We start from the raw sequence: 124,126 nt of genomic DNA, 5'->3' as shown, positions 1-124,126 counted from the left end.
TCTTATACCGCACATTTTTTTAACCACAACAGTAAACACTTACTTTGTTAAACTGTTCAACAGCTTGTTTACGAGACTCAAGATCAGACTTCTGTTTTAGCATGTCGACCAACCCCTGTATGGGATATTCCTTATTAAAATTTATCATTCTCACAGACAAAGGGTCTTTATCCACTTCATGCGCTATGTGATCCATGATGATCTCAGGAATTGCAACTCCCTCTAAATTTCCTGGAAATTAAAAAACGACATGTTTTTTTATGTTTTGTTCAGATCACTTATCTTACAAATAATAAATTATTGTATTAAGCGTTACTTTCACTTTTTAAAACTTTTATTTTTAAACCTTACCGAGTTTTACAGACAAGTGCTCGAGTCGTACATAGCCGTGTATCCAGTTAATACAGCATGGAATATACACCTAACTTGGCCCTCTTGCTCAGACGATGCTCAGTTTGTCAGTTCTAACATTATACATTAGTTAATGTATGATATTACGGTTAGTTGACCAAGTGCTCGAGTTAAACACGTTCGTGTATCCAGCAATTCAACTAACCAGGTCATCTTGCCCAGACGTTGCTAGGTTTGTCAGTCCTGACATCATACATTTTAGTTGACCAAGTGCTCGAGTCCTACATGATCGCGTATACAACAAATACAATACGGAATATACACTAACCTGGTCCTCTGGCCCAGACGTTGCTCGGTTTGTCAGTCCTGACATCATACATTTTAGTTGACCAAGTGCTCGAGTCCTACATGATCGCGTATACAACAAATACAATACGGAATATACACTAACCCGGTCCTCTGGCCCAGACGTTGCTCGGTTTGTCAGTCCTGACATCATACATTTTAGTTGACCAAGTGCTCGAATCGTAGACGTTTGTATAACCAGAAAATACGTATTGTATAATGGGATCATTGAACGTAGACCCTGCATCTATATACACTCTGGTATTGAGGTATTGAATCTCCCCTTCATCATTAACTCCTGCCTGTAAAATGCACATGATGCCATTAGATATGTTCCTGAGTAAAAAAGTATTTTATACTATTTATTTTAACTTAAAGAAACAGTAATAATTTATTTATGCATGGGTAGACAATATGCCACATGTCAACATAGACAAAACCGAAAAATGTACCTGTATTAACAAATCTCTCTGCGTTTTACACTCATTTTGCACTATATTAAGTAATTGAATATAAGACTTGAGTTTCATAAAATAAACGTATAATGGTAACACAGCACTTCTTTTGTGAACAATCAGACTGCGAATGAAATTTTCGTGGGCTCCAAAACTTGTGTGATCACTAAATATTTACTAATAAAATTAAATCGCGAGAGGAAGCCGTAAAGGTCACTGATTTTCGCAGTCTGTTTTCATACTACGCCGGGACAGTTTTAACACAGCGAGACTAACTTTTTCATGCAGGTTAGTAGTCCGCGGCCAAGTCTACGGTTAAAATTTTAAAAGCAAATTAGAAAAAACCAGTACAGTTATAAAAAACTTACTAGACACCAATTAAATGAAAAATTACATTACAATTCCAACGGTACTTGTTTCATTGAATTCCGTCAATCCAAGTAAACACAACCACGCTAAAGGTAGGCTTGCACAAGCCTGGAACAACAACCAGTTTGTCTTTTGATAGGGATCAGCTGTTTTACATAGAGTATTATCATTAGCATGTCGGTGACGCGAACCGAGGATTTTACCCTCTACCAAAACGCTCAACGCGCCTAAAGAAGATTTCACTTCAAAAATCCAGGACTGTAAAGCCAATATTTAAAATTGTTAATGTGTTTATTTAATTGCTTTGAGCAAAGATTGTATTACCTAATGAGTGAATAGTATAATTGTTTTCGCCAAACTGTTATTTTCAAATCATTTAAAACCCTGAATCAAAGTACAGTAAAACTATAAATACTGTGTAGACAGTTTTATAGCAATTTCCAAACAAAGCATATTAGATATAAAGTAGAATTGGAAATATTTAAATGCAGAAGGGACAGCTAACTTTGTGAATCAAAAGCAGACGAGTTTATATATGTTTATAAGCAATCAAAGACGCAACGGGCTGAATGCGCTGCAGTAAATGCTATGAAGTCTGTAATAAGCTACCGTCAAACAGGCTAACTTTGGGACAGTTTTCAACTTTCCCGCCGTTTTATGTCTACTCTTAATTTAGTGGAAAATTTGCTTTCTCATGTAAAAACTTAGGTCTTACATAGAACATTTAAAAAAATTTCAAATTTTCGCTAAATTACCCAGGTTAATAAAAAAAAAATTAAAAACATTGTGTCCCAAGTTACCCTTGAAGGTTGGCTAACTTGGGACAGTCATATAAATTCTGTGTTAAAGAGTTGTTAAGGTCTCTGCAGGCTAACTTGGGACTGAGAACTTTGTGGTAAACATTGTTCATGCTAAAATAACATTGATTCACCAATGTTACAATATGTTAATGGTGTAAATAATGAAGTCCTATATTTTCCCCATTGGGAAAAAAATGAAACGAACAAAGAACGTGTGGAAAAAATAAATTAAGACTCAAGTGTGAAATACATAATTATTTTAATTTGAAAAACAAAGTGTTCCATAGTACACATGGAATTAAAACTATATACTTAGTCCATTTCATATGGAAAAATATATCTTCCCCTTGACACATTGATGGGCTTAACTTCCTCCAAGATCTGTGAGAAATCCACGGTCATAATGTCATCGATTTCTGGAAAAATATACACATTCATGGCTTTGGTTGATCTTCTAAAAAACTTTACTTCAACATCAGAGTTTTTAACAGATAAAACCTTGCCGATAAACTTTTTTTACACTTTCCTTTTTTTAGTTCCCTTGTCATACAACACTTCAACCACTACGAAAGAATCAAGAGTGAGATCTTGCAGTTGAACATTTTTTTTTAGGCAGCGCACCACTACAACCTGGTCTTTCAAGCTGCTTTTCTTCGCTGACATCTTCATCCTCAGAGGAAAAGTGCATCTCATCAGACATATCATGAAGAGAATAGTGTCCATCCGAATCCTCGTCACTGGATTCTTCAGCTGTAGGCTTTTTTTTCTCTTGATTGGTCTAGTAGTTTTTGCTTCTGTTGTTTCAGGTTCACTAGAGTTTCTTATTTAAGTCATCCTGGATCACACTTTTTCCTGGAGCAACATCAATTTTTTTCTTCTTTTGTTTTCTTAGTGGAGTTGTTTCACTTTTTCGTGCCTCTTCAAGGTAAGCTTCAAAGCTGTTTACAATGACAGAGTGATTAGAACCACTGATTGCACTGTCTTTAGATTGCGGCTCTTTTTTCTTAGCCAACCTCTTTAAAACCTGATCTCTGTTCAAAGGAACAACACCTGATGCTTTGAAACCTGACTTAACATTGTTGACAGTTGCTTCCTGGCCCATAGAAACTAAACATTTATTCAGTAGACGAGGGAAAACATCTTTTTGAAACTCCTCCACGATTTTTGCTCTTCCATTCATCCAAAACTTCTCTCCACTTCACCTTTAAGGGGTTTGAAAAATGCTACGTCAAGCGGCTGGCAAATACCTGTGCTGTTAGGTGGTATAAAAACAAATTTTATTTTTGTTCTTTACACACTCATCAATAACCCGAGGCGAAACATGACTCGCCAAATTGTCTCCAATCAGAACTTTAGGACTGTCTTTTGAAGTTTTTGAAGTAGGGTAAAACTATTGTTTTAAAACCAATCTTCAAAAATTTCCATAGTAAACCAACCACTTTTTGATCTGTTTGTACACAGTACCTTTTGGCCCATTTTTCACACCAAGAGCTATACAAGTTCTCTGCTTTATACACTATGTATGGTGGTAATAAGCTTCCATCTGAAGCCGCACTGAACATAACTGAGGTACTGGACTTTGACGAATCAATTATCCTCTCGGGGTGGCGTATTCCACGCCGTACTATAACATTTTTTCTTCCCGGGTCATCTGTCAAGTTTGTTTTTCATCATAATTAACAATTAGATGAGGGTCCACGTCTTTTAGTGTTGCTGTAAGTTTCATCAAAGTACTGATTCACTGTTTTTTCAGCAATCACACCTGCTCTGGATCTTTTAACATTTTGACATAAGCGCTTTGTCAGGGTATTTGAATATCTTTTAACAAAAGAAATAGCCCAATCTCTGCCTGGCATGTTGTTCTGAAAGCGTCTTTCACTTACACCTTGCCTGTCCAAAAATGATTTCACAACTAGTCGAATATCAAAAATGGTAAAGGGAAATCCCCAATCTCCAGCCCAAAGCTATACACTCTGCTATTACTTTCCTCACTTTCTTGATCAAACACATATGGACGGCCAACCTTCCCAGTGTTTTTTTCATTTTTGTATCGGTTTAAAGTTGACTTCGACACACCAAACTTTTCAGCAGCTTTACGAAAGGACATGCCTTTTTCCAACTTCCGTAAGTGCTTTTCCATTTGTTCATGAATCAAAGTCTTTATATTTTCTCTTTTTTAAGTTCTTTTCTTTTTCTTTTTTTCCATCCATTTTAGTCAATCTGGAACAATAAAACACATTATTAGTTATTATACACTTTTATACACATAAAAAGGCAGAGCAGGGTAAACTTGGGACACTGTCCCAAGTTAGACCACTCAGTGCCTGTGGGAATTTTTTTTTACTAGTCAATTAAGTTGGCAGCACTGGAAGATCAAGGACATTGAAAGTGTACTACATATTTGAGGTTATGTTTTGAACCAATTCAAAAACCCTAATACATTTAAGAGTAATGTGTGTACAAGCAAAGTTTTGCAAGGTTCAATTTTAATGATAAGATTATAAGTACATGTTTTTAGTTACTGAATGACACTTACCTGATGATTAAAAGTCCAGAATGTGATGAAAAACCAGTAACAATACACTGACAGCACACTCAAACTCTTTCAAAGCTCATTAACTCAACTCCACGTGGGGAGCAGTAAAAAAAAATAAACAAAACAACAAAACCGTCCCAAGTTAACCTACTGTCCCAAGTTAGCCTGTTTGACGGTACTATCTATATTTTTAACTAATATCGAATGTGATATTAATCTGGTTTCTTTATTATATTTTGATTGTAGCTCTATGTGCATTGATAACAAACGTGTAAAATGCCTGAAATGAGAATACTATTACATTGTATTTTGGCATCTGCTGGGATTGAGCTAGTTTCTACCGCTATTTTAAGCCTAGGGAAGCCATTGTTGGATAAACCATGCTCCCTTTATAAACGGTGTCTATCAACTTCCTCGGCAAAGATACACCTTACAAGATTATGAGTTATTTAAAACATGAGTTATATAAAAGTCTCATGATCTTTACTTTTTTAAACAAGTACTAAAATGATTTGAAGTTGATAACATGTTATCCTCAATTAAATAGAATCATCTGATATTTTTAATACGTCCGCACACTTTGAACTGTGTAAATAGGTCCGTAGTCAAATATAATGAAAACATGAGTCTTTTTAGAGGCAGACAAAATGTAACACAATTCAAGCAATATAACTAGAAACTTTTGTGTGTATTACTTCATAGTAAAACAAACAAGGATCTCTCTTTCCGATCGTCTCGAACATTGTCTCAAGCTTGACCACCATACGGACAGGCCTCTGCAGAAGATAGGCGGCCAGGCTACAGGCCCCTCCGACAAAGTTTCCGCGTGTCAACTTGCCACCATAGGCTCCACCAAGCCGACGTAATCTCATGTTAATTCTAAAACAGAGTGATACATATTAATGTGCTCCTTCTGTAAAAGTCATGTAAGATTAAAATTAATAAATTATTATTTCTAATGTGATTAAATCTCATTTCTTTAAATTTATGTAACGTAGTTTCTGATTCACTTATATCTGTATTGAATTTTGTAAATAATAGTGGTCAAATATTTGAGAGAGGGGGATCCCAATTTTTCAAAAGGAGGGCAGAGGGATTGGTTGAACTCATAATTTCTTGTGAATTTGGCATTAAAACAGGGATGAAACTTGTCTTCCATCTTAATTTTTGAACAACTTTTGAACAAGTATTTTCAAGTACATTGGAGAATTGCCATAACGTAAAAGGAATTTTTGCATATTTTAAATGTATGAGAGACAAGCATCGAAACCAAGAAAAGGTAAATCCGACTTCCCTAAACAAAATACCTTGTAAATACCTAGCTATCAGCCTGTCCACACACACACACACACACACACACACACACACACACACACACCCGCACACGCACACACACACACACACACACACGGGCGCGCGCGTGTTGGATTTAGTTAATGTTTATTTTAATGTTAATATGTTATTATTATTTATGTTTACGCATGTTCCTGATTATTTATCTTTTCTTGCATGTTGCTAGTGCATTGTTAATTTTGCATTTTACAAATTGTTTTATCACTTAGTTGTTATTTAGTTCTTATCATATACCACACATTTATTAATGTTGCTCGTTTTTATATTTAACTATTTATTATTGTCTTTGTTGTTTTAACTTTTTGTTAATTATTTATTAACTTACTTATATTTGTTACTTATTCGCTGTTTTGTTGATTATTTATTTTTAACATTGTTTGTTATTTAATTATATATGTAAATACTATTATGTGTTTTAACTTATTTATGTGTACTACTGGTGTAATTTCGTTGGAAGAATAAATAAATAAATAAAATGGCGGCAATACATACAAATTTAACCTTCAAAGGTATTATATTATATATCTTATGATTTACTCAGACTTTATATCATACATGTTCATTGCTCTACGGAAAAAGATTTTTGTTTCAGGGCTTTTATTTGATACAAATCCTACAATTCGTTGAAACAATTCTTAATTTATTTAATCTAGTAAGGTCATATTGTGTTATATCAGGAGATACAGGATATTCAAAATGGGTATATGTGAGAAATTTGTGCTGTAACAAGGTGGTATTCCATGGCTCAGCCATTGTAACGTGATAATGGCCACTATCTCAGCCATAGCGCCTTGGAAGAAAGTGAGGCTAAACTAAAGCTTGCAGTCAAAGCAAACAAATCCGGATTCAACCCTCATGTTTAAGCTTGCTAAAACCTTTAACACTTAGGGAGCCTGTCGACTTAGTAAATAATAACTCTCCCATAGTTCTTAATATAGTTCACTACCCCGATCCTATAGCTTAGTAATATATATATATATCGATCAAGCTATCCTTTAACCCCAATACTCGAGATTTGTTGTTAGCGATATGCCGCTTTTGAATATCAATTAGGCTGATCAGAATAGGTGAATGACAACATCTGCATATCCTGTACTCAGATATAAACCAACCAGAAGCAAACCCTTTTAGGGGACAACAGTGAAATAAGAAAAAAGTTTAATACTTTGGACGGATCATATTAAAATTTGGCTTTTTGTAACTTATATGTTAATGTAGAATTGATACTGAACATTTAAAGACTGAGAGTTCAGTCCCATGCGATGTACCCAGCATATCCCTACTTTATTTATACTAACATTTTTAACATTCTACTTAACGCGGTCACAATAAACTTAAAAGAATCTTGATTGGGTAATAAAATGTACAACCACTCTGATATTGCATACAGGTTGAGCATCAGGAGCGCAAGCGTGACTTCGCCCCTTTCTTAGGAGTCAATTAGAAATCTTAAAGTTACTACTGAGTAGTAACTTTAAGTAATTTAGTTACTTCTCTTCTACCTGTTCTGAGGGATGTTGAGCAATAAAGAGATCGCCTCATGGACCGCCGCTTGCCACTGTGTGGTACAGAAGACATCCAGCTCCTGGCCATCTTCTGTCGGCACCGAGAGGCAGGTCAGCATCTCAAGAGCAAAATGGTATTGTTCGTTCATTTTAAAGTCTCCTCGAACAATCTTCTTTACATCAGCTGAAATGTCAACGTTAGTTAATTATTTTTAAGGTTAAAACTATTTCCAGTTTCGCATTTCTTTATACAGTATTTGTACTAAACACATTGATATATTAATTATATCTGGCAAATAAGTTTTTTTTTATTTGTTTTAGAACCAAGCCTGAATAGCACACATAATTAAAACACAAAATTTCTATTGATGTATTATTTTCAGCATTTATTTGTGCTTGAAAATAAAGAAACAGTTCCATGTTTATATTATAGGCATCGTAATTGAGATTTTATTATCTCATTATTATGTACATACCCAAAATTTTGAAATTAAAATTTTATTTAAATAATATAAGCAGTAACAAATATAAAAAATATGCAATTTACGTTTTGAATCATAATTCACGTCAGTAGGTGCGTTGCCCAAATTAATGCCTGATTCTATTTTTAAACAATATGTAAGTTGCCTAATATACAGGCAACTTGTACTTGTAACTGGTGACGCAATGCTAAGACAAGCGGTGGCTGTGACTGTGGCTGCAACTGTGATGACCAATTGGCAGACTTAAATCAGTTGGCCAACCAATCATGTCTGCACTGTGGAACGTCTAAAGAAAAGAGGAGACACGAGGTTGAGTATAGAGCTGTAGAGCGAGGTGGATGTGTCGGTCGTTGACGCTATTATAAAATTACCTACTTTTTAAATATATATATATATATATATACATATATATATATACATATATATATATATACATATATATATATACTTTTATATTATTTTTGTTATTCTGCTGGCCTTCGATGGATTATTTAGTGATATACGAATATTAGACCCGCAAGGAAGAGAGTTGATCTGAGGGTGGAAAGCTGGAAGGAGAAGTATTGGTTATGGTATTGTGATCTTGAAAAGATTGGAGTATATCATACGTAGTTTATGTTCTGCAAACAGTGCACAGATAGCAGTACAGGAAGCGGTAGGTATAGACAACAATAGTACGAGACATATCATTTCAAGCCTCGGTTGTAGCAAATAAACTTTTTAATTGCACTTATGCCTGAGTTATATTGTTTGACCTCCGCATGAATAAAAAATATTCATTTCTTGCAATAACACTAAGTACACTATTATTAAAATTATTAACTGAAATCTCTGTACATTATTAATAAATAAATAGTAAAGGAAAATTGCCAGGCTTTCAAAGATAAATCGTGTATCATAGTGTATGTGAATGAATGAATCTTTTTATTCACCACAGTACTTACAAGTTTTGTAACAGAAAAATATGAGAATTCTCAAATAAAACAATGGTACACATTCACTAATAACATTGCAAAAAATTTTAGATTTAACTTTTACAAAAAATAATAAATGTACTTACGAGTTGCTGTGGGAATAATATTACATGCTAGGAAAGCCTATGCTTCCTGTGAGATATGTATGTGTTTTATAACTAAAGATGTGTAGTGTTGTACTGAAAATTACGCAGAACTCATTTGAATGGAGTATAAGAAGCTAAGAAGAGGCTCTTGTGGTCTAGCAGCAAGCATCCTTGTCTTTGAATCCTTATATAGGAATGTTGGTTCCGTAGGAAGTGATCATTTATGTTCTATCAAAGAGACTTTGGTTTTGTACCAGAAGAAATAATGAGGTATATGTTCTATAGATAAGGTTTATCGTCTGGTTTAAGGTCTTAAGATCTGAAGATAAACTATCAAATAATTAAAAATTTCAAACCGGTAAAAGAGCTGATCCTGAACCACTAGGTACTCTCTGGTGCCTTAGATGTCTATTAAATTTCCAACAGCGATATTAATGTTATTGCAGTAGATGTCACTTACGTTTGACAGCTGCCGCATCCTGCTCAGCTTTGAGGAATATCCTCTCTGTCATGTTGTTTTTCACGATCTCCCGCAAGTCCAGGACTGGCTTCACCTTGGATTTGTAATGTATCTGCACCAGATCTGCAGCAGCGTCCGCCAGCTCCTGCGTGACGGCCACCACCAAGCCAACAGATTGTCCAGCAAACTGAATATTCTTGTCAGCGAACAGCTTCAAAGCAAACATATTTTCATAATTAGTTTCAACATATGAGATGTTTTGGTACCAAAACAATATTTACTTCTATAAAATTATTGTTTAATATATTTGAAATACAAACTCGAACTAACAATGATAATAAAATTGTAGATGTTTGCCATCGCTAAAGTTTTTAAAATTCCTCAAACATAACGCATCAATAACTAGTGTCTACTTACTTCTTCCGGTGTTGTAGGGAAAACCATTAGATGTTTCATCCAAAAAAAACCATAAATGATCGTATACCGAAAAGACAGCAGACATACGACATACATACCAGTTCTCTAAACATGATGTTTCAGTTGTTTACAAATTATAATGACAACAGACGTTCATAACTGTATTGTTCTTTCAAATATTCCATGTTTCATAAGTAACAATTGCATGGAATGTATAACTAACTATATCTCTATAACCTAACAGAAACCTGATAAAACGAAATCTTAGACAATACATTTAATTTTCATTATGCGCTACACAATAACATTATAGCAATAAAGACATGTAGACTGTTTGGTTACTGAATACTGAAACTAAAAAAAACAATATATGATATAAAGTATGTAGGATGCGTAATGTATGTACAGTATATCATTATAATTAAAAGATGAGTTATTATCTAACAGAGTAATTATTACAATTAAGTTAAAATGTTTATTCATGTAAATTGAACCATATTCTCCTTGAATATTAGTATGTCTTTTAAATAATATTGCTAAACACTTTATTACATTTTTTTATGCACAATATATATTCAAAAACGTATCTTCTCTACATATAATGGTACTTTCAACCTGATAAGAATTTTGTGCAAAGGTTATATAGTTTCTTTTTTCATTTATTCTATTTTTTATCAGTCAGTACATATGAAAATATTACTAAGAGTTCTAGAGAGTGTAACTATTATTTTGTTGAGAATAAAAAGATCATTCAAATCAGTATTTAAATATAACAGCTTGCCTGCTCGTTCTCCGGTATAACAGCATGTTTTGGGGTAAATATATTCGCCCCAGGAATGTCTTTGGCTGAGAAGAAAGCAACTACTCCGGGAACTTTCTGCAATGTGCAAATTATCTATTATTAAAGAGACCATACAATGTTTTAGCAAAGCTACTACACTGTTTATACATTTTGTCGCACATTTCTCTTATGGATATGCTTTATTAAAATGATTCAACGTGGAAATCTTGCCTTGGTTTCACACCTTTTTTGGTTAAAACACAACTACTCTAATGAAATGAAATTATATACATTCAATACTATAACAAATGTTCATGGTTGTTAAAACAACGTTTCCTATCTATGTTCAGAGAATATTAGTTAAAAGTCCTTAAGAACGTCAAGGGCATTCAAGATACGCACCCTTTTTATCCTACAGTAATTAATAAAATACAAAGAGGATAGTTTATGGGTATAAGAACTAATATTTTTATTATATCTATTTAGAGGAGAATATTTATTTATGGGTGATTGGACCCCTAATAATATTTAGCCAAGTACGAGTAAATCCTGAAAAGCTTTTTCAGACCCTGAAATCGATTGAGAGTTAGTTCTTAATGATATTGCTACAAAACTGAAAGTCACGAATTTAGGTAGATGTTATATCATTCATAACCAATTAACTTTTCTTACATTTTCAAGATTAATGAAGATTAATTTTTCTCTATAGCGTACGTAACTCGGATAAAAACGATAATCAGAAAATATATCACAATCAGAAAAATATATCTTCATAAATCTTAGTCTTACGCTGCCGAGTGCATAAATAACATCTATGTTTACGGGTGCACATCGTGACGAAACATTGCGAACACATTCAAATTCTTGGAATATTTCGATCTCGCTGTGCAAAGCAATTTTTGTTCATCAGATGTTAAACTGAAACAGTGTATAAATGAATAAGATCTATTTTATCAGACGAAATTAGAATCATGAGGTCTTTTCTTACAACCTTAACAATGAGAAAAACAATAATTCGTGTTTTTTTTAATGGCAAAGGTATGAGACCTTAATTAATAATTATAAAAAAAATGAAAAAAATAAACATTATGTTCATATTATTTATAAACAATAAAAGAAAACATGTCCTACATTTGAGGCATACCTAAATTATAGGCAAGACTTTTACAATAGTCTTTACAAACCACAGTTCTGTTGGTAATCCAAGACATAAGGACAGGATAATATCAAGAGGCTCGAACATTTCGAAAAACTAAGCGATAAAGAATTGCCCCTCTTAAGTGTTTCTGAACAACTTCACAAATAGTTGGGCAGTTGTTTTATGTTTCAAATGTAGAGCGCACCAAGATCTCACTACTCACAAGTGCTCGAGACGGGTCTAAGCCAGCCAACACTGCAGGTCCATGTTTTGTGATGACGAAGGCTGCATGCAAGTCACAGGCAACTATTGGTTTGTCAAAAATATACTCTGCTTCACCTAAAACATGATCGTTTTATAAATTCAAGACGTTGAATTGCAACTTTAGTTTCTCCATATTTGAAATAATCTAGTAATAGCTATCAAAATTTCCTAAATCACTATATACATAGAAGAACGTTTGATATAAATCAATAATATTACAGTATTCCTTGTTGGAGCATTGATAAAGAATATATACATAAAAAAAAATATTATATATCGGTTTTGAAAACATTAATCTTACTTATTATACAAATTTTCAGCTTATATTATGTGAACAATGTTATTTTATAGGTAGGAAAGAATGTGAGTCTTTTTATAAATTATATATATATATATATATATATATATATATATATATATATATATATATATATATATAAAATACTATACTATATATAGTACTTATCTACTACCAAGATTGTAGTAATAATGTGTAGCTTTACAAGCTTGTAATATTTCATAGTATTGTTTCATATTATAAAATAACATAATATTGTCTCTTTGCAGGCTTGTAACCCTCTGAAAAGAAATCGACAATGTAGGCTACTACTAGCCTATTACATCAGTTAATGTTTATTAATTATCTCCCTGAATTATACATATGTGGACTAACGTAATATGTGTAGGTATGTAACGTCCAACTCAGTGGAAAATCTAATCGACATATGGTTACGGAATCAATTGTTTTCCATCTTCAGATCCACAACATAATAATCACTATATTAAGAAGCAGTGGTTTGCTGATTTGAACATTAAACATATCAATTAAGTCACATAACATTATCATATGTTCTCGTGTCAGGATTAATTGCATAAAGTACAAATACTCGTAGTAAGTAGATGGTTAGATATTATTAAGGACACGTCAACAAGGTTTTTTAAAAAACGTGTCCTTGTCCGTCCGTCTGTGCAATTACTCTTAACAGAAAGATTCTATGAAAGTCCTCTTGTTGAGAATACTATTGATTTTTGGATCGAAAGGTTAAATGTCAGTCCGTCCATCTGTTCGTCTGTCTGTACATCTGCTCGGTAAATCAATAGAAAAATCCCAAAGATTTACAACTTAGTACAATGGATACCTCGTGGTCATGGGGTGATCTGCTAAAATAATCTGTGCGAAACTCTTTCGTCAAGTTCTGTCCTCCGATACTCCGTTGTAAAGGAGTATTGTATACCCGTCTGAAACGTTACAACGGTAATGGTCTATCTGAGCAAATTATACCGTTGGTGGGCTTATGATAGGAAATTTGAAACTATCTTAAGTATGACACACGGAAGCTAGAAAAAAGATAAATTTGGTTTTGTAGAGAAAACACCTCTCCCAGAATGGTTTACAGATTCTGGATCATAGTGAAGATCTTCATTCGAACTGCATTTGTTTCCTTTTAAATCTTACTTTTAAATGTCTTAACTTTGTAGACTGCGAAACAAGTGGTGAGGTACAATTTTAAAAGTATCATATTATCTGTTAATACAGCTTTATTTTCAAACTGAGTATCTTAGAATTGTAACATATTACGAACATGTCAGAACTAAAATATTACCGGAACATTGAATAAGTGATTCCAGTTTGGGGAACGCCTGGTAGAGAGGAGGTCTAGAACTGTCAGTGTCAAACTCCTGTTTGCCTGAAGACAATGGTCTCGTGATATCTTCTCCTCCACTGCGGAACTGGGACTCTCACACTGTTGGGGTTTAGGCTCAGGACTACCTGGATATACAACATAGAATGAGTGATTCCAGTTTGGGGAACGGCTGGTAGAGAGGAGGTCTAGAACTGTCAGTGTCAAACTCCTGTTTGCCTGAAGACAATGGTCTCGTGATATCTTCTCCTCCACTGCGGAACTGGGCTCTCACACTGTTGGGGTTTAGGCTCAGGACTACCTGGATATACAACATAGAATAAGTTATTCCAGTTTGGGTAACGGTTGGTAGAGAGGAGGTCTAGAACTGTCAGTGTCAAACTCCTGTTTGCCTGGAGATAACCGTCTTCAAGCTCACAACCTTCCCTGCAGTTAATTGGTTCAACGCCATCAATAAGTACTGTTGGATCGGAGTTATTCACTTTTTGCCCACTCACAAAACAAACCGAACTAGGTATGGTGAAAACTTAATATATTGATAACATTAAGTATTTTTGCTTTTTGCCCTTACCGATTTGTAACAATATAGTCTATGGAAATTATGTAGATCTTTTTGCTTCTTTGCTCGTAAGTTTATCTGTTTATCTAAAGGGCCATACACAATATTGGAAGTGAATAATACTAGAGCACTATATACTATATTCTCATGCCCAGGGAAAAGAGGATGCATTATTAATCGCAAAAATAAGAGAAAATTATAACTTTATGACAAAGAAGAACATTTTATCAGATCCCGGAAGATTTTATGGATTACCTTCATATAAAACAAATTACATGCATATACAAATTTAATATATTTGACATAAAATATTAAAATATACATACATTATACATTGTAATACACATCAATAATGATATTCTCAGTCACATAAAATAATATTTCAAACAAATCGAAAGAAATGTATATGTGTACATTGAAACTCGTTTTAGTCTCTCACGCACAATTTCAACTCTCCGTCAACACCACAACCATAGTACTTTAAGGACCAGGCTCGGCTTACTCCCTAAGATATATATCGTTTAAGGTTACCATAAACTAAGGATTGCTGTGAGGGAGGGAAACCCATAAGCATTCCTAAAGAACTATTATTATATTTGAATAACGACTTGTAAAGCTATGTCAAACCTTGCAGTCCTTTGCTGATACAGACTAACCAGAGCGAGTACTTCTTGCACTTCCACGTCATACAAACTGAAAATAAAAATTAGAAAATAAAGAGGTGTTCAATATTTTATGAATATTTATTAGTTTGATTATAGTATATTGATTGCAGTATGGTGTAATGTGTTCTCACGCTTTATATTATAAACAACTGGTGCTTAAGTATTTAATATTTCCCTAAAATTATTAGTGTTCATAGGTTTTGTATTCCCAAGCATTAGTTGTCCTGCAGTCATTGTGTTATTTCCCAGAAACTGCCTCAGTAGGGAATTATTACACCCACACCTCCCTTGGATCTAGGATTCCGGTATTTTTGCTTAACATTGTCTTGTTGATCTTATTCTGAATAGTTACGTAATCATACCCTATAAAATAGAGATTGAGCAAGCCCTCTCCTGTACTCTGGTCTAGAGTCTGGCAGTCGGTAGTCTGGCTGTACTTCCTTTCCCAGTATACTGAGGGCAGTCTGCAAGGTAGACACATCTAGTAGTCTTCTGCCTACTAGATATTTTTCTGTGGTTTCAGCGTGGATCTGGAAATTTATCATTATTACATGAATAATTTATAATTAGATAATGCACAAAATTAGATTGTTTCAGTGTTTTAAAACCATTGTTCCTATACGCAATGAATCTTTCTCTGTATTAAAATAAGGATGAGGTCTAGATGCGTATTCAGTGTAATTTTCAAATAACTCCCAAATTTACTATCACAGACTGTCATTACTGCGCCAACCGCACATATCTCATAGTCTGATCTACAGGCTTCCATAAACTAAAACTTTTAACTATCAAAACTCTTTTTAAACACCTTTTATTCATTTAGTGTCAAAAGTGTTTTATTCTGTTAGGATGTCTAAACCAAGAGCTCCCCAGTGTTGAGGTGTTAGCCCAAACATACTAAGAGCTCTACAGTGTTGACATCAGAGTACCAAACCTACTAGGAGTCTGAGCCATCTATCCGAGATTCTAAGCCAAGTTACAATAACTATAAAACCTTGAGACGAGAGTACCTAACCTACTAGGAGCTCCACAATGTTGAGCCGAGAGTATCATACTTACTAGGAGCTCCACAATCTTGACACGAGGGTACTTAACCTACTAGGAGCTCCACAATCTTGAGCCGAGAGTGTCATACTTACTAGGAGCTCCACAGTCTTGACACGAGAGTACCTAACCTACTAGGAGCTCCACAATTTTTAGCCGAGAGTATCATACTTACTAGGAGCTCCTCAGTCTTGACACGATAGTACCAAACCTACTAGGAGCTCCACAATCTTGAGCCGAGAGTGTCATACTTACTAGGAGCTCCACAGTCTTGACACGAGAGTACCTAACCTACTAGAAGCTCCACAATTTTGAGCCGAGAGTATCATACTTACTAGGAGCTCCACAGTCTTGACACGAGAGTATCATATTTACTAGGAGCTCCACAGTCTGTGCCATCAATCTGAGATTCCAAGCCAAGTGAAATTGCAATGACTATAAAACCATTTGAATGGCCTTGATACGAGTACGTATACCTTTCAGATTGTTAGACAGCGCTCAAACATTATTTTATTTTACTATGTAACTATACTTCAGTAGTAGTCTCTTAACTTTTTTTTTAGATGTTTTAAAACTATGGATATAAAATTATTTTATTATTATGTAAATTACTTACAAATAATGGATTTATGCCTCCAAAGACGATGGTAGGTTGGTCCAACAATCTAAATCCATCTTTCCTGTTCACATTGAATCTGAACCCGGCGTTTACATAGGCTATTGCGTTCTGGGCTCTAGGTGTTACCTGAAATAGGTATAATTTATATGATTAGAAAATATATACAAAGTTAATAAAGTACAAAATCTAGTATAACACTCATGGTACGATCAATACTAATTTTTTGTCATAAAACATTGTTTCATTGTTCTGAGAAAATCATGGTGGTTAAACATTTCATCAGAATCTAGCTTTTTATAAAAATAGGCACTACAGAACTGAACAACTCTGAGAGGCTAATGTGAATACCCCTCCGAAGTTACCCATGACTATATAATGAAATACTATACAAATTAAATTCAATCACCAAAGTGAAAAGTAAATTAACGAGTAAAGGTTATTCAAGTTTAAATTTGATTTGTTGTTGTCAGCAATCACAGTTCAGCTCTCATGTTGACTTATTATTTGAACTTATTAATTATAGGTTCAAACAAAATAAACCCAGATAATAATTCAGAATTGTATCGTAATAACGTAATAATAAATATCATATTTTATTCATTAGCTGAACATCACACACTTTTATTGCTATACAAACAATTTAGGTTTTATATATTAAAATTTAATACGGTACTAATGTTTAAATATTAAAAAAACTTTACTAGCAACGCTATTGCTCTATTCTAGTAGCCTACTGTATTCTAATCATGAATGGATCAGACCCTGTATGTTTTCACAACGTTTGTGCTTGAGTCCATTGGAGGAAGGACAATTTGCAGGATCACCTTCTTGTACATGTTGGTCTCCAAGTATTCTGGCAGGGAGAGTAATTGGACAGATTCACTTTGACCTCCTGGAAAGGTTAGTTTTCATTAGCTTCTTCTGATTGTTACCCTAAGTAATAAATAAATAAATCATCCCATCAGTTACCCAGAGCATGCAGATCGTCTACTGAGTTGTTTAGTTCTTTCTATTAGTGTTTTACTCTAATCTTAATCTTTGGTTTTAATTCACTGTGTTGCTTCACTGCAACTGTTGTATTTGTGTTATGTTCGACGTTTAATTTTCCATCTGAGGAAGAAATTAGTGAGAAAGATGGATTATAACATTGTTCTTGGAACATTTCTTTCAAATCATCAGTATAGTCCATGAGCCAAGTGACAATTTCAATTTTATAAGCATACAACTTGGGCTTTGTTGAAATCGATAGAGAATTTTCCCCCAAGAAAGACTTGACTCTCAGCCGCGCTAGTATGATAGGGGTTGAAATACGAGGTCGTCAAAAGGGTTCAAATATAAACACCCTCAATATACTACAAGGTAGAAGTAACGCTACACCACGTTTCACGTGACAGGTTCGCTAAGTTTACATGCAAAATTTCAATATATAACTCATTTCATTCTCGATATGACTTACGGACAGACAGACAGTCATCGTACAAAAAAATAAATGTTTACATCCCTCGGCAGACAAAAACAAAATTGTGTCATCCTACTGAGTGATTGTCTTCTATTACGCTCAGCCAAATTATATCATATAACTCATTCTTGTCCAAGCAAATATTAAATTTCATGCAACATTCAAAGTATGTAGGTGTTCTTTCTCGAGATAACGTACCATATGACATAATATTGACACTTTTCATTGTAATAGGTTTCATAACATTATTTTAGAACTTTATTAAAGAGCAGTTTCAAAGTTTTACTAGGTAGGGAGTATAGTACAAGCAAGAATGTGATGAAACCAGATCTTGTCACCAACTTTTAACGTAGAATTTTCACTCCACTATTTGTTTCTCTTTTCTGTGTGAATAACCTACATGTGTTAGTCTGTCACATGCTAGGATCTAACATAATTGTACGATTGTACTCAGTTTGTTTACAAACTTATTTATTCTGCTATTTCTCATTGCCATCAGGGTTAACTGTAAGACCACTGTCAAAATATTTGCTAACTCTCAGACAATTCCTACGGAACGACATGTACTATCATTGATTGATTGATTGATTGCATTTATTTTCAAAAAGTTTAATACAGAACTCATTGAACTCAGAGTTGACTATATAGACTTGAAATGAAGCTTCGTGTAAAATCTCAAGCCCGTAGGTCAGTGTGGGTAGACAGACAGGCAGAAATAAACATTTTCTAACGAGTGATCCCCCTACAATATACAGACAGGCAACTTTCAGACTCTTATTTAGTTTTCTGACGATTATATAAATATTATTTCAGTTTTTGACAGTCGGATTAGGTGTGGCAATCTATAACAAATGTAATCTAAAAAATTATCGATTTATATTTTTAACCTTTTTGATACTCTCTCATTTCAATCGCCACAAAATTAGCGAGGCTGAGAATGAATTACTTTCTTCATTTATTTCAATAAAAACCAGGCTTTTCGAATTGGCATACAGTGCGAATTGGCATTCGGCTTCCAGAGTACAAATTTTAATTACAAAAGTAGAATATCAATACTCACTAATATATAGTTTGGCCCCAACAGCCTCTAGTATCAGGAAGATATCAGATCGGAATTCTCTTGATGCGTGTTTAATAGACAAGTTACCTGCAAGTGTTCCTACCTGTAAAATACGATACATGTCATTTTTTATAGGTTATCATCTACGTGATGGGGAAGTCAGAAAACAAAGTTTACAAACCAAGCAAAGTAGCTTACGTATTTCGTAATATTCACTTAGCGGGCACTGCGCAGCTTGTTCTGAGTTATGACATTGTCTTTAGGCGAGAAAGGTTCCGGATACAGTTATTTTTCTTACTAAATTTCATGCTTCTCCTTTTCTATTAAGATAGAAATTAATTCCTTAACATTTTGCTACCTGCTTTGGAAACCATCATAGGAACTGTTGTGGTAATGCAAACCGCTTCAACGGACAGTCCTTTGTCAAAAAACTAAGTGTTTGTTTTTCATTTGAAAGAAAGTTACATAAATGTTGACTGAACCCCATTCTTCAGACCTCCCTCCGTAAATGTAAAGAAATGTTATAATAACTTGTGTATTTGATGTGTTTGCCGATGATGAATCAGTAAAAATATGGTCTGAAGTAATATGAAACTTAGTCTAGGGAAATTATTAGAAGGCTTGTGGATGACAAAGGTAAGGAAAATGTATCTTTTGCCTCGACATCAAAGCAGCTGCTTAACATCTCATTACATTATGTTTTAACAAACAGTGCACATGACCTTGTCCATGACCAGTCACGTGACCTTGCTACAGACAATGAATTCTTCTACAGAAATGAAGAGGAGCATAAAAAGAATATGAATAAGTAAACCCTCGTTATTACTCTGTTATAAAAATAAACAAGACTGCTTGAACCAAAGTTCTTGTTGTGATTCCAAATTGAGAGCTTCAGAATAGGTGTTTGACATAACATTTTCTGTTATATATTTTAAATTGATGAGACGATACATCATAATTTCAAACGATTGATGTACAATGATAACCTATTCAGTATACTTTATTATTATTTCAACGAGATATCCTTGAATTTTAGTGATTTTATCACTAATTATAATCTAAATATAAATGTAGATCTAATTAGCAATTTGACATTAAAATTACACATCAAACTGATGTAACTTTAAAAGTGTCATACTCTGTAGTATATCCTGATATAAGCAAAGGCATAATCTTTTCTGGGGAAATGCCTCTCACATTAACATTTATTTGTTTAATTGCTAGTGCTAAAATAGTATTATATTTTAGTTAATAGTCTATTCAATTGAATGCTACTTAATTTTTTACACTGTAAAAATTTTCTGTTCAATTAAAATAATTTACCCATTATGAATCAAAATTGGTTTTGTAAAAAAAACGTAGCCATACAATAACAACATAAATCCATTTAATATAATACACTTATGCGCTATACATGTATGTATTATTATGATTGTTTGAAATAAATTTAAATGTATGGTAAATATTTTTGTAAATCTAATAAATTTAACGTGCAAAATGTATTATTACATTGTAAAGTACAAATGTACATCTATAAAAAACTGTAGGTATATATATATATATATATATATATATATATATATATATATATTTACACACTTACGTTTCTAACAGGCGTGTTCGCCACTCTCTCAATATGCTTAGCCAACTGAGCTGTATACGAGAATTTGGCAGGTTTTTCCACAGCGACAGCTCGAAACAACGTGATAGCGTCCGTTAATGTTGTGTTCGCTCCAACTTGCAGACTGTTGAAGGAAAATGAATGAGCTTTCAGGAAGCTCACTCTGTTTACATCAATGAACACATCAGGTGCTGGGAGACCCTTCAGTATGCCTGAACATGACAAACATACAGATATGTCAGTAGTGTAGGCTCATAGAGGTACAGAGGAAACTGGGTCTGGTTCGATTACTCCACCGATCGTTGGCCCAACGACCCAAACATTAGTTTAATTTAAATAAGAGGGTCGTTGGCCCAACGAACAGTATTTACAATTTAAACAATAACTTTACAATCAAGGTTCGTTGGCCCAAAGATCCAAAATTTACTTACAAATACTAATAGCGTATATGGTTCGTTGGACCAACGGCCCTATTGCAGTAACAAGTTAAATTGTAGAATGCAGGTTCGATTAGTCCACTGGGTCGTTGGCCCAACGACCCGATCAAATGAAACATTGCATTTCAAATGAAAAGGGTCGATTACTCCACTGACCGATTAGTCCACTATGGACAAGGGCAGGCGGTACGGCAGCCACTCCTCGTGCACTGTAGTAATTTTATCTTCATTATGAGCGTGAATACATTTGATGAAAATATAAATATATATAACTATAAATATTATTATAAATTATATATTAATTAAATGCAGGTATAAGATAACATGTACAGTATTTTTTTTTGTCGGTAAAGAAAAAATTAAATTGGTTAACATAAACGTAATATATTTTTAGTTCTAATACCTTCTACATCATTAACGTGACTAAACATATATATATGTTTATATAAAATTTGTATAAACGGCAAAAGCGTGATTTAATCATTATTGAAACTACATTAGTATCGATATTATTTATCATATACATATACTCGTACATGTACATGTACAACTAAAAGAACTGGCCAATTCTCTTCAAAAAAACCAATGTATAATGTTCTGAAGCATTTACACATTTTCGTGTATCTGATACATTTCTTCAGATGGATATAAACTACATTTACATTAGGCAAACTAGGCGGCCACCGAGGACGGCAGCTTTAAGGGGCGGCTAAAAGAATAAACATTACAAGAATGTGTATAAATTACTTTACAGAAACCGAGCCAAAAAATACATAAAACAGGCTTGTGTCACTTTAAAATTCAACCTTTATCATATCAAACGTTACTTAGAGTGTCAGCGTAAACCTTAGGTAAATTGGATATAGTACAAGAAACCTTTGTAGTTACCCTCTATGTGAAATTGAAGACGGCAACAGTTTTAGTGTTGTGTTCGGAGTTGGGCGTGATGTGGCCTCGAAAAGCATATTGTCGCATCGCTTCTATAACCCCATTACTACTACTTGTCTAAAACTTTACTCAAGTCGGAGGATCGATCAATCATTAGGCTAGTTTTGAGGGTTTTTTATCGACTCTGTGTAATTTTTATTAGCGGTATCTAATGTTGCTTGATTATGCGAGCATCCCGTACATAAGAGGACACGCTAGTGGATGCTGCCTGCTCATCCGAGGCTCTATTTTTAACATGGAGCAAAAATTGAATGGAAATAGGCACAAGGCACTTGACTTGTCTCAAACTTGATTTGTCAATATTTCATTCCACAAGCAGACTTTATAGTGGAACGCCTGGGAGTTATGACCTCGGATTACAACTACAGTGAATGCATTTATATGGTCGATGTGGTATTTTGTTTTTCAGACGATAAATTGCAATGTTTATCAAATTCAATCAATCTAGGTTTTTTCATTGTTTAAACAAATTACTATAAAAATTAATTTTTGAGCATCTAGTTTTGTTTTAAATGGTATTTTTCATATTATATGTGAAATTTCACCTAAATAGATATAGAGAAACATCTATTAAGAACACCACTCTTCTTGTTGTGTTTTTGTTTTTATTTAGGGTTGTCGGGTTCTTGAAATGTAGTAAAACGTGGAGGGGAGAGCGGAGCTGCAGGTGCAACGTACAGTGGAAATATGTAATGTAAAAAATAATATACATGTGGCCTTATTTTCACATAGTTCAGTGCCTAGCAACGAGGATTGCTATTATTAAGACAGTTTTTTGTCTAAATTGTAATATTTTGAACAGTCTATCAATTGTATTCACATCTCATTACCATTTATATACAAGTTTTGTTATTTAATAGAAATCAACCATTTCCTACATTGGTGACCTCGACTTGATCTGAATACTTAACCTTCTGAACTGGAAAAGGTTAGGTTGATGCCTATTAAATAATAAAACTTGTATATAGGTTAACGAGATGTGTATTTATTGAGTATAACTTATAGACTGTTCAAAATATTACAAAGTAAACTGTCTATATAATAACAACAACCCTTGTTACGAGGCACCGAACTATGTGGAACTATTGTCACATATATCATCACAAACCTATTTCTTATTTCAAGTATAGTAAATCCCTCTAATTAAATCCATATTCAAACAATACTGCTGGACGGTGTTCTGATTCTTAGATTTTAATCAACACTGACATGGTCCAAATGTTGAACTACAGATACGAAGTTCTAGGGCCAACTGCACATTTCTTTACGACAATCCTAGACGATTTAGGGACCCATGGATTTTAACAAAAATTGACATGGAGATTCCTTGGGATAAATGACGATAATTATTTCATCCCCTTTCCCTTGGAGATAAGGGGCGTAGTTCAAGATCATAAATGTTTTTTGGACAACTTCCTCTGCATGGCAATTGGAGTGGGTGCATAAATGTTTGTTAATTTAGAAGACAAGACAACAGCACAGAGACCAGAAAGTAAGTGTAAGGCCACACGGATAAGCTGGCTTCCGGGAACGAGGATATAATAATAATTTTAGATCAATAACCTAAACTATGGCTGCTTTGAAACTTCTTTCCCTTTATTCGTCCAATCTCAAGCACAAAGCCTGGAACTTCACAACCACTTCAATTGTTTGAAAAGATTCCATTGCTATATTTTGAATCATGTAATTGTCTTGAATAACAATTAACATCAGTGATTGCCGTTGATAGATGTAATTACAAAAAAAATACGTTTGGCTTCATCAGCCCCTAAAATCCTTAGTTTCCAAAAAAATCAAAACAAAACCGACACCTATTTTCAAATGGCAAGATACACTGAAGTAAGATTTTATACCATTCTATGGGTCTTGTACTGTATCAACTCTTCCCCTTATAATCTTTGTTAAGATCCTCGTAAAGGACAATGGCACATGAGGAAGAGCAGAATAAGGATTCGAAAGAGACCAGCCTCTCCATAAAAATTAACGTCTATCATTTCATTTCTAAGATTAGTATTTAAATTTTATATATGCATTGCAATCTTTTCGCCAGTTGACGTCAGTTTATGAATTAACGCTTTTAAAAGAACTATATTAATTAATTTTTGTATATAAAAACAAAATCAGCGATTTCATTACTTTAAACTACAACACTGGTCTAATTGTTGATTTGAGCAGATTTAATATTAAATCGAGTTTAAAATGTAGCAGTCAGAAATGTACAATGTGTATTATATTAAAACCAATAATCTGATATAATTCTTAAATTTAAAATTAAATTTTCTTTTAAAATCTGTAATATTTTTTAAATTGCTTATACCTTGTTATTATGTTGTTATTCTCTTTGCTTGATATTTCAAAAACCATCAACAGTTTACACACATCACAGTTGATGTTTATATTTTGCTTGTATCCAATTCTCTTTTACCACAGACCTATGTTTAAAATAAAATTATATATTTCGTTGCTTCCAAATAACGGTCAGGCTTAACAAATAAAACTGTATTACCTGATTGTTTTGTATGCATGAAAGAAAATTTATCAAAGTATGAAAACTGAATAAAATCAGGTAAATGACTGCGACATCATATTACGGTCGACAGTTATCACTATTCTCATCAGCCATCACAGCGTACAAAGGTACAATGAAGACGCCAAAGAAAACGTTTACTTCACATTAAAACTATTAATAATTATAACAAGGTTTTGTCACGGAGACATCAATTCAAGTTTCCATGTTTCAACTTGGAAAGAAACTGAGGAAGACCCCATCAAAAGAATAATGTTGAACTTATGGGAAATTGAAGCTCTAGTAGTACTATACTTTCACAGTTGCATGTGAAATTCGAATTCTTTTTGCGACATCACTAATAACGCATTTCTACTATATTACCACAAATTACACTATTCTACTTATAACTAAGAGTCTAACAGCTGCATTACGTTTATAGATTACCTCATATAGAATACCCGGTATAAGATAATGTAATGCCTTCTCTCACATCCCATTAACAATCAACATTACTTCTTCAGAGGCTTCTATTTTAAAGTTAAAGTTAAAGAGGCAACATATTCTCAATTAAGCTTTAATGGTTTATAGTTATCTTTAATATGTACTGTAAATGTAGTTTATATCCATCTGAAGAAATGTACCAGATACACGAAAATGTGTAAATGCTTCAGAACATTATACATTGGCTTTTTGAAGAGAATTGGCCAGTTCTTTTACTTGTACATGTATATGTATATGATAAAAAATCGATACTAATGTAGTTTCAATAAAGATTAAATCACGTTTTTGCCGTTTATACAAATTTTATATAAACATATACCGTTATGTTTAGTCACGTCAATGATATAGAAGAAATTAGAACTAAAAATATATTACGTTTATATTAACCAATGTAATTTTTTCTTTAACGACAAAATAATTAATAATGTACAAGTTACCTCATACCTGCATTTAATTAATATATAATTTATAATAATATTTATAGTTATACTAGCGGGCCCGGCGCGCTTTGCTGCGCATTTCAATAATCTTTTGCAAAAGTTGCCCGCGGCTTCGCACGCAATTTCCCGTTGAAAACAGTACACTATATTCACTTATTCTTTTTCTATCACATTCTAAACATTGCTGAGATAATTGATAGTCGTTCCATCGTGAGCCTCTTGGGCGTATTATGAAGGTATGTACCATATTCCTGCCTCTATCTAGCTGTTACCCACGGCTTCGCACGCAAATCTTAAGAACCGAAGTCCTTATATTACTTAGTAATTTTTTTTTTTACTATAATAAATTTTAGATTAAATTAGTTATATCTCCGATGCCACGATTGAGCTTGCTTTGTTGTCTCGATCGAGAGAATATGTACACACGGAGTTTTGAGAACCATACTTCTGTCAAAAAAAACAACTAAGGTTGATTTTATAACATTCTTTATATTTGTAGCCAACGTAAGATAGTAATTATGATATCTGCATTACTCTTCTGATCAAGCATGAGCATGGTTTATATTAAATAAATATTGCAGTTAAAGGTGAATTTTTACGTCAAATTTGAATTGTATTATCTGGATAGTAAAGTCTATGTTTAACAGTGATTGCAAAAACAGTTTAAACAAAATTTGTCGTTTCTCTTAAGCTTACTCTATGCTTTAAAACTATAAGTGTAATATATGTTTACAAAGAACAGCTGATTAAAAATTTGAAAAGACGTTAACATATGTTTGCTGCAATGCATTTCTTATGGGTATTTCTGTAACCAGTGGGGCGGAATCCTGAATCGGGAAAGGGATGGGCATAGCTTATAAACCTTCTCCGTGGAAAAATACATATACGTACAAATTTTCATCATGATCGGTCCAATAGTTCACGATTCCATAAAGGACAAACATACAAACATTCATTTTTATATATATAGATATATATTTATATTTTCATCAAATGTATTAACGCTCATAATGAAGATAAAATTACTACAGTGCAGGAGGAGCGGCTGCCATACCGCCTGCCCTTGTCCATAGTGGACTAATCGGTCAGTGGAGTAATCGACCCTTTTCATTTGAAATGCAATGTTTTATTTGATCGGGTCGTTGGGCCAACGACCCAGTGGACTAATCGAACCTCTATAAATTATAAAACGGGTCGTTGGCCCAACGAACAGTGGTGTAATCGAACCTGCATTCTACAATTTAACTTGTTACTGCAATAGGGTCGTTGGCCCAACGAACCTTGATTGTAAATTTACTGTTTAAATTGTAAATACGGTTCGTTGGGCCAACGAACCATTTTAGTTATGTTTTACTTTATGAAACAAATCAGTCCGATTACACCACTGATCGTTGGGCCAACGACCCTCTTATTTAAAACTAAACTAATGTTTGGGTCGTTGGGCCAACGATCGGTGGAGTAATCGAGCCGTCCCCTTTACATCAATGAACACGTCAGGTGCTGGGAGACCCTTCAGTATGCCTGAACATGACAAACATACAGATATGTCAGTAGTGTAGGCTCATAGAGGTACAGAGGAATCTCACTTTTGTTTAATTTTATTTATGTATTTTTGTTAGAGCATTCAAGTTTTTATATTTTTCATAATTTTAATTCATGCTATTTTATTGTTAAACACTTTATTTAATAAGGTAAACTTAAAATCTTAATAGAATATTCGTATTATTTTGATTTTTGTCTACATCAACGACGATGGTCAAAAAAATAAAAACTCTAAATACGTTACTTCATGTAATTACATATTTGTCAAAGATTTAAAAGTTGATTTTTTGTAATTGAATGTTTATCACAAAGATGTGAGAACAAAAGCCTATTTGTAAATATCACCTTGCTGAATTGTATCTTCTCCAAGCCTGATATCATTACGGCAAGGCTTATGTGGCAACAGAATAAATTAATCGTAGTTATTCAAATTATTTAATAAAGTACTGTCTTCAAAACTTGTGGCAATATTGAGAATAAACAGGCACTTGTAACTTTAAAATATTGTCTCCTATTATGTTAGAGATTAAAATAAGTAAAAATCGAGAACATTATAGTTAAATCTATTTTTAAGAACATTACGTTTTAGCGAACACTAGATTACACTTCACTGGATCACGAATACGTTATAGTACAATTAATATAAGTATTGTATTCAATATGTAATAATGCATAACAAAATTACAACCAAAATAAAATTAATTTTAGTTTTTGTAATGTTGTGTTTTTTAAGGAAAGCTTTTTGGATTTGGTAGACTATTTAACTCGAACACTTATGGAGTAATATTTATAAAATGGAAAAGTGACGAATGGCTAGAAATAAAGAAGATGTGAATAAAAAAATGAGTTATTTATGAAATAGCATGTTAATTCTAATACATTATATTGATCTCAATGACCACCCTTACAGTTTGTAGTAATTTACCCAGAAATGACTCACCAAAACAGGAGAAAATTTTGTTACATTATCATATTTTCATCAACATTAAGTATTTGATAAAATGTAAGTAATACATGCGTATTGTTTCACACAAACTTACCAATAGAAGTATTTCCGCCGACAAGCCTGTAGGTTCCATTTATCATATCAAAGATCTCAAATATCTCATCCACGTGAGACACTTTGAACCACTGAGTGCCACCCCGGAGTTCGAGTCTCAGTGACGGCGAGGCGAGCGCCACTTCCAGGAACTCAATGTCATAGTTCTCTTCGCAGTTCTTCTCCCCACAGCCGTACGGGTCTCTTTTTGATTTGTCCAGTTTACATTGTCCATGACAAGTAGTTCCACTTTTCCGACATACTTTTAGAATATCCTGCATTTGGAAACAATGAATTGTGTTGTATTATAATTAATTGCATATTGTTAATCTTAATCGTGCCACGCTTTCATATCGTAATAAAATGTTTATTACAGCGAACCTTTACCGCCGTTTTGAATGAAAGAATTATAAACCACATTTGTCATATTTGATTTGTTTACTGTGATAAGAAAAAATTAACAGAAGTGTATTGACAATTAAACTATCCATTTAAAATACCTCAATATCGGTCAGTTTGTTTTGCAGGTCGACGCTTCGGTCAGAGGCAAATGATTTGAAGGCGTCGAGAATCGGTCTATATCCGGTGCAGCGACAGACATTTCCTGAGAACGAATCTTCTATTTCTTTCATTGTCGCATTGGGATTGCCCTTGAGAAAACTGAAAATACATCATACTGTTTTAAACTGTTAAACTGTCAAGACCGTTAACTACTATGTAGTAGCGAACAGTGAATTTAAAATGTCTATTGATGATCTCATAATTGATTACAATTAGAACTAACTGATTTGGCATTAAGCCGAATGCTAGAGGGTTCTAGGATGTAAAATTAGAGTAATTTAATTTAATAATATCTTATAATCAATGCTTCAATACTTCAAATTTTACGTGTATCCCCTTTTTAATAAGGGTTCCACGCCGACTACGCACCCCACCGATATTCCCAACGGAACTCACTCGTCCCTCTGAGCCAAACATCCGAGACTTAAAAACTTAGTTAATTTTCATATTCTTTCTAAATTTTTCAAGGCAACTACAAAACAAATCTAACCTGTTATTAGTGATTTCAATGAAATTACACGTGATTAATAGGTCAACTATATCGAAATAGGAAAAAGAAACGTGTCTCTCATAGATAGTTTATAATCAATAAGTCTACAAAAAAATTAATCGGGCACAATATAATGAGCATTACAAAGAACAATAATATCGTTTATTTGGTATACAATTATACATACACGTAATGGTATAATTTTCTACTTGATTGTTTTAATCTCACAATTAATGTATGCTCATATTTTATGATATTCATAACACTGGAATTTTGATTAACCCTTATCGTTTTCTTGTCACAACCATAAGTAAAAGAAAACTAAGTCCTTCTCGAATGTCTTCAGTAAGCAGCTCATGAAACATTCTGAACATCCAAAACGGAATTTCTTTAGTATATTCTCCATCTGTAAAAGCCAAGCCTTGTTCAAGACAATGCTAATGCTCTCAGTTCCATGGTATAGAATCTTGACCTCTTCTTAACCCTTTACTGCATCGTTGACCTTATATGAACCATCCACTAATTATTATTTTTTTTTGTGTGTGTTCAAAAATGTCTTTTAAAATCTTGAATGCATGACATTCCACATCTGGCACTACCAGCTGAGTTAAGAGCTTTCAGATTTTGCCACTAGGTTGCAGCACCGTTGCTTCCTTCCACTCAGTACATGGTGACACTCCTAATGTGAACTTAACCCATAAATGCCTGATTCTTAAGTGCGAAAAACAAGTTCATTGTGTTTTGATGAAAAAGACCAACATATTCACCTTCTATGAGGTATGTAGATCATATTGAACCTATTTAAAGTTATATTGCTGTTTTCTTACGTTTATAAATGTTTATTTTTCAAATGGTCCATATATGGACCATCATGCAATAGGCTTAAAACTGACCAATTTTTGATTGGATCATATTTGTGCCATTATGCACTTAAGTCATTAATATGAAAAAAAGTATCTTATTTGTCTTAATATAAACAAATGTTAGTAACATTAGTTTTTCAAGTTAAACTAAGTGTTTTCTTCTTTTTTTAGATATGGACGAGTTTTTGAATACTGATGATATTCTTGATGCGTTGCTACCCTTATCTGACTGTAGTGAAGACTTGGACGATGTGGACGCTGATCCAGACTTTGAGGTAAGCAGTGATGAAGACGACAGGAGAACGCCAAGAAAAATACAACCTGTTTATGCTAAACTGGATCCTTCGCAAGTTACTGATTCATCGAGCGATGAAGATGAAAATATCCCTCCTCCAAGTCCACAGCCAGGTACGCTTTTGTGGTACATCTAGTAATCCTTGTATGAAGACCAAACCTAAAAAGCCTAATCTTTGTATGAAAAAATGTGCTAGTCAAACTAAAAAAAATACAGTGGGAACAAAACCTAAACAAAAACCTGTGAAAGAAAAGAATAAGCCGGGAATTCATTGGGTTGATGCAAGTATTTTACCTAAAAAAATGCCGTTTGACAAAGCAAATGAGAAGCTGTCTCAAGAAATTATGGACCTAGAAACTCCATATGCTTTTTTTAAATATTTCTTTGATGATAAGTTATTGAAAAATATTGTTCAAGAGTCAAACTTTTTTTTAATTCAAAAAGACCCTAACACCACAAAGAGCATCACTGTTCTTGAACTGCAAAAGTTTTTAGGAATAGTAATAATGATGTCAATAGTGAGACTTCCAAACGTTCGAAGCTACTGGAAAGAGTCGATTGGGAATTCTGCTGTTATTGAAACCATGAGGGGTAAATAAATTTGAATTTATAAGGAGCGCTATCCATTTTAGTGACAACCTAAAAGCAATTCCTAGGGGTGAGCCAGGGCATGATCGCCTTTACAAATACCTCTTGTTGAGGAGCTACAATCAAAATTTAAGTCAGTCGCTCTCGAGCAAATGCTTTGCGTTGATGAGCAAATGTGTGCTACAAAGGCCAAAAACTACCTTAGACAATATCTACCTAAAAATACCACACAAGTGGGGGTACAAAGTTTATGTTTTAAGTGGGGTCAGCGGTTTTGCCTACAATTTTGAAATTTACACGGGCCAAGAAAATGACGAAAGTCGAAGACTTCCAGGTGAACCAGATCTCGGGTCATGCGCCAATGTAGTAGTTAGCCTGTCACAATGCATTTCACCGCAAAATCACCAGCTTTACATGGACAACTTTTATACTAATGTACCACTTGTTGTTTATCTGGCTAAAAGGAATGTTCATGCACTTGGAACCGTCAGGAGTTCCAGGAAACAACCTGCCTTCACCTTTAGAATTTCAAGCAAAAGAACGCGGATTTTCAACTGAAAAATGTGCAAAAGTTGAAGAGGTTAAACTGTCACTTGTTGCCTGGCAAGACAACAAGTTTGTCACTCTACTGTCCTCCTTTGTGGGGATTGGTAAACAGGACAAGGTTGGAAGGTACTGCAAAAAAAAACAAGAACCATCAAAGAAATAAACTGTCCACAAGTAGTTAACACCTATAAACAAAACATGGGAGGAGTTGACAAAATCAACTCCATCCTTGGGCGGTACAAAATACGAATGAAAACAAGAAAGTGGTACATGAGACTTTTTTATCACCTACTGGACGTACCGATGTGTAACAGCTGGTTGCTGTACCAAAGAGTCTGCAAAGAAAAAGGCAAAGTCACTCTGCCATTGGCAGAGTTTAGGGAATCAGTGGCATTGACAATCAATGTGTAAACTAGGTGCAAACCATCCTCTAAAACGAGGAAGACCAAGCACTGAGTTGGATGTGGCTCTCCAATCTAAAGCTAAAAAGCCACATGTTTCTGCCATTCCTCCAAAAGATGTAAGAAAAGACGAGACAGGGCACTGGCCTATCTGGAGTGACTCTAGGTTGAGGTGCAAATTGCCTAACTGCCAGAGTAGAAGCTTTGTGAAGTGTTCTAAGTGCAATCTAACTTTGTGCCTCAATAAGGACAACAACTGTTTTTACAAATTTCACACCATGTAAATACACATGATAGAGTTCATCAGAGTTGATTTCTCATTGCATTTAATTCAATAACAATAAGTAAACTTTTAATTAGGTCTTTAATTTTATATAATTTAGTCATCTTTCGTCAACACAACTTATATTTGTCAATTAAAACTTTTTTAATAACAAACTGGACTATTATTACTGCCATTTGTACAATTTTATTACTATTAGTCAAATGCATAATGGTACATATATGGCTCTACTGAAATTTGGACTTCTTTCCTTTCATTGCATGAGGCGCCATATCTGAGCCAACAGCAAAAAACATTAAAAAAGCATGTTAAAATTGAAAAAAAAAATTTTACTATTTTTTTTTGCTAAACAGATTATATAAGGACCACATGGTATTTATTTTATCAATTACGTAAAAATCATGCAGTAAAGGGTTAAGGACTACTACCTCAACAGCTTTGCAGCCTGCATCTAGTATTGTATTCAGAGCAACAGTTCGCTTCCCAGAAATATTCTCCCGTACAGGCTTGGAAGGAGACTAAAGAGAAAAACAGCTGGTAGGAGTAGGACATATAGTCAGCTTCAGCTCGTGAACCAAGTTGTAAGGTTAAAATTTCTTTCAGTCAGTCCTATTACATAAGTTTTTTTTAACTTCCTAGGACCTTCAAAATTCAAGGACCTTAGCAACTTTCTATCTAAACTTCTTTTCACAGTCTGTATAATATTCCAACCTCCACGACCGTACAGGTGGTGATTCAGTTGTATGAGGGAAAAAGCTTTACCTCGTAAAATATAAAGTACCATTAAAGCATTAAGGAATAATTAAGTAGTAAAAAAGCTTGAGAAAACCTACTTACCTGTACATGCTCATAACCCATCCTGGAGAACAGTAACCACACTGGGTACCGTAGAAGTGAGCTAGTCTGCTCTGTATCTCATTATACCCTGTCTTCCTGCTTCCGATTCCTTCCACAGTGGTCACTCTGAGACCATGGCAGGCGAGGACAGGAAACATGCACTGGAACACACACTCAATGATCCTGCACACACTCAACACCAGTCTGGGGAGCAGAAGTCAGTTCGCATCAACTATTCTTATAAAAGCTCTTAAATGCAGCACTAAGTAATAATATACAACACGTACTTACTATAGCAATTATTTTTGAAGCAACTAAAATAGTTTAATGCAGACTGTCTCCTAACTCAATAAGATCGACTGTAACTGATAGCCCAATTTACAAGATTAAAACAACAACAAAACACATTGTGGAAGTTGGAATCACACAACATAAAATAAAGAAATAGAAACAAAACATAATTGCATGATATCCATCGCTTTAAAGCGGAAATCTGTATATAACTCTTAAAACATAATTTTGTGTTACAGGTACGTTTCTATGCGCTAACCATTAGAACTTTAATATGTCTTCATTATCGGTTGTCAGTTTCTCGTGTTCATGTTATTACTGATCCTCGCTTTCTGGGGTACATGATCAGCGCATACTTGAAACCCTTCTCTGCAAAGCTCTTACTACAGTTTAAGAGGTACCAATCAATTTTAATTAAGAGTTTGTTTTAGTCTGTTTGCTATCGTGTGATCAACTCACCGAATTCACAGAGACCACTCTTTCTTGCCCAGTGACAGGGTGTGTAAACTGTAGACTGACAATGCAGATGCCACATCCTCCTTCTTGGCACATGAACTTGGTACCCTTCAATTTGGCGCACTCCCTAATATATGTGTTGAGGGACATATCTCCAGGCACTGACGATACTGAAACAGAAATGAGATTCCAAGCCTACAAAATACAAAATATCTACCTTAGCTCAGCAAAAAACTAAAGTAACATGATTGGAAATTTCCCACGGAGCCTATATCTACCAATAGGAGGGGGCTTTCATAGGTTGAAACTTGCTAGGGAATAGGAGCACCACGAAACTTGGGCCTGGCAAAGACACAAGACCTGCTAAAGACCTGGAGCTGACGGAGATCAGGCGCTACCTGAAACAGGGAACTGTCAGAGCTAGTAAACTGAAGAAGGATCTCCCAGAGGCCTGGCGCTACGTACATAAGAGGGATCTGACAGAGGCCATGAACTACCACAGGTAGGGAATCAGTGATACTGGCAATGATACTCAATTGGTAAATCTGTCTTTTCAAACAGGAGTTTTTCCCCTCCCTCCTGAAAAATGCTAAAGTACACCCCATTTTCAAAAAAGATGACCCATGCTCCCTTAACAATTATCGGCCTGTCTCTATTTTGCCAACTGTGAGCAAGATTTTCGAAAAACTATTTTTGACAAGAATGCTTTGTTTTCTTAGCAAACACAACCAGCTCTCTGAAGACCAATTTGGCTTCAGAACGGGAAAATCGACGGTAGACGCTGTGGTGAGTCTGGTCGAAATGGTTGTAGAGGGGTTAGAGTGTCGGAATCCCACCATAAGTGTGTTTCTCGACTTATCCAAAGCATTCGACTGTGTTGACCATAATACACTTCTTGACAAACTTGAATCTCATGGCATTCGAGGTGTGCCCCTGCTGTGGATTAAATCATTTCTAAGCCATAGAACACAGACTGTCCAAATTACAAATCACCTTTCAAGTCCATTGAATTTGATATATGGAGTTCCCCAAGGCTCCATCCTCAGTCCAATCCTTTTTCTGGTCTATGTCAATGACATCGAGTCATCACTTCTGTACGGGAATCTCGTGCAGTATGCTGATGACACGACTCTCTGTTTTAACGAAAAATCAAAAGAAGTTTTGGAACAAAAAGCTTTTGTTGACCTTAACAATTGCGTCCAACACTTTCATAGCCTCAATCTCACAACAAATTCCACAAAATCTAATTTTCTGAATTTCGCCCTGCGACCAATGGACGTTGGGTGTGGGCCTTCCGTCATGCTGGGAGACTCCACATTAGAAGAAGTTTACTCCTCCAAATTCCTTGGTATATACCTTGATCGAGGTTTGATATGGAATGTTCACATTGATTCAGTTTGTTCAAAATTAGCATCTGGCGTTTATGTTTTAAGATCTTTAGCCAAATACTGCCCAAGTCAGGTTCTGATGGCGGCGTATTACGGCCTGATTTACCCACATCTTTCCTACGGAGTGATTTTGTGGGGAGCTTGTTCAAACAATCAAATTTTGAGAGTTTTCAGGCTTCAAAAGAAAGCGATTAGAACAATCGCCAACATGAACTTCAGAGAGTCGTGTAGACCAGCTTTCAAAAAATTGCAGCTGTTGACCCTGCCATGTCTCTATATCTTGGAGGCAGTTTTATTCTGTAAGTCAAAATGTGCCCTGACTAGGGGCCGTGACGTGCATGAATATGAAACGAGAGGCAGAGACAACTACCGTACTGGGCGACACAGAACGGTAGTTTATGAACACCTGCCCTCGCAGGCAGGTGTCCGTTTCATCAACAGTTTGCCGGATTCCATGAAAAACGTACAAACGCCCAAGGCGTTAAAAACTCGTCTGAAGCGCTTTTTAGCGTCTAAAGCATTCTATAGCGTCGACGAGTTTTTGAATTATAGTTGGGAGACCTCCAATCTAGAAGACTAACACTGGCGTTGGCAGTGGAGAGAATTGGCGAGTAAGTGGTATGGATGAATGTAACGATTGTATGTCTGAATGTGGTATTGTGAACGAATGTAAAAATTATAGATTTATTCGGTATGACTTTTGCCACATAATTGTAATATTATCAACGGCAATAAAAGACTTGACTTTGACTTTGACTTTAACTCGTTGAGGCATGAAGTTTCCACTGGCCGGGAGCTCTCAGAGATCGGAAACATCCCGAGGATGGAAGCAACCAGAGGTCTAGTTCTACCTAAGGGAGTGACCTGCCATATGCCGGATATTTCCAAATTTGATGTTGTCATGGCTGAACATGTAAGAAGAGTAACTTTCGACGAAATACATGTTCTATATTTGAGTAAACTAATACAAAATGATGTTATTTATCTCTTGTCCACAAATACCCAAGACCGAATCATAAGCAACATATTATGCTACAAGCTGGATGCTTTTAGAAGGAACACTTCAGTAGGCATTCTTTCAAATATTTGTGTTACCTGTTATGTTGCATAATATCCTTTTTCAAATAAATATAGTGAGTAAAACCTTGCAAAAGCCTCATTTACTTTGCAAACTTCAATGTACCTCGTGAAAAGTGTTCAGACATTTTTGGAAAATATGAGTTCTGATGAAGGTATCAGTAGCATTATCATAGACGCTTCAGAACTGGCACAAAAAATTGGTGTTTCTGATGAATTTGGAAAAGAAACCGAAGTTCGTCTAAGGAAACAAAGAGGCCATTCTCCTATGACAGTCAGAATGTACCGATTCAGGCTGGATTGGCATCATTCAAAGTAAAATTTTTTTTGTGGTGCTTGATACAGCAATCAACTCACTTAAAGAGAGGTTTGAATTCATGGAGAACCACATCAAGAGTTTTAGTTTTCTGTATGACATTAAGAATCTTCAGACATGTTTAACACATGCTGATAATTAGAGTAAGTTTCGCACGTTTCGGACGTTCTTAAGCATTTATATTTACTCTTATTTTTTATCTATCGAAACCCAGAAATAATCCTTATTACCATATAAGTTTTTAGGGGGGAGTGACGCCGGAATGTTGTTTGCTTACACAAAATGTCTAGAACAGGCCCTGTTTCTCAACAACAAATATTGTGCACTGACACTCGCCACCAAGTCGCAGAAAAAGATAGGAAATACAATGAAGACTGAACTACTGCAACAATCAGCATGACAAGACTGAACCAGACTGAAATTTACCAGAAATAACGACTTCGACAGTGGCTATGTCCCAAATACGTCTTCTCCCATGGAGAGAGTTGGCTTGGTACACAAAATGCTGGACCTCTGAGAGAGCTATTGAAGTTCAACCTCAATCCTTGATACTCAGGGGACTTGACAACAGGAAGTATTATACTGTATCTTCAATCTTTCCAAGTACACTCGCACGTCTGTAAACGAATGTCTGGGTTCAAAGAACATCATCTACATATGTTATATGTTATAGACCCATCCCTATATTCCAGATCACTTTGCTGTAAACATCATTATCCGTAATGAGGGTTCCCTCGACTAACAGTTTTTTTTACTCAGTTAGAGAAAATTGGCTGAACTTACATAACAAAATAATCTGGCTGTTCCTTCAATGTCCGGCTATGTAACAAACTACATTCCAACAAACTTTACCACGGAATACATTTCAATTAACACTAATTTTAACTTCAGGACCATGGTGTATTACACTGCCTTTACTTATATATCTCAAACTTGACTAATTAATATTTCAAAGGACAATGTTCAGACCTACCTGCTGACTCTAGGAATGAGCTATATTTTCCACTCAGACTTGTAAATCAGTCACTTAGTGCCCATCATTCATATCCCAAGTACATTATCAGGTATGAAAATAGTAGATTTTTTTAATCGAGGTTTGTTAAATTTTTGTTGTTTTAATTACTGTAAAAACGTTAAAAATAACACGTGTCAAAGACAGTGTTATTAATATGTTTTTACAAGTACAACTTACTCTACTTTATCAAAATAACAAGTAGATTAACACATGTACAACTATGAGTTTTTCAGGTTGTATTTAATTTCTGATCTCAAAACCTCTTCTTTCATTTTAGATCTAGATGCCGCCACCAGTGTTGTTAATTATCAGATTAGTAATGATCAGATAACTAATAGTTTCAACTGCTTCAACCTTCTGACCTTATATTTGTTACACATTTAATTTAATTATTCAAATTTACCAAATGTATTTTAAACTGTTTATTTTCATGGCCTAATTAAACTTATTTTAATCTTAATCTTAATTTAATTTAAATCTTATGAATAATCGCTGAGAATGTGGGTGGTATTACTAGATAAAATACTCAGTCAATTTAAATTAGAATAAAATATTTAAAATAGCTAACATAAAGTAGAGGTTACGCTTAAAAGCTTAAGGTTAGTTAGAAGTTGAGGGAGGAAGAGGAATTTTAATTCCTAACTTGTCTCTATAACAAAGACATTTTTCATTACATTCCATTTATATCTAAAAATATATATACAAGGATTTAGGATTTTAAAAAACAATTATCTATGAAAAATTATTACAATCATCAAACGCTATATACAGAAACAATTAATTTATTTTGAATTTTAATATTATTACAGACATAATTTTATTAGGTATACATAGGACATATAAAATCAATACCTATTATTCCAATCCAATTACAAATTCGTAATTTAATAAATTTTCAAAATTTCCTCTGTAATGTTCCATATTTGTAAAAGTTTGTAACATAGTGGATAAGACAAATTGAAATTACTTAAATTAATACTGAACTCTTGTTTTATGGCTAATTTACTAATATATGGTACTATGACCGTAATATATAAAACTTAATTTACCTTTTTGGAGCTGACCATTGAGCGTAAATGTGACAGAAACGTCTCCATACCTAAAATAAATTATTATTTTAATAAAATTAATTGAAATTATGATCATATTAATCAAAAACTAAACTTTTGTATCATAATTTTTATTCATTTCTTCAATTCAATTTTTAAATACCTACTCATTGAATAGATTGCCTCTTTTAGCAATAAATATCGTGTTTCTTAAAAGTTGATCCAGTTTTGCATATTTCCACCACAAAATTACTTTGATTGCTGCTACTATGATTCTGTTTGTTCATTTATGTTTGTTATGTTTTGTTTTTAAAATACTATTATGATTAACTTATTTTTTATAGATTTAAATCCTTTATAATTGAATATTTTTCATTTATTGAGTGATGCCAATTGAACATTATTTCGATGTACCAGATCTGTCACCTATCTGATTGCATGAACTCATAAAATACAGCTCACATACTTTTAATAATAACCTGAAATATATATATATATATATATATATATATATATATATATATATATATTATAATTTCACATTGACAGTTTAGATTATAAAATTTATATCAAAATCAAACATCAAACATCAGTGAAATAAAGAATTCATCGTCACTTACCCAGCAGGTTGTTCACCCATGGCTGCTTGGAACTAACAAACAACTTCCACCAAGACACTACTCTTACTACTACTAGACTACGAAACCGTGTTTGTTTACTAAGATACATTTCTAAGAACGTACTATACAATACGTCTATATACAGAGATAACAGCTGAGTAAATTTTCCTTGTCATTCACCTCACATATACTTATTGATATAAAGTTCACTATCTTCCCAGCTATTTCTCCTGCAATATCGAATGAGCTTGTAAATCATCTGACATTTCCTCCCCAGGCTCACACCTAGACACAGTTATTCTTCGATGTATGAATGTGTATTTAGTTTTTCTACTACTAATATAAATGTAGATTTTTTAATAAATATTGCTTTCATTCTTCCATCACCCACTACTTAACGGATGAGTTGAAATTTGGTACTAAATTAATTAAAATAATACAATAGTAATGATGTTTTTGGTCGCTTAGTGAAGAATTACAAGCATTTATAGTAGTAATTGTAGCCAATTTTCAAGGCTTAAATAAAAAAGCACAATTTTTTATAAAATATCTTACAGAATGTAGATGAGTTAAGAGAGTTCAGGAAATTGCATATTTTAATTAAATATACAGGACAGTTTATGTTTATAAAATGCTATAGGGCACCATTAACTTGATATCATACTACCTAGAGATATTTAAATGTCTCATTTACATGTATATATCAAATGAAAAGAGAGGATAAAACATTTGTTTCAGAATTTTCCCAGAATAAGAATACTAGAAGTTTTAGTTGAAAAATACTATTAAATGCAAGTTTTAGAGAAATAATAAGTAGGCTATACAGTTCTTGATTAGTAATCCAATGCTAATAGAATTAACCAAATATTATCAAACTTTTACTACAGATGGTGCCAGTGATTAATCGAAACAATTTAATGCATTGGGATGTTATTTAAATATTACTAATTCAACTAATGGACAAAGTTGTAAATATGTGTTGTGCATGTGAAGTTGGCTTCCCTGACATTGTGGTACATCTCTATCAGATGATGTTTGAAAGAAAAAACAAAGGAACAGGAACTAACTTAGCACAACAACCACATTCTCTGGAACTACAGTTCAAGTGCAGTAGCCTACGCACAGGTATAAAAAGTAATACACCTGACACAAGTGCATATGTTTTAGGGGTAAGGAAATTCTTGAGTGCAGTGAGTGTTCTTTTGCAATAATGAGTTATATGATACTCATCAGTTATAAATTCATTCTATTCTTGGGCTAAACCATGGAAATATGAGAACAGAGAGAAAAGAAATTGGAAAACAAAGACAAATAGATAGGTACAATTAGGATTGATTCTTACCTCCTAAAACTAACCAGATAAACTGAGACAAAGCAAACTGAGACTCCTTTAGGGACTTCTTGAAATGAAATAGAAAATCCTTTACTTCAGTAGGCGGTGTTTATAACATTTAATCTGAATCACACTACATAATTTTAAATGTTATATAAATGAAATTTTGTATGTTTGTGCATCATTACACAAAACCTCTATGTACGATTAAGTTGAAATTTTACGTGAAAGTGGTTTAAAAGCTGTACTAATATACATGTAAAATATACCTATTTAGTCTGATAATTATTAGCTCCATCATATTGCATCAAAAGTGCTTTCTCATTAATTAAGATTTATAGATGAGGGCTCCTCCACGCTGTAGTTACTAGAAACTATTTAACCAAATACAATATAATGTTGCATTGATATTCAATGTTTTCACCGGCGCTAATGAAAACTATTTCACTCCCTAAATTCAGAGTCTCTATACACTGTCCATTAAACTTAAATTCCAAGTATTAAATTTAAAAAGAACATACTTACTACACCCTTTTTATATAGATAGAAATTTATTTCTTCGCATATTTTGGAATAAAGTAATACATTTGTATTCTTGTAATATACCTCAGTCTGAGATGTAACTAACAAACTGATAAGAATAAATTACCATGTCTTTAAAACTTAAACTAAATTAATTGGTTACAATGTATTGAGAAACAAACACTTATTTCCTAACCTAATATTAATTTATTGGAATATTTTATTGCTTTATTGTATATTATTTACATAAATTGTCAGAAACAATATATTGGTTTAAAAAATGATCACGCAGAAGTATATCTAAAAGAATTCGGGTGTGCAAGAAGGTTCTGCTCTCAGTCCCTTGTTATTCTTAATATACAGGGTGGTTATAAATTATTGTACACATTTTAAGATTGAATAAATAAATAACCAATCAACTTAAAAACATGGGAATTGTTTTATTAAATTGTAAATTTAAAACAGTTTTATATACTGACTGAAAATTAATAATTGTACACATTACAATAATTATAAAATGTAGTTATAAAAAGAAAGTAAAAATGTCACTTAAACTGTGGGTGTAAGGTATGATTCTTCTTAATGACTTGTGTTGTGACATAGTCAGCTGGTCTACAATGGATCTTTCCACACCAGCTGTTAATTACAGTTGACTAAACAAACACTAAACTAACCTCAGTATCAAAATGGCTAGTGTGCGAGAAAAAGCAAGGTGTGTTCTTTGGTTTCATGAAAGCAGATCTGTAATAACTGTTCAAAGAAGGTTTCGTTTAGAGTATGGCCGCAATCCTCCGAGTAACAATTCTATAAAACGCTGGTATAGGCAGTTTGAACAGACGGGAAGTGTCCAACATAGAAAAGGTGCTGGTAGACCTCCAGTTTCTGAAGCTATTGTTGATCAAGTAAGAGAATTGTTTACGAGGAGCCCTGGTAAGTCTACTCGGCGTGCAAGTTTGGAATTAGGATTACCTCGATCAACAGTCTTATAAATATTGCACAAACACCTTAAGCTCCATCCATACAAAATTCAGTTATTACATGAACTAAAACCTAACGATAAACCTCGACGCTACGATTTTGCTGTTAGATTACTTGACCTCGAAGAACAAACAATAAACATTGGAGAAAGCAAAATTTCTTGAAAAAATTAATTTTTTCTGATGAAGCAACCTTTCATGTTTCTGGTAAGGTGAATAGACACAATTGTAGGATTTGGGGTACTGAAAATCCTCATAATGTTCGAGAACAAGAAAGAGACAGCCCTAAAATAAACGTTTGGTGTGCATTGGCTATAGATGAAGTGATAGGACCCTTTTTCTTCGCAGAACCGACAGTCACTAAAGAGGTATACCTCGACATGCTTGAACTTTTTGCAATACCGCAAATTGAGCATAGACAACCAAATGTTTACTGGCAGCAAGATGGTGCCCCTCCACACTGGGGTAAGATAGTACTTGACTACCTAAATGACACGTTTCCTGGTCGTTGGATTGGACGGGATGGTCCAATTCCTTGGCCTCCACGTTCCCCAGACATTACACCCTTAGACTTTTTTTTTGTGGGGCTATGTCAAGGACAGAGTCTTCGCGAAAAAAGTTCAAGATATTGAGGAACTCAAGAATAGAGTTCGAGAGGTTATTGGAAGCATAACTCCAGCAATGCTCAGAAACACATGGTGTGAGGTTGAATTTAGACTACAAACTTTGCGTGCAAACCTCGGAGAGCACGTGGAATTAGTTTAGTTTCCTTCTAAAAGTATGAGTAACAGTAATCTTTTTGTCCTTCATGGTTAATAAAACTGTTTTAAATTTGCTATTTAATAAAACAATTTCCATGTTTTTAAGTTGATTGGTTATTTATTTATTCAATCTTAAAATGTGTACAATAATTTATAACCACCCTGTATATTAATACGAGTAACATCATAAATGTAATTCTAACCAGACAATTTTATATGTGGATAAAACTTCTCTACTTTACAAACACAAAACTTTAAAAGATTTATAAATCATAGAAAATTTTAAAATTAGTAACACAGTACAATATTTTATTGAAAATTTGTAGACAATCAATACAAATATTAATAGTAATAAATCTCACTTCATAATATACGAAAACTCTTCCTTAGAAATTGGAACAGGAATTGACAATTTAGTAATTCCAACTCAAGATCCTTCCACATGTCTCAGATTGATCAACATAAATTTTAACTGAAATGAACATATAACTACTCTTTGTTTGAAATTGTCTATAATCAAACAATATCGTGATTCTGCAATGAAAAATCTGAAAAGTGGTATACTAAGTATTGTTTTACTCCCAATTAACATATGGCATTGAAATATGTCAAAATACATTTAAAAAGAATAAAATACACTTTTGATGGTAAGAAAAGCTATTGATACATTATATATCTGGTATTAGTTAAAAGATCTGTGTGAACAAACATTTAAAGAACTTAACTAAAAAAACTTATTTTGACAGACCTTTCTTTAGTTGTTAATTGCTTTGTATGGCTTCAACAAACAATTAATATATACAAATATTCACCAATATTACACTAGGGGTACCAAAAATATTATAATTACAAAGTTAACTTCCAAACAATACACATTGACAACATTACGTCTTGGACAAAATTATGAATACTCTGCCAAATAGTTGATTACTGTTATATAATAAATTAAAGAGATGTTACCTCCTGAACAATCCATTTCATACAATGGAAACACGTGATTTTTTTATAATAATACATCAAACAGATTATTGTTAACTTTGGAAAAATTCATTTTATCGTAATCATTAAAACACTTGATTTTATATATTTATTTTATTGCTATTTCAGTGAAGCTTAGGAAAAGTGGGGAATTACACTGTACTTTACTTTAAGTTTTAAAACAAATATTTTTTACAAACTTTTAATCTTTACCAGCAATAAATTAGAATCACATATTATAATTATAATGATCTATGAAGTTAGACCATTGTTGTAATGCGTTTAAACACTTGATAAAATTAATGGTTACTTAAAATTGAGCTATATTAGTTATTAAATTACCACATTTTGAGCTTACAAAATTTAAATTAAAGATATATTATGGGTAGAACAAACTACCTTGAGAAATTATGTGAACTTTATCCTTTATAACTGTTTATATTTTATTTGTGTATTTCCTGTTTTTCTAACAAAAGAGTTCATTCTTTTAAAGTAAATTGTTTAGTTGATTAATATTTAGTTGAAACAATAACTTACATGCTGTAAATATTACACTGAGGAATGATTACTTAGTTATAACACATAAATTATAAGGCTTGTTATATTTTATATAAAACTTAAAACAAATTACATTTAAATTACTATAAAACTGATAATAAACTGTAAATATTGAAGGAAAACGCAGTAAAATACACATTGGTTAAATTACAGACAAACCAAGATAAAATATTAATTTTAAAATAACATGTCTATCTATGTAAAAGCTCTTAAGTTTGGTACATTTTACTTATTAAATACTTATTGTATTCTTTCTTTATATGTATCAATCACATTTACTTATTTGTTTATTTTAATACAAATTCTTTTTTAACATTCAAGGTTTGTATTTAGTTAAAACTTTTAAATGCCTTATATTTCATTAAGAGGATAGATTGCATTGAAACAATGTATATAGTTTTTCTTAATCTACATACATGACTTGTAACTGCTTGAATTTAATTTGTTATTAACACATCTGCACTTTTTGATTTTGGAATGTTTAAAACTGTAATTTCTATGACTGGCGTAATTGCATTCTATTTGCATACTTTTATTTGATATTAATTTATTTGCTTTATAATGAGTATTAAATACTTTGCCTTATGTTAGTTTTTATTTGTTATTACTTATTTATTTAGTTTATTACACATCATTGTACAGTTGATTTATGAAAGCCTGGTTATTTATTATTTACTGTAATTATGCTAATTTGGTTGTTTTTTTTTTTTTTATGTAGGTATTTTATTTGAGAAACCTAGTTTATAACTATACAATAAAAATTAGTTATTGTATTTGATTTCGTTCATGGATTTCATAAGTTGTATGCTATTAAAGAAAATTATTGGTTACATAAACAAAAATTAATTCCCTGCAGAATGTTTAGCTGATATTTAAATAAATTATATTTGCTGCAGAAATTGAAAACAAGAACAAAGATAGATTGTTCAAAATACTGTAGAAAGTATTACATTACGATTAAAACATAAGTTAGTACATCCACACACACCATATGAAGCACATTGGTAGCTATCGCAAATACAACATTATGCAATTTATTTTTGTAATAAAGATTTTAAACTTGAGAGTCGATAGATTTTATTTATTAAGTAGGTAAATATATATTTCCTTCGTCAGGACGAGGCACTCTCATCTATGGAGCTAGAAATATATTAGAGCCGAAGTAGATCACAATACCTGGAAATAAACGATTTTTTTAGCCAAAATAGTTATTTGAGACCTATATACTGTATATTTTATTGATGGGGACATCAAGGCAAACACATTTGTGGTATCGTAAAATATAATTAATTTGAACCATAAATGCTCCTACACATGCCAAACTTCATATAAGAATTAGTTCCTCAACCTCTGATCATCTATCCATGAACACTGACATAATATGAACCTGATTGTATGTCTACTTACGTTTGAAAAATATCATAGAGATAAATCATATCACATCATAAGTGCTTTAACAAAGTAAGCTACGGACTGTGATTAAAAAAAAACCACAACAGCTAATCATTTAACATAATGATTTTTTTTGTTAGTCAAGAAGTCCAGGGTAATAGTGGTTCGGGATTTCTCCATCAGAGGCAGCACTCACCAGCTACTTTGTCAGTACATTTATACCACTGATTAGTATTTTGTCTGAACCTGAAAAAATCTTTATAATATTACCTAGGTAAGCCATGCAAATAGGACATAATGTTTTGATAACTAGTTTAGTACAACTTGTTTACCAAATTATACCATTTATGTATAACTTCATTTTAACTAATGTATGTGGATAAAATTTATACATGCCGATCAGGTATTTATTGAGCATAAGTTTAATACACATGGGTTGTGGTAAAAATACACCAAATTTAATTTTTTGGTCTAGCCCACATATGTCAAATAAATACACATGCAACAAAACAAACCCCTATGTAACTTTACATATTTTGAGGATTAAAGCATTTATTGTTAAGAGCTTTCTTGAGGTACTGACACACTCCAACAAGCTTGGGCCAGTGGTAAAGTCACTGATAATGTTGGAGAGAAAATATAATTGTGTATAAAATTTATACTTATGACAGCGAGAACTTTTACATGGTAACTGAACCAATTACCTATGTTGGATTGTATTGACTGACTCACAAATCCCACCCTCAGATCACAAGTTGATTTTGGTCCAACTGTATTGGCTGTGTACCGTTTTACTGGCACATGAGGGGTTAGCTTTGAAATTTAAGTTTTGTGAAGGTTCAAAAAGGAAACGAAATCTTCTGAAATTAATAAAGTTCAAACTAAAATAAAACTTGTTCTTGAAAATAATCACTGGATTTAAAATTAAAACAAAAACTTCTTGATGACTTTTAAGTTCAAACTTGCAATATATTCGTCACTCAAAAAAAAAGGTACAAAGTTCTCACAGCTTGTCTTTTATTCAATTTTCAAAATTCAAAACTTTCACACTCTAATCTGATCTGGCAATTCTTCACTTTAATTTATCTTCAAAATTCAATTTTATTCTGTTACTAATTTCTTTACTTTACTTTAAATATCAACAATATTTGTATTATAAAAATTCTTCAGTGTTAGAGAATATTAAAGATATTCTTCAGTGTTAAGAGAATTAAATTACTGAAAGCATCTGTAACATCCACAAAACTCTTTTAATATTTTATATACATGTGCTCACTGCACCAACAAGTTTTATATTGCACAGATCAAAAGGACAAGTTCCTAGATTCCCATTAAATTTAATTTTCACAATATTTCTTACCCCAAGATTATTCAAAATAACTAAGAATGAATATTGACTGGACTCCAGTTAAAAGTTCACTTACCCACAGGTTCGATGACGATTAGCAAGAAACAACTCTAAACACTTTCAAAGGCTTTAAATCGTTACCACTACTACAGATCAACTGAGACGGTCTACCTCACCCCACCTCTCAATTTCGTTATCAAACTCTCCCATCTGCGATGCTCGCCTCGCTGAAAGAAGGCTTTTTTGTACTGTCCAGTCCTTATCTGTACTGTCCAGTCCTTATCATTCTTCTGGGCCTACTCCTTCCACCGGTAATCCAGTTACCCCAAAATTACTATTTAATACAATCAGTACATGTGGATAAATAAACCAACCGCAAATCACAAGTTGATTGCGGTCTCATTGTACTGATTGAAAGACAAGACCGACCCTCAAATCACGAATCAGTTATGGTCTGATTGTATTGACTGAGAGACAAAATCTACCTTCAAATCACAGTTAGTTGTGGTCTGATTGACAGTCGCTAATATACAACACAAGTATTGTAGTCAAACCTCTCTATTTCTAATCTCTCAAAACCTGGCCTAAACTTTGATTACAACACTGACTAGTATATCAAAGTAAGCAGAGATATGAAAGCAGAATCTTTCAATCAATCAAGAAATGAAAGTAAACCTCGAAATCAAAGTGCAAAATCTAGGAAAAACTTGAGAATAAGAAAACTTTACCTATCAGTAACAAAGCAATGTGATAATAGGTTAAGTGTTCCGGTTCACACAGCAACAAGAAAATTTTAACACAATCAAAATCTTGAGATATTTCAACCTTGGTGTGACAAGTTATCTTCAGACATGGGCAGGACTAGTAATACACATCTGCAGGTGAGTGAAGAGAATGGAGATTTTTCACAAGGCAGAAATATCTCAACATTTTACTTGTGTTAGCAATTTTTCAACATGGTTTGAATTAGAAAACCTTGAAGATAATAATCATTTAATACCTATGCTCCAAATTTTATACATTCCAATCCATTCTCAACTAAATTCCAGAAAATATAATTTAATTTAATTTTAGAGTAACTAAGAAGTACTTCCACAAATTGGAACTAATAAATAGCATCATTTTTTCTGTTTAAAATTCTTTCATAAAAACCAGTTTGTTTCTTTAATTAAAAACTAAAATAAATGAGAGTTGAAGGTATGGCAATTAAAGATTACTACAATTACACAGTATATTTTATTTTAGTATAAAATATCAATATAAAAGTATAGTATACATATAACACTAACAATAGAAATGGTTAAAAAATAAATTATTTCTTACAAAACTATGTTACACACTAGATATTTATTGATTTATAACCACAGTGAATGGTGATTGTTGCTTTTAATTGTTCTTCCTTAGTCATATGGATTGTACACACAATAGATAAATTAACAATTTTATTTTTATTTTTTTACATTACAAAATGAATCTCATAAATACAAATTAACATGGTGCCAGCAAAAAACTAGTAAGTTTTAGGTAGTCATTTTATTAGTAACTTTTAAATGGTAAAAAGATTTTTACCTATCGTTTATTATTTTACAGAATATATATCTTCAATATACTTTTATTTGTTAAGTTTTATGTTTTCTTTCTTGAGTAAATATGTGAAACTAGTGACACAGTCTAATTGCTAAGAATACCAACAAAAATAATTAATGCTAAACTTTTAATTAATGAACTGTTTTAAAGTAAAAGAAACAATAGTTTGATTCATACTGTATTTTTACAAAATATTTGATGGTCACAATAAATTTATTGTAATGAATTACTTAAAAGGCGTCTTACATCCATCCAAATGTCAATGCTGTTGAATGCATTAAAATATCACAACTCATATTTTGGATTTATAAAATATGTATTGAATTTATTTCCAGCAACAATCATAAGATTTCAAACTTTCTCAGTTTTTAAATAGTTAAAATTGTGTAGCTGCCTGCTATTATCTACCTATAAAAGCTAAATACATCTGCCCTGATTTTATCAATTGAACCATTCTAAATTTTTACATTTTCTATTAGTCAATCGTCAAGGATGCAAAAACATCCATAGCATATACACCCTGTATTGAACAGCCATCTACTAAAATTAATTTGTGAGGCAGGGGAAATTTTTAAATAGTTTGTTATCTTATAAGAAATTGATTGATAAATGTTTATAAATTTTTGTACAACTAGAAACCCAAAAATTTACAATAATAGTACTTAATTTAATTTCTTTATTCATCACACAGAATTTTGACTGAATTTCATTATTTAAAAAAAATTGAAAATATTAACAAAGATTTGTGAAAGGGAAGTTAAGAACTTACATTCTCTCCTAAGTGTTACATAATGTTCATAAAAATCTCTTATTTTGACCTTTTAATGCTCAAAATAGATATTTTAAACATTTAGGACAAGTTTACATGGAATTTATACACATACTTCGTTTTGGACCTACAAGCCAATTTTCTCTGCTTGTCATGAACCAATTAAATTTATGTAGGTAAACAAGAAACTTCTGACTTTCTGGTCATTGTTCCAGGGTTTTGTTTAAAAACAGACTATTTTCTAATTATTACGCTTAATTATTTATGTAGGAGACCGTTTACTGTACTTGAGTCCTATGCTATTCGTTTAATTTAGACAAAAAATCATGGAATTTAAAACGAATTATCACGTTCAGAGTTTTTATATTTATACTGCTAGACAATATTTCAAACATTTTAAATCAGGCTAGCATAAGTAACAAAACAATACTTATGGAAGTATACCTTATGGACACAGTGGTATCCATAGTACACATCTCAAATACTAACATAAATTACATGAAGCTCAGCAACAAATAGTAAAGTGCAACAATACTGAATTACACCGGTTACTTTAGAATTCTCATCACTATAAAGGGATCTAAATCAAATGGAATATAAGGTAAAAGTAACAAAATGTTGTTATTACATCAGTACAGCATACTCTGAACTGTAAAATTATTGTAATACAGATTTGCTAAACCGGCCTTTATATGTAGTTCAAAACAGAAATAAAATAAAAAATCGTTTATTCATTGAAATTACAAATATAACACATGTAACATTGATAGCAGCTATTTTACAAACATTTAAGTAGTACATTAGCTTCTGTTATTAAAGATTTACTGAAATGTACTTCCCACATTAGTGTAGTTGTGCGTGGGAAGAGTTGCTTTTAATTGAACGTAAGACGAATAAATGAAGAACATAATACTCAGGACGATAAACTGTACCAACAGCTATAAGCTAAGATACTTAGAAGGTCCAGAAATCGGTTGATAATATATGAGGTAATTTGTTATCCGACAATTTTTGTTTGACACTGACAACAATGATGTTAATGCTTCTGCTGCAGTATTAGCGTTGCTTCACTGGTGGGTGAATTTACCTTTGAGATGTTAACAGTGTTATAACATTGAGCAAATAATGTCTTATTAATGTAGAATATACTACACAAAAACAATTTACTGAAGATAGTAACTACGATTAGTCAACAGAATTCATTAATGTTACCTTATGTCTTCTCAGTAACAGTACTATGTCTAGCCTTTAGATCTTGCTGTAATATTTGTTTTCACTTTTCCATGGTGTGGTAGTGAACAATAATGTATTTTTCAGCCATAAATTTGTTTAACAAGCCCAGACTATCCAAGATTATGGATTAAGTGAGAGAATTCACAACAATAAAATAAAAATAAATACAAATCAAAGCTAAGCCTGTACACTAGAGGAAAAAATCAAAGTTTATTCTGGCAAGACACTAGCACCTACTCGTAGCAAACTATGTGTGTAAGTATGGGTTTACAAGATGTGTAGGCTACACTGAAGATAAATACTACCTACATTTATCAGGACTTTTAGACAAAATGGCTCTTATATTTTAACCTTTGGTGAAATAAAGATTTACATACTGGCATTTATTTTTGATAATTTACTAACTACTTCAGCAGTACAATATACTACTGATAATGATGTGCATTATACAGATTTTATATAAACATTGTGGGTTGAACAAACAAGTATCTACTATGCAACTTCCCAGACTTTTTGAAAATACTTTTGTCAATATTCACTAAAAACAGAACATAAAACTAGATCAATTCACTATTAAAACACAAGTGACATGTGGAAACATTTTAACCCACTTTAAATATGATTATAGAAAATACTTACTCTATTACTATGAACTTCAGGAAGAATGTTCAATCTGTCTTGAAATAATGAAAAGTTGGTTAATGTTTGATTTACCCTTGTAATTGCCTTTTAGTCTGTTTTAATGGATTTTAAAGTGAATTACACAATTAACTGTTCTAGAACATGTCGTCAACTTGACAAGTTAGAAATGTAAGATGAGCTATAAGAGCTAATTTAACTTTAATCCTAATATCAAAATTGACTTAAATTATGTGAGATCAAATTCCAGATCTCCACTTTGTTCACTATGACTAAGTATAATCCTTTTCAATGCTCATTGTAAACATGTTTTCCAGAATTCTGTTATTGTGCTATTATTACAACAATTCTGTAAAACAAATTTAAATTCAAGTTAATTATTATACAATTATAATGAAACAAGAACCTGGATTAATAAGAAAAGATTCAATTCCGAAACTTTAAGTACAACACAAATACATAATTTCTCACATACTTATTTTATTTCAAAATACCTGAACCCCATACTTGCAATGAGTTCAGATAAATAATTTATCCCAATGCTATAGCAATTAGGAAATACATTAAAAATAAATTTAAAATCCTACTGAATTAAAAAAGTGTGTACACAAGTTTTCTTTTTCGAAACTCATTACGGAAGTAAAGAACAACATATATTAGTTCAAGCAAGTAATTACATGGTCTATTAAAAAAAAGTATCTGACCGATATTCTACCAGCTGATAACATCTCAGGAAAATAGAAAACAATAGTTTTTAATTTTACTTTATCTGACTTTCAATGCTGGGTGAACCCATGCTAATTCCTTGACAGTAATGTTTTCTATCCACATACCTAGACGTATTCTGATGGAGGGAAAAGCCATTCAGCATTAACTTATAATTTTACCATAGCACAAGGTAACCCTTATGGAAAGTTGATGATTATTGCATGGGTGCTGATGAATAACTGTATGTATGTGTATTGGATAGTTTTGGGGATATATTTACAACAAGTTACAGCTTTCACTGTAGGTTTCACACAAGGTTTGTATGAACATCAACAGAATCATAAAAAACTATAATACTAGTGTATTTTTATATTAAACTATTTTTAAACACATATATCATTTGATTGTATGTCCTTCCTAATCCAATATTTATCTAAAAAATTTACTTTTGGAACAAACTTAAATTTGTGCAAAAATATTTGTGTTTTAATATGTGGATTGTACTAAATGTGACAGAACGATTCTTCATAATTCAAAAAAGGATTTCAAAACTTGCTTTGAGCTATGGAAATGACACTAGTCGTAATGTGTAGCATCTGAATGAGCAGTTATGAATTTTACAACCATCAAACTGCTAATTTGTAATAAATTAAAGGTCTGGAAATTGTTTAATAGACCATGTAACAATGTGCAGGATGAACTGTGATATTCACACATAAAACAAAGGTTATTTACGTTTTCTAGATTATAATGAAAAAATTACTACAAAAATTATAAATTTTTTTTATGGAAGGAATTATTTTTTGGGTTACATATAAATTGATCATCGCTTAACTATCTTCTTGACTCGATCTTACAATAAAATGAACATAAATTATATCAAACTTACTTATGTTACACTGTAAGCACAATAAGTGATAGGCCATAACTGATTGAATACGTATATACAATATTTACAAAAGTCCATTAATGGAATGACTGCAATATAGGCAGCTGGGAAATTCCTCTGATACACCACAAATACAATACTTCAGTTAAACCACCTTTCAGTCTTATTTTGCCTCACAATTAGCTCCTAGTACGCTTAGTAGTACTGTATTTCCTTACTGACTGTGTAAATAATCCTTTACAAAACCACCATATTTTATACCAATCTTATTTCTACTGCAATGTAATTGACTCAATATTGTTTAGGAATGTACCGATATTATAATGTGACTGAAAGTTGAGTAAATACATAACTTAAATCTAATGAACAGTTTTAGTATTTTTTCACAACAATACAAAAATAGAGTTGTTTACAGTAAAAATGCTGCAAGTGAACAACCCTCTCATCGTTTATGATACCCTCTTCCACCCCACTGCTTTATTGGCCTTGTTTATTGATTGCCACTATTTTACCTCTTTTAGAAAAAATATTTGTAATTTATTTGGACGAACCATACAACACTAAACAGGCCTGTAGAACTATTTATAGAAACAGTACTAATTAATTAAACACACATTGATGTATATTAGAGGTTTGCCTTGCAAGGAGAATAATCAAACAGAGTTCTGTAGAATATTCGTTTCTAGCGCAAGGTTAGTTTGGTAAAATTTCCATTTATAATTTGTTCTGTTGAACTTTACAACTTCCAAGTTTGGATAGAAATGTTGTAACATTTGAAGAGAGTAAATAGAACATAATTATTCTGGATTTTAGGCTCATGTCAGGCATTTTAGTGGCAATGTAGATGGAGGACCGATATCAAGCTTTTTAATATGTCTTACATTTTTTTATTTCATTTTAAAAATATGGTCAAACGTTATCAATTTTAATAACAACCAAAAGAGCAAAACTCAATAATAAACTATCAAATTATTATAATGTTCTATTAAAAGTTTATATGTTTTGTTATAGTCAGGTTTTAGGTACATTCTCCATTTAATACTCCAATAACGCAAACGTGCATTATTTTGTATAAATATATACATCCGGAAACTAATATAAGTGAAGTGGCATAACACTCAGCTTGGACAATAGAATATTGGAGTTTTTAATTTCATGTGAAGTTTTGAATTCTAAAATATGTGTACAGTAGGTATATTATATTGTTTTCATTTATAAATGTTAAAAAAAGGTATTCTTTATAATTATTTTCTCAATATTAAGGTCTCACATTTTTTTTAATTTATTTTATTTACGTTATTGTTTGCAACTTGAGTAAAAATCAAATACTTTAACTTACATTTTTTAAATAATCTTTATGTTTGTAAGTATGTTTAAACCAAAAATATTTTATAATTTTGTAAGAAAAATGTTCTTACAAAGCAGAATACAAGTATTTTTTTGTACTATACATGTGTCTGAATATAATACTATTAAATTAACATTTTTTATGGCTGATGTGATAGAAACTTTTGATTTTAAATAAACTGACAATTCAATAATAATTCATTGCCAATTTTTATAGGATTTAATACAAAAATTTGAGTTCATGGATTTAATCAAAAAATTAGACAGACACCAGCCTAAAATTCTAATTAATAATAAATGATTGGATCTATTTAATTCATTAACAAGCAGAACTCTAAATGTTGAATAATTAAATTCTATTTACTGTATCAATTTTACACCAAATATCAATGGGGAAAGCTTTGCACCAAACCAAAATATATAAAACTTAAATACTTGCTAAGCATACCTCTAGTACACACTTTTTCAAACATTAGAAAACCAATCTAAAACATACTGTTAAAAATTCAATTCTTTATAAATCTCATAAACTTGGCGCACTTAATATATATATAGTGTTTAGAATTTTAAGCAGTCTTTCTTCATCACCTTAGTTCTATATTATAAAGCATTAATTTACTTTATAATTATAATTTTTTCACATTTTGTAGTGTATTTGACAAATTTCAATTGTTCTGTAAATTTAAATGAGCAATATGTTTTTGCTATTGACAAAATCACTAATTATAAAAGCACTTTAAAATGTTAACTATCTATAATTTTAGCAACTTATTTATTCACAAATTACTTTTAATACAGCTACGGAATGGTTCGGAATGTAGCCAAATCTATAGTTTTAGATTACTGTAAAATTATACCAGAAATACTTTTGCAATTCTGGAAGTTTCTATTTGGAGGTTGGATTAGAGTCTACAAGAGCAGTAATATTAGTTTAAAAAATAATATTTAGAAAGAACACCAAAATTGTTAATAAAAAGAAACAAAGTATTTTGTCATGATTTATGCAACTATTTTTGTTAATTATAGAAATTGTGTTAAATTCATTAATTTTGAATAGATACAAGTTAAAAAATCACAATTAATTAAAATACAAAAAAATATTTTACTAGTAAAAACCATTATTAATTATTATAATTTGTATAAATACATTAGTTTGTATTTTGTTATTACATTACAAATGTATACAAAAATATTCTATTTTTAGTCTTTTTCCACTGAACATTAATGTTCCATTATTATCAATTTCTTGTATTAGCTATATAAGGCTAAAAATATGAGCTATAGACACAATCTGTTCATTATAACATCACTAAGCCTAGCAGTCTAATTATGTACAAGTTATTGCAAATCTACATAAAAGCAAAAACGCACAAGTGTGTACTATAAAAATATAATGTAGAATGAGTATAAAAGTACAAAAATCAAGTCAGTGTGTCACATTGTGTATAAATGTGCAAGGAAGACAAGTAAGGCCGAATGTTACAAAGGCCAGCATCACGTCCAACACTAACACAAAGTCAATTAGTAATTTTACACAATATAGCAGCCTATTTTTCAACAAAAATGAACATTGGGGTCTGTGTGATTTAGTGTTCAACATTGGAAATCAGACAATAAAATAACTAAAAAATATTTATTGGTGGGTTGGTTATAATTTTGTAATTGGTAAAATATTGATCTTTAGATTTTGACTAATCATAAACAATAATAATTATGAGATGATCAGTACTCAGGTGTAACATTAGTTGTGAATTATTGTCCCAGCACAACTGATTATACTATTGAGTCATTTGACAATCGAGTATTATTAATATCCCCGACAAATTAAATAAAAAATATCAGTACATAAGACTACCTCAGTGCTAGGTGGGTAAAAGAAAAACAATACAGTGACTAGTACATTAATAATAAACAAGTGTTTTCAAAACAATCAAAATAAACTATTTTATTCCAAAATTTGACCAACAGAAAAAAAACTATTCCGAAATGAGTAGATTTCAAATGATGTCTTTGTGTAAAAAAATAAAATTATTAATCTGAAAACCATTAAAAGTTTTACAAAACAAAAAGAAACTGTCAGAATTGGTGAATGGCACGGAAGAGATCTTGTTGCGTTTAAGTAGTTATGTTGTTGTAGAGTAAATTGTCAGCTGAGAGGACCATGACAGTGGTAGGTCCACTCCCTCCTCCTACCGCCTGCAGGATTGTCACCTGTTGTACCTCTCCCTGTTCCTGTTCTTGTTCCTCAGGTTCCAACAAGTTAGTGCTCCAGTTTCCACTGAGATTGTACTTCTGGACAACATCATCGACCTCTTCTTCTCCGGACCTCTTCTTGCCACGCCGCAAGAGGTTAACCATCTTAGCACGGGGTCGTCTATTGTTCTCCTTGTCGCTGGACACACGTGTTTGCAGGGACCTGGGGGCAGTCCGGACTCTCCGAAATTCCTCCTCGGATAGGATGATTATCCCTCCGGACTGGGTAAGAACTTTTCCGTGCCGCGTTTTCAAATGCCTCTTGTACGTATTTCGAGTTTTGAACCTGCAATAATTAAGTTGCAACATTTTTAATCAGTCGAAATAAGTTTATGGTGATTTGATGTTATCAACCAACTACCTGAAAAATTCAAATATAATGGACAAGTAACTATCATGAATCATCTAACAGTTTTTTTGAGTCATTTATGTGTGTAACAGGGATTTATACAGATAATAAGTATAAATTGTATGCTATTATGTAACGATTTAAAATAACTTGTATGCATACATAATTTACACTCAAACATAATTCAAGTGCCATTGTTTGTTTACACTGTCGGCGCTTGACTGTGACTTAATCATAGCACAGCTTTTACTGCCTGTTTATTATAGGGTCGCTCGTCTAGTCTATTTGCAGGCAATTTGGCGACAGAAAGTATGACTCATTGAGTATTTATTAATTCATTATGGAACAAGAAAAGTGCTAGGAACATATAATGAAGTTTATTTTGGTCTCCGATAAGGAAAACTAGGAAAAATAGTAGGCGGCGATAAAACTGAAGTAACTATGCGACGATTTTGTCTTCTAGTCATGACGTAGTGGACAAGTATCGTGTTGCCTAACAGCCATTTTTTTTTATGTGCCAATAACCAAGCATGAGTAAATAAAACTAAAATTTAACTTATACAGTATTTTACCATGTTTATTTATAAAAGTAATGTAGTGGTTTGAGTTATGCCCAAGCAAAAAACATGAGTTTTCAGTGTAAATATAATAGATTATTTTGGTTTTTACAAAGTTATTAACAACCATACAAAAGAAATGTAAGCAAGTTATTTGTCTCTACATTTACAAATCATATGTATTTGTGTTATCTTGATATTTTATTTGATGTATTGTGGAAAACTACACTATTTCTATGTAATTTTTAAACTCTGACAAATAAAGATACAATTTATAAAATGTCAGTACCGGGCAGCATTTTGTTTATACATAAAATGCCATGTTTGTTTTTATTGTAGAATTATATATCATACATGACTTTTATTTAGAATTTAATAGGCTTTATTACGGTATAACTGTAAAAAAATCTTTAAAATCTGTATACAACAAAGATTGTTTCAAAATTTTTATTATATAAAAAGTGGAGGATTTTTTTATATAAACAAATGTTGCAATTTTTTATTCTAAAAATTCATTAAATAATTGCATGCTATTCTCCATTTTATTTGTAATGATTTATTTGATAAATCATAAAAATCAAATGAATAGCTTTTTCGCAATCATGTTTTTGCTAAAAGCTATTCATTTGAAGTTAAATCTTACCTTCTGTTGAGTCACCTATTATAAAAATGTTATAATATAATAAATTTGTTAAGATTTTCATGGTGTTTCACATGGAATAAACAACAAATCTTAAAAATACTGTATACACTCAATAGGTTCAAATTTAACTTTTTATAAAAAAGTAAAAAACCTTTTTTTGTAGAAACTGCTATTTTTATATTGTTATAAAGCAATTTTTATATATAACAATATGTCTCACATTCTTCATTTAATTAGAATAAAACAACAACAAAATTATAAAAATCTGTTGGATATTTATTTTACAACAGCTTTTATCCTAAAAGTTTACAAATATGCAAAATAACAGCCCGGCACTTTATGCATATGAAAATGCCAGCTTCACTCAAAGGGTTAAATGCCTATAATATATTATCACAATTTTTTTTACTTTTTCTATCTTCAGGGATGTTACCTTAAAGGACTCTTAAAACAAAACAAAAATATCCCAATGACAAACTTATTACACCGCCTTAATGGTTTTTCAAAGCAAAAATATGTTCAAATGAGACAATACCTGATAATACAATCAGAGCACTCAAAAGGAGCTTCGCCTGTATGTCTCCGCTGGTGTTCCTTGAAATGGGAGGGATGCCGAAACTTGCGCCCACAGTCGGAACATGTGAACCGAGTCTTATTGGAGTGGATAAGCAGATGGTAGTTGAGACTGTGCTGTCTTGTGAAAACGCCTCCACACAAGTGACACTCGTAAGGCTTGATGCCTAAAATATCATCCACGACATAAAATGTAATAATTCCTGTAATTTTTATGGCTATCAGGATATCAATTTTTTTGAGTATATATCTTCAACCATTCATACAAAAAATACATAAAGAAACTTCTGAAAATGTATATTAAGTGAAACCAATACATAGCATTAATGATAATTCTAATACAACATAATGAAAAAACCTTGTACAATTACGCCAAACTGCCAAAACATCTAAATCTCTGTATGTATTAAATAGTGATGCGCGATTACGAGATGTTACAATCGAAACGTTTCGATTGTTTGGACCTCTCGAGACATTTCGATTGTGATTCCCTTAACGAGAGGTTCTTACCGAGAGGTTTTTGCCGAGATGTTCCTAGCGATTGTTTCATTGCGACACGACATCTCTTCTCGTACCGGGCATTCGAAGTGTTTGACGAAATGTTGAAAACGAAATGTTTGATTCCATGATCCATAACTTTGTTTTTGCGATACACTATACACGCTTGACGAGAGGTTCCAACCGAGAGGTTTCTAGCGATTGTTTCGTTTACGTGTACGATCTATTCCATTCTTTAACTAGGCAATAGAAATTCTAAGGGAGATATGTTTGCCGATCGACAGAAGGATTTAACTGAAATATAAATTAATTCAGTTACTTTTTTTTACTGACTTGACTTCCGAGTTTATTTAATGAATTATTATATTAGCAGCTACATTTAACATTATACTACATTAAACGCTTATTCACGTTACAATAATGACGTATGAACGGTAAAACATCCAAAAAATAACATGGTACAAAATAAAAACATTTAATATAATAAAATAATAACCAAGAAAAGCTATTTATTATAATTCAAGATAATATACTCAATCTTAATGCTTGAAGAATTATAATTTACATTTTGACTAGACACTATAAAGTAGAGAGTGATGCAAACCAATATATAGAACGTAAATATAAAAAATAGTTTGAGACAGGCTCGTGAAAAGTAATCAATAACAAATTGGCTTAACGAATGCAACAATCGAGAGAAACCTTTCGATTGTAAAGACCTCTCGCTAAGCAATCGAAACAATCGTTAAGCAGAACCTCTCGAGAAGGAACATTTCGATTGTATTAACCTCTCGCAATCGCGCATCACTAGTATTAAATCTTTGATAACTAATTTAGATCATCTGAACATACCTCAACAACATTTATGTTAAAATAATAATGAAACAAATGGTACACGTTTTCAAATTATTCTTCATTTATTTCTATTTTATCAAAATTTGTAACATGAGCGTACACTGGTTAAAGTTGCTTCACTAGATTTTTTTTACCCAAAACAACACATTCTTTTCAGGACAAAATTTTAAAGTATTTAAAAACATCCAACACCATTTATGGTCACCACTTTTTATAGGTTTTCCTGCAGTTCTTGACACTATAACACATAAACTACAATTAAGTAAGAAACATATCAAATCGACACTGAGAAGAAAAAGGATAAAAATATTTTACACTATGTAATTATATCCTAAACACAATAAACTTTAAAATATTACACTGAGCACTGTATGCAAACTTAGGCCTCAACAAAGTACTACACAAAGGTCAAAGGTCCTTCACTCCCACCAAACTGATGAATACTTAGTCTTTTGACTTTTGTTTATACCCTACCCTATCCTCAGCCACCTGTTATTATTCAAATCAAATCAAAATGTCTTTATTACGTGAACATTAAGTACAGTAATTTGTCAAAATATAATACATAATGCAAAGTTAGATAATTACAGTTTAATAGTGTCATCATTGTGAGTTTAGGAGGTTTATGCTTCAATTTTTAAAATCACGTGGTTCCAGTGTTAGCAGATTCCAGGAACTCTTCAATGGTGTATACAGGTCTCTTCAGCAAAAACTCTCGAAGTAGGTTCTTTAGTCTGTTTCCTGTCAGGCTGCGGAGGTAGTCTGGTAGAAGGTTTTTAAATTTCCGGCCAATGTATGAAGGTTTCGTCTCGTATAAAGCTGTTCTGTGTTGAGGTAGGGTGAGCCTTGAGGCATGGCGTGTGGGGTAATTATGGAGGTCCATGTGAGTCTGCAGATGTAGTTTATCTACGTGCAAGATGGCTTCATAAATGTAAAGTGCAGGTACTGTAAGTATGCCTAGGGTCTGGTAGGCCTGTCGGCAAGTTTGTAGTGGCTCAAGGTTTGCAAGGGTCCTGACTGCCTTCTTTTGGAGTACCAGAACTCTCTTGAGGTTTCCTTGGGAGGTTCCCCAGACTATAAGGCCATACCTAATGTGAGACTCTATTAGCGCATAGTAGGCTATTTTTGCCGCTTCCAGAGAGCCTACCCATTTAATACGTTTAACAACGTAGATGCCTGTACTAATTTTATTGCATATGTTGTTTACATGATCTGCCCATGTGAGTCTGCTATCGAGAGTTACTCCCAAAAACTTGATCTGGTTAGCCACTGATATATTGGGAATGCTTGCTGGTACCTCTTTCTTCCTGCTAAAGTGTACCTGTGTAGTTTTGTCAGGGTTTATTGCTAAGTCATTCAATTTACTGTAGATTATGGCGCTTTCTAATGATGTGATAGAGTTACTGTACAATTGTTCAGCTGTGTCATTTCTTAGAAGAAGAGTGGTATCATCTGCGTACATTATGCAGCTCGTACTTTCATTTTGAATTAGAGCTGGGAAGTCGTTAGTCAGCAGAATAAACAAAATGGGTCCCAACACAGATCCCTGTGGGACTCCTCTAGTAATTGGTTGAGGACAAGATCTGAACATGCTAGTGACGCCAGATGTAGTATGCTGAATCTCCACAATTTGGGATCTCCCTTTGAGATAACTATCAAACCACTTGTTTTCCAGACCTGTTACTCCCAAAGCTGCAAGTTTTTTAGAGATGAGGCTGTGTCCTAAGCAATCAAAGGCCTTACTGTAGTCTAGGAATAAGGCAGTGACAAATTGTCCCTCCTCTATGCTGTCAATTATAGATTCGACCAGACTTATGATGGCAGATAAAGTAGATTTTCCCTTCTGGAAGCCATGCTGGCAGTCAGTAATTAAGTCCTGTTGTGTAAGATGTGTCATTAGTCTCTTCAATACTATTTTTTCAATAATTTTTGAAAACGTTTATATTAAGGAAATGGGTCTATAGTTTTTTGGGTCAGTTTTTGGTCCTTTTTTGTGCTGGGGATAGACCTTGGAGACTTTAAGCTTTGTTGGGAATTGGCCCAGGGAAAATGATTTATTTATAATTGATGCAAGAGGATGAATCAATTCCACTGCGCAATGCTTTACAACTTTTGATGAGTATTCGTCTGTACCACTCGATGATTTGTTTTTTAGGTTGTGTATTACTTGACTTACTTCTTCCCATGTTGTGGCGGTCAGATCAAATGGTTGTATTAAAGGGTGGTTTAAGAGGTTTAGGTCCTCTTCTAATCTGCTGTCTCCTGGCTGTTGGTTGTTTTGCTGTAATGTCACTTCTGCTATCTGAGTAAAGAAAGTGTTTAGTTGTTCAGCTACCTGAAGAGGATTGTCTACCACTGCATCGTCAATGTTTAGCTTAGGACACGTTTTGCTAAGTTGTTTGGAATTGGTCTCTGTATGTATTATGTCCCATACAGCTTTGGATTTGTTGTCAGATGTCATTATTTTCTGTGTATTTGCATTTTGTTGCAACATCCTTAGTTTTCTGTCGTACTTCTTTTTTATGTTTACCATAGTTTCTTTATCTTGTGCCCTTCCGGTAATTTCATAGGTGTTTGAGGCTCTTAAGTAGGCAGCTTTTATCTCAGCTGATTCTTGGTCATAGTAGTGAATTGGTTTACTCTTAGTTTTATTTTTGCTCTTCTTGTGAGGGCAGGAGATGTCAAGGGCAGTTTGCAGCACTCCTTCGAATATGTTATATGCTGTTTCCGCATCTTCAGCATTATAGACAGTATCCCAGTTTTTTATGGAAAGCAGTGACTTGAGCTGGTCAAGGTTTCTCCTTCCCATTTGTCGCCGAAGAGTTTGCGTGTTGTCGTCATTTTTACAAAAGTCCAGGCTACATATTTGGGCGGTATGATCCGATAGTCCAGTTTGTAAAATTGTTGCACTAAGGTCATGTTCTAGAATATTAGTGCATATACAGTCAATTGAAGTGCTTGTGTCAACTGTAATGCGAGTTGGTGGCAAAGGGAGCCTTCTTATGTTGTGTGTTGCCAATTCGTTGTCAAACATCAGGCTGTCCGGGTTGTTGGGTTTTAATCTGTCAATGTTTATGTCTCCTGTCAGAATAAACGACCTATTATGTGCTTGACTATTGTCCAGAATGTTTGATAGGATGTCCAAGCTATTTTGAATGTTTACCCCAGGAGGGCGGTATACGCCAAGGAGAAAGAGATGCTTCCCTTTGATTATAATATGTGCCATTGCAGCCTCAAATAGTTTTTCTTCGCAGTGGTTACTCATGTCTATGGCCTCTATATTGTTTATTAAGTTGTCTCTACAATAAATAGCAAACCCCCCCAGTCTATGTTCTTTTCTGCAGTATTCAGATACGAGAGAGTATCCTAGAAGTTTTGTGGTTTCAATATTGCTTTGCTTGAGACCATGTTCTGTTAGAACCAAGAGGCTGGGGCATACTTCACTTAGTAGATGGTTTAGCCGGTTTATTTTTGTATTGAGACCTCTTATGTTTTGATGACATATTGTCAGGTAGTCATTTTTATCTGCTGAGTGCTGCCTAAAAAACAGTTTGTTTCTGTTGAAGATGACTCTGAGCATTGCGGAATTTTTATATTACTATTGCAGCTTGACATGTTGGTACGGTCTAGAAAAGAATTGGAGTGGTGTACGTCTGCTTGCACCAGGATCTGATGTCCAGGTTCCTGTGGAGATGGTGGCGGTAGAGGAAGGTGATGATTAGGTGTTGCCAGGGCTATTTCATCTGTCTCCTCTGTTATTGTGTTTAGGATGAGGAGTTCTAATAACAGATAGATAAGCCATGCCATCTCAGATAAGATAACAGATTCTTTCTTGACCTACCTTTACCATGTTGATAACCTTGCAATATAAGTTTAAAAATAATAGGAATGAATCACAGATAAACTGTATAATATAAATATAAGTACAGCATATTTATAACTATATTTTCATGTGCAAAAGCTACCTTTTTACTGTCACTGCAATAGAAATTGTCTTAAACACTTTCATAACAAAATCATACTATTTTAATGTTTTAGTATTTAACACTTTGAGTGCTGGCCCTAAATGACATGTAACTCTATAGAATGCTGGGCGTTATTGGTGGTTTTCAAAAATTTATTTAAAAAAAAGTATTTAAGGTATGAGAAAAATACTTACATGCATTAATTCAGCTTACTTTCGTCTTTCTTTTAACGTGAGATTGTTAGTGGTTTTTTAAAAAACTACATATAAAAAATGTTTTTTAAAAACATTTATTTTTGGAAAAAAAATTATTTTTTGAGACAGTTTTTTTTATCTAACTTACTAAACTAAGCATATATACAATTATTTACAATGACCCATTTACAAATATAAACTGTCCTTTGCATAATACAAATCATGTTTTTATGTTTTGTAGTTTTTTGAGAAAAAACTATGCCGTCATATTGATGCGTTGGCATCACTTTCCCAGTCAGCACTGTTTTCAGCATCTGTAACATAATAATATACTATGTAAAATATGAATATATTTTCATTTTATTCATAAGAATAGAATATTAGTTGAATAAAGTTAATTTATTATAATATAAATTATAGTTTGATTCACGAAAACAATAACATAACCAAACTTTTAGACTGATAAATAGACTTACTTATTCTTACCTGAAGTATGTGTCTAATCTTCTTCCATTAAATCAGGACCAATGTCAGAATCGTCAAAAATACTATCTACACCAATAAAACTATCTTCATCTAATACATCACTGATCGCAACGTCGTTCAAGCTGCGAGAAGCCATGATTGCGACATCGACTGCCGGCTGCAACGAACGTCACGTCAGCGGCACGTAAACAACGCGACCGAAGTTGCTTTGTCATTAACCTCATACAATACATCTGACGCTTTCTAGCGGTGAATTGTGTTACTAAAAACCTAAATAACATTGTAGAGTAGGCAAAACCCGTTTAAATACGGACAATGTAATATAATACCAATTGAAATGACAACCACGTAAAACTACGGGATTAGCATTCTTCGGAAGTTTCGCCGTTCCGTAAAATTACGGGATTAGCACTCTAAGTGTTAAACATCAATTCAGTGTGAATTCATTTTCATATTGTTTCATAATAAGTTATAAGTTCCTTTCACACCTATATTTGTATAAACTTTTTATAGTGGCACAAACATAAATAATACCAAGGTGTGATCTCTTTTCAGCAATTTTTCTCTTTAATGGATCTATAAGGATAGTCACTGTGCGTTGTGTACTGAAAACATGATCATAAATGACCCCAATTTAGTAAAAAAAAAAAGACAAGGTGCATTATTTTTCCAACGCATGGTTGAAATGTTTTTCCCCCATGAACTTGATAGGTATTTTCACTGTGGACTATGACTTTTCACTTCAGGATCATAATGATGAAACCAGAACTTGTCATATGTGATGACCATATCACGCTCAAGTCCACCATTGCTGGCTTATCATGACCTGGTGAGACATCTGTTCTTCGTTAAACAGACATGGAACTTATTTTGCTGTGACCTTTCTGTACGTAACTCATCGCAGTTTATGCCTTCAACTGATCCATATTTAGTATGCATCATGTCAGCAATCTTCCTATTGTCAATCGGCGATCTGTCTGCAGCATGACATAAATGGTTTTGCCTCTTTTTTCGATGTTGATGGTCTGCATGGACATGGCATATCTTTAAGGCTTTCTTCTCCCTCCATAAACATACATTTTGTACAAAAACACCTGTCTGCGATAAATAATTGTCCTCATATCATTCCTAAATCACTTACAGAATGTTGATGTGCAATTTTGTTATAAGAACATAAAAACTGATCATTGCACACTGCTTTAGGTTTAAAATCATGTTGGGTACATGAAACACATCCTTACAAAGTAACTCTCTCTTCTCAATTACTGCCACGCAGATTGTGCACATGTCACAATTTTCCAATATCCCAGCACGCATATTTCAACAGAATAAAATTATTTCTGTAATTTTTGATACATCCTCATAAATGGTGAATTTGATTACTGTTCAGTTTTCAATGTTATATTCCTCAAAACAGTAATGAAAAACTAAAAATACCAACCTGACGATTGTTCTGAAGATGAGAAGTATGCGCCATTGTTACAGTGCTGGATGCTGTTCTACTTTACCAGTAATATAAATAGTCCATTATAAATAGAAAGTGCCGTTGTTTGTTTTGCTTACAAGCATAATTTACATGGAAATTCAAAGGGTCCCTGAGATGAATATAGTCATATTCTTATTTCGAAAATCCCTCCAGGCTACACCCCATTGGTCTCTAAAGCAGTTAAAAATCTCTTCTTAGTTTCTGAAGTTGTGAAATATTGATTGAAAGAGCCTGTTAAATGTAATGATTTGCTTTTGTAAACATTGATTATGACAGCACAACCATAGGTTTAATTAATTTAAGCATTATTTTAATGATAATATTTATGTTTCATAATAACTGTGAATGTTTATGTGAAAAAGTCTAGATATTCCGGGGTGAAAAATGACTGGTTGGCTTTCTTGATGTTGTGATGTGGCAATGTTACACTAACATGCTTCAATGAGCCATTCTTTCCTAGACTACAGTCCGAAAAAAACTTCCATAACTCAAAAACTATCATAAATGATTATTGAATGTATAAACTTCTTAAAGATTTCCCCCTTATACTGGGAGTAGATGTTTTTTGACCGTGGTGGATTTCTCAGTCCCAAGTATGTATCTATATTTCCTTCATCATGACAACAAGACAAACTCAACTATGGTACTGGAAATATCTTAAGACCGACAGAACATTGCAAGAGATCACAGTAGACTCTTTAAGATAGAAGTAGGTTTCTCAGTCCTAAATGTTTACATATATTTTATTTATCACAACTTAACAAATTCTACTGGAAATATCTTAAAGTTTTTGACAAGAGTAGGTTTCCTAAATCTACACACACAAAACCATTTGCCAGGTTTATCCATCACTCTAATTTGCTGGGTGTATATATATTCTTGATTGATTCAATAAGGCAAACTCAGCTGTGAAATCAGAAATATATTTCATTTGAACCAGAAATGCTGCTTTATACACAAAAATTTATATAAAGAGTTAATTCCTCAAACTCTGATCGTATGCCTATCATTTGAAAAATATCATGGGGGATCACCATATTACACCATAAGTGATTTGACTAGGTAGGCTGTGGACTTTGATTTTTAAAACTATGTAGCAGCTAGTTGACTCTAATTTAATATAACATGTTTTCCTAGCCCTTTTTTACAGTTGTAGAAAACCCTTCTCCAATTGTAAATCATCTAAAAAATCTAAAAATAAATTTCATTCAATCAAAGTTTTTAAATAAAACAAAAGAAATGAATAGTTGATGGCATAAAAGGAACATACATTCTTATGTATCTATTTCTTAACATTTAAGTATTCTAACCTTTAAATCAAAGCAGATGCAGTTCTTTCTATTACACCAATATAGAATTACTACAATTTCATATAAATACAAAATTAAAATTGAACAACAAAAAATCTCTAATTTGAGTCAATATTAATTGAAGTAACACGCATGTACCTGCATGACTACGGTAGTGGCTAATGAGAGTGGTAGGAGCAGTAAACACTCTGGACGGTACGCAGATCTGACACTCAAGAGGATCAGAAGTTCCTTGCTTCAGCTTCATGTTCTCTATCATGCGCACTGCCATTTCCTTTTCTGCCGCCGATTGGCCGATAAACTTTGCTTTCCCTTTGGGTTTCTTGTGCTGTCTGTGTTCATCACGCTCAACACAGCTCTCCTCATAGTTTACCTCACTCTCCAAAACTCTGCTATCCTGTAATACCGGTAGGTTGTCTGGGGAAGAACAAAATCTTTTTAGATCATTTATTTTGATAATTAAGACTATTAAACACATTAGATTTAGAAAACAAAGGTTTACAGGAATGTTTGTAAAATTCTGAAACATTGAAGACTAGATTAACCAAATACATTGAGGGATTTTTATACAGGGTTATAGCAGAAATTATGCAAAAAAATAAGGTTCATTTATTTGCAGACAAAGAGTTACAAAATCACGAAAACTTCATAAAACTATTTGTTATTATAACAAGCTTTAATGTATATTACAAAAATGTTAAATGGATCCTGTTAGTTAATCTTCAAATATCCAGTTGATGAAGAATGGAGTGAAACTAAACTAAGGTTCATAAAGACTTGAGATTTTACTGAATTTTTTAAAAGGTAACGGCATGTTGAGTCAGATTGTAACTGATTAATATATTTCATTCCATAATTACATCAGTATAAAACAAATTGTCTTGTATAGCATCAGATTTAATGCAGGACAGTTACAGAATAGAGCACTAACCATAAACATGTAAGCCAACCAACAGAACTGAATTACTTGCTATTTTGCTTAGGTGTGTTAAGATGAAAACAGTTCACAAACACCCAATAATAAAAAATTTCCTTAAGAGTCTATGGAAAAAAATGTGTTTTTACCAGCCAGTATATTAATATAACTATAGCATATTATACAAAATGTGTAGAATATAATCCATTGTGATATATGCACCTTTAGACCAAATCACAAACCAGTCACAGCAATGTTATAACTATAACATTAACAGTGTTATAACAATAAAGAGATTAATAACTGTAAGAATAACACTTGTAAAAGTCTTATTACCTGACTTCAGAGTAACTGTAACAATCTGGTCATGATCTACTTGGGACGGTTGGTAATCAATGCAAACTTCTGATTCTTCGGTTTTGACGACTACCTCGTTGCTTACAGAAAGCATCTGAAAGAAATAAAGTTCTAAAATTAATTTTATTTAAGAGATGAATTTAATGTAATTTCATCCTTCATTCAATATTGTATCCGCCTAATAAAATGTACACTAATGTACTCTGCAGCATCAGTGATAGAAATAAGAGGATCTGACAGAAATAAAAAATTGTTGATTTCAAAGTTAAAATCCATATCTCTGATAAGTCCAGAGGTAATATATTTAACCCAACTGGCCTCCTAAAATTCCAATACATGGACATTGATAAAGTCCTGTATGAGCCTTTATCAATTTGTTGTCAACAATTATACAAGTTTTAAACATCTATGATTTTATCCAACAATAAATAAATGTTGTACTTACAGGATGGTCACCGTTGTCCGTGACAGCAACCATATAGTTTGTAATACCCGACGTGTTGTTCTCAGCATTTTCCGTCTTTATCCATATGGTCTCCACATCTGTATACTGCTCCTTGGCTGAGGGAAGGACCTGGTCCTCTAAGGCTCGATAGTAGTCGTGGTCCGGAGCTTTAGGTTTGTCCTGTAGCGAGTTCTGCAGCTCCTCATAACACTCTGCCAATGCAACACATACCGTATTGGAGCTTGTGTTAGTGGCTTTTTTTCCGTTTCCACAACAACTTCATGACAAGCTTCAATCGGAATTTCATTGGTCTCAACAGCCACTTTCATCTCAACAGGTTTCAGTGTTTTTATTTTTTTGTGACTTTTAATCTGATTGACAACTTTCTTGTAGGAATTGTCCTCTTGGTGCTTTGGAACTTGCAATATTTCACCTGAGAACATTGTCAAACAATTAAATATTAGGTAGTTGTAGTACCAAACAAACCAAACTGTGCAAGGCATCAGACTTGCAGGCTATAACAAGAATGGATAGAATTGATTTTCACTACTGGTCTTTAGTCACTCAATATACTTAAATGTCAGTTACCTAAAATTACATTAGCAAACATTAACAACAACAAAACATGACCTGTTTTTTTCTTTAAATTACTTTATTAAATAATAGTAATCTTAGTTTGTTTGATTGTGTTTTACTCTTCCAAAAGTTGTTTATTACTCAAACTGAGCTAAACTGATTGAATGACAGCATTACAAATTAAAAGTAATAATAAATAATGAAATAGTTAAATAATACAGTACTATGTAGGATATTATTATATTTATACTTATAGAATGTAAAATAATATTAAATTAACTACTATTTATAAATAGATAGTTATTAAAACTATAGAACTATTTGTTAAACAAAAGCAGTATACAGAGTTGGAGATATAGCATTCCAATCTTATAAATAAATAAATAAATATATATATATATATATATATATAAGTAGATATGAATGTGCCGGTTCTGGACCACTTTTGGGACAGACAGAAAATCAAGGGAAAATACTGTTTAAAGGACAATAAACGAATCTGTAAAATCAAACAGTAAGGGGGTTCCTGACCACTTTTGGGACAGCCCAAAAATCAATACAAATACTGTTCAATACACCATAAATATGTAAAAAACAACAATTCACAATACAATTTACTTAAATAAACTATGGTAAACTGTATTCAAGCAATTTTTCATGACAGTATGACAACAATAAATTGTGGAATTTATAATACTCGAATGTTGAAATTTAGAATATGTTGGCATTACCGTTGAGCGAGAAATGTTGGTAGCACTGCGCTGCACACAGGAGAACTTAGTTAAAAGATTTTTCTATAATAAATAGAACAATCTGAAAACATTTGACCAGAAATTGTGCTGATTTGTGTCAAGTTGTCACAAAATCACCACTTCTCAAAATATTAGTTTACAAATTTTTGCTCTTTAAATATGGAGCGGAAAAAGATAGAGTGCCCATACTGCAAAAAAGACATTTTTGAACATCACTATACTCGTCATTACAATTCGAAAAATCATTTGAAGAACAAAGAAATTTATAAATAAAGAACTAAATTATTTGAGGACTTGGCTAAAGAGAATCAAATCGATGGTCACGAAAAGATGTACAATATAGAAAAATTGCGTGAATTAAAGAAAAGCTTTTAAGGAAGATAAAAAAGATCTCAATCTATTTAATGATGAAAAAAATTCAATCAATCGCTGAAAAAATTGTCCATAGAAACAAACGATAAAACTAAGTCTGAAATGATCGAAGAAATTGATAAAACTCTTAACGAAAAACCTGAAAATATCATAGATGTAGAAGTTTTATCCTCAATACACGGTCTTTTCAAGCAATACATTTTAACAAACTTGAACGACAATTTCCATGTCAATTTACAAATATCTATCAATTAATGAGGCCAGAAATTAAAAGTTTAATAGAAAAATTTCAAGAGAATGTTAAAAATATGAAGGGTTATCTCTCGTTGGAATGTGAATATGAAAGAACTTTAGTGAACGGTGAAACACAAACGAGTCCAATGTACTTACTATAAAAGCAGATGAAATCTTCGATGTAAAATGAATTTTATCACCAAACAATTTAATAAATTAACCACATCGTGAACAAACCAAATCATCCAAATAAGGGTTCTGGATGGACATTTAAAAGCTGCAAACAACTAGTTTTGAGCATTAATAAACACGAAATGATGAACGCAGGATCATATATTGATTTACCAAAGAAAATCAAAGATAAAAAAGCTTGTATAAATATCAAAAATAAAGATGATTTCTGTTTTATTTATTTCTATCCGATGTGCTATTGAAAAACCAGAAACTCATGTAGACAGAGCAAAACAATATGAAAAATTTGTAAATGACGAGATATTTTCAGGTTTCGAGTAATCCAATGTCCTTAAAAGATATACAATCATTTGAAAAAAACGAAGTTACAATTCCAAGTATAAGTATCCTAAAATGTCTATCAATGTCTACAGTTTTGATGAAAATATTAAGGTTGTTCCGTTACAAATTTCTGAAAAATATGATGCCGAGTTAGAAATCGATTTATTGTATGTTAAACAAGAAGACAAATCTCATTATGTTTTGATCACGGATTTAAGTAGGTTAGTGAGTTTCTCAAACATCCAAACATGGACATAAAAATTTTCTATGTAGAAGATGTTTAAGCCATTTCTACAAATCTGGAGATTTAGCAGATCATTTAGAAATTTGCAAAGCAACATGAAGTATGCAAACCTATTATGCCATTTCCAGGTCAAACAACTAAATTTACTAATTATCAAAAGAAGTTTAGCCATCCGTAGTTATTTATATGGATTTTTGAGAGCATATTAGAAAAAATTCCGACATGCAAGAACAATCCACAAAGATCGACTACAACCAAGATTCAGAAGCACATTCCTTATGGTTTTTACTCTATATTTAGTGTTCAAATGTGACCAATCGTATGTACAAGCCGATATGTTATCGAGCAAAAAATGAAGAAGATTTGCCAAATGTTCCTGCAAAAATTGTTTGAAGAACTCAATAAAATTATCGAAATACATAGCTACAAAATATAATTCTAAGAACAAAAAACCTATGAAATTAACTGAAGAAGAAGAAATTTTCATACCAAAATGCAAACGTTTTGTCATATTTTTGCGAATGGTCTGCTTATGATGTTGAGTCAATTCAGTATGGTTTTACTCCTGATAGTTGGAAAGATAAGAGTTATAATAAAGTAAGAGATCATTGTCATTTAACCCGGCAAGTTTCGAGGCGCAGCTCATGCATGTTTGCAATCTAAATTTGAAATTTTCCTCAGAATATTCCCGTTTTCTGCCACAATATGTCAAATTACGATACTCATTTGTACATAAAAGAATTGGCTAAACAATATGGAAATGTTGATTTGATTGCAAAAACACCGATGAAAAATATATATAAATTATTCAGTAAATTCAGGATATGGCTATGAATTCGAAGGTGAATAAGCCAAGAAAATTCATCAAGTTTTCGTTCGTAGACACGTTCAGATTCATGGCCTCGTCTATAGAAAAGTTAGCTAAAAAATCTAAAGATAGAAGACTTCAAACATACAAATCATTTTATACAAGATGGACTGAATGAGATAATAGAAAGACAGCCAAATGACGACGACGAGATTTTTAAATTCTATCTGGGAAAAAAGGAATATTTCCCCTATGAATTTATCGACAGTATTGAAAAACTTGATTACACAGAAGAATTGAGAATTCAAGATTTCTATTCACTTTTGACAGACGAGAGCATATCTGAGAAAGATTTTTCAACACTACTTAAAATGTATGGAACAAATTAAAAGTAAAAAATCTAGGAAATTACTCCGATCTCTATAACATTCAAGATGTTCTATTGCTCGCTGATATCTTTGAAAATTTTAGGAATATTTGTTTGAATTGCTATAAACTCGATCCGGCACACTATCTAACAGCTCCCAGTCTCGCATGGGATGCTATGTTTAAAATTAACGAAGATAGAATTACAATTAATTAGTGATTATAATATGTATTTGATGATCGAAAAAGGTATTCGCGGAGGCATTTCTCAGTGTATTAAACGATATGTGAAAGCAAATAACAAATATTTAAAAGATTTTGATAAGACAAAGCCCGAAAACTATTTACTCTATCTCGATGCAAACAACCTTTATGGGTATGGTCTTATGCAAAAACAGCCGTTTAGTGATATCAAGTGGATGGATCCTAAAACGTATACAAAAGAAGAGTGGCAAGAAACAATTTTAGAACTCACTGGCGACGAAGATTATGGCTATATTCTCGAAGTCGATCTTGGATATCCAACGAATTTACACGAACATCACAAGGATTTACCTCTTGCTCCAGAACATTTTAAAAACAAACTTTGCACAACTCTACTGGATAAAACTGAATACGTTGTTCATTCGAGAAATTTGAAGTTCTATTTGGAACAAGGTATGATTTTGAAACATGTGAATAGAGTTATTGCATTCGATCAGAAGCCTTTTATGAAAGAGTACATTGATTTTAATACTAATATGAGGACCAAAGCTACAAGCGACTTTGAAAAGGACTTTTATAAGCTGATGAACAACTCAGTTTTTGGAAAATCTATGGAAAATGTGAGAAACAGATGTGATATTAAGCTTGGAAATGAAGAATTTTCAATGAAACAAGCTAAGAAAACAAATTTTCAAATGCTTTAACATCTTTGACGACAACTGTATAGCGAGTCACATGTACAAACAAAAGGTTAAATTTAACAAACCGATTTACATAGGATTTTCAGTTCTCGACCTCTCAAAATTGCTAATGTACGAGTTTTATTACGATAAATTAAAGAAGTTTGATCCAGATTTGAATCTGTGTTACATGGATACAGACAGTTATTTCCTAGAATTGAAACGAGATCCTTTTAAAAATTATTAAAGAAAATATAGATGACTTTTGATACGAGCGACTATCCAAAAGATCATGAATGTTTCACTACTAAAAATAAGAAGGTAATAGGGAAATTCAAAGATGAGTTAAATAGCGAAGTTTTAGAAGAATTTTGTGGTTTAAGATCAAAGATGTACTCGTACAAAATATCTAGACAAAAATCCAGTTAGGTGTAAAGGAATTAAGAGAAGCGTTGTAAATAAAACAATAAATATCGAAAAACTTGAAGAGATGTTTGTTCGAAAGATAAAGAAGAATTTAGGGAGATGACTGTAAATAAAAAGCTATAAACATGAATTGTACACAGTTACCATAAACAAGCTGGCACTGAACGCTAAAGATGATAAGAGAATCGTTCTAGAAAATAAGATCGATACAGTACCTTATGGCTATGAAGCAAAATCTGATATATTAGACGAATTAAAATAAAACTTGGAAACTTTGAAAAATTGAGAAATAACCGGAAGTTTTTACGAATATGAATTGAAAAAGTCAAAGCTGTAATTTTTTTCTATATAAATGGAGGCCCAAAAGAAATGTATAAAGTAGTCAAGAATTTAAAGATTTGTCGAAGTTTTTTCAAGATAAGACTAGAAAAGATGGATTATGCTATTATTGTAAGGATTGTAATAAGAAATATAGAAAAGAATTATATGATAAAATGGAAAAATTAACTTTAGAAGAGAAAGAGTGCACACGGTGTAAAAAGGTTAAGAATATTTCAGAATTTTATAATCTCCATTATAGTAAAGACAACAAACAAGCATATTGTAAAGATTGTGCTAAACAAATCTTTGCTAGACCAGTTCTTTTTGCGTATGCGGAAGAGAAATTCAACATTTCTATAGTCTTTAAAAGACATTTACAAACAAACTATCATAATTCGAATGTTTAACATTTCATCGTGTAATTTAGATATTCTATAAATCAGTCGAGATTCTGCCATATTTGTAGTAAAATGATTTCCGTTGTATAAAATATTCAAAGATTCTTTCATTTGGTTATACAGATTGATAGAATTTGGTTCGTCATCAATGAACAAAATCTCTAATTCAGGATATTTTATTTTTTTAGATGTTTTAATCGGTTTTGGTATTTCTCGTTTCTGAGCTCTGATAACGTAATAAGGATATTCCCACATGTGATTCTTCTTAATTAACACAAAAACATGGTGTTTTTTTCTTATCAAAAATCTTTACATACCATATCTCTCTTCATTAATTCCATTCGCAATTCTTGATTCTCTATTTTCAAGGATTTCATTTGACCTGAAATTTGTAACTGTTTTATTTCATCTTTTTAACTGCTTATTTTCGTTTTTGAGTTTGTACTCACCATATTTTCTAATGGAAGGTAATACTTCTTTCGTAACCCAATTTTTAAACAATTTCGCTTCTGGTTTAATGCGATCTCAAAATTAAAGAATAAAGTCCAGATTCATTAACGAAAACAGTGTTATTTTGGAAGTTTGAAGGTAAGCTATTTATAGCCCCCCTTATATTTAGATTAAAAATAGAAGTTTTTATCATCTTCGTCAACGTTTATTCTGATCGTTTTGCATAGTAATTTTCATATTCTAGGAATTTTTGCTACGTCTTTAGCCTTAAACCAGATCACATTGTTTTCGTCAACAATCGTAAAGATATGTTTGTTATTGAATTTTTAGTTGATTATTGAGTAGGTCTACAACTGACTCCATTTAGATAGAAATAAAATTTAACTAGTAATTTTTATTTCAGTATAAAGTCCAGATTCATTGATAAAAACAGGGTCAGGATGAAGATTGTTAAGGGGTCTATGGGATAGACTCTTGTAATTTATACATTCAAAAGTTGTTTTCTTGAAAATTTGAAGGTAAGAACGATTCGTTCCCCCCCTTGATTCATCATTCTTTCGACAATCTTAAATATATTGTTGTTTTACTCTCATTATTTTAATAGATTTCCTTCAGAGTCTTGAATAGTCAGAAAACGATTTTTTGAATTCTTTTAATATTTTTTCTAATTGGAATATAATCGATTTCATTCGGTTTTTTCACTGAGTTTTTGATCCATAAGCAACATTTGGGAAAAAAGTGTACAAAATTTCAGATTCTTTGTGTAAATGTTCGGTAATGATTTTCAAAACTAGGTTCAACGAGATTGCAGTGCACTTCAATTACATCGAACGGTCTAAATTTTGGCGTTTTATTTCCTAAATATACCTGATTTGGCTCAATAGTTTCTTGAACAAACCCTAATAAATCTACAATAATTGCTGAAAACATTATTCTTACTGGTGATTTTATTTGAATTTTATTAGAGAGATAATTTTTTTTTTTGCATTTCAAAACTTGTTTTCGTCAAAGTTTAAAGATTTTATCTGATTGTTTGAATGTTTTTCAGATAATTTTTAAGGGAATTTTTTATTTGATCGAAAGTATAATATCCTTTGTTTAAACCATAGTATTTTGTTATGTTCTTCTCACTAAATCCTATACAATAAGGAGAAACTTTCACTAATATTTATTACAAAATTGTCAGAATAAAAACCGCTTAAAACCGATAAAATAATTTGATTCTTCCTCTAAGTGTATAGGATGTTCCAAGTTTAAAAACTAATTTAGAGCTTTTCTGAAGTCAACTTGAACAGCTTCATTTTCGCAAGCGTTGCTTCAAGATGAAAATCTTCTATTTAAAATGGAGAAAATTTTTAAAGCAAAAAGATCAGATAAAACTTCAAACGTTTAAAGAAAATAAGAAAGATCAACCAATCAGATTGTTAATTGTTGGTTCAAGTGGATGTGGAAAAAACAACTTTTACTATTGAATTTTTATCTACAATAGGTTGATTCCTTATTCGAATTTTGTATGTTTTTAGTAAATCTTTAGAACAAGACGCCTATAAAAAAATTACAAGAAAGATTTGAAAATATTGAGAAGAACTTAAGTAAGAAAATATCATATTTTTATAATGCTTCTGAGGACATAGTTCCGTTAAGCGAATGTAAACCCAATTCGTTAATCGTTTTTGATGATTGTATTTTGGAAAATCAGGACGTTATTAAGGAATATTTCGTAATGTCTCGTCACAAAAACATATCTTGTATCTATCTTTCTCAATGCTTTTCAAAGGTTGATAAACAAGTTATTAGAAATAATTTGAATATGTTGTGTGTTTTTAAGCAAGACGATCACTATTCGAGAAAGATTTACAACAATTATGTGGGATCTGATATGAGTTTTAACCACTTTAATGAATTGTGTGATAAAATTTGGAAAGAAGACTATGGATTTTTAACTATTAATCTAACTTTGAAGCCTAAAAATTGGTAAATATTTGAATAAATTTTCCAATATAAACGTGTGATAATCTAGTTGTTTTCATGATTTTACGTTCACGTTTACGTTTCGTGTTCTCGTTTTACGTTCCACGTTCACGTTCATGTTTCACGTTCATGTTTCACGTTCATGTTTCACGTTCGTGTTTACGTTTCACGTTCATGTTTCACGTTCGTGTTTCACGTTCCACGTTCGTGTTTTACGTTTCACGTTCGTGTTTCACGTTCCCACGTTCACGTTTTAACGTTCCCACGTTCACGTTTCAAAATTTTCCTAAATAAATGGCGAACGTAACTTCAGAAGAAGCGAAAAAAACTTGATCAAATCGAAAAGAAATTAATCAAAGAATTTAAAGAGCAGATTCGAATTGATGAAAAAGAACAAGAATTTATTCAAAAAATTAATCAACCTGTAACTTCTGCAATTAAAAATGTTGAAGGTAAAATTGAAAACGTTTTAAGCGATAATCAAAATTTGATGAATTTGGTTCCAGTTGTACGACAATTTGCCGATATTTCGATACCAGAATCTGAGTTTGAATTGCCAAAATTACCATCGTCAATACCATTTAGACCTCGAATCATTGAAGACTCTACCATAGTTGAACCAATAAGTCCTGGAACAACGGATATAATAATTGGTGAAATTGGTAAAAAAATTTCTTCCTAGAGCAAAGGATGATAAATTTGGTTTGTATTGGGACAGAAAAAAGAAAAGTTTTATGATTGGAAATTTGCCCGTAGAATTTTGAGCATAATGATATCATTATTAATGAAAAAACATATAAAGGAACTCAAGGTTTATGGAGATTATTAACAGGCACTGATGTTCCAAAAGACGGTTTTATATTCTGAAGAAGACTTGAAAAAGTATACAGAAATTTTATGGAAATCTGATTTCAATTTACAAAAATAATGATCCATCAACTAAAAAAACCAAAGTCAAGTAAAGGTAAAAAATCATCTCAATTTGATTAAACCAATTTGGGAAAAAACGAATCGAAGGATCAGGTGTAAGAAAATACAGTGATAATAAGATTGAATACAGATATATCGAACGATTTGACGAAACTCGATGGAATTATAAATTATATTTATGCTCAAGAAAAGGCTGGAAACAACAATTTTTTGAACGAAAAGAAAGCGATTAAAGATTTTATTTCGAACAAACTTGATGAAATGATTGAAAAACCTGATGGAATTAAATATTTAAAACGAGTTTTGCCGGCAATAAGTTCATCTATGATTGAGGGTAGTGGACTTTTGAATGATTTTATCAACAATTTACCTTTTGAATTACACGTACCAGGCTATGAATATCTGGGACCTGGCACAAAAACTTGAAAAAAGATTGAAAAGAGGAGATCCTGGTATAAATAAATTAGATCAAGCTGCTATGGAACACGATATTTTTTATGCAAAACATAGAGACACAAATTCCAGACATATAGCAGATAAAAGTTTTGCAAGATAAGGCAATGGATAGATTTTTATCAAAAGATGCTAGATTAGGTGAAAGATTTGTTGCACTTCCAACAGCTGGAGCAATGTTTTTGAAGAGAAAACTAGGAATGGGAATCGAAGAGAACTTGAAATTTTAACTATATAAATGGAGGTGAATGTAAATTTCAGCAAAAATCAGAAAGAAAAAATAAAATCCGCTTTTAAGAAGAAAATACCCGTTAGTATTCAATTTAAAATAGATCAACTAAAAAATGGCGAAGATAAGATATTTTTAACAAATAGACAATACAATAAACTCGAAAAACATAAGAAAAACAATAAAGGAACCAGAAATAGAATTTCTTATAATCAGTTGAAAGAACTTAAAAATGGTGGACTTTTGAAAGATTTATTAGATTTTGGAGAAAATATTCCAGTTGTTAAAAATGTTGTTCCTTATGTTTCGTAAAGCTGCTCCAATCGTTAAAAAAGATGTGATTCCTATTGTTCGAGAACATTTTAAATTGGTTAGATAAAGAGTTGGAAGATGTTACAGGATCTGGGATTAGATGAAAAAACTTTGAATTACGTGAAATCAAACATTGAAAAAAAAAAATTTAAACCTTTAACATTCGGGGGAATTGGAAGAAAAAATCTGCAAAAATATTAAACATTTTAGAGGAATCTTCATGAGAGATACATTACCTGAAAAAGTTAAGAAATTTGAATGTGGAATTGTGAATTTAGACTCGATTATGGGAAGTTGGAACGCATTGGATTTGTTATTATAAAAATGATAAGAATGCATGTTATTTTGATTCGTATGGAAGAATTGAGGACAAACCACCTATAGAATTGATTAAATATTTGAAAAAATCAAGCGTCTACTACAATGATTCTCAGATTCAAGACTATAAAGATCCCCCAATTTGTGGTCATTTATGTGTTTTTGTTTTGAATGAACTGAGTAACTGGTAAAGATTTTAAAGAAGTTGTTAACAAATTATTACTTTAATAAATATGGATTCACAAAATATTTTTGACGTATTTGGAACACAAATTATTCAAAATGTAAGATAATAGTTTGAATTTTGATAGTTTGAGAAATGAGTTTGATAACAAGTTAGAAAATGTATTACAAAACCTTCCAGATTTCAGATATGTTTGCTGTCGAGATTGAAGATTTTAAAGCAGAATATGATAACAAACTTGCAAATTTCATGAGTTCAAATGAAGTTGCTGATAAAATAAAAACATTGGAAAAAGAAGTTGATGATGGTGTAAAAAAATTATTTACCAATTTAATGTCTCATATCGAAAAAGCTGATAAAATTACTGAAGCGATCAAAGTTGAAAAAGAATTATGTTAGTTTGGCTTAATAAGAAAAGAATTGTCGGTGTTCGACCTGGTATTGACAAACATGATGTTGTTGTTAAAGAACAAAATTTTTAAAACCTCTAAAATTATCAGAAAACATCGATATTGTTGATTTACATGATCCGAATGTTAAAAAATGCCTTAGATTTTAAAGGAAAAAGAATTAGCAGTGTTAGTAAAGGAATTAATCCATTTGATGTTGTTGTAATGATTCAATTAGAAGATCCTATTAAAATGTTTAATGAACTAAACACAAAAATTACGAGAATCATAAACAGCATGTTAAAGATTTTACAACAGAAGTCTATGAAAAACTTGAAGAAAGAAGTAAAAGATCAGTAAGGACGATGTTGGTGAATTACTTGATAAAGTAAATAAACTAGAAGAAAACTTTAATACATATAAAAATAATGTTAATGAATTAGTTGGTGAAGTAATTAACAAAATTCTGGAAAATTTTGATACACGTTTCAATGAGAAAATAAACTTTTTTGAAAATTTTGGTACACGTTTCAATGAGAAAGTAACACATAATAATGAATTACTTAAAAGAATAGATGATCAATACTCTTTATATCTCGATAAAGTAAATAAACTAGAAGAAAACTTTAATAAATTTAAAGAAGATGTTAATAAATCTTTTGAAAACATCGACAACAGATTTAATGGAGTAGGTGGTTACGATGATTCAATTTAAATTTTTCTTTTGTAAATGGCGCTCATATACTGTGTGAGGTGCAAAGAGAAAACTGCCACAAACGATATAAAATACTATACAAACATTAACGGAGTTAAGAGAATTTCTGGAAAAATGTGCTGAATGTAACTCAAAAAAGAGCCAATTTTATAAAAACTTGAAATTTTTCCCTAATAAATAGAGATGGCGGGACATTACAGTGCTTTCGATCTTTTTATAATGCAACACGAAAGAGATTTGAAAAAGGAACATTGGGACGATATTTCTCAAAAATATGAACTATCCGAAGATATGATGCGATTATACGTAAACAAATTGAATTGGTATAACATTTGCTAAATATCAAACTTTATCATCAGAGTTCATTCAAGAAAATATACATTATCAATTAAAAGATCATATGTCTCTGTTCTTTTGTCTCTATCAACACTTGAGTATAAAGTTTTTGGATGAAAATAAAGATACAGTTGATTGGAACAATATTATAGATTAGCGGTTACTATCCTGTGCAAATTTTTATTGAAATATGTGACCGAGATCGCAAAATTTAAGGAAGAGAATCCTGAATATGACGAAGTAGATCATTAAAAAATGACTCTAATTTATATCTTTTTCTTATAAAAACGTACATTAGATCGATGAAAAAATGATATCTTTCTTATACATGACCGTTTAAAATTTCTAAATTTCTCTTATTAAATGGCGGACTACAGAAAAATATGCTAGTGATATTGAAAAGGGCGGAGTTTAAAAATTTCTATCCAATTAGTAAACAACATTTGAATGAACCGAATAAAAGAACTGAGTTTAATATTGATTTTGGAGATAACTTTTGCTCGTCTAACTTCCAGTTTTATATTTCTGGAACTTTAACAAAACAAGATGGTCAAGCATATCTTGGAACTGATAATGTTAGATTAATCGATAATTTTATACCGTTTTTATTTTCTAAGATTGAAGTAAGAAAACACAATAAATTGATAGAAGAAGTCGAAAACTGTGGTCAATTAAGCACTATTAAAGGAACTATTTCGTATTCAATAAAGTGATGTTATTTCTCAAACTTCTAATGGCTTTGAATCAGATTTTAAATTTGGTGTTTTTGAAGCAGCTGGAAATTTATTCTCATTTTGGATTAGGATTTTTTGAAAATGTTACTATTTCCGATCTATAAAGGAGGATTTTATCTAAGTTTTATAAGAGCAGAAGACGATGATGCGATATTAAAAACAAAAACTGGAAATGATATGCCAGTTGATGGCAAAATTACAATTACAGATTTTTTTATTAGAGTTCCAATGATTGATTATAAAATCACGAGTAAAATAAGGTTGATTGATGAAATTACAAAAAGTCAAAACATTATGTTTAATTTTCTAGATTTGGCAATGTATTGAGCAAAAAGGTATTTCCGGAACAACTTATTCGTTCGATATCACAAATATTTATAGAAACATCTTCAATCCCAAGTTCATTATTATAGGTTTTTCAAACAGATAGACAGAATAATCAAGAAAAAAATCCTTCAAAGTTTGATAGTTTGGATGTAAAAAATATCAGAGTAAAATTGAACGGTTCTTATTATCCAGATGAATTACAAAACTTAAACATTTCAGGGAGGTCTTTTCAGAATCATGTATCAGATGTATCAAGATTTTAAGAAAGTTTACTGTAAATAAAAAGGAAATGTATTACAATCCTAAAGAAATTTTTAGCGAATAGACCTATTTATGTCATTGATACAACAAAGAGTTTGACAAATATTTCTGGTTCAAAGAACGATATAATTATCAATATGGATTTTCAGAGTGCGGTTACCAATGCGGTTTGTTATGTTTGTCGTTGTCTCTGATAAATTGCTTGAATATGATGTAATCAGGAGTAATATAAGGGAGATTCAATGAGAAAAACTCGGCCATACTTCCTACAATCAAATCTGTTTTTAAAGTAATTGGCCAAGTGATCCCAATTGAAACCTAAAGAATTTTGAAACAAGATAATTTTGAAATAAGATAATTTTGAAACAAGATAATTACAGATTTGTAATAACTTTTTTAGTTGGTATATATTCGTAGTTAAAATATGCCTTAAGTTTGGTATCGCTTAAATTTTTATTAAAAATATCTAATTCTATGTTACTTAAACTACTTACATCAATTTTATTTTTACGGGCTAATTTTATCCTGTTATATGTATATAAAAGAATCTAAAGATATGATATTTTTTATCTTGAAATCTAGTCATAATATGTTTTTGAATGTTAGAAAGGTTTGAAATATTTTTGTTACCCCAAATGGTTATCTGCATAATTTAGAAAAGACATGACAAATGCTGAAAATACTGACTTTTTGAAGTTTTCTTCTTTTACATACATATAACGGTTTCAAAGCTTTTTTAATTTGTTTTTCTATATGGTTAATATGTTGATTAAAATTTAAGTCTAAGTCTATGATACAGCCTAAGTACTTATAACATTCTACCTTTTTTATTGGTAATTGGTCATTAGTTCTGGAGAAATCTATATATTCTGTTTTTTTGAAAGTTTAAAGTTAATTTATTTTGTTGTAGCCAATTATTAATTTTCGTCAGGACCTCGTTTGTTTTTTTATATAAATCGTTACCTTTAACTATTAAGGCTGTGTCATCGGCAAAGAGTACTAATTCGCCATGTAAATTAAGGGTTGTTATACTATTGATATATATTATAAACAAAAAGAGGACCAAGACAACTTCCTTGAGGAACTCCACAGGTGATTTTTTTCTAAATTTGAAATTTTGTTGCTAATTTTTGTATTACAGAACCTGTTATCAAGATAACTAGCAAATAAATCTAAACATTTACCTCTAATTCCTAAATGTTCTAATTTGTATAGTAATATCTTAAAATCTACAGTGTCAAGGCTTTCTTAAGGTCTAGAAATGAGATTAGTGTATTTTGATCAATACTGTTAACAACAAAATTGATTGCTTCCTCTGTATTTTTGTTAACTCTAAAGCCAAATTGTTTTTCTTGATAACAGGTTGTATTTTTCCAAAAAGCTATATAATCTCTCATACAAACATTTCTCAAATATCTTAGCCAATTATTGGTAGTAGACTGATTGGTCGAAAATTGGATGGATCTGATTAAAATTCCTTCACTTTTGTAGATTGGGCTGATTGTTGCTATTTTTATTCTATCGGGAAAAATGCCAGTTTGAATACTTAAGTTAAAAATGTATGCTAGTGGTTCACTTATTATGTATACAAGATTTTTGATTAGTTTGATTGGAAATTTTATCTGATCCACTTGCTTTTATCATTCTTTAAAAGTTTTAATTTTGGTCTCAATTTCTAGTTTGGTAATTTTCAGAGAGATATATAGAGTTTCGGATTTGATTTCATTTTTTCGTTTTTCTAGATCTGGAATCTTTGAAGCCAATTCTGAACCAATGTTTGCAAAGAATTTGTTCATTGTATTTAAATCACCTGTGTATCTACAAGGTTTTTTGGATTTTATTTAAAAATTTGTTTATAATATTCCATTTGGTTTTTGAATCAGATGACATTTCAATCAGTTCTTTATAATAGTTTTCTTTTAAAATATTGCTAATAATGTTTAATTTTCGATTTATAAAATTTTGCTTGTTCAAATCTCTTTTGTCTATACAGTTTATTTCTAACTTTAAACGGCGGTTTGAATGCCAATTGTAAGCCAATTTTTGTCATCTGAATGAATTTTGAATTTTGGTTTGTTATTTTTTAGAAAGGTTTTTGAAATTAGTTCATGAAGGTGTTGATAAGCGCTATTTACATTATTAAATCTATAGATTAAGCTTAATTTCTTTAAGAACTCATCTGTGATCTTCATTCTTCGTGAGGGTTGCGATGACGTGGTTGGAGGGTGCAGAAAGGGGGTCGAGTGATGAAACAAGGTGTTGCGGAGTGTTGAGGCAGTGTAGCCAGATGTTCAGAGTGTGAGGCTGCGGTTGATAAACAAGTCCTTGAACCGTCGGCTGCTTCAGGATGTTGCACAACACTGCAGATCACGTCATGGTGATAACACGTCCGCTGCTTCGAGATGTTGCACAACGCAGATCAGTGACTGTAGACCACATCATAGTGTCGCTTGAAGTAATGAAATAGGCATGAATTAGAAAATGTCTTGATGAACTGAATGATTCACACTGTCTTGAAGGAAGAGATGTTATGATGGATGAGTCTTAAAGATGGTGTAACGTGGTTTAAAATTGTAGAATATAAAGCACCTGAACTTGTCACTACGGATTAATTTCACTAAGTCTTGTTCCAAATAGAGCTGAAGATGAAGAGAATGCGATATTAAAACCAGTAAACAGTGAACTTTTAAACATTCCTGGATCAAAAAGTATAGAGTAAAAAATTTAAATATGACTGACTAGTGTGAGGTCTGGAACGGGAAAGGCTGTTCTCCTGTGTGCCGCGCAGTGCTACCAACATTTCTCGCTCAACGGTAATGCCAACATATTCTAAATTCAACATTCGAGTATTATAAATTCCACAATTTATGTTTTCATACTGTCATGAAAAATTGCTTGAATACAGTTTACCATAGTTTATTTAAGTAAATTGTATTGTGAATTGTTTTTTTACATATTTATGGTGTATTGAACAGTATTTGTATTGATTTTTGGGCTGTCCCAAAAGTGGTCTAGGAACCCCTTACTGTTTGATTTTACAGATTTCGTTTATTGTCCTTTAAACAGTATTTTCCCTTGATTTTCTGTCTGTCCCAAAAGTGGTCCAGAACCGGCACATTCATGTCTACTTATATATATATATATATATATATATATATATATATATATATATATATATATTTGTTTTTAGATAAAAATTATATTGTATAGAGTGTTTTAAAACCCATCTCTTGTTCATACTCGTTCTATAAGTTTTATTTCATGTAATAATCTATCATCACAGGTAAACTATATACTTAACAATTATAATTTTAAATGTAGATAACACAAGGGGGAGTGAAGATCGCTTAAAGTTTTGGCCTAGGGCGTCATATCTGTAAATCCGGCAATGGGCTGAGAGTGTTAACATAGTGTTCTTTAGCTAGTAAGTAATATATTTAATTACAATTTTATTTAAAAACATGTAATTTTCTTAGCCCTTTGATTCTGTAGCCATTTCTCAAAATAGTATTCATAACTACTGCATGTCAGAAAAAAAGCTATTGTACAACTATCAAACAAACTTTCATTGTTGTGTGCTTTTTGTTTTTAGACAATAAAGTAAAGAATATAACTATTTCTGTTGAAACAAACATTTAAAAAACATCAAAAATATATTGTAACTTAATAAGAATAAGTTAATTTTTTTATACTTATTAAAGTAATTCAAATTATTCAATTATCTGTTACACAAAAAATCAACTGAAATTTACATACAGTAACCAAATACACCTTTGTTCAGATGATACAAACCATACAATATCTGTTTCACCACAAAGGGAGTAGGATTGGCATCAGAAGCCATTTAAATAAATTGACTAAATATTTTTATAAACACAGCTATTATTAAATTATGATAAAACCACTTATTTACATTTAGACATTTATTACACATAAAACATAATCCCAATGAATCTAAAAATCAAAATCAATTATAATTTAATAACAGTGAATTACATATGATTTTTATAACTGGAAATAAACCAAAAAAACTTGTAGAATTTTCTTATAGTAAAATTATAGCTAGATTTTGTCAGATACACTTGCTATATTAAGATTAAAACATGTTTAGAAGTAAAATTTTTTTTTAATGTTTCTTTCTCTTATATATACTTAATTATATCTTTTGAAATATCCCTTTATTGAGGAACATTCTGGGCAGTCCAGTGAATAGCATGTTTAAATGACCAGGTGTCAGTTGTAGCAAATTAACAAAACCTACATAATTAAATCTGTTATTAAACCTTTTAAATAATGGTAAACAAAATTACATGCCCAAGAAAATACCTTCAAGGACTCAATAACGAGACCAATGCTGAATGTCTTGAACCCACCCGGTCAATAATTAAAGTTAAAAGTTAATTACAACCTTATTCATATAATTCTAAAATTTCAAACCCAAAGACATATAGCTTGTACCTATATTGTATAAAAATGTTGTCTTAACAGATAAAACATTTCAAGATATTTGTAGTTTAGTTCTTATCGCCTTAGAAAGTGCAGAAATAAACAAGAGGTGTTTTAAAGTAACTCCCATAATTTTAGCCTTACTATTTATTCAGTTTGTGCATTAAAACTCGGACAAACATACTTTTTGATATAAGAATAAATTCCATACTATAGGCTAAGTAACTCCAAGTTGTACAGCAACAAATCCAAAACTTATATTTTGTTAAAAACATTGTGCTGATTTCAAAAATGTGTAGTTTGTACCACTCTTTTCTGGAAAAGTATGTTTACGTAAATGTATCACAATACACAAAAGTATATCTTACTTTAAGTACTTTATTCTCCTTTTTTTGGAAGAGAACTTGTAAGCAAGACCCTATAAAAATTGTTATATATACAATAATTGTGAAGCAGTAGAACTAATTAAGCAGTTTTAAGAAACTATACATAAAACTATACAAAAATGGTATATTTGACATTATTATTCAAATATACCATTGAATAATATCCTCTCTCAGCTCTGGTAGAGTGTGAGGACAATGTTTGAACACTTTATCTTCCAGATACTCCCAAAGGAATAATTACAAATGTTTAAGTCTGATGAGCCTGCAGCCACTTCATTCTTTGCATTGTGATCCCTGATTTATTTTTTTTTTTTTTGTAAAACGCTTGCACTGCAAAGCCTCATTGTTATCCTGTCCAACCACATTCAGTACTTAAACAGGGTCATCATTTACCATTCTCCAACCACAGAAGGGCGAGTATTGGCTCAGCCTAATCGTTTAATCGATTCTGCCACACCCGGTGCCACAATTCGTATTTACAATACAATTTAGGAATAATTTTAAACAAGCATAAAGGAAGCAATTAATATAAAATCCACAAAAACTGGTATTAATGTGCAAATTTCTGTAGTTCTTCCTCTTTGGTGCCATATAATTTTAAAAGTAATTGGATAAAATGTACTCTTTCAGACAACATGGAAGGGACACTGCAACTCATTGAGATGGAGAAACTCAGAGACTATGATTAAGGTAACCAGAAGGGTCCAATCTCCAATGACAGTTACTACAAATTTAAAATGTAGCTGGAGGTCAGATACTTTTTGGAGAAACCTCATACACTCCACAATACAGTAATTGACATTACATTAGAGGACAGAATAAGATACAGTGACTGTGTACAATACAAGTGTGAGCTAATTGCTGATGGTTAAGCAGACCAAGATGGTGAATCATCCTACTGCCACGCACCACCCACCACACTGTAGCACAACCCAGCGAGCAGTAGCAACACTGATTATAAGCTTACAGGTGTCAAATTATGGTGTTTTGTGTAGCTTTTGGCTGTTCTAACAGCTCGGATAAGAAGAAACAAGTCAGTGGTCAAGTCAACCATTTACCATTTTACATTTTACCATGTTACTATTTTATAAAGTTAGCCAAAACCATGTTAAGCATCTTTTTGGATATAATTGTTCTACAGGGGGGACACAACAATAACCCAACATCTAAACAGTTCATTGGGACTTTTAAGAGGATCTTAATTCATAGTGATCTACATGAATCAAATTATGGTATTTCACAGATTCTAAGCAAAACACTTCTGTTTAATATAAACAGATATTCAAACTAAGTTTAAGCAATCAATTCTTTGACATCCGAATGGATATTGAGGAAGAAGAACTATACTGTATTTCAAATCTGTCAATGAATACTGATCATCTTATGTTTCTCAATATCCATACATCAGACATTGACTACAATGTAGCAGGCTATGTTGCAAGATACCTGAGAAACAAAATAATTTGTGAAGAATGCATTCAACTCTAAACAGGCAAGGAAATGCGTGAAAACAGTTTGATCTTTTGTACAAATCGAGGCGGTTAATCAGCCATCTTCTGATGTTCACAAATTATGTTTGCTGTTTTAAAGTCTTAAAAACCTACCTTTAAACAGAAAATTACGCAATGCAAAAAACTGATGAAAAAATAACCCAAATAGTTTTGAGGTATTATATTGTATTGGATTTGATTTGTTTTGTACCATCAGTCATACTTGTAATCAGGATCCTGAAGATAATCATTTTGTTCCGTTAGTTAATACATTAGATGTCATTTCCATGCAAAAAGTTATAATGATATTATATATGTAAATAAAGTAAGGCATCATCTTTGTAAAACTATAACATTTTTAGGACAGTAGGAAAGTCACGTGATATAGTATACATCCTTATATATTATTTTTATAAAGTATAATTAAATCAATAATTGAATATACATGAGCATTGAGAAATAGTTCAGTTAATTAAGTATAATGGTAAAACCATAACTATAGTACAAGTTTTAATTATTAGGTCAGTTAACTTCTATGTCTGTTTAATTGTTGTATTGATAAATTACCTTACAAACAACATATTGTGGGTTTTTCATGACATATTATTTATCGTGTAGCATAATAATTAACACCATAAAAAGATTGGTTTATTTTAAATAAATGTATTTTGTTATTTTATCTACATAATATAGTTATTACCTTTTACCTTACTTTGTAAAGGTCTATCATCTACGAACTGTAGTGCAAAACATGTAGTATAATAGTTAAAACATTTATATAAATGCAAAGTCTAAAAAAGAATCATAAAACAAATGTATTCAATGCAAACTAAAAGCCTACATGTATTACAAAAGAGTGTGATACTGTTTTCAATGATGAAACGTTTCAGAACGATGCAGATTATCGTTTTAAAGCGGTTTTTAGGCTAAATAGTACATTTTAGACAACACTTTTCAGACAAAAGATTTAATTTAGATCACAATCTACAACTTTCCTGCTTACAAAATTTCTCTGACCAATAAATACAAAACTTTTTGCTGAGTACTTTTTTCATGTCATAGTTACAGTTAAGGTTATTTTCAAATACACGGATTAATTCATTTTTATGAAAAACATTAAAATACAACTGCAATGGTAGCAAGAGAATGTACCAATTAGTAATAATGCAAAGTTTGAACATTTATATTTAATTTCTAAATGTATAAAAACACAGTTTAATTGAAGTGCGGAAACTAAAATTGGTGCGATTTCTAATGTGATTTTGGGTGTCTACAGCAGACTAAGATGTCCGCCATATTTTCCCTGACTAGTTTCCCTGATCTAGTCTTAACGTAAGAGGCACTCTTTATTATTCTGTCCTTGCTGCTTCCAACCAGTAGTGAGCTTTCTGGAACCACTATGAAGTTTTGAATATTTTATGCGTGAAGACTGATTTGGCTTTAAAATAAAGATAAAGAGTTGATACAAGCTTATACCCAGGTCAGCCTCCACTAATAAAATTTGGTTATCCTTGGTACAGTTAAATTTTGGACCTATACACTTAATATTCATCCTGCGACTTACCTTCTGGTAATTCCTCTAAGTGGGTAAGAAGATGATCCTTTATAAGATTTCTAGCTTTAGTTTCATTTCCAAAACTATCAAAACGGACATTGCACTTTTTGGGTATGAGAAGGCACTGGAATGAAAATAAACGTCTGAGCTCGTCACTCTCGAATCTTGAAAATGTGCGCACCAGTTGATTTACTGAGAGCATTCGTGCCTGATTGATTGGCATGCCATTCATCTCCCTAGATCTCTGAAACATAAGATCATTTTTTTGTATTACAAAATCTTATAAATTATATAACTATAATAATGAAGAATTATGAATTTGTTTTACAAGACTCCAAATATTGATTTATTAACCTTGTCCCGTACGAATTACTGCAACTGCTCTGCTCCTAGCGGCCACTTTAACTGGTAATTTCTGTGCGAGAATTGTAGAATATACATTAATCGTTTATATTTCAGGCATCACTTTTTTTTAATGGTTATTTTATACATTGTTTTTAAGCTTATATACAGAGTACACATATACATTTGCTTCAATACAAAAATGTATTTTATTTTGAAAAACTAATTAATATTTCTATATACTGTATGAGTAAATAATTAATAGTAACAAATTAAACATTAGTAATCACTTACAAATGTTCTTAAAACAGATTTTTTTTAAATCAAGCCTTTGATTTATTTCACTTACACGAAGTTTTTAACCTGCCATGTTCATATATCACAAGGAAATTATACAATATGTATCATTTAAAAACAAAACCTATAAAATATAGACTAGTTGACAGGTGATGCTATGTTTATTGAAGAATCGAAATAGTTACAAAGACATTCACTACATAGTAGCACAATGGAGAAATAACAGCAAATCTAACTGCAACACTGGCTAAATTGTCCGCTTATATGGGAGGCGGGCCAAGTGAAGCTAGCCGATATTGATCCAGCGTTCTCCATCTTTAATTGCGTTGTGAAAAAAAAAATGCTTTATCAGCCGCAATAGATAACAATGACACAATATAGTAATATTTCAATTCATTTTCTATTTTTAGCACTATGTCTAGCCTACTTACCTACTAGATGGCCTCCTCAATCCATCCCAACTAAAGTTAATACAAACAAATAAATACAAGCTACCCAAATGGAAATATTAGTAGTATATAAGGTGGTACACTATGTATGTGATTCTTATCATAAAAAAATTAGAAAGCAATATACAGTTGCACCTTGATATATCGAACTTGATCGTAAATATTGAAGTTTTTACATTAGTGCTATTATATATTCAGATAAAATAAACATGGAAGGTTATGAGAGTCCAGAATCTCAAGAACGACTGGTTCAATGTTTTTCATTGAAATCCGAGAAAAGTTTATAAGAAAAGAAAATTTTGAAAATTAACTTTGAAATTTTGAAAACTTTAAATTACTGTTGACACTTTCAACCAAACTTAGCAAACTGGCTTGTTAACAGATGGATGTAAACACTTCGCAAGCACAGGACATCGACGACAGCGCTACAGAAGCAGAATGTCAAAAGAGCACTAACATAAGAAATACAGCTTACTAAATGTATCAGATATAAGCCTATTTCCATTTGAAAAAATGTCATATTTCCTAATTAGGCTAGCTAAAACCACATGACATGCATACCTTTTTTTTGATGACAGTAGGAGGGGAAGGGGAAGAGCTCCTAGCCCGATTATCTGCCCACAGTGTCTGTGTAGCCACCTCTGCCAACATGTTGAGCATGGCACCATTCTGGTTACCAGTATCCTTTCTGCTGTCATTCTTACCTGAAAAATGTTTTTATTTAAAATTTAAAACCTTGACTGATATCAAAACATTTTTACTATCGTGGTTCTCAAAATTAAATCTTTGGTACCAATTGAGAGATAAGATGGCAATGTTTATATGCCTGCTATAACAAATTTCAATTAGTATAGTAAATAAAAGAAATAAAGTAAAAACTATTTTTGGCTGGTTTGCAAAGCTAAGAGATACAATCATTATGGTACTCAGCATATATTGGCAGGCCTGAACATGTTTGATGTGTATGGAGGCCATCTGGCTACTTACAAAGCCAGTGAGATTGTTGTTTTGATCAAGTAGAAATTTCCCAGTCAGTGAATCCAGAGATTGCAACATCAGTTACATTTTTCCCATCAGTTTATTGACAAGATGGAGATAATCTGTTTTCTTATATCGTTATGAGTGATGAGATATGGACAAAAAACAAATACAAATAATAATCATTGTTGTGGCACAATTTAAATTAACCAAATCAAAAACAGTTAAGTAATGTACAAACTCAAATCCAAAGATGATTAATCTTTTTCAAGAAAAGAACATTACTTTGGTTGATTTTATGGAATACAATTGTTAATGTCTAAGCCTCCTACAAGAAGCTTACCAGCCAAGACATGTGATTCAAAATCAGCAACTTGGAAAACTGTTGTTTTGACATAATTCTTTGTTACGACAATACATTTCCTATTTCATCTTTAACAAGAAGAAGCTTCAAGATTGGCCACCCTCCACTCTCCATTAATAATCCAACTTTGTAAGTAGCAACAATTTCCTCTTCTTGAACTTTAAAAAGTGACTTAATCAACAAGAATTTGTAAACAATGGATTGTTGTTAATTGTTTCAATTCCTAGGTGGTGGACTTCTACAGAAGTTTGCAGAAACTGATGTAGCTTTACAAAAATTTTTAGAACGGAATGGTAACCATTTACAAAAGTAAGGTAACTTGTGAATGAACAAAGAGATTAGATATACTAAAAAACAAACAATGAGAACTGTATCAAATTAAATGAACATAAAAAAGTATTTAAAACTAAAAAGAGAACTTGGAGAAACTTCTGCATGGTCTGCCAGAAGTTGCCAAGCTCTGAAAAACTCTTATGATCTTTTAGGGTCACTAGTAAAGGCAAATAGAATTTAACCCAAAGTATACTATAAGTGCTGTTAGACACATACTTTCCAGGGGAATGAGGGGAGGAAGAGTTCTAGACTCAAGATGAAGAATTTCACGACAGCCTTGGAGCGAATCTTGCTAACACTTTCGTTGCAACGGAATGCCATATTCATTTTGTTATGTCTTGTTGCATCACGTATATTGGGTTTATTTCATTGCAACGTAAATAAGTTAAAAGACATATTATTTAATCATTCAGATATTGAAATTCTAATAATCTTTACAAAAATATTAAAATATTATTTTACAACATTTATTTAGATTTGTTTGAGTTTAATACTGCAAACTGTATTAAATATGGTGTACTAAAAATACTAATGTATATATAGCTTACATTGATTGCAATCAAAATTAAATGTTGATAACAACATTAAACAATGTAGATTCTTGGAGCATTGGTAATATTTTGATTTGATACCACTTGTAAATTACTACATATGTTCAAATATTAATTTTATTTTTGCAAGGCCTTTCAGAATTGAAGCATCCATCATCAGGGACAACTTCACAAAAACTTTTTGTGAGAGGCCTCACAAAATAAAACTAATATTGGAAAATATGCAGTAATTTACAAGTAGTATTAAACATTAAACGATAAAAATGCTAAACAAATGCTTGAGACTGAGGATGGATTAAAAAAATTACAAAAAAATTTTTACAAAGAAAAAAGATGCTGAATATATATTACAAATATTCAGCATAAGTAGATAGTATTGGGGGATGGGAAAAAAGACGAAAATAATAAATATAGCCTATAAACTCGTTGCAATGTAGTGTCATGGTTATCTCCTTATCGTTACAATACCAATAACAATCAGTCCAAAATACATTGCAATGGGCAATGGCGGGCATTTGTTACAATAGCCGTGTTTTGTAACAGTTCCAGTGGAAACTTTTAGTTCTTCGTTGTTGCAATTTTGTAACCGTTGTGATAACCATACAAAGCATCATGATAAGGTGGTTCCAGTTGCAACAACCCACCTCTAGGGTGATATCTGGTCCAAACAGTATTTAAGAAAAATCTTTTTAACAGAAAAGGTTAAATGAGCTGTCACTTCATTCCATGCCTTCAACTCAAGGACTGACAACTAAATTACCTCTAATGGCAGGCCACATTTCCAGGATTTCCAAGGGTATTTTATAAAAAAAATTTAAGAAATACTAAGTTATTTAATTATGCATTGTCATATATCATGTTCGTCATTAAAATCTATATTTTTTACTATGCATCCTTTTATAAGTAGAATTCTTTGTTTGTTTTTTTTAATTTGAAACTTGTTTATATATATATATATATATATATATATATATATATATTTTAAGGGAGGTGGGGCCATACCTACAGAAGTGGTATATTTGTACTAAATCAAAATTCCAAAATATAAAAATTATTTATACATTTCTCTAGTTTCAAAAAATATATAGTTTTATAGACTTATTTAATAAATTTTTATTTTTATATTGATAAAACTTGCAACTGAGCATTGTTTATGGAAATTGATATTACCCTCGCAACATACTGTATTACAACAATAATAGTTATTTCTCACATGAAACAGTTTTATATTACATCAAGAGTCAGCAATAATATATAATTTATCAATAACAAGTACAAGTACAAAATTATGTGGCATTACTCATCATATTTATAAATCCAGAATGCATTAATTTTCTTACATGTCAAACTTTATATCTTCAAAGTTGGATGCAATGTTCAAATTTTCTTCTCATTTAAAAAAATTAATTTTATTTATCCACTAAACACATGCTGTATTGTGAACATATATCCCTTATTGTTATAAAAATGTATTTACAGAAATGTACAATGATAAACCTAGTTTTGGTTGGGGTACTGAGATTTTACACCAGGCTTAATCAGATTCACCACCGCTGTCATTGTCTAGTGGTTCATTTTCTAACAACTGTCTTATATCACTAGATTGATCTATCATAGTTCCTATCCATTTCAAATGCATATCATGTTGGTAAAATTCAAGATATAGAATAAATAAAACTTTCTAAAATACAAACTTGACACTCCTAACGCAGGCCTACATAGATTACGAAACTTGGGTTATTTTAAAACAAAACACTAATTATTGTTTCACTACATCACTCCAGTAAAAGAGAAATACTTTCATATCACTTAATAAATAATAACTTCAAATAATATTATGTACGTGCAACAAGAAACATAAACAAGAAAACTAACCATATGTACAATACAGAAAAGAGATTACAAGAATGAAAATTAAATACAATATTCTTCTCCACTCCGACTTGTATCAAAGATCAAAATGTACAGAACTTCATATTAATCGATACATTTATTTATCCGCTATCAAATTCTTCCATTACTTTTGTCGAAAAGCATAATAGTTACTTTATAAAAGGGCTTTATTGCGGGGATGTTTGACTATCACTGCAGTGACATCCACAAATTGTTCAGAGTGATAAACTGTCGCTGCAGCGAACGTCATCAGTACCTGGGTTAAATGAAAGGGGATATACGGAATTGTTTATTAGATATTCTTATAACCCTCTTTAGGAGTAGCTATGCATTTTGCTACATTCAAAAGAATTGGAGGACAGTATTGATTGTCTTTGAGTGGAAGAAGGATAGATTCTTCTCAACTTAAGTCATACAGACTGATCAGTCTTACCTTCTTCATGGTACAAACCACAGAAAAAAATATAAATAGACACATATAAAGGATGAAACCTTGTCAGTATTTGCACTCACAAAGTTATTAGAGAATAGGAGCTCACAAATCAAATTGGTTTTTTAATAAACTTTCTTCTATGCTGTTGTTGTACCAGTCAGGTATATGCATGATTCTTTTGACCTATTCTGTTGTCAAATTAAAATTAGTGTGTGGTAAGTCTAAGCTACACTTTTTAGATTTAAGTCTTTAGTGCCTGTTTAACTTTATGTATTAGTTTTTGACAACTGAAAAAGAGGGCAGATTTCAATCTGCAAAAGGTAGTATTCTATTTTTGTAACAGATAGCAACTTTGGCAAATGTCTGAAATCCTATTATCCTTTTGAATCATCCATTGTCAAAAATAAACTTAAAAATTAACTAACTCATCAAAGAACAGTTAGTAGATAGGAATGCAAAGTATAATATTAAACATTGTGTTGTCAAATGTGTTGGCCCCACTACTGGTCTTGAAGACTATGTAAATAAAGAGATTTTGACTTTGACATTATCATAATATGGATAGGCAACATGCACAATGATGGCACTGTATGGACTTTTTATACCGTCGACATGTACTATGCTGCAACACTCAATAAGTTAAAAACCTTCAGCAAACAGATTGTCTGACATGAAAGTGTTTACCCTTCTCACTCAGAGGGCAAATTATTTACTGCCAGATTCTTAATCCTATAAGGAATATTTTCTCAATTTACCCTCACCTTATATTTACCAATAGCATAACATAGACCTCAGACATCTATAATTCACTAATGTTCTAATTATTCGCAAAGATTTTGGATCAAATTTACTTTACCAATGTTAACTGAAACAATCTTAAACATCGTTAAGCATAATTAATATAGGACTACTTCTATTTCCACAACAAATTTTTAGGTGCTTACACACCACATTTACACAAACATTAATAACATATTTGAAATTTAGATTATATCGCTGGAAATAGATCAACAATAAAGGTGACTTTTATGCATTTATCATCAGAAACTCTATATTTTCAGTGTCTTCTTACCCTAATAACAATATTTTAATGAAAAAATGGCTGCATTATAATAAGAGGCCACTATGTAAAACATAGGATCATCAAACCAAACTTGTTTAACGATTAGAACCACCTAAATTATTGATTGTGAACTTTATTTATAATTAATGCCCTTTCAATTACAATATTGTTTTAATTTGATATAAACATGTTAAAACATCATTTTTATAGCTACATAGAAAGTGGCAATGCATATTCATGATTTTAATAACAATTTGTTTTTAGTGGTGATAAATGGAGCTGATCTATATGAGCATTTTTTAAAGCTTTAAAATATGTTTTCTCTATAAATTAGTTATAGTCAATATTCTACTTTAATATATTTAATTTATAATGATTTTAATTAATATTAATGATATTTTAAATTCATAATTAAATTATGTTATCTTGTATAAAATACACTACAACATAAATCAAACCATTATTAGTTACTATAATGGGAAATAGCAATTATCATAAATGTTGATAATTTTGTGACATTATGATTATTTATTGTTCGGCAGTACAAATGACCAGAAAAATTATGACGATGTTTTCAAGGCTGTTTCCTATACTGAAGCAAAAATAAATTATTAAAAAATACGAGAAGGCTACAGTACAATAAGTGACAACACCATCAATTAAATCAGTAAACTAAAGTATCAAATAGAAAATAGCTAAACTATTGAATATGATAACATTCTAACTATAGTTATTCATAATTAATTATTCCTATGTATTTTTAATGTATTATAATAACAATATTGTTACATATTAATTTTAATGAAATTAAATAATTCATGTAGTATTTACATTGTTTGTTAACCTAGTTTAGTTAAACAGAAACATCAATTCAATGGTCATTGTGACAGATTATTATACTGCAGCCTATGAGAATAACAGCTACAGTATAATAAGCAGCCACCCTAACAATCACAAGATTATTCATCCATTGGACCAGCTTATTGATTAGAAATACCTACATTATCAGGTACAAAACCATGTTTGTTATAGTTATTTAAAATTAATTTAATACTAACTGTTTTAATGTATTATTTTTTATGTTTAGTCATTACAATCGTAATCCCACTAACACTGTACTAAAAATTAATTCAAACAATGTAAAATCATTTGTGTTGTATTTGAGTAAAGGTCACAAATACAATGGCAATGAACTTTTATTATTATTATTATTATTTATATACTATTGTTAATTGTGTCACAAGCTATCTGATAACACATCCTTTAAAATAGCCTACTAAGAAGTAAGTTGTACACAGCTTTTTGTATATATATATATATATATATATATATATATATATATATATATATAAGTAGATATGAATATGCCGATTCTGGCTCACTTTTGGGACAGACAGAAAATCAATGTAAAATACTGTCCATTGAACCATAAACAAATCTGAGAAATCACGAATGTTAAATAACCGAATCTTTAGCTGTTTTACTGTTCAATGTTTGCTTCTACATTTATAAGCTGTTTTAATGAAAAAATCCAGAAATCTTAATAAAAAATCTATAAACGGAAATAATGAAATTTGCTAACAATCACTCGAGAAGTCGGGGAGAATGTGAGTAAAACCGCATTCTTTTCACGAGGTTCTTCATTTACTTTCTCCAAATGTACTATAAAATCATCAAAGATTTCAGGTTTAAAATCGTAGTCAAATTCAATGTCCAAATAGTGAAAGATTATAGGTAAAATCTTCTCATAATAAACGTGTGTATTTAAACCTACAAACCTAATGTATTCTTTGAAAAGGAAAATAATTTTGTCAACGGTTCCAAGAGATAAGTAAAAATTTTTATTCTGTTTTCTAAATTCTGTAACAAAATGTGTTTGCTTCTTGTCTCCATATTGTAATTTCATAAGCAGGTTATTCAAATATGTTAATTTATTTCGAAATTTCCTAGGCTTAGGTCTTTCGTACAAAATTAAATTACAATCTCTACAAACTAATCTTTTATCAATAATTTCTCCTCTATTATAACACTTGTAACAGTTGGCATTATACTCTTCCATTTTACAAAAAGAATAAATGGAAGCTATGGAACTAAGTCTGCCGAGATATAAATTTTTCAGCGCAAATGTTTATGTTTATATTTCAACTACCGAGATAAAAAGAAATAATTTCATTCTATTGTACAACTATTTAGGATATTTTGTTTATGATTACAAAGATTATTCCGGAAGAAATCGAGATTTTTCATCAGCGAAAGAGTATATTTTTGAAGTTTTAGAAGGAATGAAAGAGAACAATATGAACATCATTAACTACTGAATTTCTCTAATATCGTTCTTAATCACGTCATAGGCTAAAAATTTCTCAGAAACCACAGCCACATAACAAATCGCGTTTGTAACAGCATTTTGAAAATCCATATTGATAATTATATCGTTCTTTGAACTAGAAATATTTGTCAAACTCTTTGTTGTATCAATGACATAAATGGGTCTATTTGCTATAAATTCTTTGGGGTTGTAATACATTTCCATATTTTTGTAGTAAACTTTCTTAAAATCTTGATACATCTGATACATGATTCTGAAAAGACCACCGGAAATGTTTAAATTTTGTAATTCATCTGGATAATAAGAACCATTCAATTTTACTCTGATATTTTTTACATCCAAACTATCGAACTTTGAAGGATTTTTTTCTTGATTATTCTGTCTATCTGTTTGAAAACCAATGATAACGAACTTGGGATTGAAGATATTTCTATAAATATTTGTGATATCGAACGAATAAGTTGTTCCGGAAATACCTTTTTGTTCAATACATTGCCAATCTAGAAAATTAAACGTGATGTTTTGAGATTTTATAATTTCATCAATCAACCTAATTTTACTCGTGGTTTTGTAATCAATCATCGGAACTCTAATGAAAAACTCGTTAATTGTAATTTTGCCATCAACAGGCATAACATTTCCAGTTGCAGTCTTCAGAATCACATCATCGTCTTCTGCTCTTATAAAACTTAGATAAAATCCTCCTTTATAGATCGGAATAGTAACATTTTCAAAAAATCCTAAGCCGAAATGTGCTAAATCACCGACCGCTTCAAATTGTCCAAATTTAAAAGTTGATTCAAAACTGTTTGAAAATACATCACTTTTGGAATAACAAATAGTTCCTTTAATTGTGCTTAATTGGCCACAGTTTTCGACTTCTTCTATCAATTTATTGTGTTTTCTTACTTCAATCTTAGAAAATAAAAACGGTATAAAATTATCGATTAATCTAACATTATCAGTTCCAAGATATGCTTGACCATCTTGTTTTGTTAAAGTTCCAGAAATATAAAACTGGAAGTTAGACGAGCAAAAGTTATCTCCAAAATCAATATTAAACTCAGTTCTTTTATTCGGTTCATTCAAATGTTGTTTACTAATTGGATAGAAATTTTTAAACTCCGCCCTTTCAATATCACTAGCATACTTTCTGTAGTCCACCATTTAATAAGAGAAAATTTAGAAATTTTAAACGTCATGTATAAGAAAGATATCATTTTTTCATCGATCTAATGTACGTTTTTATAAGAAAAGATATAAATTAGAGTCATTTTTAATGATCTACTTCGTCATATTCAGGATTCTCTTCCTTAAATTTTGCGATCTCGGTCACATATTTCAATAAAATCTGCACAGGATAGTAACCGCTATCTATAATATTGTTCCAATCAACTGTATCTTTATTTTCATCCAAAAACTTTAGACTCAAGTGTTGATAGAGACAAAGAACAGACATATGATCTTTTAATTGATAATGTATATTTTCTTGAATGAACTCTGGGGACAGAGTTTGATATTTAGCAATGTTATACCAATTCAATTTGTTTACGTATAATCTCATCATATCTTCGGATAATTCATATTTTTGAGAAATGTCATCCCAATGTTCTTTTTTCAAATCTCTTTCGTGTTGCATGATAAAAAGATCGAAAGCACTGTAATGTCCCGCCATCTCTATTTATTAAGAAAAAATTTCAAGTTTTTATAAATTGACTCTTTTTTGAGTTACATTCAGCACATTTTCCCGAAATTCTTTTAACTCCATTGATGTTTGCATAGTATTTTATATCATTTGTTGCAGTTTTTTCTTTACATCTCACACAATATATGAGCGCCATTTATATAAGGAAATTTTATCATGCATAAAACCCTACGCGAATACCTATTTCAGTAAGATCTTCCTCCATATTATTAAGTTTTTTTTCTAATTTTTGAAATTTGACAGCATAAGAATCATTGTATTCAACAAATTTATGACCAATATTCTCAAAAGTTTTCGTAGCATCTAAACTAAACTTATCAAAAGACTCTTTAAATTTAGTAAGTTTTTCATTAATTTCACCAACATCGTCTACTGATCTTCTATTTCTGGCTTCTAACTTATCATAGACTTCTGTCGTAAAATCTTTAACATGCTGTTTATGATTCTCATAATTTTGTTTTAGTTCATTAAACATTTTAATAGGATCTTCTAATTGAATCATTACAACAACATCAAATGGATTAATTCCTTTACTAACACCGCTAATTCTTTTTCCTTTAAAATCTAAGGCATTTTTAACATTCGGATCATGTAAATCAACAATATCGATGTTTTCTGATAATTTTAGAGGTTTTAAAATTTGTTCTTTAACAACAACATCATGTTTGTCAATACCAGGTCGAACACCGACAATTCTTTTTTTATTAGCCAAACTAACATAATTCTTTTCAACTTTGATCGCTTCAGTAATTTTATCAGCTTTTTCGATATGAGACATTAAATTGGTAAATAATTTTTTTACACCATCATCAACTTCTTTTTCCAATGTTTTTATTTTATCAGCAACTTCATTTGAACTCATGAAATTTGCAAGTTTGTTATCATATTCTGCTTTAAAATCTTCAATCTCGATAGCAAACATATCTGAATCTGGAAGGTTTTGTAATAAATTTTCTAACTTGTTATCAAACTCATTCCTCAAACTATCAAAATTCAAACTATTATCTACATTTTGAATAATTTGTGTACCAAATACGTCAAAAATATTTTGTGAATCCATATTTATTAAGCAATAATTTGTTAACAACTTCTTTAAAATCTTTACCATTACTCAGTTCATTCAACACAAAAACACATAAATGACCACAAATTGGGGGATCTTTATAGTCTTGAATCTGAGAGTCATTGTAGTAGACGCTTGATTTTTTCAAATATTTGATCAATTCTATAGGTGGTTTGTCCTCAATTCTTCCATACGAATCAAAATAACATGCATTCTTATCATTTTTATAATAACAAACCCAATGCGTTCCACTCCCCAAAATCGAGTCTAAATTCACAATTCCACATTCGAATTTCTTAACTTTTTCAGGTAATGTATCTCTCATGAAAATTCCTCTAAAATGTTTAATGTTTTTGCAGAGTTCTTCCAATTCACCGAATGTTAATGGTTTAAAATTTTTTTAATGTTTGTTTTCACGTAATTCAAAGTTTTTTCATCTAATCCAGATCCTGTAACATCTTCCAACTCTTTATCTAACCAATTTAAAATGTTTCGAACAATAGGAATCACATCTTTTTTAACGATTGGAGCAGCTTTACGAACATAAGGAACAACATTTTTAACAACTGGAATATTTTCTCCAAAATCTAATAAATCTTTCAAAAGTCCACCATTTTTAAGTTCTTTCAACTGATTATAAGAAAATTCTATTCTGGTTCCTTTATTGTTTTTCTTATGTTTTTCGAGTTTATTGTATTGTCTATTTGTTAAAAATATCTTATCTTCGCCATTTTTTAGTTGATCTATTTTAAATTGAATACTAACGGGTATTTTTTTCCTAAAAGCGGATTTTATTTTTTCTTTCTGATTTTTGCTGAAATTTACATTCACCTCCATTTATATAGTTAAAATTTCAAGTTCTCTTCAATTCCCATTCCTAGTTTTCTCTTCAAAAACATTGCTCCAACTGTTGGAAGTGCAACAAATCTTTCACCTAAGCTAGCATCTTTTGATAAAAATCTATCCATTGCCTTATCTTGCAAAACTTTATCTGCTATATGTCTGGAATTTGTGTCTCTATGTTTTGCATAAAAAATATCGTGTTCCATAGCAGCTTGATCTAATTTATTTATACCAGGATCTCCTCTTTTTAGTCTTTTTTCGAGTTTTGTGCCAGGCCCCAGATACTGATAAGTTGGTACGTGTAATTCAAAAGGTAAATTGTTGATAAAATCATTCAAAAGTCCGCTACCTTCAATCATAGATGAACTTATTGCCGGCAAAATTCGTTTTAAATATTTAATTCCATCAGGTTTTTCAATCATTTCGTCAAGTTTGTTCGAAATAAAATCTTTAATAGCTTTCTTTTCATTCAAAAAATTGTTGTTTCCAGCCTTCTCTTGAGCATAAATATAATTTATAATTCCATCGAGTTTTGTCAAATCGTCGATATATCTGTACTCAATCTTATTATCATTGTATTTTCTTACACCTGATCCTTCGATTCGTTTTTCCCAAATTGGTTTAATCAAATTGATATATTTTTTACCTCTACTTGACTTAGGCTTCTTAGTAGATGGATCATTATTTTTGTAAATTGAGTCAGATTCCCATAAAATTTCTGTATACTTTTTCAAATCTTCTTCAGAATATAAATTATCTTTTGGAACGTCATTGTCTGTTAATAATCTCCATAAACCTTGAGTACCTTCGTACATTTTTTCATTAATAATTATATCATTTTGTTCAAAATTAACGGGTAAATTTCCAATCATAAAACTTTTCTTTTTTCTATCCCAATACAAACCAAATTTATCATCCTTCGCTCTAGGAAGGAATTTTTTACCAATTTCACCAATTATTATATCCGTTGTTCCAGGACTTATTGGTTCAACTATGGTAGAGTCTTCAATGATTCGAGGTCTAAATGGTGTTGAAGATGGTAATTTTGGCAATTCAAACTCAGATTCTGGAATCGAAATATCGGCAAATTGTCGTACAACTGGAACCAAATTCATTAAATTTTGATTATCGCTTAAAACATTTTCAATTTTGCCCTTCAACATTTTTTATTGCAGAAGTTACAGGTTGATTAATTTTTTGAATAAGTTCTTGTTCTTCTTCATCAATTCGAATCTGTTCTTTAAATTCTTTGATTAATTTCTTTTCGATTTGATCAAGTTTTTTCGCTTCTTCAGAAGTTACGTTCACCATTTATTTAGGAAAATTTTGAAACGTGGAACACGAAACGTGGAACGTAAAAACGTGAACGTGGAACGTAAAAACCGTGAACGTGGAACGTAAAAAACGTGAACGTGGAACGTAAAAACGTGAACGTGGAACGTAAAAACGTGAACAGATTTACCGTTTTTCAGTTGTTTTCATAATGTAAATAAAAAGTAAAGATAATGTAAAAATAATTGTAACAAATATTTTATCAAGTACATTTGCCAGACCACTGAGCAGCATTTATATTAGAAAATTTATTCAAATATTTACCATTTTTAGGCTTCAAAGTTAAATTAATAGTTAAAAATCCATAGTCTTCTTTCCAAATTTTATCACATAATTCATTAAAGTGGTTAAAACTCATATCAGATCCCACATAATTGTTGTAAATCTTTCTCGAATAGTGATCGTCTTGCTTAAAAACACACAACATATTCAAATTATTTCTAATAACTTGTTTATCAACCTTTGAAAAGCATTGGGAAAGATAGATACAAGAGATATTTTTGTGACGAGACATTACGAAATATTCCTTAATAACGTCTTGATTTTCTAAAATACAGTCATCGAAAACGATTAACGAATTGGGTTTACACTCGCTTAATGGAACTATGTCCTCGGAAGCATTATAAAAATGTGATATTTTCTTACTTAAGTTCTTCTCAATATTTTCAAATCTTTCTTGCAATTTTTTATAAGCGTCTTGTTCTAAAGATTTACTAAAAACATACAAATTGGAATAAGGAATCAACCTATTGTAGATAAAATTCAATAATAAAGTTGTTTTTCCACATCCACTTGAACCAACAATTAACAATCTGATTGGTTGATCTTTCTTATTTTCTTCAAACGTTTGAAGTTTTATCTGATCTTTTTGCTTTAAAAATTTCTCCATTTAAATAGAAGATTTTCATCTTGAAGCAACGCTTGCGAAAATGAAGCTGTTCAAGTTGACTTCAGAAAGCTCTAAATTAGTTTTAAACTTGGAACATCCTATACACTTAGAGGAAGAATCAAATTATTTTATCGGTTTAAGCGGTTTTTATTCTGACAATTTTGTAATAAATATTAGTGAAAGTTCTCCTTATTGTATAGGATTTAGTGAGAAGAACATAACAAAATATTATGGTTTAAACAAAGGATATTATACTTTCGATCAAATAAAAAATTCCCTTAAAAATTATCTGAAAACATTCAAACAATCAGATAAATCTTTAAACTTTGACGAAAACAAGTTTGAAATGCAAAAAAATTATCTCTCTAATAAAATTCAAATAAAATCACCAGTAAGAATAATGTTTTCAGCAATTATTGTAGATTTGTTAGGGTTTGTTCAAGAAACTATTGAGCCAAATCAGGTATATTTAGGAAATAAAACGCCAAAATTTAGACCTTTCGATGTAATTGAAGTGCACTGCAATCTCGTTGAACCTAGTTTTGAAAATCATACCGAACATTTACACAAAGAATCTGAAATTTTGTACACTTTTTTCCCAAATGTTGCTTATGGATCAAAAATCAGTGAAAAACCGAATGAAATCGATTATATTCCAATTAGAAAAAATATTAAAAGAATTCAAAAAATCGTTCTAACTATACAAGACTCTGAGGGAAATTTAATAAATAATGAGAGTAAAACAACAATATATTTAAGATTGTCGAAAGAATGATGAATCAAGGGGGGAACGAATCGTTCTTACCTTCAAACTTTAAAAACGAGTTGATAATGATGATAAATACCAATACTTTTATCTAAAAGATAAGGTAGCCCTCGAGGGCCACCTCACAAATATTCACAAAAAATACGAATAAAGACAATGTTAAAGAAAAATACAAAAAAAGCTTTGAAAACATAGATTCTGACAAGGGCGTCGATTCGACGCTCTTACAAAAATTTTAGAATATGAAAACACGAGACAAGCAATAATATTAAACGTTGATGATGATAAATCAATGTTTAAAGACATAAATCAAGGGGGTCTATTGAATAGACTACCTTTAAACTTTCAAAATAACACTGTTTTCGTTAATGAATCTGGACTTTATACTCAAAATAAAAAATTGCTTGTTAAATTTTTTCTATCTAAATGGAGTCAGTTGTAGACCTACTCAATAATCAACTTATATTCAATAACAAACATATCTTTACGATTGTTGACGAAAACAATGTGATCTGGTTTAAGGCTAAAGACGTAGCAAAAATTCTAGAATATGAAAATACTATGCAAACGATCAGAATAAACGTTGACGAAGATGATAAAAACTTCTATTTTAATCTAAATATAAGGGGGGCTATAAATAGCTTACCTTCAAACTTCCAAAATAACACTGTTTTCGTTAATGAATCTGGACTTTATTCTTTAATTTTGAGATCGCATAAACCAGAAGCGAAATTGTTTAAAAATTGGGTTACGAAAGAAGTATTACCTTCCATTAGAAAATATGGTGAGTACAAACTCAAAAACGAAAATAAGCAGTTAAAAGATGAAATAAAACAGTTACAAATTAAAGATGAAATGAAATCATTGAAAATAGAGAATCAAGAATTGCGATTGGAGTTAATGAAACCAGATCTTGTTTGTAAAGATTTTGATAAGAAAAAACACCATGTTTTTGTGTTAATTAAGAAGAATCACATGTGGGAATATCCTTATTACGTTATCAGAGCTCAGAAACGAGAAATACCAAACCGATTAAAACATCTAAAAATAAATTATCCTGAATTAGAGATTTTGTTCATTGATGACGAACCAAATTCTATCAATCTGTATAACCAAATGAAAGAATCTTTGAATATCTTATACAACGGAAATCATTTTACCACAAATATGACTGAATCTCGACTGATTTATAGAATATCTAAATTACACGATGAAAATGTTACTCAATTTTACTAAAAACTCTTGAATTATGATATTTTGTTTGTAAATGTTTTTGATAATTATTTAACCATTTTATAGTTCTTCCACATTCACATTGAGTATCTTCATAATATAATCTATGGTGATTCTTCTTTACACAATCTTTACAATATGAGTCTTTCTTATCTCTACTATAGTGATGACTATTAAACTCTGAAATTTTTTTAGTTTCTTTACATTTAAGACATTCTTTCTCTTCCAAAGTTAATTTTTCTATTTTATCATACAGCTCTTTATGATACTTCCTATAACAATCTTTACAATTATAAATAATTCCATCTTTTCTACTTTTATCTTTATAAAAAGCTTCAAAACCTTTTATTTCTTTGCACATTGAACATTTCTTTTGAGCCTCCATTTATATAGAAAAAATCTTTGACTTTCTCAATTCATATTCATAAAACTTTCCGGTTATTTCTTCATTATTTAAATCTTTTATACTATAAGTTACAGGATCTGTGTTATTAATTTGATAAATCACAAAGATTTCTCTTGACCAATTGTTCTTATATTTGTTCGAAAATGTTTGTTTTTTACTAACAATTCTTACATGATCATTGACTTTAAATTTAGTTTTCGTGTGAATTTCTGGTGGAACATACTTGAAAACGGTCTCTAATAACTCCTTTTCTGCATCCTTATCTACGTCTTTGGGCTTCATTTTGATTGTGCTGTGAACTGTATCGTTATAATTGTTTACGATTTTTTGAAGAATATCGATCCATTTAAAGTTTTTATTAATCTCAAAAATTACTTTCATTCTCTCATTTTGAGTTCTGTTATATCTCTCTACAATACTTGATTTCTCTTCGTTTTCAGTATGATAAATCTTAATGTTGTATTTTCTCAAAACTTCGTTAAATTCTTTATTTTTAAACTCTAAACCCTTATCTGTATGAAGTAGATTTGGCGGTTTGTGATTGATCTTTATCGCGTCTTTTACTATATCTTCGAAGGCTTTTGAAACATCTTTACCGTTTTTTCTTTTGATAGCTCTTGACCAAGCATATTTTGAGAAAGTATCAATAACATTTAACATATACTTGAATCCATCATTTTGATCCGAATAGTTAGACATTATAACTAAATCTGCTGCCCATAAATCGTCAATTCCTAATGTTATAATTTTTCTCTTTTTAAACTTCTTTCGTACTGGTGCATGAATTTCTCTAGCTTCAATCTCGATTTCTTCCTTATTCTTAGATTCTTTCTTTACTTGTTTTTCATTTGGATTCTTTATAAATTTACTCTTATTTGTCTTACATTTTGAACATTTTGCAGCAATTCTATACAATCCATTTTGAGTTTGAACGATTTTTGAATCTATATTTTTCGTTTTTTTCTTGCATTTGTGGCAGTGAATCAAATCATCTTCCATTTACATGTCAAAGTTTCCAAGTTTATTTAACTCATCTAATATATTAGATTTTGCTTCGCCTTTATATCCATACGGTACTGTATCGATCTTATTTTCTAGGACATTTCTCTTATCATCTTTAGCGTTCAGTGCCAGCTTGTTTATGGTGATGGTATACAAATCATGTTTATAGCTTTTGATTACTGTCATCTCTCTAAATTCTTCTTTATCTTCAAACAAACATCTCTTCAAGTTTTCGATATTTATTGTTTTATTTACAACGCTTCTCTTAATTCCTTTACACCTAACTGGATTTTTGTCTAGATATTTGTACGAGTACATCTTTGACCTCAAACCACAAAATTCTTCTAAGATTTCCCCATTTAGTTCGTCTTTGAATTTCCCTATTACCTTCTTGTTTTTAGTAGCGAAACATTCGTGATCTTTTGGATAATCGCTCGTATCGAAATCATCTATATTTTCTTTAATAATTTTGTAAGGATCACGTTTCAATTCTAGGAAGTAACTGTCTGTGTCCATGTAACACAGATTCAAATCTGGATCAAACTTCTTTAATTTGTTGTAATAAAACTCGTACATTAACAATTTTGAAAGGTCAAGAACTGAAAAACCTATGTAGATTGGCTTGTTAAATTTAACTTTCTGCTTGTACATGTGACTCGCTATACAGTTGTCGTCAAAGATGTTAAAGCATTTGAAATTTGTTTTCTTAGCTTGTTTCATTGAAAATTCTTCATTTCCTAGTCTAATATCACATCTGTTTCTCACATTTTCCATAGATTTTCCAAAAACAGAGTTGTTCATCAGCTTGTAAAAATCTTTCTCAAAGTCGCTTGTAGCTTTGGTTCTCATACTAGTATTAAAATCAATGTAATCTTTCATAAAAGGCTTCTGATCGAATGCAATAACTCTATTCACATGTTTTAACACCATTCCTTGTTCCAGATAGAATTTCAAATTTCTCGAATGAACAACATATTCAGTTTTATCCAGTAGAGTTGTGCAAAGTTTGTTGTTATAATGTTCTGGAGCAAGAGGCAAATCTTTATGATTTTCATGTAAATTCTTCGGATATTCTAGATCGACTTCGAGAATATAGCCATAATCTTCGTCGCCAGTGAGTTCCAAAATTGTTTCTCTCCATTCTGCAGTAGTGTAAGTTTTTGGATCCATCCACTTGATATCGTTGAATGGTAAATTTTGCATCAGACCATAGCCATAAAGGTTGTTTGCATCGACGTACAACAAATAGTTTTCGGGGTTTGTCTTATCAAAATCTTTTAAATATTTGTTATTTGCTTTCACATATCGTTTAATACACTGAGAAATGCCTCCGCGAATACCTTTTTCGATCATCAAATACATGTTATAATCACTAATTAATTGTAATTCTATCTGCGTTAATTTTAACATAGCATCCCAAGCAAGACTGGGAGCTGTTAAATAGTGTGCTGGATCAAGCTTATAGCAATTCAAACAAATGTTTCTGAAATTTTCAAAGATATCAGCGAGCAATAGAACATCTTGAATGTTATAGAGATCGGAGTAATTTCCTAGATTTTTTACTTTTAATTTGTTCCATACATTTAAGTAGTGTTGAAAATCTTTCTCAGATATGCTCTCGTCTGTCAAAAGTGAATAGAAATCTTGAATTCTCAATTCTTCTGTGTAATCAAGTTTTTCAATACTATCGATAAATTCATAGGGAAATATTCCTTTTCCAGATAGAATTTTAAAGATTTCTTCTTCGTCATTTGGTTGTCTATCTAGAATTGCGTTCAGACCATCTTGTATAAAATGATTTGTATGTTTGAAGTCTTCTCTCTTTAGATTTTTAGCTAACTTTTCAATAGACGATGCCATAAATCTGAACGTGTCTACGAAAGAAAACTTGATGAACTTTCTTGGTTTATCATCTTCAAACTCATACCCATATCCTGAATTTACTGAATAATTTATGTATTTTTCATCGGTGTTTGCGATCAAATCAACGTTTCCATATTGTTTAGCCAATTCTTTTATGTACAAATGAGTGTCGTAACATGACATATTGTGACAGAAAACTGGAATATTTTGAGGAAATTTGAGATTCAAGTTACAAGATAAATGAGCTGAACCTCTAAATTTACCTGTTAAATGACAATGATCTCGTACTTTTTTTCTTGTTTGATTATCAAAACCCTCACATTCACAAATATGGCAAAGATTTGAATTTTGATATGCAATTTCTTCTTCTTCGGTCAATTTCATAGGTATTTTATTCTTAGAATTATACTTTTTAGCTATGTATTTCGATAATTTATTAAGTTCTTCAAACAATTTTGCAGGAACATTTGGCAAATCTTCTTCATTTTTTGCTCGATAACATATCGGCTTGTACATACGATTGGTCACATTAGACACTAAGTATAGAGTAAAACCATATGGAATGTGCTTCTGAATCTTGGTTGTGATCGATTTTTGCGGATTGTTTTTGCATGTGGGAATCTTCTCTAATATGCTTTCAAAATCCATATAAATAACGTACGGATGGCTAAACTTCTTTTGATAATTAGTAAATTTAGTTGTTTGACCTGGAAATGGCATAATTGGCTTACAAACTTCGTGATTTTTACAAATTTCTAAATGGTCTGCTAAATCTACAGATTTGTAGAAATGGCTTAAACATCTCCTACATAGAAAATTTTTATGTCCATGTTTGGATGTTTGAGAACTCACTAACCTACTTAAATCGGTTATCAAAACAAAATGAGATTTGTCTTCTTGTTTTACATACAGTAGATCAATATTTAATTCTGCATCATATTTTTCAGAAATTTGCAACGGAACAATGTTAAATTTCTCATCATAACTGTAGATATTTATTGACATTTTCGGATACTTGTACTTAGAATTGTAACTTCGTTTTTCAAATGATTGTATATCTTTTAAGGACATTGGATACTCGAAACCTGAAAATATCTCGTCATTTACAAATTGTTCGTATTGTTTTGCTCTATCAGCATTCTTTTCAGGTTTTTCAATAGCACATCGGATAGAATAAATAAAGCAATAATCATCTTTATTTTTTATATTTATACAAGCTTTTTTATCTTTGATTTTCTTTGGTAAATCGATATATGATCCTGCGTTCATAAATTCGTGTTTATTAAGGCTCAAAATCAGTTGTTTACAGCGTTTTAATGTCCATCCAGAACCTCGATTTGGATGATTTGTCTGTTCTCGATGTGTTAATTTATTAAATTGCTTAGTAATAAAGTCGTTTATGTCAAAGATTTCGTCTGCTTTTATAGTAAAGTACATTGGACAAGTTTGTGTTTCACCGTTCACTAAAGTTCTTTCGTATTCGCATTCCAAAGAGAGATAACCCTTCATATTTTTAACATTTTCTTGAAATTTCTCGATTAAACTCTTAATTTCTGACCGCATAATTGATAGATATTTGTAAATTGACATGGAATTATCGTTTAAATTTGTTAAAATGTATTGCTTGAAAAGACCGTGTATTGAGGATAAAACTTCTACATCAATGATATTTTCAGGTTTCTCATTAAGAGTTTTGTCAATTTCTTCGATCATTTCAGACTTAGTTTTATCGTTTGTTTCAATGGACAATTTCTCAGCGATTGATTGAATTTTTTCATCTTTAAATAGATTGAGATCTTTTTTACTTTCCTTAAAATTTTTCTTTAGTTCACGCAATTTTTCTATATTATACATGTTTTGGTGATCGGCAATTTGATTTTCTTTAGCCCAAGTCTTCAAATAATTTAATTCTTTTTCATAAATATCTTTGTTTTTTAGATGATTGACTTATAATGTCGGGTAAAATGATGTTCGAAAACATCTTTTTTGCAGTACGGGCAGGATATCTTTTTCCTCTCCATTTAAATAGGGAAAATTTCTTAACTAATAATTTGAAAAAGTATTGATTTTTACTTGAATTTGACAGAAATCAGCACAAATTGTAGTAAAACAGCTGTAGATTCTTCTATTTATTATAGAAAAATCTGTAAACTAAGACTTAAAATTTTTGAAAAAATAGTATAATTATAGGACAAAATAGTACTATATTGGTTTGTAGGGGGCAATTTAAATTCTTTATACTATTTTTTCAATATTTTTTTCTTATGTAAATGGAGCTACTAAAGGAATTAAATGAGGTTGGTGATTTAAAGTTCAAAGAATATAAGAAATTGATTGATTTAGAAGAAAATAAGAAGTATAAAATTGTGACATTGGATAAAATGAAAGATAAATTCGGGCTTACAATAATTGCCGAGTTGGAAGATTATAAAGTACACTTACCGAACAGATTTTTGACTGTTTTGGATGAAAAAAAGATTAAAGAATTGAATAAAAATGATAAATTACACTTGATTGTTACTGGAAAGAAGACTATTAAAGATAAAGACTGTGTTACAATTAACTTTGTAGAATAAAGATTTTTCATTGAGATTTCTGGATTTTTTCATTAAAATAGCTTAAGAAATTAGAAGCCTACAATGAACAGTAAAACAGCTATAGATTCGGTTATTTTCCATTCGTGGTTTCCTGTTAGATTTCTTAGATTTGTTTATGGTTCAATGGACAGTATTTTACATTGATTTTCTGACTGTCCCAAAAGTGAGCCAGAATCGGCATATTCATATCTACTTATATATATATATATATATATATATATATATATATATATATATATATATATATATATAGTTTTTTAAATCATTAAATCATTAGATCATTAAATCATTACTTTTTATGTCTGCATTATAATAAACGGCCACCCACACAATCGAATGATGTATATTATTAAATAAGGGTATATTTCTTTGAATGATTTATGTAGTCAGTAAATAGACATATTATAATATGTTAACGATATTCTGTATTTATACTTTATGTGTACATTGTGTAAATCTTGAATAAAGTTAATATGAATTGAAATGAATAACGAATCATAAACATTCACCAGCTATTTTACATATATAAAAAATAGCTGAACAATATGGTTGCTGTATTACAAGCAGCCACCAACACAATCGAATTACGATTCGAATCATTGATATCATCAATATTCATGACCATTTAAAAATGCTGAAACAGGGTTCCCACCCAATCCTATTATATTCACGGCTCTTTCACGGTTTTTATGGTACAAAAATAACAATTTCATGGTCGATACTTTTTATAAACATTACGAATCAAAATAGAAAAGATTTATTTACACGGAGTGGTCGATTTCAGAGTGCATGCAGTGCCTAGACCTCAGCACTTGGGTGTTCTCACGTCTCAACTCAGCTAGAATACAGCTGTGTTTCGTTTCTCAGACGCGGCGAAATGGTGAGACTATAACTTTTCCTTCCTAATCTACTAATAGTAGGTAGTGGTATGCGTTGTATGGTATGGTTTGCTAAGTAATGAGCACAAAAGGAGATAAAATTTGCCACTTGTATCATATCAGAACTCTTACTAATAATCGCACCATAGGAGCGGTTCACACGAATGAGAATTGAGCAAGCCTAATCACAACAACTCACGGCGATCGGTTCTGGGGCGATTTAGAGCGATTTCACACAGACCAAAAACTGCCGACGGAATGCAGATAAGAGCTGTTGACTGAGGCAGCGATATCGCGGGACCCTTTCAGATGGCGAACGCAAGTTGCGGTGTTCTACTGCGACTCAAGTTCCCCTTCTCCGCTTCATTCAGCAGAAGTCTCTTGATGAAACATCACTGAAGAATATTTTTCATAATGCTTCGCTGTTTCGTGATTTAAGGTGACACAGAAGAGACTGAAATGTGCCAAGACAGTTTATAGTTTATTTCATCTTGAGTTTCAGGTTTATATCATATCAGTTTTATCTACTGCACTTAGAGATAAAAAAGATCCAAGAATTTTAAAAGCTTATTACCAAAAAATCATTCAACGAACAAGTGTGGAATATTAACTTGTTTCTTGATTCCACGACAAAAGGATTACACTCTACTTCTATTATAAGCCGGATTATACTCTACTTCTATTATAAGCCGTTCAAAGTTTAAGTCGCACATTTTTAACAGTAAAACAATGTTCATATCTGAAATGAACTGAAATAAAACACTTGTATTCAAGCTGAGCAGTGACATGAGAACCGGCAACGCCATAAGTGCCGAGTGCTGGACCACTGCACACGCTTGAGGCGTGTTTTGGTGCTGAAACACTGAAATCGGCCACTTCGTGTGAAAGCACTGGAGCTCACCCATTGTTTGTAACTCCATAAATCTAACAGGTGAGCAGTCGCCGATAGAGAGCGAAAAGCTGAATTCGGCGTTTTGTGAGACCTAAGTAGTGTATTGAATCACATTATGAAGGGATTCACACAAGCGAGCGCGAGATGACCAATCGCAGCTGACCGCAACATGCTGACACGACAATCACAAACAATAGCCCATCTACAGGATCGCAGCCGACAGCAACAACATAGCACATATGCTGGAGCATTGGCATGATTCAGAGGGACAACCCGCAGCCAATCGCCAATTGTAGAGAATATGACTCAACTCTTCTTGTAATATGAATACCAGTGCGTGTTCGAGATAGAACTGTTTGTAGAAGAAATTATGAACAATCTAACCATTTTGTACATCACAATTATTAATGTTTCATAGCAATAAATATTATTATGTATATTAATTGCCCGCTAAAATAAATACTCATTTTTCATTTTATTTTTTTATAAGGATAAAATGTTAAGATATTATAACTGATAACACTAAAATGTAGAAAACTACTAAAAATGAAAAATTAACATATTTTTAAAACTGAACAAAGTAAAATTCAGTCAAGTACAATCGTAATCCCACTAATTAACACTGTACTAAAAATGTACAAGGATCAATGTTAAACCAACCAACATTTATGAAGACAAAAAGGTAGGGCTCATAGTTGATGATGACTGATTATTCATATAGATTTTACATTATTTTCTTTCTTTCGTCCAAAGTAAGCATTTTAATATCTAATAATAATAATAATAATAAATGCGTTTATTTTTTCTCTTTTTTTAAATACATGTAAATACAGTATACAACAATATACAGATTACAGAGAAAAAAATATACCAACCCAAAAAGAAAATAATCTTGCACTTGGGTGGGAGCCATCATCAGCTTCTTAATTTAATTTAAGTTCTATAATAACAATATGAAAATACAACAAATAATAATAAACAAACTAAAATTACTCTTAACCATCAAATTAACACACATTAATTAGAGAAATCCAACTCAACTTCAATATAAAAACATACATTTACAATTTATAAAATAAGAACAAAATATTTTTACTGAACAACTAAATATAAATTTTCAATATCTTTAACACTTCTACTCAATAACCAAACCTTCAGCCTCTTTTTAAAAATAAATATAGATCTATTAATTTTAATTTCACTTGGAATTAAATTAAAAAACTTATAACTTAAAAACACAAAACATTTTTGAAACAAAGAACAGTTTGGTTTAGGCAATCGCAAATACTGTTGATTACTGAGTCTAGTAGAATAACCAGAGTTGTCAATAACGGGTCCACTGTTACCACTTAGTATGAAAAAAAATTACTAAAACTTTAAAAACATATAAATATCTTAATGGTAAAATAAAATTTCTAACAAAAAGCGGAAACGAATGTTCTCTAATATTAGAATTACATATCAATCTTATAAATTTTTTCTGAAGGACTATTAGACTAGATAAATTTGAAACATATGAACTACCCCACAATGACAATCCATACTCCAGCCTAGAATTAATCAATGAAAAATAAGCCAGTCTCATAACTGAGGGAGGACAAACTGATTTCAAATGAAAAAATGCCCTAAGTGATGACCGTAGAGACTTTTTCAGAGAACCTATATGAGGTTTCCACGATAAGTTTTTCATCTAGAGTCAAACCCAGATACTTAATCTGACTACATTTATTAATTACGCCACAATCACACAGATCCTTGCTGCAATTTATTGAATGTATTCTTAAGGCTGTGCCAAAGTTGCCGGATTGGGACAAAGAAAAAATCATATATAATGTTTTTGATACATTCAAGGATAATTTATTACAAGCAAACCATATAGATATTTTATTTAGGTCATCCTGCATCCTTGAATATAATTCATCAACTGTTGACGCACTAAAGGAAAATGCTGTGTCATCAGCAAATGCTGTCACCTTACCATTGAAATTTCCAGAGTAAAAGTCATTAACAAAGATTAAAAACAAAATAGGCCCAAGAACTGATCCCTGGGGGACTCCAAAATGTAGACTTTCCAAGCAGCTGGTGCTACTGTTTATTTTGACGAATTGCTGTCGACCAGTTATATAGATATATTATTACAAATTTTAGTAGATAATATTTAAATCGCATGCAAGAAAAATTAATTTGCTCTTTTAGCAAATCAAAAAAATAGTTGCATTTTTTATTAATTAATTATATGTTAAGCTAGAATAAAGCAAGAAGTTTATATTTCAGTAGTAATTTTAAAAAGTAAACAATAAAATTTTACCACGCAAATTAGTACCAAAAATTAGGTGTAATTTTGACATGCTCCCCTTAGTAAAATAACCAAATCACTATTAAATGCACTTTTCTTGTCATTCAAAATTACTAGTATTGGTGGGAAAATCTACTTGAAAAGTACTTTAAGTGTATAAATTAAAAACAATAACAAATTATCAAGTAAACGATTCATAAGTGAGAGTATATTTTTCTAAGATGATCTATCTGATTATAAGTGACAGAAACAAAAAATAAAAATCATTCAAAGTATTGATTTAGTAGTTAGTCCACAGATATCATGAAATAATTAAAATTTAAAATGATAAAATATTGACATCATAGTTTACAAAAAGTAGGCTAATATTTTTTATGAGTATGCTCATTTTGTTTATGAGTAAATGAGCATCTATGGACTCCTCTACAACCTAATCCACCAAAATCCATATTTCGAAAAAAGTTTTTACACCCACAATGTTTGCCAATCAATTGCAGCAACTAGTAATTCATTGTAGTCATTCAGTCAAATTCAGTCAAAATTCACTGTAAATCATTGTGAACCGTTCAATGCTCTCCCAAACACTACTATGTCGCCGATAAAGTGACATGACGCTGTCGGCTGCCGATAGTGGCAATTGTTTACGATCGTCGCTTCTACACACAGGGGTTGGCCAGCTAGCGCTCGGTTGAGTAAACCGCTCCATTTAATCTGGTACACTAGTAAATAGCACAATGACCAATTAGGTTTGCGTGATTCTCACTCACGTATGAACGAGGCCTTACGAAACTCACGGTGTGACGCATGTTGATTCACTTAATCGCAAGTAGTAGTGATTTTCACGGTTTTACGTTAAATTCATGGCTTAATTAACGTTTTTCACGGTGAACGAAATTCCCATCTTATTCATGGTTTCACGATTTTCACGGTCAAGTAAGGACCCTGAGAAATCAAAATGCTGGACCATATTACGTAATAGGTAGTTCAAATAACAATATAATTCTACTGGTTTTAAATCTTGAAAATAAATATATTAACAATAAACAAAAACACTATTTATATTTACAAAAGTTTACAAACAAAACAATAACATTAACTCACTTTATTGGATTTAGGATCAATGTGTTTGATTCCTTGTGAACCAAGGAACACATATACGTCATTGTTCTTGCCGCCATTAGTCATTAACCAAACACGACTTAACTTTGAATTAATTTGAACGATAACATCAAGCTCAATTACGTTACAAGCTTTTAAAATCGTATTAAAGAGAAGCTATAATTTTATATGTAAAAGAAATGTATTCGTTACAGATGACATAAAATGAGAACAATTTAATTTAAATTCTGTTTGAACAGTGTAGTACATTCGCCAATCTGAAATGCTATGTCTGTAGGTACTAATGCCGTCAAAAATAGCACATGATATTTTGTTTATTTATAATACCTAATTTAGAATTATAAAAAAAGCCTTCTAAAAAGTTTTTTTTTACAACTTCATGTTTGTTCTGATCTTTCTTACAGCGAAACACTATTTGATTTCTACCTTTAATTCCGGTTTTCATCTCCTCACTAGAAACAGGAGACTTCGGATTTAACCATTTAAGGAGTATGGACGTCATATGATGTCTTCTTTTGATTTAGGCTAAAATGAGTAATGAATGAAATCCAAAAAATTACAAAAAGGAATATAAAGTTAAAGTCTTTAAAATCTCTTAAAAAATGTTTATTTACATATGAAAGCTTAATAATAAAGGACTATGTGTTCTACAAGTCAATATTTCAGTACTTTTTCGAAACCAAATGTCTTATTTCCTCACTACGGCAGACTCGTTCGAGGAAATATTGTATGCCATTTGGACAACATTAACAAACTAGATGGTTGCTCAACAAATATAAGTCACTCTCACAAGATAAATATGGCCACAGTACGCAGTATACAAGGAATGGCTATTATAATGTGGTATATTCTGACAGCAAAGCGATGCACGATCAATGCAACCTTGAGTCAGTACCTTCTATCAGGTGGCAACTGCAATCTGGTGGTAAAATCAGATTACAAGTGAATCCGAGCCTAAAAAATGGAAGTTAAGTATGTTGCCGATAGATGGAACCACTTTACAAACTAATCTACTAAAAGACAATCAGTAATAGCAATGCATTTACAATAATACAAAAATACAGAGGCATATGACGTCCGTACTCCTTTGGGCCATTATATGAATATAAGTCATATGACGTCCTTACTCATTATGTAGAGTTTACACACACTCCTTAAAGGGTTAAAAGAGCAAGGTCAGTCTAGTAACCATTTAAAACATTGTTCAATGTTTAAAAATACATTTTGAGACAGTAATAACATGTTCACTGCCATTGTTCTTGCCGATAACACTAACCTACTCAGTACATAAATGAAATAAAAAACAGCTGGCAATGATTAATTTTAAATAACTATAGGTCAAATGTTGTATTCAATAGTATCGAAATTTATAATCGATAAACATGAATCGATTTTGTTGATGACCGCTTATTACACTGCAGCTGAACAATACCAAAATATGAAATGTCTATAGCGTAATTCGGTTTATCATTTTGGTTTCTTATTGTTTGGTAGTTAAAATAATAAGAAATATACAGGATTCGATTGTCCTTGTGGCCGCTTATCAAATTGCAGCCAAATGTTAAGTAAAAAATGATATTTTGTTCATGAAACTACCTAACTTACCTAAACCTAATCACCTGACCTAATCAACTTACCTAAACCTAATCATATCTACCTAAGGACCTATCACCCTACCCGAGGGCCAATATCACCCTACCAGAAAGCTAACCACAGGCTACATTAGAAGCAATCACTCTACTGACAGCCTACCACTATTCTTCTTCTTCTTCTATGGGACGGCCTATTGCTAAACACTTAAGCCTCAGGAGCCTTTTGCACACTCCGGAAGCACACCATGAAGCCTACCAGTCTATGATTTCAGATTTCTGCAGTTCCACAAACCGCCGAAAACAACCTATAAGGTCCTCCTGGGGGAATTCAGCACCGTTGTCCAAACTACCAAAATGGCAAACTGGGGTAGGGTACGATAAGCGGACCCGGTTTTTTTATATCGAAATTGGCAAACGATATTACTTAATCATAACCATCGATATAATCAATCGATACTGATTAATTATTTTTAACAATTAATCAAATAATCTATATCAATAGATGTAAATACTTTTAAATAATACTCTTAATGTAACATTTCAATTTTATATAAGTCACATTTGATTATTAAAAATGACAGTCAATTTTAGAAAACTAAACGACATTGTTTTGGAAGATGATAAGACATGTTTTTCATGACTTCAACATGTTGGAATCGTGCGGAAAAACCCATTATGTGAAATTTGTGGGAAAGAAACAACTGTAACTGTGAGAGGAGCAAATATGGTCGTCTTCAGTTTTCCTAATTTTGGTTATTTTATAACAACTTGTTTGATCACTGTAAATATTAGATTCATATTTAATTTAAAACATATGATTGTTATTGAAAACTATAGATACTTTATATCGATTGATAGTCTAGGATTTGAGATGCGAGCATCGATGATTACATTCTTCGATATAAAAAAACCGGGTCCGCTTATCGTACCCTACCCGCAAACTGCTCCCTTGCTACTTCGGGACAATCAAAGAGCAAGTGTTCAGCAGTTTCATCCTGCTCATCATTCTACTACACTACTCAAAATGGATTTTCACCAGTTAAGAAGAAATAATTTTTAAATTTCAGACAGGTAATTCCTCAATTTTATTTAATTAATATTGTTACCCTAGCCACTTATTACAACAATTTCTATTCAAAATATTAAAATGGATTTGTACACTAGAAGCCTAAATATTAAAAACTCATTTTTTGTGTCCAAAAACTTGTAGGCTTAACGAAGAATTTTAAATCGATTTGTTCGAAAAAACTTTATTTTTTAATTATTACAACTAACTTATTTCAGTTGTTTAATCTTCTTCTACACCTTAAACATTATATTATATAGGTACACTGTACTGTCTTTCCTATTACTCAGCAAAATAACTTTTAAAATGAATTGATCATTCACATTGCAATTCCCAACCATGACGTCACATAGCTAGTTTGTAACAAAACAAAGGAAATCGTGTTGATTGTAGCGAGCAAGATTTTGTCAACAGTTTTAAATTTCTACGCTTCATTATTCAAGTAAATGTTGTCTCAGTTATATTTTCAATATTGAAGTTTACTGCAGAGTAAGTATATACCACATGAGAGATTGCAGACAGCAAATCCAAAGTTAGCTTGGCGCGATATAGCAGACGCCATCCGTGTCACAACAAGTAGCAGCCGACAAACAAGTCTACTTGTTCCACAGGAAGATGCAATATACATTTCACACGATTTTCATAATTAAAAGAAGTGTATACGTCTACAATTCAATAAATAAGTGCTTACCTTCATATCTATTAATGCCATAAGGCGTGTTATAAGTAGTAACTACACTCATTCTTGACGGTAAACAACACTACATTCATATCTACATTCAACTCCAAACGCGTTCCCCTGCTTCACGGCCTGGTCTGGTTCTTCTCTTTGCAAGACGGACGAACCTTGCAACTTGTATAATAATGATTTCCGCCTGTGACTTTTTTAGCTGTCAATATATTTATGTACTATAGCTAAAACATTATGTTTTATATAAAATATTAAATATTTAAAAGTAGATACAAATAAATAGCAGATTTTTTGAATTTTCATGACAATTCAAATGTGAATAGAATATATATATAAAATTATACATTATAATATAGATTCACTTTTGATTAAATATCAAGTTTACCTATTATGACTTCATTTTTTTTTAAATCGTGTTTTTATAAATACTACGGACAATTATAAGGAACGATAGTTATTCTCAGACTTTGTATAGTTTCAATATCAGAAAATGATTATCCAAATACGGAAAAAATGCTGTTGAAATGGAGGATCTTTCTACTAATTCCAGAGTAACTTATAACGAAAGCTTTCAACAATCATTGTGGGTTATGGCCTCTAGTGCTAACATAGACAATTTTCTTACAAATCGAAAAGGTACCCGGTAAAATCAGTATTAAAATACATTTGATTACCTTTTATATTTAATAAATACATTTTAACAATAAAATTTAATTCAAACAAATTCAAACGTTTTATTAGTCATTTTACATTGTATTCAAATGACAGACGACAATAATTAGTGTAAGATAATTAAGAACATACAAAAGTAAATGAAGGGTTTCTAAGAATTTATGATATACCATTATCAAACAAAACCTTACAGATAAATTACTCTTTATACGTAACAAATAACTTCAAAAGTGCTGAAAATGTGTTTTTAGTCTCAGTCCAGATCTACTTTCAAACAAAGGTAGTGTTTTTTAGGAGTTGGTATATGGCTAAAATTTCTAAGACAATGCGTCTGAAAATGAAAAAGACGCGTGGTGGTCTTCAGAAAGGATCCAAATTCCATGATGGGTAAAATATGAAAAGTCAACAGGGGGTTTTCAATAAAATAAGCCTTGGCAAGACTACCACTATAACTTTTTAATTGCAAGATGATTTTAATTGTCTTTTTCTGCAAATGGAACATATACTGTGTCAACTCACCTAATTGGGAGGCCATATATAATATGAGGGTAGGTAGTAGTTCTTTAAAGTAACGAGTCTTAGGAATACGGAAATACAATTAAATTTTTGGACACTTTAGGTAAAGATGTTGGGTGATGGTAACTTAAACTATCATCTACAATAATGTTATGAAAAAATCAGTTAAATTGGTAAAATGGATTTTAATACTCCCCATAAAAATGCGGAAACCAACATTAAGTTTCACATTATCTTGGCCTTGTATGTGAAAGTAAAATAAAAGATTTTGTGCTTAATTATCCTCTAGCCACTGCAGAGCATAACCACTTTAGACCAATGTATTAAATCCAGATATTCCGGTTCCTGTGAATAAATGCTAAATGAAGTACAATTTACAAACATGCAGATTTTATCACCACTTACATTACTTGAGATATCAGTGATCAAAATAATAACAGAACTGAACCAAGGACCAACTGGTTGAAACTAATAAAAGAAAGAAGATTACTTAAAGTCTACATCAAGTATCGGTATTATATAAGATACTTCACTGAGTAATTAACATTCTTTTGTTAGGACTTTTCAAACATGACAAACAATCTAGTAAAAGCAACATTTGTACTTGTAATGATAAATCATTGAATATTTTAATACCTATTAGTCTAAAACTGTGTATTGCATGATACAATATTCATATTTAGAAATATCGTTGTGTAGTGACTATCCTTCTTTTGAAAGGCAAATCTTCTGGTTTCATCAACCCAGAGAAATATGTACATGCAGTGACTGTGCGTACAAGCGCATAGACCACAAAATAAAGTATATTCTAGGTGAAAAGGTGTTCTCATTGTATCATCATCATCAGGTGTCTCTGATATCGAATCGATGCAGAAAGTTCGTTTTAA

The 124,126-nt window shown here is 31.5% G+C and overlaps 3 protein-coding genes across 3 annotated transcripts in view; all 3 read right to left on the bottom strand.

The window, feature by feature from the left end:
- Positions 1–39,566, bottom strand: part of LOC124353553 (xanthine dehydrogenase 1-like) — a 47,995-nt gene extending 8,429 nt beyond the window's left edge. The window contains exons 1-20 of the mRNA XM_046803448.1: positions 39,479–39,566; positions 38,859–38,908; positions 34,017–34,183; positions 33,267–33,427; positions 28,903–29,062; positions 28,404–28,677; positions 20,969–21,198; positions 19,366–19,468; positions 17,608–17,738; positions 16,844–16,972; positions 15,546–15,713; positions 14,088–14,260; positions 13,921–14,039; positions 12,276–12,391; positions 10,915–11,010; positions 9,717–9,927; positions 7,712–7,898; positions 5,552–5,735; positions 803–998; positions 44–231 (exon numbers count right to left, since the gene is read on the bottom strand). Of these exons, the coding sequence (XP_046659404.1) occupies positions 44–231; positions 803–998; positions 5,552–5,735; positions 7,712–7,898; positions 9,717–9,927; positions 10,915–11,010; positions 12,276–12,391; positions 13,921–14,039; positions 14,088–14,260; positions 15,546–15,713; positions 16,844–16,972; positions 17,608–17,738; positions 19,366–19,468; positions 20,969–21,198; positions 28,404–28,677; positions 28,903–29,062; positions 33,267–33,427; positions 34,017–34,183; positions 38,859–38,908; positions 39,479–39,498 (3,063 nt within the window). The 5' untranslated portion in view covers positions 39,499–39,566. The remainder of the gene's footprint in view (positions 1–43; positions 232–802; positions 999–5,551; positions 5,736–7,711; positions 7,899–9,716; positions 9,928–10,914; positions 11,011–12,275; positions 12,392–13,920; positions 14,040–14,087; positions 14,261–15,545; positions 15,714–16,843; positions 16,973–17,607; positions 17,739–19,365; positions 19,469–20,968; positions 21,199–28,403; positions 28,678–28,902; positions 29,063–33,266; positions 33,428–34,016; positions 34,184–38,858; positions 38,909–39,478) is intronic.
- A 16,876-nt stretch (positions 39,567–56,442) lies between these two features.
- On the bottom strand, positions 56,443–69,586 carry LOC124373357 (zinc finger protein 184-like). Its single transcript, XM_046831735.1, has 5 exons — positions 69,407–69,586; positions 68,941–69,055; positions 67,827–68,105; positions 58,857–59,061; positions 56,443–57,058 (listed from the first exon to the last, which is right to left on the bottom strand). The coding sequence occupies exons 1-5, from the start codon at positions 69,437–69,439 to the stop codon at positions 56,635–56,637; spliced, it is 1,056 nt and encodes a 351-aa protein (XP_046687691.1). The 5' UTR covers positions 69,440–69,586; the 3' UTR covers positions 56,443–56,634.
- On the bottom strand, positions 69,544–122,177 carry LOC124373366. The gene is made up of 4 exons (XM_046831741.1): positions 122,052–122,177; positions 92,436–92,578; positions 90,796–91,030; positions 69,544–69,839 (listed from the first exon to the last, which is right to left on the bottom strand). Exons 1-4 carry the CDS (start codon positions 122,101–122,103, stop codon positions 69,544–69,546), a joined length of 726 nt encoding a protein of 241 aa, XP_046687697.1. The 5' UTR covers positions 122,104–122,177.
- Between the last annotated feature and the right edge of the window lie 1,949 nt (positions 122,178–124,126).

This window comes from Homalodisca vitripennis, chromosome 1 (assembly GCF_021130785.1).
Source record: "Homalodisca vitripennis isolate AUS2020 chromosome 1, UT_GWSS_2.1, whole genome shotgun sequence".
Classification (NCBI taxonomy): Eukaryota; Metazoa; Arthropoda; class Insecta; order Hemiptera; family Cicadellidae; genus Homalodisca; species Homalodisca vitripennis.
Note: the sequence above shows the minus strand (reverse complement) of the source record. Positions and strands in the feature narration are given on the sequence as shown.

Bases quoted from the DNA above. Each gene is read 5' to 3' on its own strand.
- LOC124373366 (XM_046831741.1), bottom strand. From the start codon at position 122,103: ATGAGTGTAGTTACTACTTATAACACGCCTTATGGCATTAATAGATAT. The intron at 91,031-92,435 runs GTATGCATGTCA...CTTATGTTTCAG, and splicing joins CTACTGTCATCAAAAAAAAG to AGATCTAGGGAGATGAATGG. The intron at 69,840-90,795 runs GTAAGTCGCAGG...CAATGTTCTCAG, and splicing joins CTTAGAGGAATTACCAGAAG to GTGAAATATTGCAAGTTCCA.
- LOC124373357 (XM_046831735.1), bottom strand. From the start codon at position 69,439: ATGGTTGCTGTCACGGACAACGGTGACCATCCT. The intron at 59,062-67,826 runs GTACATGCGTGT...ATGATATTTTAG, and splicing joins CCACTACCGTAGTCATGCAG to GCATCAAGCCTTACGAGTGT. The intron at 57,059-58,856 runs GTATTGTCTCAT...TAATTATTGCAG, and splicing joins TGCTCTGATTGTATTATCAG to GTTCAAAACTCGAAATACGT.